The sequence below is a fragment of the Dendropsophus ebraccatus genome, chromosome 2, assembly GCF_027789765.1.
Source record: "Dendropsophus ebraccatus isolate aDenEbr1 chromosome 2, aDenEbr1.pat, whole genome shotgun sequence".
Lineage (NCBI taxonomy): Eukaryota > Metazoa > Chordata > Amphibia > Anura > Hylidae > Dendropsophus > Dendropsophus ebraccatus.
In genome coordinates, this window is record NC_091455.1 from 86,874,588 (window position 1) to 86,984,373 (window position 109,786).

Sequence of the window (109,786 nt, forward strand, 5' to 3'; positions counted from 1 at the left end):
AATACTCCAAGTAATAATGCTTCATTACAGTGCCATGGAGATTCAAACACTTTTCCCGCTCCCGGCATGATATTGATACATCATGCCAAGCGGGGAAACCCTCCACTAAAGGGCTTCCCCATCAGTGCCGTCTATGTTTCACAGAACATGGGAATAAGCCCTAACTACTGTATATGTCCCATTTCAAAAGGCAACACTGACACATATTGGTCATTCAATTGAACTGCATCTGAACATTCTTTTAACAAACTGAAATAGTCCTCCTTCTCTAAATAAGGTCTTACTTTACAAGATAGCACAACAATTATCATCAACCTAATCAGTAATTGACTTTATACTGTACCTGTGTTTGTTGCAGATTGAGAATAATGTGTACTTTCTAGGGTTGCATTGAACACTGACAGCCTTCACTGACAACTTTGCAAAAAACGGATTGCAAAACCGGATTGCAAAAACGCAGTGTGAACCTAGCCTTACCTGTCATTTATAACCAGCTTCTGTAATTTTACATGTAAGGCACTACATTGTGATACTCCTCTATATAAACATGCGACATTTGTATATGTATGTTTAAAATGTTTAATTGTTTAAAAATTTCAATAAAAAAACTATTGAAACTAAAAATTATATTTTGACCTAAATGTAAGGTTAGTTACCACTAATTAGTGATGTGAATTATTTTTCCAATTATAATGGCAAGACTGGCAGGTAGGCAGGTAGACTGAAGGTACTTATTGGTGGACTAGAATTACAGGCCTACAGGCATTACAAGCCTAAATAAAGATTCTGGGAACCTGAGGAACATATTCATGCCCCTGTTCTCCTCAAGATGTTTCTGTTCATCTCAAGTCCAAAAAAAGAAGACATGGAGGAAGAACTGTAATGCCACCAGGTGGCACCCAGTGGCATTCCAATGCTCACTGCCATTGGTGCCCTCTGTGTTCCACTTCTACTTGCAACTGCCACCGTCCCCTCCTTCATTGCTTTCCATGCTCATCCCATCCTGATTCAGTCCTCTGGTGTCTGCTTCCTTCTTTCAGCCACAATTGCACTAGCTCTGTCCAATAGCTGTCCATTTGCTGTGGATTGAACCACTTAAAGGGAACCAATCAGCAAGGTTGTGCTGACATGGTTCCCTGCAGCGCAGCAGTAGCTTTACAAACTGGAAAAAGAAGTTTTATTATGCTGTGAGGCAGGGAGAGGGGTGGCAACTAGTTATCTGGGCAGGGAGCCGCCCGTGACTAGTCACTAACGGGTCTCTCTGTCTGTCAATCATACCTGAACACTGATAGGCAGAGAGGTGCATGCCTTTTAGTAAAGCCGGCTCTGCGCAGCAAATCTACAGCATTGTCACTCCTCCGCACATCAGGCCTCTCTTGTTACTGTCTCTCATTGCCTCACTTGTCCAACTTGCCGTCTCATCCCTGGTACTGTGCTGACGCTCTCGCTAATGACCTGGCTTGCTGACTACGTTTACTCAGCTTGTCCTCCGGGGATTCACAGCGACTCTATTTGGTCCTTGGGAACCAGCTGCTTACACCAGGACCATGCTTGTGGAGAGACCTGGTGTCCTCTAGCCACAGAAGTCCAGCTTTTGCATCCTGGAGTGGGATAACGGTGAAGGGCTAGAGGGCACTTGGAATCCACTCCCAGGTGTGGCCTAAAGTGAAACCAGTTGAGCAGCAGAGTGGGTTCTGATTTACAGAAAGAAAAAGGACCCCCTGATTTCAATGTGGTCATCCACACATCTGTTTTGTAAACAAATCTGTTTTGGCCACCGACCTGTTCTGCAAAAAAGTAGGACCTGCGCTTATACGGATCATTTTCAGAGAACGGAGGCTCTGATAAAAGTTAATGGGTCCATTTTAATCAGACAACATATGGATGCACCATCTGCGTGCCATTGTTTCTTTTTTTTACTGAAAGGGCAACTATAATGTTTAGCGGGCAGCAGGATACGCTCTCAAAAAACCTGCCACTGCGCTCCAGCTGTACTCCCTATGCAGGCACCTTCACATATGGATTCCTTCCAGCCGCACAGGGAAAACACTGAGAAACTGCTCAACCAGGAGGTTTAGTTTTTAGATTAAGTGGTTTCAGAACTGGGCAAATTGGTAAGCAAAGCTATACGATTTTGCAGTATGTTTTTTTTTTACCACTTTCAGTGATTTTCAGTAATCTTTAATACTTTTTCCTTCTGTCATGTCCCATTAATAAAGCGTAACTATAATTTTAGTAGCCAAAAAATGAAATTTCTCAAATAAAAAGCCCACGTGTTACCCTTTAAAAAGAGCTTGTAAAAGATAGCTTGTACGCTCGCTTAGATATCCCCAGTTGTTTGGCTCAGAGGAATAAATTAATTTTTATTCTGGCTGAGAGAAAGTGGGCGTGGCCTATCCCTCATCTCCCTGGCTGGGTCCCTCCATTCACTGACCAGCACTTTAGCAGATGTATCACACACAGTGGCATCAGATAGAGCCCAAGCATACAGTATCACAATGTAAGATTAGATACAGAGCTCCAGCAGATGGTATCACACACAGTGGGATTAGATACAGTCATCTGCTCTCATAACACTGTAGCATAATGTCAGCCATGGAGGTGGGGGCACCTGCTACAGACATCTGATCTTAACGATCTTAAACGACCGCTAAGGCAAACGACCCGAAATCGTTCGCCCAAGTACACGAAACGATGATAGTTATTATGATTGCTCTTGCGGTCGTTTAGTCGTCGCTATTGCGTACGTTTCAACTGTGAATTCTTATTCCACCGAACGATGTGCGAACGATGAAACGATAAAAATATGTCTGGATCCTATTAAACGATCAACGATTTCTCGTTGGTCGTTTAATCGTTGCCTGCTATTACACGAAATGATTATTGTTCAAATTCGAACGATTTAACGATTTTTCGAACGATAATCGTTCCGTGTAATACCACCCTGACCTAAGGGTCCTATTCCACGGGCCGAGGAGGGCCCAATCAACGATGTAAACGAGCAGCGATCTGCTAGATCGCCGCTCGTTTACTGGGTCTATTCCACGGCCCGATGATCGTTGAGCGAGGGCTGCAAGGACATCGTTACTGATGTCCTTGCAGCCCTTGCAGCATCATACATTACCTGCAGGGCTTCTTCTCCGCGCTGTCTTCATCCCCGGGTCCCAAGCGCTCTATCTTCCGAATGGCCGGTCAGCTGACAGGCCACACTCAGCCAATCACAGGCCGCGGCGGTCCCAGCCTGTGATTGGCTGAGTGCTCTGTCAGCTGACCGGCCATTCAGAAGATAGAGGGCGTGGGACCCTGGGATGAAGACAGCGCAGAGAAGAAGCTCTGCAGGTAATGTATGATGCTGCGCTTCTGAAATCGTCGGTCGCCCGCCGCGCACCGCTATTCAATCGTAGCGAACGATGATTATAGGTCTGGCCCTAAATGAACGATCAGCCGATGACACGATCATCAGCTGATCGTTCTCTCTATTTCACCGAACGATAATCGGCCGAATCTGGCCAAATGGGGCCGATTCTGCCGATTATCGTTACTGTGGAATAGGGCCCTTACTGTCACAGAAGGGCAGATTGTGTCTGGGTCTGGACCACCTAAGATTGACAGGCCTGATGAGCTGAGGCTTTTTAGAATTGGTGGTAAACATGATTCTGCTATTAAGAGCAGAACCCACAAAGAGAACCTCCCTGAGGATTAAGGAGGTTTTTCTATCCTGGTGTGAAGAATTGGACTTCTCCCATATCACTGTCTATAAAGGCGATCCTTCGATTTCTCCAGGATGGGTTTGAGAATGGGCTGGGTGGAATAGGGCCCTAAGTACGAATCTGCAGGGAGGGGGCGTGTCCAGCAGGAATGCAAAAATAAGTCAGAGCCAGACAGAGCTGTAAGGGCATAATCAGCCTTATGTATTTAAAAAACTGTTCATTTTAGGTTATTAATGTATATTGTAAAAATTGTCATCATGCCCTAAGCTAACTAAAACTGAAAGGTCAAAATATTTTATAGTTACGCTTTAAACAAAACAATGTATGGGCATCTATGGTATGATTTCTTTGCCTATGTGGATGGGTTGTGACCGACATCTGGTGGGAATTTCATATCAATAACACTTTTACAAAGATATTTTTTTTAGAAAATTGGTAACATGTTTAATACTTATGTGACTGGCTGTGTACCTGGTGGTTGTACTAGTGTGGTGGTATATGGGTGCAATAGTGGCATCTACTGTGTTATTCTGGTCTGTTATTTTAGCATTTACCGACTATTGTCTCCATTTGGCCATTGTAATTACTGCAATCCGCTGCTCTCCATCACAATATGGGTGGGTTCAGACTGAGGAATTCTCGCAGAAAATGTCTGTGGAATTCCGTCAGCTGTCCGCCCGCACATCTGGGCGCCTTTCCGCCGGCCCCATAGACACCATTCTATGGGCCGGCGTATTCCGCTATAGGCTGAAAGAAGTGTCATGTCACTTCTTTTAGCGGATCGCGGAATACGCCGGCCCATAGAATGGTGTTTATGGAGCGGGCGGAAAAGCGCGTGCCCGTGCGGGCGGACAGCTGACGGAATTCCGCGGACATTGTCCACGAGAATTCCGTAGTGTGAACCCGCCCTATGGGTGCATACACACTACGGAATTGCTGCGTATAACCTGCAGCGTATTCCGTTGCTCGTCCCCGCACGCGGCAGCGCGCTTTTCAGCTTGTGCCATAGACACTATTTCCGCGTTCCGTCGAAAGAATTGAAGATCTACACTGACAGCTGTGGTGGGGATGCAGTGGGTCAGAAATGTGCACAGTTATATATGGGAAACTTATAGTGCAGGACTTTGCTAAATATTGTCCTTTCATGTTTCCTTGTTTGTAGATGACTATTGTTTACACGTTAATAAAGTTTAGTGAAGATCTACATTGACGCGCGAGCCCGAGATGTCATGTGAAAAGACGTCACCAGCTGTTCTACGCTGAACACAGGGCTCTCCAGTGCGGGCGCTACCATTTCTAAAGGGGTGTCACGATGGCGACTAAAGCTATAGACTATCTTATTCAGATGCCGATTTGTGCAATATGAAACTAGACATTTAGTTGTGTATTAAATCCGTTAAGGAGAATATACTCGGATGGCTAAAGTTACATGGTAATGAAATGCGTCCACTAGCTATACTATTGTACCCCTGCGGCACAATGGTATGATCCGGAGGATCCCTGGCGGGAGCAGGCAGGAGGTGACGCAGCGGCGGCCATCTTCTCCTTCTTTGCGTTGAGCTGGGTGTTTGTGTGCAGCTCCCGGGCTGTGAGGACGCTGCTCCCGCTCTTCTGGCCGCCTGTTTGCGCTACCTCTTCATTCGTGAACGTAAACCGAGACGGGTCGGGGTTCCGCGAGCTCTTGTAGTTCTCCTATTGAGGCGATAGAAGACTGCTTGGTATCGCGGCCTCCTCCTCCTCCTCCCCCTCCTCTCACAGCGAGACCCCCGGGCCGGAGTATGGGTGGGTCGGGGTGGAGCAGGGTGTACAGCCCGCTGAGCACCGCAGCTCACAAGCAGAGGGGTCCGTTGGGGTCCCTGGTGTTTTCTTGACATGGATTCCCCCGGAGTTGTCACCAGCAGCAGCCTCCCGCAGAAGAGACCGCTGAGCCGGCATCCTGACCCCAGCAGCATTCAGCCTCTAGCAGACATGACAGGTAGCCGGCGTGGCTAGGCCAGCAGACAGCCCTTTGACCCAGCGGTAGCCTCCTCCTCCTGCCCCCCGTGTGACCCCTCCGCCGCACACAGAACTTTTTTCCCCCTTTTTGTTTGAGTTTTCCTGCCGCCCGCGATGGCGTCATGTCTGCCTGCGCTCCGTCCCGCCGAGCCCCGGTGTAGGGAGCTGTGACGCGGCTGCTGACAGGGTCGGCCCCTCTTCCTGCTCGCCCCCTTCCCTCCCCGGGCTCCGGCATCATGCTCTTCCTTCCTATGGGGTGTCGGCTGTACTTCCACATGGGCTTCCTGTGCGCCCTTACGCCCGCTGTTTTGGGGCGACTGAACCTGTGCTGTGAACACCCCACCCCCACCTGTCAGACGGATAAATAAGCCAGCAGCTCGCTGTGTTTGCACGGTAGGGGACCTCTTGAAGTACAGTGACGTCATCTCTTCTCCTATGATGCAGTCTTGGGGCTGGCTGAGCAGTCTTAGTTCTCCTCCTTGTGAGCAGGGAGGCCTGGCTAGCAGGCCTAGGCACCATGGCTTTTGATTTTATGGTATAGGCTGACAGCAGAAGACATCTTTGTTTTTTTTTTCATCCTTGGGCCCTCTAGCGTTTTACCAGTTGCATTATTGGTTTTCTACATGGTATATGATGCCTCTTTTAGTTCCATCCGAGAATTACCTACTTCCTGTCACGGTTGTACAGCCGCTCTGTATCTTGACCCGGGTAGTATGACAGGCCTGTCACGCGTTGCCTAAGTAGGGCTTTAGGTCGCATTGTCGTCATTGGAAGGAGGTAGCATGGCGTGTTTCTGTTGACGTCTTACGTGCACAAAAATAAAATACCCGAAATTAGCGTCAAATTAAGTTTCATAAGCCATCGCATCGGCAGCACTACAAAAATGGGGGACCCCAACTCTCGGAGGAAGCAGGCTCTGAACAGACTGCGCTCTCAGCTAAGGAAGAAGAAAGAGTCTCTAGCTGACCAGTTTGACTTCAAGATGTACATCGCTTTTGTGTTCAAAGATAAGGTAAACTAGCCTGCTGTCCTGCTTCTATACCTCACACTACAGTTATCCACTTCATCTGTTTCTGGGACACAAAGGCTATCAATATCTGACAGAGGATACAACGCCCCAGTGTCCCTGCAGATCAGCTGATATAAGGGGACACTGTGGCCTCTTCCTACCAGACACAGCTCTGTACGCAGCAATACGGCTACAGATGCCACCCAGTATACAGAGCTCTGCCTGGTAGAGAGGCCACAGTGCACACAAGTGCCAGATCCTTCAATCAGCTGGTCACAAGGGTGCAGGGGGTTGGGACACTACTCATCTGTTGTTGATGGCCTATTTTAAAGGAAAGGGAATCAGTCAGTAGGTTTATGCTGCATTAATTAAGGGCAGCATTAACTAGTGACAATTGCTGAACAGATCAATCTATTACATCATTCTGTTAGGCCATTTTCCTGAAATGCAGGAGAATGGGCTTTGTGCTGCCCTTCAGATGCTGATGACAGCTTTCTGCCTATACACAGTCTGAGTGTGCTGGTGCTCATGAACATCCAGGACTTCTGTATCATATGCAGGGATGTGAACAAACTGAACAGCTTTTTTTTTTTTTCCCCTTCCTCCTGACCGATCTGTAGTAGTTCTTGTATTTTCCATGAAATAGCAGCTATAGGAGAAATAGGAATGGCACAACGACCGATGAAAAGGGTTTTGCTCATAACATCCTATAACGGTTTAGAATCTCATTTAAAAGAATTATAACAAATCTCTCTTAAAAAAAAAAAAGTATACATAGATGTGCAGTTTGAATCTAGAGGGGTTTTATCCGATCTGAAAAAAAAGTTGGAATAGGCAGTGTGAAAATACAAGAATGCTTACTTGCTCATTACATTACCAGTGATCCTCAGTGGTCTTTGGCTGCTGTGATGAAATGCCAGTACACCCACACATGACCGCTGCAGCCAGCAGTGCACAGCATGAGATCACCTCCAACAATATACCAGTATAAGTACAATGTGTCAGACTGGAGTCCGTTCTACTCTTGGATGGCTTCCTGGTATGCATGTATGTGTCACCACTTTTTTCCGCCTGTGGATGTAAACAGTAATATTTCCATTTTGTCACAGCAGACTTGTAGTGAAAATGGAGATGAACTGAAACACAATGGAGGGAACTTTATGAGGCCCTATACCATCATTGTGCTATACATTTATGCCATTTTACAAAAATTACACACGTACAATGACGAATGTCATGGGAAGAGAGTGAATATGGCCTTTGTGCTGATATATTGGTCATATAACAGCCTAGAAGATTGCAGGGCACCAAGCTGTTCTGCTGACAACTCACTGGACAACGTTTATGCAGATGCACGTACTATATGCACGCTCGCCTTTCTGTGGTGATGGGTTGAGTATGCACTAAGAAGCAGGGTTTTTTTTTTTTTATTTTACTCTACAGTACAGTTTAGCTATTAGCAACACGTTTCCTATCCCCTGCTGCAATTTCCTTTGCTGTGTGCCTGGATTTACATCTGATGCTAAATATCTTGCTCCCCTATAGAAAAAGAAGTCTGCTCTCTTTGAAGTGGCTGATGTTATACCTGTTATGACGAACAATTATGAAGAAAATATTCTGAAGGGTGTGCGGGATTCCAGCTATTCCTTGGAGAGTTCCCTTGAGCTTCTGCAAAAGGATATAGTACAGCTTCATGCACCTCGCTACCAGTCAATGCGCAGGGTAAAGCAGATTCTTTTACACTTATTTATTGGATTCACCTTCTAAATATTGCCAGTATGTAACTAGATCATATGTAAAAAGAAAATAATTGGCCACCTAAAAAATAAGCAACTTGATGGATCGCCTATCTGGACCTCAGCAAAGCCTTTGTTATGGCCCCCCATAGAGCTGATGGAAATGAGTAAAAATTAGACTTATTACCTAGATAGTTTAGTGATTGTAAAGCGTAACTATAAAATATTTTGACCTTTCAGCTTTAGTTAGCTTAGGTCATAAGACTATTTGCAATATACATTAATAACCTAAAATGAACAGTTTTTTAAATACATAAAGCCAAAAGTCCCCTCTGAGCTCTTTGCTTCTGACTTATTTCTGCATTCCTGCTGGACACGCCCCCTCCCTGGAGATCTGTACCTAGAGTACATACTCTGACAGGAGGATCAGATAACAGCCCTGACACAGAGAAACAACCCCCCCCCCCCTCCTAGCAGCACGTTCTCCCCCCTTTCACAGAGGTCACTAAGCAGAGCTGAGGGTGTTGTGTGAGGAGCAGCGCAGGGGAAGAGATGGATGAAGGCACAAGTGTATCCAGTGCCACCATGACTCCAATGTACTGCATGAGGGAGAGTGGGTGAGTCACTGAGGGGAGGACTACAAATCTCAGCATAACACAGCTGTAGTCCTTCCATAGTACATATAACATTCACTATCAGGTGTCTGCAGCAGGTGCCCCCACCTCCATGGCTGACATTATCCTACAGTGTTATGAGAGCAGATGACTGTATCTAATCCCACTGTGTGTGATACCATCTGCTAGGGCTGTTTCTAATTTTACATTGTGATACTGTATGCTGGGGCTGTATCTAATCCCACTGTGTGATACCATCTGCTAGGGCTCTGTTTCTAATCTTACATTGTGATACTGTATGCTGGGGCTCTGTATCTGATGCCACTGTGTGTGATACATCTGCTAAGGTGCTGCTCAGTGAATGGAGGGATGCAGCCAGGGAGATGAGGGAGGAGACCACGCCCACTTTCATGCAGCCAGAAGAAAAATTCATTTATTCCTCTGAGCCAAACAACTGGGGATATCTCAGCGAGCTTACAAGCTATCAACACAGTTTAGGGCTTTTTATTTGAGAAATTTCATTTTTTGGCTCCTGAAATTATAGTTACGCTTTAAACTATGATGAAGTCAATAGCCAGCATGAACGATATTTGTGCTTCCTGACTGATGAGCTTTCTGAAGGCTCTGCAAATGAGCTCTTACCTGTGGTGATAGGCTGTATAAGAGCACCCAAGCACCACAGAACATGGTGACGTTCAGGAGGGAAGTGGTTTTAATAAGCAACTGAACAATAAAGGAGGCAATCAAAGATTGGGGGGAAAGACCAGGAGCAACATGAAATGTACTACTAAGTAGTAGATGCTTGGACCACATGTCCAGCAGATGCAATTGTTAAATCCACAGTAACTTAATACAAAGGGGTTATCTAGGATTATAAAAATGGCAGCTTTATTTCACAATCTGCACCACTCTTGCCTTCAGTTTGGGTGTGGTTTGTTTTTCTCATCCTGGATAACCCATTTAAACATGACTGGTATAAACTTATTTTTTGTATTTTAAATTGGCTATTAGGAAAAAATACTGGTCCATGTAGTCTGCCCTTGACAGTCTTATGTTTATGTAAGCATAAAGTAACACTTCTGATATGTGCATTTTATAGGATGTCATTGGGTGTACTCAAGAGATGGACTTTATTCTTTGGCCTCGGAATGATATAGAGAAGATTGTTTGTCTTCTTTTCTCACGATGGAAGGGATCAGAGGAGCCCTACAGGCCTGTTTTGGCAAGTATATTTTACTGTATTGGTTACTGTATTGGTTATGTGGCAGCTTTGTTGTAGCTAATAAGATGTAATAGAGCTCTGACTACTTTAAAGAGACCCAATCACCTAAAATTAACTGTCCCTATAATAAAAGTTTCTCTCTCCCTAAGTCTATTCCTGAAGATACAGACTGCATTTACAGTCTGTATCTTATACTGTACCCAATCCTGTATAGTAGTAAAAGTATTGCTGGGCGCCGCCATCTTGATGACGTCACTTGCGTTCCAGCGGTGCGTTCCAGCAGTGGAACGCAACTGACGTCATGAAGATGGCGGTGCCCGGGAATACTGCACCGCTATACAGGATTAGGTAAAGTATAAGATACAGACTGCAAAGGCAGTCTGTATCTCCATAAGGTCTACTTATAAAGATACAGACTGCCTGTGCAGTCTGTATCTTATACTTTACCTAATCCTATGTAGCAGTGTAGTGAGCCGGGCGCCATCTTGATGACTGGAACGCACCGCTGTAACGCAAATGACGTAATCAAGATGGCGCCCGGCATTACTGCACCGCTACAAAGGAGTAGGTAAAGTATAAGATACAGACTGCAAAGGCAGTCTGTATCTTTATAAGTAGACCTTATGGAGATACAGACTGCCTTTGCAGTCTGTATCTTATACTTTACCTACTCCTATGTAGCGGTGCAGTAATGCCGGGCGCCATCTTGATGACGTCATTTGCGTTCCAGCGGTGCGTTCCAGTCATCAAGATGGCGCCCGGCTTACTACACTGCTACATAGGATTAGGTAAAGTATAAGATACAGACTGCAAATGCAGTCTGTATCTTCATGAGAAAACTAATAGGTTTAATTAGGACAGATATACACAGCGATCTCGCGCTGTATAGCGCGAGATCGCTGTGTATTTACAGAGCGGCGGGCAAAGGCTCATGGGAGCTCTTCCTGCCGCTCTGCATGCCGGGAGCTTCCTGTCACGCGCCGGCTCTTTTGAAAAGAGCCGGCGCGTGACAGTGAAGAGAGACGTGAATAAATTAAAAACGCGGACAGAAAATTCCTTAATTCTATTTACAAATATTAATAAAAAAAGTAATTTAAATAGAATTAAGGAATAAAAAAAAAAAAAAATCTTCCGTGATTGGTTCTCTTTAAGCTATGTAACTATAGAATAGGAGATGGACGTTTTGGTTTATTGCTTGCATTGGCCTGGCTGATGAAGAACCCAACCAGCCTTCCTTCCCCCCCAGTATGGTTTGCCATCCTATGGCAGCCATAGTTCTATTTGGGAACATTTTAACTTCTGTTTCTTTAGACCATTGATACCCATTTTTACATTTTAATATATTCTTTTACGTTTTATTCTAGGCCAAGTTTGAATTTCATCATGGTGATTATGAAAAACATCTTCTGCATGTACTTAGCCGGAATGACAAGACTGGAATTGTTCTTAACAATCCTAACCAGTCAGTGTTCCTCTTTATAGATAGACAGCACTTGCAGGTTAGTACCTCTTCAGCTTTACGTAGCATGTCTGCCCCCTTTTTACGCCATTTAGTTTTGTAATGAGAGAAATTGATTTAGCATTTATACAAAACACTCCCTATCTAGGTGTTCTGCTATGCAATAAAAGTACAAAACACTTTGGGACATACTTTAGGATTGACAGTATTAAATGGTTTAAACTAATCAAACAGCCTGAGACAGTAAAATATGGCACCTTCTAAGGTTAGACTTGCTATAAGTTGCTTTGTTACACAAGAAATGTGCACATTTTGCCTCGAAGTCACACCCCGTTTTTATGGTCACTTTTTCTATCGGGCCACACCCCATCTTGGCAATCATCGGAGCGCAGCTTTAAAGGGGTTATCCAGCGAAAACCTGTTATCTTTCAAATCAACTGGTGTCAGAAAGCTATATAGATTTGTAATTTATTTCTATTTAAAAAATCTCATGTCCTCCCATACTTATCAGCTGCTGTATGTCCTGCAGGAAATGTTTTCTTTTCAGTCTGACACAGTGCTGTCTGCTGACATCTCTGGCTGAGACCGGAACTGTACAGAGCAGGAGAGGTTTTCTATGGGGATTCATAGAAAACAGACAGACTTCCTGTCTCGGCCAGAGATGTCAGCAGAGAACACTGTCAGACTTAAAATAAAACAGTTTCCTGCATGACATATAGTAGCTGATAAGTATGGGAAAACTTGATATTTTTTAATAGAAGTAAATTACAAATCCATATAACTTTCTGATATCGGTTGATTTGAAAGAAAAAGATTTTTGCAAGACAACCCCTTTAATTTAACGCAAAGCTTTTCTTGTAGACAATTTTGAGAAATGTGATGCAAGCCATATGTTTGTGTAGTTGCAATAGAAACTCTGCTTTTACACTTTAGAATATACGTATTTAAAATGTAAAACTTAAGACACAAGCAGTGCAGGAATCCAAATAAGCTAATTTAGGCCACATTTGTACAAAGTGAGTCTGTGGATGTGTTAACATGTAGCACCAAGGAAGACCAACAGCATCCAATATAGTGGAATATGCTAATCTTCTTGATAAAGACCCACCGGTGGAAACACCACTTTTTTGTACTTGGATATGTAATAAAGTTTGAAGAGATTCCACTACATTGGATGCTGTTGGACTTCCATGTTGCTGTAAGTTGAACCAAAGCCTTTGAGATTGGTGTCCCAGTGTGCATTCATCCATTCTCAGCTTGTATCTGCCTAAAGATGAGCTTGTGCCAAGAGTCAAGAGAATCATTTGCCATACATTCCACACACCAGCTTAAGACCTGTCAGAAAGTTCTCTAAAGGGCATTTTACAAACAAGTCCTCATGGTACTGTAATTAATATAAGATGGTGTTGACTTAGTTTTACTAGATTTTCTTCATTTTCTTTCTCAAGTTATGTGTATTTTTCCTCTATAGACTCCTAAAAGCAAAGCCACAATCCTCAAGTTATGCAGCATCTGCCTCTACCTACCACAGGAACAGCTCACCCATTGGGCGGTTGGCACCATTGAGGATCACCTTCGCCCATACATGCCCGAGTAAGGTTGTGACCAGTCAAACTGGGAAGATCAGTTAATCACAACAATTTTATTTTTCTTATCCAATTTCAAGAAGAATATGGACTCATGCTCAGAACACTTGTACGTTGTGAACCTTCATGCTGGATATTTTTGTATTTTCTTTCATCATTTTGTACCTGGACTTTTTTTTTTTTCTTTTTTTCCCCCTTTGAATTTTTTTTTTCTTTTGTTTTGCATGGACCTTGTGAAAGATGATGTTCTGGAACATCTATGCTTTAGCCTTGTAAAATGTGAAATGATGGGACTTTGGCACACTGAATCAAATGTATCAGAAAGCACAAGGTATTATTTGTTTTGGTGGTCTTCCCATTTGCACTGGTCATATCCCCTAACAAAGTTTAAAAAGTTGTAAGGGTGAATTGTAAAAGTAACAGGTATAAAAGCTTCATTGCTTTACCAAACTATGAAAGCACTATCTGAATCACTTCAGTGAAGCAAGGATTTGCAGTAGTACATGAAGGCTGGCTTTGGACAGATTTATTAAAAGAAATCCTGTTTATTCAGCATTTGCTTTCATACCTTAGTTCTTATTGCAGGGATGAGACAAAGTGTACAGGCACTTAAAATTTTTGATCTCTTCACCCAGTTGCTGCATACAATCTGCATTTCCCCACTGTGGGTGCAATGACATTAATATAGCCTGGAAGTCTGCAGTGGCTATATTAAGTTAAGTCAAGTACTTGAGCACTGTGGAAAACATGTTCTGATGGAGGAAATGAGACATAAACCTGCTGGTGTTTGTGCAGTTATTACTTTTCTAGAATAAAGTAATATGTCTATAATAGTAAACCCATGGTGGGTTCTGGAAATTAAGTTATAAAGCAGTTGCAAACTGTAATTGAAAGTTGAGTACTGAGTTGGACAAGGATATTTTTATTTTGTGCAATGAAAATAAGGTTGACTACTGTATTGTATTGAAAGAAAGCTTTGCTCAAAGGGTTTCAGTACCTTTTTGATGAAACTTGTATAGGCCTGCTCCCGTTGGCTAATACTAGTGCTTACCTGGTTTAAATTTGTATCTAGCTTTTGTTTGAAATTGGATTACATTGAAAAATTTAAAATAAACAGGCTTAAATCTCAGTGTCCATGTTGTCTTTCTGCAATGTAGGACAAGACTGCGTTTTCACTGTCCAGCCTTTTATGGGGATTTGGTAAGGATTTCTCTACTACTGGGAAGGAATTTAAAGGAGTTTTCTGATTTTAATATTTTTATTACAAGTATGAAATTGTTGTGGTTCTGACTTTGGGGGGCCTCCTCTCCCCCCCCCCCCCCCCCCCCGATCTCTAGAGCAGTCCCCCACTGCTTTGTTTTTAATGGAGCTGCAGGTGGACGTGTGACTCAATGCTACATTCATTCTCTATTGAGCCGCCAGAGAGCACAGCCCCCTGCTCTCTCCTGCAGCTCCTTAGAGAATGATTGGAGCAGCGAGTCATGTTCCGACCTGCATCTCCATTTGAAACAAATCTGTTGAGGTGCTGCTTTAGAGATCCCCCCCCTCATGTGATCTCATACTTGTCCCCATGATGTTTATAGGAGACAAGTAATAAATTGGAAAATCCCTTTAAAGGTTTGTGTAAAAGCAGGAATTGCACAACTCCACATTACATCTACTTCTATAAACCACTCCTAATGACTTTAAGGTAGCAAACCTAAGGCAGGTTCTCAAATTGCAGATTTACAGAAATGAAGTTTCACATTGAGAGTGCATTTTCTTTTTCAGAATACACCTTAGCTTTGGCAGTAAAGCACTGATTCTATAATCAGGAAGACTGATAGAATAATTTGTTGCCAAGACCACCTCAACCAAATGGTTTGCTGTCTCCCTAGTGCCAGGGTTCGGCATGTGGTGGAAAGGGCGAATAAATTACTTGGGGGGGGGGGGGCTGGGGATGAGGAGGGAGGACAATGTGGTATGTAATGTAGTGGCAGATAGGTTAGAGAGGGGACAGAACATTGAGGAGGGAGGAGAAGGGTCCTGTGGGGGGAGGATAAGAGCAGTGGATAGGGAGATCCATATGTTGCGGATGAACAGTGAGGATGATTGTAGCCACAGCACAGTAATAAATCCCATTTCTTATAATGAAGCGGGTAAACACGATGGTAATATAAAGTGTATGGTTACTAATGGCAGAAGTCTAGCCAGCAAGATGGGGGAGCTAGAGGCCTTGGTTCTGGAGGAGTCCATTGATGTGGTTGGTGTGACTGAGACATGGCTGGACTCCTCACATGACTGGGCTGTCAATATTCAGGGATGATCAAAAGGGACCGGGTGGGCAGAAGGGGAGGAGGAGTATGTCAGAAGTGATATTAAAGTGAGTGTAAAAGATGTAATAGTGGGCGATGACTGTGATGATGTGGAAGCATTATGGGTAGAACTACAGAAGGAGGTAAAGAGTGAAAAAATTATTCTTGGTGTAATCTATAGACCCCCCAACATTACTGAGGAGGTAGATGGCCAGTTGAATAGACAAATAGAGCGGGCTGCCCGGGAGGGGATGGTAGTGGTAATGGGGGACCTCAACTACCCAGATATAGATTGGAGTCACGGTTCAGCTAAAACCACAAAGGGGAGGGAATTTCTTAACCTCCTGCAGGATAATTTTCTGGGCCAGTTTGTGGAGGAGCCAACTAGAAGTGATGCCTTGTTGGATCTGGTTATTTCTAACAACGCTGAGCTGGTTGGGGATGTCACTGTCCATGAACACCTGGGTAATAGTGACCACAATATAGTGACTTTTAGCTTAAAGTGTACAAAAAAAACATGTTGGGAGGGCAAAAACTATTAATTTTAAAAGGGCCAATTTTCCTGGGTTAAGGGCTGAACTTCAGGGCATAGACTGGGAGCGGCTGCTGTCACATACTGATACAGCTAATAAATGGGAAATCTTCAAATCCACATTAAATAACTGTACTGCCAAATATATTCCTATGGGTAACAAATATAAACTGTTAAAATCAAATCCCACATGGCTTACAACCGAGGTTAGAAGGGCTTTAAATGAGAAAAAAGGGGCATTCAAAAAATACAAATCAGAGGGGTCAGCTGTAGCATTTAAACATTACAAAGAAGTCAACCAAATCTGTAAAAATGTAATAAAAGCAGCAAAAATTCACAATGAAAGACAGGTAGCTATAGATAGCAAAAGAAACCCCAAAAATTCTTCAAATATATTAATGCATAAAAACCAAGGTCAGAGCATGTAGGACCCCTAAATAATGGCGACGGGGAATTAATAACTGGGGATCAGGAGAAAGCTGAGTTACTTAATGGGTTCTTCAGCTCTGTATATACAAAAGAAGGGGATGGAGCTGTTGTGGATGGGGCCAGTGCTGCTAACACATGTAATGTACTGAACTGGTTTACTATAGATATGGTCCAAGATAAATTAAACAAACTCTATGTAACCAAAGCTCCAGTGCCTGATGGATTGCACCCCTGAGTTCTTAGGGAACTCAGTTCTGTAATTTCTCTACCCTTGTATGAAATATTTCGTGATTCTTTGCTTACTGGTATTGTGCCAAGGGACTGGCGTAAGGCAAATGTAGTGCCGATCTTCAAAAAGGGCTCTCAAGCTTACAGGTCTATAGTTACCTGGGGAAGTTCAACGTCCATTGTGGAAAAACTATTTGAGGGGCTTATAAGGGACTACATCCAGGAATATGTAGTGGCTAATAGTATTATAAGTGATAACCAGCATGGTTTTACTAAGGACAGAAGCTGTCAAACCAACCTAATATGTTTCTATGAAGAGGTAAGTAGAAGCCTGGATGGCGGCGCGGCTGTGGATATTATGTACCTCGATTTTGCAAAAGCGTTTGACACCGTTCCTCATGGACGTCTGATGGGTAAGTTAAAGTCTATCGGTTTGGAAAATTTAATGTGTAACTGGATTGAAAACTGGCTTAATAATCGTACCCAGAGAGTGGTGGTCAATGAATCCTACTCAGAATGGTCCCCGGTAATAAGTGGTGTACCCCAAGGGTCAGTACTGGGCCCTCTTCTGTTTAACTTGTTTATTAATGATATTGAGAATGGAATTAACAGCAATGTTTCTATCTTTGCAGATGACACCAAGCTTTGTAGTACAGTACAGTCTATGGAAGATGTGCAGATGTTACAGGATGACTTAGACACACTGAGTGTTTGGGCGTCCACTTGGCAAATGAGGTTCAATGTGGATAAATGTAAAGTTATGCACCTGGGTACTAATAACCCACATGCATCATATGTCCTGGGGGGAGTTACTCTGGGAGAGTCACTGATGGAGAAGGATCTGGGTATACTTGTAGATAATAGACTACAGAACAGCACACAATGTCAGTCAGCTGCTTCTAAGGCCAGCAGGATATTGTCATGCATTAAAACAGGCATGGACTCTCGGGACAGGGATATAATATTACCGCTTTATAAAGCTTTGGTGCGGCCTCATCTGGAGTATGCTGTCCAGTTTTGGAACCCGATTCATAAAAAGGATGGAGAGGGTACAAAGATGGCCAAATAAACTAATAAGGGGAATGGAGCATCTTAGTTATGAGGAGAGATTAAAAGAATTACATTTGTTTAGTCTGGAGAAGAGACGTTTAAGGGGAGATATGATTAATTTATTTAAATATATAAATGGCCCCTACAAGAGATATGGGGAAAAGATGTTCCAGGTAAAACCCCCTCAAAGGACAAGAGGGCACTGCCTCCGCCTGGAGAAAAAAGGTTCAATCTCCGGAGGCGACAAGTCTTCTTTACCATGAGAACTGTGAATCTGTGGAACAGTCTAGCACAGGATCTGGTCACAGAAAAAACAGTAGAGGGCTTCAAAACCGGCCTAGACAAGTTCTTAGACCAAAATAATATAAATGCATATGTATAGAACCTATCACCCCTCCCCCTTCCCTGTATCCATCCCCTCCTTGGTTGAACTTGATAGACATGTGTCTTTTTTCAACTATGTAACTTTGTCACTGAAGAAAGAAGTTGACAAAATGTTTCTGCTTTGTATATAAGCATTCCATGCCAATGGGAGATATTGATATGTGCAATTAATATTTAGGATGTGGACCCAGATGCTTTCATGATCATTATTTAGGTAATACATTGTTATAATTATGAAGTTAATTATAACATAAGAGGTAATATCTGGTCTTCTGCCATGTTTGTATTAGTAAACAGTTAAAATAGTGATGGCACATCTTAAAACTCTGCACTGTGCTGTTCCTACTCCTGGAAACGCTTTCATTTACATCTGGTGGTTGCCAGTCACATTAATTCCCCAGCCCTATTGTGGGCCTATCTCGGTGTCGGGAGCGGCTCCAGGAGCGGGATTTCATGAATGGGGTAAGTATAAGGGTCTCTAGTGGGGGGGTCGGCCGGGCTCTGCCCCGGCACAGGGGCTGACAGGTTCCATTTAAAGTGTGCTTGTTATAGATGAGTGAATTTACGGTAATAACAAAGCAGTGCTCCTCCAGGGTTGCTGGGAAAAGCTGGATCCAGTCCTGAGAAACTGGGAGAAGTTTCCCAGGACTGGATCCAGCTTTTCCAGGAGGAACTGCACAGAGAGGCAGTGAGTTAAAAGGCAGCTGGCTGATAAGCAGATTGCAGAGATAACAAAGTGCTTCTTTACTGTAAATTTGCTCATCTTTAGTGCTGGTGATGACATCTAGGTCTGAGCATGTACTGTAATTTTGCAGGACTTAAAGGGATGGCTGTCTGAAATGTAAAGTCCTGTAAACTTTGAGTACTGTGGTCCCTAAACTTACAGTGCTACAGTCAGGATCTGCGGCACATGTAAATAACTAGACGTTTGACCAATAAAAGTAGCCATCTTACTAGTAAAACATCAGTATTACTGAGGTGCATGCACTGGTTGGCTGTCATACATATTAACAGCCTGAATATGAATCTGTTTGACCACTTTCCACTGATAAAGCTATTGAGCCCTGCTAAATTATTGTTTGTTTTCTGTACTACTGAGTCACATTAAATCAATGTATACGCCCTGAATGGAGTCACTAGAAAATGGCTTGAGCTGCTGAAATAAAAATATCTCAAAGGAAAAAAAAAAAAAAAAAGCATGTGCACAGATCAAATCAATTTTTCTTTATTCTGGAAGCATAAATATGAAAGGTACCATATGTGTCCTTCGCCTAATAGCATCTGACAGATTCACTTCAAAGGCAATGCTAATAAATACTAACTATGAGTAGGTAAACATCTGAGGTACTGGGAATGTGATGGATGGATGGTGTCCCATTCGATCTCCTAACACCATCAAGCAATCTCCAAGCATCCTTCTGTGCTCTCTCTTTGTCCAAGATATTTCCTGTACATTCTCCTCTTCACCAACCATATTGCCTATTGCCACTACTATACTGTTGTATGGTTAACTTCTTCTTTTGTAGACTGTAAGCTCCCATGGGCAGGGTACCCTTTCCCAATGTACCAGTCTGTCATTAAAGGAGAAGTCTGGCCTGTTTTTTTTTTTTTTTCTTTTTTCCTCTAAATGGCAACGGCATGGGAAAAAATAACAAAAGGATACTAACTTACCTCTGCCTGTGCCTCTTCTGCGCCAGATTCCAGCACCGTGACCCTAAATCTCCTGCGCTGCCGACGTCACGACCTGGCTGATGGACTAACTGCTCAGCCAGCCAGAGACCTGGGCGGTTCAGCCAGTCTATCAGCAGGATGGGCATTATCCACTGAGTGGTGACATCATTACAACTCTGGAAAACGCCTTCTGGCAGTGGTCCTGGAGCTGTTCTCACGCTAGATCCCAGGCACAGGGAGAGGTAAGTAAAGACTGGTTGTTATGTTTGCCCCGACCCCTGTTGGCTGTTGGATTTCAGCCAGGGCTGGACTTCTCTTTTATTCTTCTATTTGCCTTTTTTTCTCATTTTCTTTATTTTAACCTCTTCATTAGAGGTGAGTGAATTTACAGTACTAACAAAGCAGGTCGCTTTGTTAGCTCAGCAGTCGGCTGCCTTTTAACTCAGTCCTGCTCTGGTCGTGGTATTGGGAAAAGCTGGATCCTGGGAGATGTTGCCCAGGACTGGATCCAACTTTTCCAGGCACCCGGGGAAGGAGCAGCACAAATCAGGATTGAGTTAAAAGGCAGCAGGCTATTAGGCAGACTGCTGAGCTAACTAAGCGATTCAATTCAATTCACTCATCACTACTCTTTATTATATCTACACAACCCTAGGACTAATACCTCCTTGAAATTAATAGAAATCATTTAGTATTTAGACATTTAACTTTTTTTTTTTTTTAAACTAAGTAATGCTCAAAACTAGCACCTCTCAAAGTGGGAGGCATGCAGGGTCCCTCCCTGCCTGTGCCCAACACCAGCACACAGCAGCAACTAAAGCAGTATCCCTGGATATTGAGCAGATGAGTGAGGGCCGCCTTCTTTTTATTTTCTGCTGTCGTATACAGTGGTACCTCGGTTTTCGAACATAATTGGTTCTGGAAGGCTGTTCCAAAACCGAGCAGTTCGAGAACTGAGCTGTAAGTTCCCATAGGGAACAATGTAAATGTGATTAATTGGTTTTTACACTCCGTGGGTCAGGTACAGAGCACCTGGCCCACAGAGTGCAAAAACACTCCACATCCCCTGCAACAGTGAGAGGCAGGAGCGGACCGCTATTTAAACTTGCCGCAGTGCTCCTGCTCCAATCAGCTGCGGGGGACACCCTGTAAAGAAGTGGGGAATCCCATCATTATGATGGGATTCCCCACTTCTTTACAGGGTGTCCCCGGCAGCTGAGAGGAGCAGGAGCACGGCAGCAAGTTTAAATAGCCGCCCGCTCCTGCCTCTCACTGCGGGGACAGGCTGTAAAGAAGCCGGCTCCCAGCGCTGTCCTCCTGGCTCTTCCCACCAGCCCCCGCCGGCCCGGAGCGCTTCCGATAAACTTACCCAGCCTGTACACCTCTATAGCCTGCGGCGCGCCCGTGCTGTTGCGCCTGCAGCCCCGCTCACCAGCTTCTTGCTCCCGCTGCTCCCCGCCGCCTCTGCAGACTCTCTTACCCTGCAGTTGGGAGAGACAGGAGGACAGCGCTGGGAGCCGGCTTCTTTACAGCCTGTCCCCGCAGTGAGAGGCAGGAGTGGGCGGCTATTTAAACTTGCCGCCGTGCTCCTGCTCCTCTCAGCTGCCGGGGACACCCTGTAAAGAAGTGGAGAATCCCATCATAATGATGGGATTCCGCACTTGTTTACAGGGTGTCCCCCGCAGCTGATTGGAGCAGGAGCACGGCGGCAAGTTTAAATAGCCGCCCACTCCTGCCTCTCACTGTTCCTCTAACTGTCAGCTGAACATCAGTTCAGCTGACAGTTATCCCCCTGGTTTTGTTTGGATACCGAACAAAACTTCAGGGGGAAATTTAGTTTGAAAACCGAATTGTTCGGGAGGTGTTCGGGAAGCGAGGTTTTACTGTATAATGATTGTGGGGTTCCTACAAACAGGAGGTTAAAGGGGTTATCCAGCGCTACAAAAACATGGCCACTTTCCCCCTACTGTTGTCTCTAGATTGGGTGGGGTTTTGAAACTCAGTTCCATTAAAGTAAATTGGAGCTTAATTGCAAACTGCACCTGAACTGGAGACAACAGTAGGGGGAAAAGTGGCCATGTTTTTGTAGCGCTGGAAAACCCCTTTAACCCCTTAAGGTCAAAGCCTATTTTCGTTTTTTGCGCTTTTGCTTATTCCATTTTAAGTTTAAAAGTCCATAGCGCTTGCATTTTTTCACCTAGAGACGTATATGAGCGCTTATTTTTTGCGAAACCAATTGTACTTTGCAATGACAGGCATTATTTTTCCATAACATATGCTGCGAAACCGGAAAAAAATCATTTGCGCTGTCAAATTGAAAAAAAAATGAATTTGTTTTGATTTCGGGGAGTTTTGCATTTACGCCGTCCGTCCTATGGTAAAACTGACTTGTTATGCATGTTCCTCAAGTCGTTACGATTACTATGATATATAACATGTATAACTTATATTGTATCTGATGGCCTGTAAAAAATTCAAACCATTGTTAACAAATATACGTTCCTTAAAATCGCTCCATTCCCAGGCTTATAGCGCTTTTATCCTTTGGTCTATGGGGCTGTGTGAGGTGTCAGTTTTTGCGCCATGACATGTTCTTTCTATCGGTACCTTGATTGCGCATATACGACTTTTTCATCGTTTTTTATTACATTTTTTCTGGATTTGATGCGACCAAAAATGCGCAATTTTGCACTTTGGAATTTTTTTGCGCTGACGCCGTTTACCGTACGAGATCAGGAATGTGATTAATTAATAGTTCGGGCGATTACGCGCGCAGCGATACTAAATATGTTTATTTATTTATTAATTTATATTTATAAAATGGGAAAAGGGGGGTGATTTGGACTTTTATTAGGGGAGGGGATTTTTTATTAATAAAAACACTTTTTTATTTTTTTTTTTACTGTAACTAGAAGTTTCCCTGGGGGGCTTGTATATACACAGCACTGATCTCTCATAGAGATCAATGCTGTGTATATACACAGCAAAGATCGATTAGATCGGTCATAGATTACTATGGCCTGCTGCAGGCCATAGCAATCTATTGCCGAGTCGGGATCAGCGTCATTCCGACGCTGAGGCCCGGCACGGGCAGAAGAACGGATCTCCCCCCCGCGATCGCATCGCGGGGGGAGATCCGTCCCACTAGACACCAGGGATGTGTTTACCTAAGCCTCTAAGTGCAGCTGTCAGGTTTGACAGCTGCACTTAGAGGCTTAATTAGCCGGCGCGGCAACGGGACCCGCGTCGGCTAATAGAGGCACTGCCCGGCTGCACGTGTCAGCCGGGATCAGCGCCGTTCAGAGCGGGGTCCCGGTGGGACCCCGCTCTGAACACCCCGAGCGGCACCATGACGTATCAGATACGTCATGGGTCGCTAAGGGGTTAAAGTGGTTATCCAGTGCTACACAAACATATCCACTTTCTTCCAGAGACAACACCACTCTTGTCTCCAGTTTGGGTGGGGTTTTGTAACTCATATCCACTGAAGTGAATGGAGCTTAAAGAGATTTCTGTCAGGTCCCTACCAGGTGGAGCTGCAGACAGGTGTGGCACTTCAGCTTCTGAGGAAGAATGCAGTTTTATTACTTTGCAAATATCCATCAGCAAAGACAAAGCATCACTTGCTTTATCTCCCTTTCACCTATCTGCCTGGGTCTGGAGCTCTGTACCTGGTACGGAGCTGACGGATTCACTTTAATTGCAAACCACACTGTGACTAGAATTGTGAAGTAGTATGTGTATGTTTGTGAGGCCCCAGCATCAACATGGATCACCTGGTGAGGCCCAAGAACAAGAAGTACGAGGGGCGTGGTCTGATCATGGAGCTGCAAGGACACGTGTGTCAGGAGCTCCGCTTACAGCACAGCCTTTTATCAATTCTCCTGCTCACCTGCCTTCCCCCGGTAATGCATGGACGCAGGAGGAGGACCGCCAACAAGTCCCAGCAGAAGCCGGCCCGTTCAGTGTCCCTCCGACTGGGTTTGGATCGGTTCTGACGCTCCCCGAGCCCCGCTGCTGCAACATCCAAGTTGGCGCCCACGAAACAACAGGCAGAGGTGACGGAGCTGCTTCAGCTGCAAGACCAACAGGTGGATGCCACAGCGGGGAGCTCCGCTTACCCTCTCACTGCCGGGCGTGATGACTGGGACCGGCTCCCCTCCGCACAAGGTACCCCTTTGCCCCAGCGCTCCCCACCACAAGCCTCACAACAGGCAGCGCCATTTTCCCTCCGCTCTTCCCTGCCAGCCTCACAACAGGCGGCGCCATCCTCCCTCCATAATGAGCTGCAGCTCCTGAGGGAGCTCATCCAGGCCCTCCCTACCAAGCAAGACCTTAGCACTGTAGTGCAAAGAATAGAGCAAGCCCAGCAGAAGGCCATAGCTGCTGTGAGGGAAGATGTTAACCATTTGTCACATTGAGTGGATGAATCTGAAAATGTGGCCTCAGCCCTAGACTCCAGGATTACTGCCTTAGAGAGGGAAGCAGAGCGTTCCCGCCACCACATGCAGAATCTTGCGCTGCAGTTAGATGATCAGGAAAATCGTGGTTGATGCAATAATGTTCGCATCAAAGGCCTTCCCAAACATCCCCAACGCGGATAACCTACTTCCTAGAATCACAAATCTCTTTGATATGCTTACTGGCAGACCACCGGATGCCACATTTGTGGTGGACAGAGTACACAGAGTATCCAGGGCATTTTCTACTGACCAGGCCTCTCCTCGTGATGTACTTTGCCACTTACATTACTTTACTGAAAAAGAATCCATTCTTTGTGCAGTGAGAGATTATGGTCAGATAGACTATGAAGGTGTTGTGCTCCAAATCTATCCGGATATTTCCTCTCGCATGCTGTACATAAGGCGCCTGTTGCAACCTCTCCTTTCTAAATTGCGTGAACTGGGACTCTCGTATAGATGGGGCCACCCGTTTCATGTAGTGATTCGTAAGGTTTCTTTGTTAGATACCACTGACTTCCTGACCCATCTCAAAGAGGCTAGTCCCGTGCCCCCTGATAGCATCCTTGTGACCCTTGACGTTTGTAGCCTGTACACGTGCATCCCACATAATGATGGCATCAATGCAACCAGAATACTCCTCGACAATGACCACACACTGACACAGTCCCAAAAAAGACTTTTGCCTTGAACTCCTCCAGATCATTCTGACTAGGAACTTCTTCCTGTTTGGCGACCAGTACTATATACAGACGGCTGGCACCGCGATGGGCTCTAACGTAGCACCTCCATATGCTAACGCATTTATGGCCAATTTTGAGAACACGGTTATCTACACACATCACCTGACACACCACATCAAACTCTGGAAAAGATTCATTGACGATGTCTTCTGTATCTGGACAGGCACCGTGGACACATTACTAGAATTCTTTAATGACATCAACATCCACACACCAGGACTGAATTTTACAAGGATGACGCAAGGATGACGCTGGTAGACTCACCACAGACCTCTATGTGAAACCCACTGATAGGAATAGCCTCCTGCACTTTTCTAGCTGCCACCCACGATCAGTCAAGAATTCTCTACCCAAATCCCAGTATTGTAGGGTTAACCGCATTGTCACTGACACCACTACAAGACAGACACGACTGGACGAGATGTCCAGTAAATTTACCAACAGAGGCTATCCACCTCACACGACCGACCACACTAGGATCGATTTCACTAACAGACGGATTAGATCAGAGACCAAACGAATAGCGTTCGTCAATACCTACCACCCTTTCTCACCTCTCATCCAACAAGACATCAGACGACATTGGAATATTTTGACCCAAGCGTACCCCGAGATTACTGAATTTCAGAACCCACCACTCATGTGTCACAAAAGACCACCTAACCTTTGTGACCGCCTAGTACGGGCTGACATAGGACCCACCAATAGAGTGAATAAACAGACCTTCCTAGCAACACAAAAAAGAGGCACATTCCCCTGTCTCCATTGTCACCAGTGCTCAAATATCACCAAGGGTCCCTATGCCACTCATCCCCACACAGGCAAGAAATTCAAAATAAACGGCTTCCATACATGCAATAGTAGCTACGTGGTCTATCTCATCAAGTGCCCCTGCGGCTTAGGTTATGTTGGGGAAACCACCCAGCATATCAGAGACCGCATTTCCCAACACAAATCAACCATTAGATGTTCTCGCACCCTGCTACCTATACCAGCCCACTTCACCTCAGCCAAACACAATATCTCCCAACTGCGCTACCAGGTTTTAGAACAGATCCCCTCGGCACGCCGAGGTGGCAACCGGATCCAGAGACTGAAGGAACGTGAGGCCTACTGGATCCACACCTTGGGAACACTGGAACCCAATGGACTTAACAGAGAGTACGAACTGATGTATAATTAATCTGCAGAAGGTCAATCCTCTGATCTCCGCCTACACTTTGGAGACTTCGATCCTACTGTATATACATTATTTCATAATTATATGATTTATGCTTTATCTAGAATGTGTTACCCTGGTTAGTAACACATCCCTGCGTTTCAACATGATCTAATATCTTTATACCTCCTCACAGGTCTGACCCATGCACGCGCCCCCGCAACTGACAGGTAGTATGGACAGTGCATAGCCTGACAGCTCCTTTTTGTTATCCTTCTCCCTCTTTTACTTTCGTATATTTCCAAACCCCTCGTCTCCTCTGGTTTCCTCTCCCCCTTCTTACTGACACTATCCTCCTCTTTCTCTACACAGACTACCCATCATCCCACACACATTTGCATGGACATCTCCATCCACCACGCTTCATCCCGCCCTCATCCTCCACACTTAGCTACTATCCCACTCCTCGAGACGCCACTGGACCCCCTTTGTAGCTCACTTCCCCGCCCCTACCATACACATCCCTATTATATTACCGATTCTAGTGCCCCACTCTATTCTAATCCGTCCCGGCCAGCATCATCGTATCCCTCCTCCTATTCCGCCCCATCCCGCCCTCCATACTCACATCACGGAGCGCCATCCAATCACGCTCCTCTTCTGCCCTACGTCACGTAGTTCCGCCCCTGACCCATCGCGCATGCGCCCCGCATATATATAGCGGTCCGGCGCATCAGCGCCTACGTCATCATCCCGCGACTCAGCCTCGCAGAACCGCCATCACCGCACCGGACTACCGCCTGGGTAACTACCTCTCTTCGCCCATCCTCCCCTGTAACATTGGTCACTATTGCTCACCTCCTTCTCCCCCTCACAGTCTTGCCATCCGGCGCCTTATCCCTCACATTGAGAGTGTGGAAACCTACAGCTCACCCGGATACGCTCCTCCAGGGTAAATATTTACCCCAACTCTACCCATCTACCTTTTTTCCCCCTTCCCCCCCCCCTTTTTTCCCCCCTCATTAATGATCATACCTCTTCTCCCTTAGGCTAGGTTCACACTGCGTTTTCAGCATCCGTTTAACGCATCAGTTTTTTTTGCAAAAAACGCATGAAAAACGGATTGCAAAAAACGGATTCATTTGTGTGCATCCGTTTTTACATTGACTTCCATTATAAAAAAAAACGGATCCGTTTTTTTTGACGGACCAAAACGGACAAAAAAACGTTGCTGACCCTATTTTTCTGGACGTTAAAAAAAAACGGATCCGTTAAATGGATGCTGAAAACGCAGTGTGAACCTAGCCTTAGCAGGCGCTGCCTTGCCAGCACATCTCCAACTTCAGTTCTTGTTGACATCCACTTTACAGGTACTCCCTCTACTTCTTCTTCCTTACATTCCTCTCATCTCTCCCCCCCTGGACTGTAGTACCTTGACCCTGCACTGTCCTACTCCGTACTAATACTACTATGTAAGAATATGTCTGGACATGTACATATTACTAATCTGTGCATATGTTTTCTCTATAGCCATGGATTTCACCACTGCTCTCTCCACTCATCCCCAAGCATAGAATCACCATTGAGTCCATCTGTTGTATTTATGTCTTTCATACCCTGTTTATAGATCAAGATATACCTCCCACCTCATTTGCTATGTACCCACGGGGTTCTTCTCCCATATCCCTTGTACTATGTATACTGTTATTATGAATTGTGTATCATATCTACCTTATTCTAGCACCATAACATAATGTTTATCTCTGTATTTCATGTTCATAGACTCCTTGAGAAAGGTGCCTTCACCGAAACGTCGGGATATGTCTGTGTTTACTATTGTTACGCAATAAATGATGCACAAAAGCACTTGCAATTGATTACTCGAGACTACCTTGTCCTTAATTTCACATTATGGAATCGGTGGATTACTATCTATACTAGATTTATTCTTTTCCACCTGTATACATTACTGAGTGATACTCCTTCCTCTTACAATTGCGTAAGGTTTCTGCTACGTTTCAGCTCCGTCACCCTGACGAGGCGGAGGCTTTTTCACTTTCTGAATATTCCTGCATTCCCTCTGCCTAATTGGTTGCTACTGGGGAGACAAGATACACAGGCAACGTGTCACAGAGGCGCCGTGCTAGAGCAGAGCGTTCCAAAAGTCTGGATGGGATGTCGCAACGTGTGGCTGATGATGATCTTTCACTAGCCATTCCAGATGAGGCCTGATTATGGTTCCCTGTTGGGTGAACTGGCTTGCTGACTCTCATTAGACTGTTGTGGCTCTATTGGGGGGGGGTTGGTCGCTCTGGTTCCCTATTTGGCCACTAACTGTATTTTTCTGAGTCTCAAGACTTTGGCATTCTGTATATGAGTATATGTGCTTTAGCAGCGGTGTGCACTTGACTCCTTATTTTCTATTGGGGGTGGGATATGGAAAGTGATAAGGTTGTACCCCATGTTCTTTGTGATTTGCTATGTGTTCTTTTAAAATGTGAGGTACCCTGTCTCTCTTCAACTCTTTTCATTCTCCTCTTCGTTTGTAAACCCCTAACCCCCGCTCCTTTCCACTATCTAACGCTCCATACCCCCCCCCCCCCCCCCTCGGGCTCCCGTCTACTATCTAAGTGCCTATTTCTTACTTTCTACTATGCCATAACTTCATAGATGGTCATTGCATGTTCATGTTATCTCCTCCGGGTTCTAAAACATTGTTATTTTACTGATGATCCAATGTTATTTATGCAGGTTTCTGATGCTGTTTCTTTTATAGGCTGTGCTGTAGTGGGCTCCCTCCCTATGATTGCCTACTACCTCTCATCCTTTCTGTGGGACTGCTGACCCACCTGCACATAGTGCTCCTTTCCTTGTATCTTTTCTTGTCTTATTTTCCTTGTTGTGGTATCTTTGTATTGTACTGCTTTCCTATTTCTTCTTCTTCATACATCCTTTCTGATCTTTTCACCTTTCTCTTTCGAATAGATGGCTTCCACATATCTACCATAGTCTGTCTTCAGATCCGAAGGCCAGGGGAGTGAGTATACTCATTTCCCGTTCTCTTCCATGGGAATTTCTCGACAGTCACAGTGATGGAGAAGACCGGTTGCTAATGGTTAAGGGCAAGATATCCTCAGTAACCTACACTTTAGCTTCCCTGTACCTACCTAACTCTGACCAGGACAAATCACTAAACCGCTTCCTTAAACAGTTGGAGGAGTTTGCGGATTTGATTTTAGACGGTGACTTCAATGTTGCCCTTGACCCTAGAGGGGATACGTTTAGAGGGGTGTCTCACCTCCCAGCCTTGACATTGCACACAGAGAACACGGCCGGTGCTCAGATAGCCGCCGGCCGTGTTCTCTGCACTATACTCTATGTTAAGCTGCGCTATTGCACATCTTAACATAAAGTATCGATACCAGGAAATCCTGGTACCGAATCGTTTTTTTTGCCCCGAATATCGATATTAGTATCGATATTTCGGTGCATCATGCATCACTAGTTTAGATTACTTTTTTCTCAAACATAGAGATCTCCACTATGCCCGAATAGACTGCATCTCCTTCTCTGATCACGATCACCTTATCACTTATCAACCCCTTCCCCACTCAGTTTCAATGGAAGCTAAACGCCTCTCTGGTAAAAGATGTGGCGGTGCAGACTGACCTGAAAACTACTCTTATGGAATATTTTGCGACTAATGCCACTCCCGACATGCTCCCTAGTGTAGTATGGGAAGCCCATAAATGTGTGGCGAGGGGGTGTCCTGATTAAATAGGGCAGCAAATTTAAGGCGGAAAGGGCTGCTAATAGTCTACGTCTACTTGACCAAGTCCGTGTACTGTAACGCTCACAAAAAACTAACCCCACCGAGGACGTTAGGGTTACTCTCCTTCAGACGTGGGACCTTCTAAAAAAGGAATTACAAAATAAAGCTAAGGCGTCCTTGGCTAAATGCAGACGCCATTATTATGAGCACAGTAACAAGACTGGGAAGTCCCTAGCAAGGACTCTTAGGGCCCAACGATTACAATCTTATGTCCCTAACATTACCGCTGCTGACCACTCATGTGTACACACGCTGGAGGGTATTGCTGAAGTGCTCAAAGATTTCTGTGCTGATTTGTATTCCTCCGATAAACATAACCTGGCTACCTTGGATTCCTCTTTCAGGGATAAGATCAAGGACTATATTACTCATTCGGGCATGCGCACATTGTCACAGGATGATATTGACACGTAAGGGTCCATTTACACAGAAAGATTATCTGGCAGATTATCTGCCAAAGATTTGAAGCCAAATCCAGGAATGGATTTGAAAAGAGGATAAATCTCAGGCTTTCCTTTATGACCTGATCTCTGCTTATAGTCTGTTCCTGGCTTTGGATCTTTTGCAGATAATCTTAGAGGCCCCAATCTCGGATACAGAACTGGATAGGGCTATAAAATCTACTCAAGCTGGTAAAGCCCCGGGCCCTGACGGGTTTGGCTTGATTTATTACAAGCTCTTTCAGGGCATTCTTTCCCCACATTTCTTGAAGGCATTTAATTGCTTAGTTGAGGGGACATTCCTGCCTTGCAAAGTTACCAGAGTGCACATCACTGTCATTCCTAAGCCAGGTAAGGACCGTTCTCTTTGTGCTAACTGCAGACCCATCTCACTTCTTTAACGTGGATCTGAAGTCATTGTCGAAGACAACCTCTCGTTTTCCCCAGTTACATTCTAGTGTCATTCACCTGGATCAGGCGGGCTTCATGCCAGATCGTGAGGCCCGAGATAACACGGTGAAGGTGGTTAACTTGGTCCACAACGCGATGTTGCAAAAACTCCTGATGATGCTGCTTTCCACCGATGCGGAGAAAGCTTTCGACCGAGTTAACTTGTCCTTCATGGAGGAAACTCTCAGATTCCTAGGTCTGGGCCCTCACTTGCTTCGGTGGATCCTCCCTTATACGTTTCTCTGTCGGCCTGCGTTCGGGTGAATGGCATTCTCTCCTTTTCCCTATTTGTAATGGAATGCGGCAGGGCCGCCCCGTCACCTCACATTTTTATACTGACTGGTGCGAGGAAATCGGGATGTGGGGGGGCTGCAGAAGGCCAAGTCTCATTATAAAATAGCGGCTTATGCCGATGATCTATTGTTCTTCATCACCTCCCCGCAGGTTTCTCTTCCCAATTTAATGAAAGAATTCGAGGAATATGCCAGACTGTACAATTTCAAAATTAATTTTACAAAATCGGAAGCCCTGAACATTTCCCTTCCAAATTTGGCAGTGGCAGGTCTACAATCTGCTTTTAGTTTTAAATGGGCCTCTGGATCCCTTATATATTTGGGCATTCACCTGACTCTAAACTCTATCAATGTAATTTTGTCCCACTATTGCCCACTATTCAGGCGGATTGTGCACGCTGGACGAAGGGCCTGTTTACTTGGTTCGGTAGGTGTGCAATATACAAGATAAATGTCCTTCCAAGGATACTTTATTATTTCCAATGCCCCATTTGCCTACCTGCAGCCTTCCTTCAATCACTGATTTCCTTTCAGACTAAGTTTGTTTTGGGTGACAAGCCTGCCAAAGTTCGTAGGGAACTCCTATACCGACCGAAGGAGAAACTGAGGTATACAAATATCTTTTTCGTTTGTCACCAACCTAGATATGTACCGTCTCCTCTGAATGAGTACATCCCTTTATCTGTTAATTTCTTGCCTTATTGGATCAGCACTTTCCGCACTCACCGATAGCACGTCTCTCTCTCGTCTTTTTGTTTTGTTTTTCTTGTCCTGGCTCTTCCCTCTGTTACTCTTTCTACTCTCTTTCCTTCTACCATTTATAGGTGTTCCTAACGCCCTATTCACTTATAAAGAATGGGTTGGATTTGGCTGGGGAAGCCGTCTCACCCCACCTGCTACAGTTGTTAATTTCCGAATTGTCCTTTTCGCATGTTATGTACAATCATTTCTTATATGTTTGGAAGTATGGTTACTTGGTGTATACATGTATGCTGGTGTGGAGCTGTGTCTTGCCAGCTGTATTTGGCTCATATAAAACACAGAATTAAAAAAAAAAAAAAAAAAGCCTCGCTCTACACCACCTAAGTGGCAATTGTGAAAAAACTGAGATTTAATAACTGTAGCAAAGCTTTTGACTTCCAACATATGCCATATTCTGCTAGGAATTATTTTTTTTTTGTACAAACCTTTTACACAAAGTCACTTCACTATTTTTTATTTATTGAAACTAAAATGATGCAGAGAAAAGTTTGAGACAAACCCTGCGTAACTTTTTTTTTTTAAATAAGTCCTTCTACAAAGCCTAGGTCTAACTTCCAAGATGTTTTGTGTGCCTTCCTTGTGCTATTAGTTTTCCATTCTCTTTATTAACCAGATCTACAGTTGCAAATGCAAGCGTTCTTCCTTGCTTCAAAACTTGCGCAGTAATGAGAATCGAGTCTCCAATTTTGGCAGCATTCATATACCTTTAAGAAAGCAACAAAAATTTTAGGTTTTTTTTATTTAAAAAAAAAAACAAAAAAAACAAAAAAAACACAACACAAAGGGGTATTCCCCCCAAAATTATTTTTGCATTAATACGTTGCCCACCCGTAGCTTTTAATCTTTCCAATATACAGTTATTATGGATTCTGCACAGTTTTGCTGTTATCCAGCTGCATTCACCCCCATGGATTGCATAGAATCATCAGACCTCAGTCCACACCGACACACTCCCTGCTCCTGGCTCCCACCCTCCGTGTCGGCATCACGTGTCCTCAGTCACTTTACTGTGCTGGGACTGAGAACACTGATAGGGTGGCTGCTGTGACAGAGGGAGACAGTGATCAGCGCAGCTGTGACTGCATCCCTCTCTAACAGCAGCCACCCGCTCACCCCCAGCCCAGAGCTCACCCCCTGTGTGCAGAGCCTCCCCCACCGTCCAGCACTCACCCGCAGCACACAGCCCCCCGCCCCACAACCAACCGCCCCCCCAATCACCCGTGGTATCCCTCACTCACCCGCGGCCCCCCCCCGGGGCAAACTCCACCCCCCACGATCGCCCACGGCAAGCTCCCCCCCGCGATAGCCCGCACCAAGCTCCGCCCCCCACGATTGTCCACGGCTCTGCTACGCCGTACGTCCCCCAACTCTGCTCTGCTACGCCGTCCGTCCCCCAACTCAGCTCTGCTACGCCGTCCCCCCCCAACTCAGCTCTGCTACGCCGTCCCCCCCAACTCAGCTCTGCTACGCCGTCCCCCCCAACTCAGCTCTGCTACGCCGTCCCCCCCAACTCAGCTCTGCTACGCCGTCCCCCCCAACTCAGCTCTGCTACGCTGTCCCCCCCCAACTCAGCTTTGTACACCAACACCGCCATCACAGCTCTGCTACACCGTCATCTCCTTCATAGTCTCAGCTCTGCTACTTCACCATCATCAGGCATAAGCATTGCATGATGGGAAATGTAGTTTCCTATCTTGGATATAGATTGGCTTTTAAAAAAAACTTGTAACTAAGGAACGGCAGCAGCTAGAAAGATGGGAGACGGCTCAAAATACTCAGGGGGACTTGGTGAGTAAGGCCAGCTAGGTTTAGGAGCATTTCATTTTTTAGCTCTTGGGGGGAGTACCCCTTTAAGAGTACCAGTCAGCACAGCAAAGTTGCCTATTAATCCCGAAGTTTGCGTATGCTTTGTTATAGACTACACGTGATGGAAGTGTGCACAGCCCCCTTTGATCATAATGGCGGTTGCGCACAAACAATCACGCATGGTTAGTAATTAAAGGACAAGTGCCATGAAAAACTTTTTCCCAGTAATTGAAGCACATTACAAAGTTATATAACTCTGTAATATGCTTCAATTACCTATCTGCCTCCCTTCCCTGTCTTTTCCCCCCTCCACCAGGAAGTGTCCTAACTCACACAGACCTGATTACTGTTGTCACTGTCACCAAGCTCTTCTCTCAGCTCCTTCTCCTGTTACACTAGCCTCCCCCCTCCCCTGCCTTGTCAGGTGACAGGCTTGCTCAGCTCCCATTGGCTGAACAACTGCAAGCCATCACTTGTCACATCTCACTTGCTTATCTTCCCTCCGACTGACTCCGGCACATAGGCAGCTCCCCCCTCCCCTCATACCCTCTCTCCTGCTGCCTGTGGACTCAGTGAAGGAGTCATGTCACTAGAGAAGATAAGCTGAGGAAGCAGAGTCACCTGACAAGGAGGGGGAGGCTGGTGTAACAGGACCTAGAGCAGCCCTCCTGCTGATGACTCATCCTCACAAGAAGGAGCTGCCTGGTGACAGTGACGACAGTAATCAGGTCTGTGTGAGTTTAGTGCACTTCCTGGTGAAGGGGGGGAAAAGACAGGGAAGGGAGGCAGATAGGTGATTGAAGCACATTACAGAGTTATAACTTTGCAATGTGCTTCAATTACTGGGAAAAGGTTTTTCATGGCACTTGTCCTTTAAGAATACCTGAACTTCAGGATGCAACTGTGCTGGCAGATACTCTTTACTTACATGTCTGACCAAGACAGGAACACTCCAGAGTAGGAGAGGCTTTCTATGGCAATCCCCAGAGAAAACCTCTCCTGCTCTGGACAGTTGCTGTCTTGGCCAGAGATGTCAGCAGAAAGCACTGTGTCAGAATGAAAATAAAACACCATTTCCTGCAGGACATCCAGTAGCTTATAAGTACTGGAAGACTTAAGATTTTTTTTTAATAAAAGTAAATTACAAACCTATATAACCTTCTGACACCAGTTGATTTGAAAGAAAAAGATTTTCGCCGGATAACCCCCTTTAAATAAAACAACTTAATCTTCCCTGAGACTTCTCCTTACAAGTCTATTTGCATCCCATAATTTTGGTTCTCCATTAAAAAGAAAAAAAAAAAAAGCGTTAAGTGTTTCTTATTTTTAAATCAAATCCTTTTTATTGAAAAAGTTTTTTCCAAACAAATTATCTGTTTTGTTTCATTTTTAAATGCAAAATTGACCCATGTGGACCTGACCTGGAGGGGGACCTCTAGAGTCTTCAAAAAATTAAAGGAATATTTGTCATTTCAGTTAGCGTTTCAGGAAAAGCTGACACATACACGAGGTCATCACTATTTCTATCCTATAATGGCTCCCAAACACTGCACACAGAAGAGAATCCTTCTCTTCAGAGTCTCTAAACACACCTTAAGCAGCGGCATAGAGGACATTATAGAGCAGTAGTCACTTGAGCCCTGGGTGAGTTCTATTACTTACATTAAGCACCAGTGTAGTTTCTTTGCAGTCTTCTCTGTACCTTTACTGACTAAAAAGTAAATTTTTCATACAAGATGGTGTTTTGTTTTCATAGATACCCCCCCAAGTGATACACCATTATTACAAAAGTGGCAGTGGGCCTCTCTACTGGTTTATGCTTATTGGCATGCTCCCTTTGTTTAACCCTTTTGTATCCCATGATGTACCTCATACCAAAGCCAACGAAAATTGGCTTTGTCCTTAAGGGGTTAATATAACTAGCCCTTGAGTATGTAATATATATATTAAAAAAAATGAAAGTCTGTCTGTCCCGTATAGACTTCCAAACGCCTGAACCGTTTGACCCCAAATTTGGCCCACAGATACATTGGGTGCCTGGGCAGGTTAGAGCGAAGGTCCCGTCCTTGCCAGATGTACAGGAGGGGAGGGGGAAGAGCGCCACAGTGATTAATGGGAAAATCTCCACACTGCACACACAGGTGATATAATTAGTGCTGCAGCTCTCCAGCAGAAACGGCAGTTGAAAGCCTTAGCAACCAATAGGATTACTACTTCCATTTTCACAGGGAGCTGTGGTTGCTAGGGCCAGCTGCCTCACAACAGATCCACAGAAGTAACTGGTAGACCTCCTACTCCAACTATACAGTACAGATATACATCTCAACATTTTGAACAGCCAAAGAGGGACAGTTGTGGTTCATGCTAGGAAAAATTTGCAGGCATTTCTTTTTAATTTAAGGATGCATTACACACCGTGCAGATCCTGTATGTGTGACTGCATCCTTGGGTCGCATTCACACATCAGTAACACTGTCTGTAATTGGGGACCCAAAACTGCGGACAGGATTACAAATGTGTTTCAGTTACTGTCGGCATTTGCAGGGACCCACTGTCATAGGTGACACAGATGCACAATGGCTTCATTATTTTGTTGCTGCATCGATCATGTCCCCAAATGGATCAGAAACCCCTACAGATGTGTGTATGGGGCCATAGAACTCAATGAGTCTGCATGTGTGACAGGGGCCATAATGTCACATGATTCATGTGAATATAACAATTTTTAGGATCCAGCTTGCACCACATAATAGAATAATATGCAAGTTTGGGTCTATTATACAGTAAGAAACCAGACACTTTCTAGAGCAACATTAAGGGGGGGATTTATGAAAGGATGTAAATATACACCTGGTGTAAACTGCCCACCGCAACCAATCACAGCTCAGCTTTCAGCTCTGGTAGAAAAAAAAAAAGAGGATATGTGATTGGTTGCTGTGGGCAATTTACATCAGGTGTATATTTACACCCTTTCATAAATCTCCCCCTAAAGGTTTATTATTGCAAATCTAATTCCTAGGTCAAAAAGAGGGACATGTAAGGGGCAAAGAGGGAAAGAGGGACACTACAGGTGTACAGCACATTCACCAACTATACACTACAGGTGTACAGCACATTCACCAACTATACACTACAGGTATCCACGACCCCACAACTATACACTACAGGTATCCACGACCCCACAACTATAAACTAGAGATATACAGCACCTTTAGCAACTATATACTAGAGGTATACAGGACCTCCACCAACTATACACTGCAGGTATACAGCTACCCCCAACTATACACTACAGGTATACACTAATTCCACTGATTAATTCAGATGAAAATACCGTTTAGACTACTGCAGTTTCCTGTTAAGCATCATTTGCAATGGCCATAAACAAGGCCCAAGCCTAATCACTGCAGGTGGCGGCATAAATCTAGATTCTGCATGTTTTCCGCATGGACATTTGTACGTCGCTGCTCCAGAGTTGTATCAGGTAAAAATCTTTATGTCTATGAACCTGGCAATAACACTGCCAATGTTGTACATAACCAGGCTATGTATATAACACTGCCAATGGTGTATGTGACCAGGCTCTGTATAACACTGCTAATGTTGTATATAACCAGGCTCAGTATAACATTGCCAATGTTGTATATAACCAGGCTGAATATAACACTGCCAATGTTGTAATAAACCAGGCTCAGTATAACACTGCCAATGTTGTATATAACCAGGCTCTGTATACAGTCTGATCACATGACATCTCAGTTTGGCTATTAGGTATTTAGGATGTTTAAAGTTTTTAGTTTATTTCTAATGTGCATAAGCTACAATTTACATATACAGTGCAGATAAGGGTATATGGATCTCCTGGCGATTTCCCCTATAAAAAAAAAAAAAAAAAAAAAAAAAAAAAAAAATAGATTGGCTCTCTGAGCACTCTTGGAACAAGTCTAACAAACTGACACTTTATACCTGGGCAGTACCGGGTACATTTTCGAAAAAAAAAAAAAAAAAATTTATATTATATATATATATATATATATATATATATATATATATATATATATATATATATATATATATATATATATATATATATATACACACACGCTGTGTGCAAATAATTTGCAGAAATACAGCGCAGAAAGAGTTCCCACAAGTGGTGTATGTAGTACAATCTGGTGAAGTAAATACAGCTTTTATAACCTACAAGATGGATCACAGCAAACAACCATACTTACGTGATATTCATATCCACACTGACTCCTGGAGCACCCCTTTCTGTGTGTACCAAAGCAGCAGTGGAAATCATGTCAACTATGGTAGCTGTGAGACCACCATGCAGCGCGCCTTGCCGATTCGTGTGCTCCTCCCCAACCTTCAGCTCACAAACCACTTTACCAGGACTTGCAGAGACAAGTTGTAGCTGGGAAGATAGAAAAGAAGCACAATCTATTGTATTCACAGATTGGTGCTCTGCAGTATATCACCACATGCTAATCTCCTGTGCAAGTACATTCAGCCGCATGGATGTCAGGTGGATGAGCACAGGACACATGAAGATCAGTGAGCCTGACGCAGAGGATCCGTGCATCTTATGATGAAAAAAGCAACAAGGAACAAATCTTGTCTTTTTAGTACTAAAGCAGTATCTTTATTATATTGGGGAACTACAGTGTTACCTATTCACTAATATACACCTTTCCCATTGGGAGTAGTTACAAATATGTGTAGTGTGCACACAGCCTTATTCACATAGCATCTCCCATCTATTTTCAGGAATTTTTTATTGGAGGATTAAGATTTTCCCCATGTAAATGAGCTATTCCAAAATCACCCAGAGAGTGACATGACAGGGGTCCACAGCAGGCCTGTATTTAGAGTTCATGCTGCCCTAGGCACTTTGCACGCAGAGGCGCCCACCCCGCAGCCCCCCCCCCGCCGCGCCGTTACTGTACATGCATGGTATATACCCTGGCACTTGGGTGCCGCTCTGCTTGATGCCCGCTCTTCTCATCAAACAGACGTGATGGAGGAAGGAAGGAGGTCGGGGACGTCTTAGTTTGGGGACTGGTTCTGTCCAGTGTCGGACTGGGGCACCTGGGGCCACCAATATAGAACCAGTGAGACACGACATGCTGACCCCCTCCTCTCCTGAATTCATCTGTATCTGTGACAAATCTCAGAACACCCTCCATTTATACAGCTCTCAGGGTATGCTGGGAGTTGTAGTCTCTGAGAGGACAACCCTATAATAAATCACTGTGTGCAGAGGCTCCTGGTGGCTGCAATCTGTGGGTGACAACCATCAGCCCTGAAGGTCCAGCAATACATCTGTCCACACTGTACTACAACTCCCAGCATATCCTGAGGGCTGCAGACTGTCAGTACATGCTGGGAGTTGTAGTGCCTACAGCTGTTGTAGTTGGGTCCTAGGTGCATTATACACTGGATGCTTTGTGACATATAAGAATACACAGATCTGTGGGGGCTCAGTGCAGGGAAGTGACCGCAGAACATCACTAATAGGGGATAGAACAAAAACATCTCCCCCTATCCCCTATTAGTGATGTTCTGGGGTCACTTCCCTGCACTGAGCCCCCACAGATCTCTTTATTCTTATATGTCACAAAGCATCCAGTGTATGATGCACCTAGGACCCAAATACAAGAGCTGCAGGCACTACAACTCCCAGCATATCCTGAGGGCTGCAGACTGTTCTGGGAGTTGTAGTGCCTGCAGCTGTTGTAGTTGGGTCCTGGAGGCGTTGTGGGAGATCAGAATACATAGATCTGTGGGGGCTCAGTGCAGGGAAGTGACCCCAGAACATCACTAATAGGGGATAGGGGGAGATGTTTTTGTTCTATCCCCTATTAGTGCTGTTCTGGGGTCACCTCCCTGCACTGAGCCCCACAGATCTATGTATTCTTATACGCCACAAAGAATACAGTGTATGATGCACCTAGGACCCAACTACAACAGCTGTAGGCACTACAACTCCCAGCAAGTACTGACAGTCTGCAGCCCTCAGGATATGCTGGGAGTTGTAGTGCCTGCAGCTGTTGTAGTTGGGTCCTAGTTAAAAAGTTTGCACTAGTGTACTGTAGTGACCCTGGGGCTGTGTCAGTACACTACCGCAAACAATAAACTGACCCTTATAGACCCCAATGGTACACAGGCTCTGCACACTATAGAAGTGATTACAGTGCAGTTACTAATGACTCACAGGTGACGTCTTCTCCGATTGCCGTCGCTAACTTTTTGCTTTCTTCTCCATCTGGCGCAGCCATCATGATGACTTCTCCGACCACAACTCGTCTGCAGGGGCAGCTGGGGGTGACTGGGGAAGGGAGGCAGCTGGGGGTGACTGGGGAAGGGAGGCAGCTGGGGGTGACTGGGGAAGGGAGGCAGCTGGGGGTGACTGGGGAAGGGAGGCAGCTGGGGGTGACTGGGGAAGGGAGGCAGCTGGGGGTGACTGGGGAAGGGAGGCAGCTGGGGGTGACTGGGGAAGGGAGGCAGCTGGGGGTGACTGGGGAAGGGAGGCAGCTGGGGGTGACTGGGGAAGGGAGGCAGCTGGGGGTGACTGGGGAAGGGAGGCAGCTGGGGGTGACTGGGGAAGGGAGGCAGCTGGGGGTGACTGGGGAAGGGAGGCAGCTGGGGGTAACTGGGGAAAGGAGGCAGCTGGGGGTGACAGGGGAAGGGAGGCAGCTGGGGGGGGGACTGGGGAAGGGAGGCAGCTGGGGGTGACTGGGGAAGGGAGGCAGCTGGGGGTGACTGGGGAAGGGAGGCAGCTGGGGGTGACTGGGGAAGGGAGGCAGCTGGGGGTGACTGGGGAAGGAGGCAGCTGGGGGTGACTGGGGAAGGGAGGCAGCTGGGGGTGACTGGGGAAGGGAGGCAGCTGGGGGTGACTGGGGAAGGGAGGCAGCTGGGGGTGACTGGGGAAGGGAGGCAGCTGGGGGTGACTGGGGAAGGGAGGCAGCTGGGGGTGACTGGGGAAGGGAGGCAGCTGGGGGTAACTGGGGAAAGGAGGCAGCTGGGGGTGACAGGGGAAGGGAGGCAGCTGGGGGGGGGACTGAGGAAGGGAGGCAGCTGGGGGTGACTGGGGAAGGGAGGCAGCTGGGGAAGGGAGGCAGCTGGGGGAAAGGGAGAGCAGCTGGGGGAAAGGGAGAGCAGCTGGGGGGCAGGGGACCAGCAGGGAGGGGCAGCTAGGGTGGCAGGGGAGAAGCTGGGGTTCAGGGGGGGCTGGGGCTCAGGGGGAGAGGCTGGGGGTCAGGGGGAGCGGTAGGGGGGCAGGGAAGAAGCTGGGATTCAGGGGGAGAGGCTGGGGGTCAGAGGGAGAAGCTGTGGGTCAGGGGGAGGGGCTGGGAGGCTGGGGAGCAGCTGAGAATGCAGGGGAGAGAGGCTGGGGGCCAGGGGAGAGAGGCTGGGGTCAGGGAAGAGGCTGAGAATGCAGGGGGGAGAGGCTGGGGACCAGGGGAGAGGCTGAGGGTTAGGGGGAGAGTCTGGGGGGGGGGGGCAGCGGAAAGGCTGGGGGGCAGGGGAGAGGCTGGGGGGGGCAGGGGAGAGGCTGGGGGGCAGGGGAGAGGCTGAGGGTTAGGTGGATAGGCTAAGGGGTTAGGTGGAGAGGCTGGGGGGGGGAGGGGAGAGGCTGGGGGGCAGGGGAGAGGCTGAGGGTTAGGGAGAGAGGCTGGGGGGCAGTGGGAGAGGCTGAGGTTTGGGGGGAGAGGCTGATGGTTAGGTGGAGAGGCTGGGGGAGCAGGGGAGAGGCTGGGGGGCAGGGGAGAGGCTGAGGGGCAGGTGAGAGGCTGGGGGGCAGGTGAGAGGCTGAGGGGCAGGTGAGAGGCTGGGGGGCAGGTGAGAGGCTGAGGGGCAGGTGAGAGGCTGAGGGGCAGGTGAGAGGCTGGGGGGCAGGTGAGAGGCTGGGGGGCAGGTGAGAGGCTGAGGGGCAGGTGAGAGGCTGGGGGGGCAGGGGAGAGGCTGAGAATGCAGGGGGGAGAGGTTGGGGACCAGGGGAGAGGCTGAGGGTTAGGGGGAGAGTCTGGGGGGGGGCAGCGGAAAGGCTGGGGGGCAGGGGAGAGGCTGGGGGGGGCAGGGGAGAGGCTGGGGGGCAGGGGAGAGGCTGGGGGGCAGGGGAGAGGCTGAGGGTTAGGTGGATAGGCTAAGGGGTTAGGTGGAGAGGCTGGGGGGGGCAGGGGAGAGGCTGGGGGGCAGGGGAGAGGCTGAGGGTTAGGGAGAGAGGCTGGGGGGCAGTGGGAGAGGCTGAGGTTTGGGGGGAGAGGCTGATGGTTAGGTGGAGAGGCTGGGGGGAGCAGGGGGGCAGGGGAGAGGCTGAGGGGCAGGTGAGAGGCTGGGGGGCAGGTGAGAGGCTGAGGGGCAGGTGAGAGGCTGAGGGGCAGGTGAGAGGCTGAGGGGCAGGTGAGAGGCTGAGGGGCAGGTGAGAGGCTGAGGGGCAGGTGAGAGGCTGGGGGGCAGGTGAGAGGCTGAGAATGCAGGGGGGAGAGGTTGGGGACCAGGGGAGAGGCTGAGGGTTAGGGGGAGAGTCTGGGGGGCAGGGGAGAGTCTGGGGGGCAGGGGAGAGTCTGGGGGGCAGGGGAGAGTCTGGGGGGCAGGGGAGAGTCTGGGGGGCAGGGGAGAGGCTAAGGGGTTAGGTGGAGAGGCTGGGGGGGGGGGCAGGGGAGAGGCTGGGGGGCAGGGGAGAGGCTGAGGGTTAGGGGGAGAGGCTGGGGGGCAGGGGAGAGGCTGAGGGTTAGGGGGAGAGGCTGGGGGGCAGGGGAGAGGCTGAGGGTTAGGGGGAGAGGCTGAGGGTTAGGGGGAGAGGCTGAGGGTTAGGTGGATAGGCTAAGGGGTTAGGTGGAGAGGCTGGGGGGGGCAGGGGAGAGGCTGGGGGGGGCAGGGGAGAGGCTGAGGTTTGGGGGGAGAGGCTGATGGTTAGGTGGAGAGGCTGGGGGAGCAGGGGAGAGGCTGGGGGGCAGGTGAGAGGCTGAGGGGCAGGTGAGAGGCTGGGGGGGCAGGTGAGAGGCTGGGGGGGCAGGTGAGAGGCTGGGGGGGCAGGTGAGAGGCTGAGGGGCAGGTGAGAGGCTGGGGGGGCAGGTGAGAGGCTGAGGGGCAGGTGAGAGGCTGAGGGGCAGGTGAGAGGCTGAGGGGCAGGTGAGAGGCTGAGGGGCAGGTGAGAGGCTGAGGGGCAGGTGAGAGGCTGAGGGGCAGGTGAGAGGCTGAGGGGCAGGTGAGAGGCTGGGGGGGCAGGTGAGAGGCTGGGGGGGCAGGTGAGAGGCTGGGGGGGCAGGTGAGAGGCTGGGGGGGCAGGTGAGAGGCTGGGGGGGCAGGTGAGAGGCTGGGGGGGGCAGGTGAGAGGCTGGGGGGCAGGTGAGAGGCTGGGGGGCAGGTGAGAGGCTGGGGGGGCAGGTGAGAGGCTGAGGGGCAGGTGAGAGGCTGGGGGGCAGGTGAGAGGCTGAGGGGCAGGTGAGAGGCTGGGGGGCAGGTGAGAGGCTGAGGGGCAGGTGAGAGGCTGGGGGGGGAGGTGAGAGGCTGGGGGGCAGGTGAGAGGCTGGGGGGGGCAGGGGGGCAGCTGACGATGCAGGGGGGCCGGGGGGGCGGGCAGACGCTGTGGGGCTGGGGGGAGACGGGGCGGCCGGGAGCAGGCTGGTTCCCTCCCCCCATGCAGCGCCGAGGTCCGGGGTCCAGGGTCCGGGGCAGGTGTTGAGCTTCCGGCACACACAGTCTGACAGAGGCCGGAAGCTCACAGCTGCAGCCCCGCGTTCCTGGATCTTCTCTCCTGCTAGGCGATGACGTCACATCACGTGAGCGCCGCCGAGCAGGAGAGAAGATCCGGGACCGCGGGGCTGCAGCTGTGAGCTTCCGGCCTCTGTCAGACTGTGTGTGCCGGAAGCTCAACACCTGCATCGCACCCCGGACCCCGGACCTCGGCGCTGCATGGGGGGAGGGAACCAGCCTGCCCACCAGCCTGCTCCCGGCCGCTCCATCACACCTCCCCCCCCCCCCCCCCGGCGCGGACTAGGCACCCGTGGGCCGGTGCCTACGGACGTTTTTTTTTTTTTTTTTTTTAAATAATAAAAAAAGTGTTCCCTGCGGGTGCCGCCCCCCCCGGGGCGCCGCCCTAGGCACCGGACCACGGGTGCCTAGTGACAAATACGGCCCTGGTCCACAGCCTGGCTCCCTGCAGCAGCTCCAGACAATGAATGGAAAGGCAGGGGGGATACAGGACTCATTGATCCATTAGGGTCCCCATACTTATACCTGCAGGTGGAGCTGTGACCTGGCACTCCACCCTCTATCCTGCAGACCTGTCACTGCCCGGATACAATAGAAGCATTCAGTACATAGGTGTATTGCCTGTGTCTTGTTATTTTCTGTAAAGATGTTCCTCATGTTCCCCAGCGCTGAGTGTGAACAGTGCTAAGAAGCCAGTACAAGTAGCTGTGCAGCAGAACCCTAATACTAGCGCCAAGGGGGGCAGACCAAGGCGCTCATCCTCTCCAGGCTCATCTCACTGGTTGCTGCGCACACCGCCCCCTGGCGTCCACCCCTGCGGCCCCGGCTCACACACCGTTTACCTTGTTCAGAACGCGGTCAAATCCAGGTCCCTCTCCCACCACTTTGAACATTGTCCGCAGCGTATTTATACACAGCCCGCTCATGACTACACAGCGCACGCGACTACCCGGCCACGGTACTCTATAGGGTGCGGGTCACCTCCAAGTGAAGTTATGTGCTGACAAGCCCCGCCTTCCCCACAGTCCCGGCCCACATACTGAGTGGGAGGGCCGTCACTGAAAGGAGAAAACCGTGTAACCGCCGATACTTTCACTTCCGCTTCGACCCTGAAACGCATCACATGGTTTAAACTTTAAGTACTGATTGGTTGTAAATTAGGTAACACCAGTCTCGCGATAATACTCCTAACCAACGAAAGAAGAGGTTCGTGCCGCAGGCGACAGGGATTGGACGGTCTGTGCGGCGCTAGTAGTAACTCCCAGGTGGGCGGGGCTGGCTGGCTTCGGCGGCTGGAGGATGACATGGAGCTGCCCGGTGGTGCGGGGATCCAGTCCCGGGATGAGGCGCTGATAGCGGAGAGAGAGCGCACATGTGCCGAGTTCTCCAGCATTACCGGCTGTGACGTGGCCGTGGCGCAGTGCTATCTGGCGGAAAATGACTGGGAGCTGGAAGTATGGCTGTGCATTCAGGGATACGTTATCATAGTGCAGATGTAGCAGAGCCGGGCTCCTGTCCTGTCCGTACGATGGATGGCGAATAACCTCTCAGCAGTGGGCCTGCATGGGTGGCCTCTGTATATCATAGACGTGATGGAGAAGTCATACAGAGAGGGTGGCCTCTGTATATCATAGAGGTGATGGAGAAGTCATACAGAGAGGGTGGCCTCTGTATATCATAGACGTGATGGAGAAGTCGTACAGAGAGGGTGGCCTCTGTATCATAGAGGTGATGGAGAAGTCTTACAGAGAGGGTGGCCTCTGTATATCATAGAGGTGATGGAGAAGTCGTACAGAGAGGGTGGCCTCTGTATATCATAGACGTGATGGAGAAGTCTTATAGAGAGGGTGGCCTCTGTATATCATAGAGGTGATGGAGAAGCCTTATAGAGAGGGTTGCCTCTGTATATCATAGAGGTGATGGAGAATTCGTACAGAGAGGGTGGCCTCTGTATATCATAGAGGTGATGGAGAATTCGTACAGAGAGGGTGGCCTCTATATCATAGACGTGATGGAGAAGTCGTACAGAGAGGATGGCCTCTCTATATCATAGACGTGATGGAGAGAAGTCGTACAGAGAGGGTGGCCTCTGTATATCATAGAGGTGATGGAGAAGTCGTACAGAGAGGATGGCCTCTGTATATCATAGACGTGATGGAGAGAAGTCGTACAGAGAGGGTGGCCTCTGTATCATAGAGGTGATGGAGAAGTCTTATAGAGAGGGTGGCCTCTATATCATAGAAGTGCTGGAGAAGTCTTACAGAGAGGGTGGCCTCTATCATAGAGGTGATGGAGAAGTCGTACAGAGAGGATGGCCTCTGTATATCAGAGGTGATGGAGAAGTCTTATAGAGAGGGTGGCCTCTGTATATCATAGAGGTGATGGAGAAGCCTTACAGAGAGGGTGGCCTCTGTATATCATAGAGGTGATGGAGAAGCCTTATAGAGAGGGTGGCCTCTGTATATCATAGAGGTGATGGAGAAGTCGTACAGAGAGGGTGGCCTCTGTATATCATAGAGGGGATGGAGAAGCCTTATAGAGAGGGTGGCCTCTGTATATCATAGAGGTGATGGAGAAGCCTTACAGAGAGGGTGGCCTCTGTATATCATAGAGGTGATGGAGAAGTCTCACAGAGAGGGTGGCCTCTGTATATCATAGAGGTGATGGAGAAGTCTCACAGAGAGGGTGGCCTCTGTATATCATAGAGGTGATGGAGAAGTCGTACAGAGAGGGTGGCCTCTGTATATCATAGAGGGGATGGAGAAGCCTTATAGATAGGGTGGCCTCTGTATATCATAGAGGTGATGGAGAAGTCGTACAGAGAGGGTGGCCTCTGTATATCATAGAGGTGATGGAGAAGTCTTATAGAGAGGGTGGCCTCTATATCATAGAAGTGCTGGAGAAGTCTTACAGAGAGGGTGGCCTCTATCATAGAGGTGATGGAGAAGTCGTACAGAGAGGATGGCCTCTGTATATAATAGAGGTGATGGAGAAGTCTTATAGAGAGGGTGGCCTCTGTATATCATAGAGGTGATGGAGAAGTCGTACAGAGAGGGTGGCCTCTGTATATCATAGAGGTGATGGAGAAGTCTTATAGAGAGGGTGGCCTCTGTATATCATAGAGGTAATGGAGAAGTCTTATAGAGAGGGTGGCCTCTGTATATCATAGAGGTGATGGAGAAGTCTTACAGAGAGGATGGCCTCTGTATATCATAGAGGTGATGGAGAAGTCTTATAGAGAGGGTGGCCTCTATATCATAGAGGTGATGGAGAAGTCTTACAGAGAGGATGGCCTCTGTATATCTAAGAGGTGATGGAGAAGTCTCACAGAGAGGGTGGCCTCTGTATATCATAGAGGTGATGGAGAAGTCTTATAGAGAGGGTGGCCTCTGTATATCATAGAGGTGATGGAGAAGTCATACAGAGAGGTAGGCCGCCCCCTGCCAGGGATAAGGAGTGCAGGGGCCAGGCTGTGTCCATAGGGTCCTGTTGCAGACCAGTGATCCCTGACCCTGCAGCTACTACCACCCCCATCATTCTCTGACAGCCACAGGGAAGCACTGTATATGGAGAGTGGCCTGGTCACTCCTCCATGGTCTCATGCTGCTTTATATAATATAGAATAACTGACCATTGAGTACATGCTACAGATTTTACCTGCAGACTTTTTGCATTAAATCTGCAGCATATTTGTGATCTGTGAACTTACCCTAAAGAAAGTAAAGCTTACCTGTAAGGAGCGGCATTGCTACCAGATACGTTCAATAGGTTGCCGTTTATTGGCGATAAAGCCTCTTTGAAGCAAGTGGGTGGAGCTTAGTGATTTGCTGGAGAACTAGTGTAAACCTATGAAGTCAGTGCTACCTTGCTGCTAGCATAGAATGTGAAGTTTGATGCTTGGGGCATGAGCTGAAGTGCACAGTCTATTGCAGGGGTTATTTAGTGCTACAAAAACATGGCCACTTTCTTTCAGAGACAACACGACTCTGGGTGGCATTTATTAAGTCCGGCGTTTTTTTACGCCGGACTTATAAATGCCCCCGCAGCTCCGGCGCTACGGAGATTTATGTAGAGGCGGACTGTCTCTACATAAATCCCGTGCGCGCTGGTGCGCACCGCCGAAAACCTACGCCAGCTGAGGACTGGAGTAGGTTTTCGGCGTACATTTGGGCGGAACGGATGGTAAATCGCGCGGACTCTGAGTCTGCGCCCTCCGTTCCGCCCACTACACGACCCCCTTTCCGCCCCCCTGGCGTACTCGGCGGAAAGTGCGGATTTGCAAATATTTTATTCGCAAATCGTCCATTTGCGAATAAAAAAATACGCAAATCGGCACTTTCCGCCGAAAATCATCCGTTCGCCGGATGATACATGTGGCCCTCTGTCTCCAGTTCAGGTGCAGTTTGCAATTAAGCTCCATTCACTTCAATGGAATGGAGTTTTAAAACCCCGCCCAAACTGGAGATGAGAGAGGGGCTGTCTCTGAAAGAAAGTGGCCTTGTTTTTGTAGCGCTGGATAATCCCTTTAAGGGGTGGGTGGATCCTAATAATAAAGCAGATGTTCAGAAGCTGGCCCAAAACAAAAATCTTAATACATCCATCCCCTTTGCTTCTGTTCACCCTAAACGAACCAGTAGAATCAGAGGTGTCCAAATCCAACTTCTCTAATGTCTTCTATGATTGGAGGTTTAATGTTGATAGTTGGACTGTCCATGGACGTCGGGTTGTTGGTGGACTTGCTGTTCACATACTCTTCTTGGCATTGTCTTTGGTCTTGTTCAGGCAACCCATTCATACTATAGGAAGTGCTGAGTCAGGAAGATCCCGAGGGAGCAGTATTGCCCGCATGCAATGATTAGGATATGTGCTCACCCCCTCCATGTTTTGGAAGGCTTAGACTAGGTTCACATGTGTTTTTTGCCATACAGTTGCAGTATACGTCAATGTATCCAGTAAAAAAAAAAAGTTCCAAAATGGATGTACTTATTTACCATATGCTTACTTTCTTAGCTGTATCTGTTGCATTCCTGGATGCTATCAGATTCTCTTAATCTGCCATTGGCATTGCCTGTGACACAGCATGCATTCATACTGCTTATATCTTAAAGCGACTCTGTACCCACTTTGATACCCCCCCCCCCCCAACTACTTATACCTTCTTTTAGCTGATGAGAAGTTCTTTTTGCTGGTATGTTTATCCATGCTGGTTTATTCGGGCTGTAGCCATGCCAAAGAGGAGTGCCCTAGGCCAGCGGCGCTTGTGTTGTGTGGTTGTCTGAGAGGCGGCGCAGACCTGCCTACTCCACTGCAGAGGCGTTGGGAGGGGGGGGGTCAGGAGGCGGCGCATGTGCAATGACTGCTAATACTGTGCGGCTGGACAGAGGGCGGTTCGGGAGGCAGGGCGAGACAGACAACCACACGAGCGGCGCTGGCCTAGGGTGCGATCGCTCTAGGCCACGCCTATTTGGCACGGCTATAGCCTGAATAAAGTATGAATTTCCGGCCTCTGAAAACTGACACCAACATGGATAAACATACCAGAAAAAAGAACTTCTCATCAGCTAAAAGAAGGTATAAGTAGTTGGGGGGGGGGGGGGGAAGGTCACAAAGTGGGTACAGAGTCGCTTTAATAAGGGCTGAGGTAGCAGAGTGCTGTTGAACACTTGTATAGTTGTATTATCTATTGCATGCCTCATCCATAAACAGCAACGTTAGAAAAAAAAAAAAAAGTTTAAGTCTTGCATCCACCTTTAGGCTGGGTTCACACTACGTATATTTGAGGCTGTATGTTTGAGGCTGTATAGCAACCAAAACAAGGAGTGGATTGAAAACACAGAAAGGCTATGTTCACATAATGTTGTAATTGAGTGGATGGCTGTCATTTAATGGCAAATATTTGCTGTTATTTTAAAACAACGGCTGTTATATTGAAATAATGGAAGTTATTTACCGTTATATGGCGGCCATCCACTCAATTTCAACATTGTGTGAACAGATCCTTTCTGGGTTTTCAATCCACTCCTGGTTTTGGTTGCTATGAGGACCTGACATGAGGACCAAATACAGCCTGAAATATACATAGTGTGAACCCAGCCTTATAAAGTATACAAAAGTCTGGCCGACCAAAAAAAGGATAATGGTGAATTATAAGAAAAATCTACACACTCAGGACACACTTTTTGCATATCTTGTGAAGGGATACATCACATTGTTTATCTAGATCCTTTTTTCTCTTTCTTTGGTTAATAGTGTGAATGTCCCACATAAAAACAAACAATATGGAACCTAGCCTTACTTCTGAGACATGGATCCACAGGAAGTGAGCAGCAGGGAGGAGAAGGCTTTAGACAACCCCTGTAACAAACTGTATTATGGGTGTCATGAAAAACATGCATGACATCTATTCATTTAGCAGTTTTTGTCCTCACTCAGGGGTGGTTCTTTTTTTTTTTCTCTTCCAGAGGGCGATTAACTCTTTCTTTGAACCAGGAGTGGATAGTCTTCCAAAGGAAGAAACGTCAACTATTTTTACAAATTCACCTAAATCCGAAGCCATGCCTGTGGACGCCTGGTAAGACTAAAGGAGAACACCAGCTGGAGCTGGAACTAAAAATGTCGACACTCCTCGCACCATCTATTGCCTGGAAAGCTACCAGCAGGCATTGAGCTAATGCACCTAACAGTTTTCTATAGATGTCCATTCTAGTTCTTCTTGCCAGACACAGATGGAATGTTTGTTTTGTATTTTGTTTAAAGCAATATTTGGGCATGATGTACTAAGCAAAATTCCGTAGTAAACCAGAATATTATTCTGCATTTACACCCTGTGTTCATTAACTATTGATATTGGTTTGGTTTCTTTTCCAGCATTGACCTGACAGATGACGCTCCAGTTATTATAAAGAAAGCACCTGCAGCTGATAATCCTACACTGAAGCAAGAAGACGAAAGCCACATTACACTCCTTACCTGGAATGTTGATGGAATTGACCAATCCAACCTTCCAGAGAGAGCTCGGGGTGTTTGTTCTTATTTGGCATTGTAAGTCTATTCTGTATGTATAATTTTTGTATGTATTATGGTGTATATTGTTTTGTGGTAGGAAAGAGACTTGTAGACCATTCACACCCCGAATGGTTATCTGATAAAGTGATTGCTATGCCTGATTCAACACTGTGACCCCTTCATTCCTTCCCTGCACATTGACGCTCAGGCTAGGGAACTGCAGCATAACTCCATTCAAGTAAATGGGTTGGATGAAATTGCAGGTGATACATTGTGTAGTTTCTTTGGATCAAAATTTTAGGAAATGGCAAAATAAAACTTAATATTGACCATTACAACACACAATATTTAAATTTTGATTTGGTTCTTCTTCAGCTTGTGCATATAAATGATGCATCAGACATGTGTCTGTAGTGATGGAATGGCAGGCGTGGCATTGCCATTAGATATGTAACAAATCAGTGCCCTGAGTAAGTTGCATGCAAATTAGCAGTTTATTGCAAGAAATAATAAAAGATAAAGTAAAAGTTTGCTGGATAAAAAAACTATAAAAGCACATTTGGGGTACAAACATACACGGCTTATACACTGCGTATTTACTGCTGCAGCAGATTAGATCTAAATAACTGAACACAGTATCAAATCTGCTGCATATCTGCTGTGTGTGTTTGTACCCTTGAACTACATTGCTTGGCTCCAATCCCAGAGGAGCTTTGTGTCTGCAATAGGGCAAATAAGTCCGCAATTATGCAAATAGCTGCACTGTGAAGCTGCACTAGAGTAAAGGCCCTATTACACCAACAGATCTGACGACAGATTATCTGCCAAAGATTTGAAGCCAAACCCAGGAACAGACTATAAACAGAGAACAGGTCATAAAGGAAAGACTGGATTTCTCCTCTTTTCAAATCCACTCCTGGGTTTGGCTTCAAATCTTTGGCAGATAATCTGTCGTCAGATCTGTTGGTGTAATAGGGCCTTAAATGCCTTCTGCTGGGGAAATTTCCAGTCTGTAGGGAATATCTGGTTAGGCTGGATTCACACTGCGTTTTGTACACACAAAAATGTGGTTGACCAAGTTTCTCTCTGTACATATAAAATTATGCATACAGAAACTGTTAGATAAAGGGAAATTAACAGCACAAATAAGCACATCCTAGTGCTGCCAGTTTCCTAACTAACAAGCAGTTTGTATGTACTTTTTATCTTTCTCTTCTGATCTGGCATTTTTGAAATAAATAAATACAATCTTTGAAGTAGTTATCCAGGATTAGAAGAAGCACAGCTGGGTTGTGTGGTATTGCAATTAAGCTTCATTCACTTCAATGAAAGTGGGCTGCAAAACCCCACCCAAACTGAGGACAAGAGTGATGCTACTTTTGCAAGAAAGCCACTATGTTCTTATAAGCTTGGATAAGCCCTTTAAATTCCTGGCAGGTCTGTGACACTGTTTGCATCCACCCCACTCTCAGACCTAGACACATAATGTGGCCCGACCTCTTTCAGTAAAGATTGACAGGCGACTCAGTTAAAGTAATTAATTATAATTTTTAAAAAATGTCACATGAAGGGTACAGAAACAGGGTGGATCTGCAGTGGATTTCTCTTGCGAAATCCACTGCGGATCCCTGGCCTGTAGCTTGTATGGGAAGCCATACTCGCAGCGTGATGGGCATCAGTCTGTGAGTATGTAAGGTGACCGTCCCATTAACCACCCCTCTCCCGCCGGACACAGCATATTCTGTACCTGCTTCGGCTTGCTTCGCGGGTTCCCAGCTAGATGTCCTGCTCAGCCATTCAGGGACGGTTTCCTTAGGGTCCATTTAAAAAGAAAGATTATCTGACAGATTATTTTACAGATTATCTGCCAAAGATTTGAAGCCAAAGCCAGGAATGGATTTGAAAAGAGGAGAAATCTCATGCTTTCCTTTATGACCTGATCTCTGTTTATAATCTGTTTCTGGCTTTGGCTTCGATCTTTGGTAGATAATCTTTCTGTGTAAATGGACCCTAACATACTCGCAGCGGGATGTCCATCCTGCTGTGAGTATGGCTTCCCATACAAACTACAGGCCAGGGATCCGCAGCAGATTCCTAGAATAGGAAGATAAAAGGTACATACCCACCATGGCTGGGGAGTCGGAATCTGAGCTAGTTTCTTCCACCTGAGTCTTTTTCGCCAACTCAGGTGCGGTTTGCAATTAAGTTCCATTCACAAACAGCTGCAAAACCAAACCCAAACTAGAAACAAGAGTCATGTTGTCTCAGGAATCAATGGCCATGTTTTTTGAACGCTAGATAACCCCTTTAAATAGGGAACTGGAAACTGCAAGCAGTTTAATATGCACATCTGTGCTGTCAGTTTCCCTTTAATGGTACTTTTACACGGAGCGATAATTCGCCCGGTCGCACGATTAACGATTTTGAATGAAAAATGTTTTTTTTATAACGATCAGCGTTTAGACGGAACGATACATTGTACGGAAAATTCGTTTTGCGATCGTTTAAGCCTATCTCACACATAGGTTAAATCGCTGAAAGAATGTTTACACGGAACGATCTGCGAATTTTTTGCGAACTATCAACGATGATTTGAAAACACGTTGAAAGATCAAAATGAACGATTTTTTTGCTGGTCGTTTGATCGTTCGCTGCGTTTACACGTACGATTATCGTTCGAATTCGACCCTTATCGTGCAAAAACGAACGATCAATCGTCCCGTGTAAAAGGACCATAAGTTGTGTAAAAAGGAAAAAACTGCCATATTGCAAAAAGTTCATCACTGTATATAAATGACATGTTGTTATCTTTATTCCCTGGCTCAGTACTGGTGCAATGAAAAGTTTAGAGTTTGTTTCACTACTTCTTAAAAAAAAAGTATAATTTTTTTTTAAAAACAAACATGAGACTCTCATTGGAGTGGACTAGGGGGTTGTTTTAAAGTTGACATCTGATGTCTTTAGGTAACCAGCCTACAGGGACACCTACAGACAACTGGTATCTTCAAACATCTCTGGGTGGACTTTTTCAGGGGTTTTAATTTTTTTTTTTTTATGATGTTTCAGGGTAGTTACAATTCACATGTAATGTGATGTTTCACAACTCATTTTGGTATAAATATTACGTACTCATTTATATTTGTTTAACTTTTACTGTGCGTGAAAAAAAAGTCAAGCATGTCCTATGGTGGCAGCTTGGAAAGAGAAGCTACATTCTAGAGCCATGGGCCCAGATTTTCAAGCTTTCGGAGACAAAAATCTGACACACTTTTGTCTCGGATAACAACCAGTCACAGCATATTTTGATAAATGAAAGCTGAGCTGTGATTGGTTGTCACCTGTTAGACCAAAATGTCTCTTTTTTTTTTTTTTTTTTGTCTCGGACAGATTGATAAATCTTAGCCATTTTGTACCAGTACCAGACAGCTCAAGCAGAAAGCTGTTACCTTTTAGGGTTATTCTTTAACTTATATTACAAAATGGTTCTATCATTCATTACATGCAGGTTGTAATGGAAATTAAACTACTACTAGGTGTACACTTTGCCCAAAGCTCTTTGATTTTTCAGTCTGAGCCTGTGTTTTTACATTTCTTAGTATTATTCAAGCTGTGTATTTTTATTCAGATGTTACAAACCACAAGAGATGAAAGACATGGCACTCACCCTTCTAGAAGTCTTCGTAACAATTCTTTATTTCACGTTCCAAAAATACAAAAAAGCAGACAGACAAAAGCGAGAGGATGACAAAGCGTTACAGCCTTTTTGTATTTTTGGAACATGAAATAAAGAATTGCTACTAAGACTTCTAGAAGGGTGAGTGCCATGTCTTTTATCTCTTGTGTATTGTAACATATTGAACTATTTTTCTCTTGCACACATTGAGCACCACCCTAAAGTAATTGCGAAGTTGTTATACCATCTGGTTAAGTGGAAGCCACAGTGCAGCATTGGATATACGGGTAGTGCCGGACTCGGTTGTTTTTGTATTGCTATTGTGCTATTTTTATTCAAATGTTTACCGATTTTTCATGGGAAATGTTACTAATGTTAGCAATGTACTATTGTGGTGTTGGGGGGGTCATGTGGGTATGGGTTCATTGTGATCTAATAGCTTAAAGCGACTCTGTACCCACAATCTGATCTCCCTAACCGTTTGTACCTTCAAATAGCTGCTTTTAATCCAAGATCTGTCCTGGGATCCGTTCGGCAGGTGATGCAGCTATTGTCCTATAAAACAACTTTTAAATTTGCAGCCCTGTATCAAATTGGCTTGGCCTAGAGTGTCTGTGCATTAGGCTTGCACCGCCTCTCCGTCCCTCCTCCCCGCCCTCCTCACCATTAGGAATTCCCCTGGAACATTTTCTCCTATTCCTCACCTGTGTGAACACTGCACATGGACTGGATTGTTAAGGCACCTGTGCAGTGTTCAAACAGGTGAGGAATAGGAAAAATCCTGAACAGGGGCAGTCCTAATGATGAAGAGGGCGGGGAGGAGGGATGGAGGAGTGTTGCAATCCTATTGCACACACACTCTAGGTCACGCCAATTTGACACAGGGCTGCAAGATTAAAAGTTGTTTTTTAGGACAATAACTGCATCACCTGCCGAACGGACCGCTGGACAGATCTTGGATTAAAAGCAGCTATCCGAAGGTACAAGTGGTTTTTGGGGGTCAGATTGTGGGTGCAGAGTCGCTTTAACAGCCAGAGTTGTTGACTGTGGCATCTTAGGGTGCTTTTACACAGAGATTTATCTGACAGATTTTTAAAGCCAAAGCCAGAAACAGACTGTAAACGGAGAACAATTCATAAAGGAAAGACTGAGTTTTCTCCTCTTTACAAATCCATTCCTGGCTTTGACTGTCAGATAATCTGTGTGGGTAAAAGGACCCTTAGTGGTTAAATGGAATCAAATGATCATTGTGGTTTGCCAGATGTTACAGTAGACTCAACATGCATGACTGAGCACCTGCACTAGGCATAACACAGATCATTGTTCCTCTACATTAGCTCAGTTAAAGTGAATAGTTCTTATATGTGCTATTGCAGGTACAGCCCAGATATCATCTTTTTGCAAGAGGTCATTCCCCCATATTATGAATATCTGCAGAAAAGAGCAGTCAGTTACACCATCATTACAGGTATGTTGCTGCTCTAACTGTTCATGCAAAAATCTAAAAACTGCTATATGCTGTGCTTTTAAATGTGTGAAGAAAGCACGTAGGGTTATGCAGCTTATAGAGGTTCATAGACAGTTTAGTCTTTTTGTGACTACTTTCAGTAAGTTTATGTTTCTATGTTCATTTCTGTGGATATGCTGCACCTTCTTGCTGGTTTCTATTATTACATTAAAGGGGTTGTCCAGCGAAAATATGGCAGAGACAGGAACTGTCCAGAGCAGGAAAGCTGCTATGTGGATTTGCTACTACTCTGGAAAGTTCCTGTCTCGGCCAGAGATGTCAGCAGGGACCACTGTGTCCGACTGAAAGTAAAACATTTCCTGCATGAAATACAGCAGCTAATAAGTAGGGGAAGACTTGAGATTTTTTAATAGAAGTAAATTACAAAACTATATAACTTTCTGACACCAGTTGATTTGAAAGAAAAAGATTTTCGCTGGACAACCCCTTTAAGATGGTTATGTGTCAACTGTTCATTGTATACATAAATTACAATTTTCTGTCCATAATGGCTGCTTTGGGTATGATACTTTAAAGGGAACCTGTCAGTAGGTTTGTATTGCCTTAAATGAGGGAAGCATAAAACTAGTGATAGAAATGCTGAACAGATTGTTGTATTACTTTATATCATTTTGTTCAGCCGTTCTCCTAATATGCAGGAGAATAGGATTGTTGTGGCACCCCACCCTCCGGCTGCTGATTGACAGCTGACTGCCTTTACACAGCATGGATAGATAACTTCCAGTAAGCAACTGGTGGGCAGAATTTTCTGCTTCTCATGAATATCCAGGACTACCTATTGTCCATGTTATTCAGGAGGATGTCTCTGAATCACCTGCACAAAACAATGTAAGTAAGACATCATTCTGTTCAGCTTCTCGGTCACTGGCGTATGCTACCCTGAGATAGGACAGCATAAACCTACTGACAGAGTCTCTTTAAGTATTCAGTGATATTATTCTTTAAAGGGGTAGTGCGGCGGTAAACAATTATTCACAGAATAACACACATTACAAAGTTATACAACTTTGTAATGTATGTTATGTCTGTGAATGGATTCGGCCAAAGACGACATCGCTAACTGAAGATCGGAGACGAGTCGGCACGTGACAGGTATGTATAGCGCACCACACTTCCGGGTACACGGGTGGGGGTGGTGGGACACGGGGAAGGGGGCCATTCACAGACATAACATACATTACAAAGTTGTATAACTTTGTAATGTGTGTTATTCTGTGAATAATTGTTTACCGCCGCACTACCCCTTTAATGTTAGTGTTGACTTTGTTGCTGTACATTCCCAGAGAACACCTTCAGAATAAAAATGACTCTTCACCTTTTGTCAACTCTCTAGGGAATGAAGATGGTTATTTTACTGCCATAATGCTGAAAAAATCAAGAGTACAACTCTTGAGTCAAGAAATTGTGTCTTTCCCAAGAACGGAGATGATGAGAAATTTGCTAATAGTAAATGTAAGTGGTTGATAGTGTTGTCTGACTTGTGCTAGGCTTGATTGCTGACAGTTTCTATGAATTGCAATTTGGATGGTGCATGTTTTACTTTTATCATTACATATAGCAGACTGCTCTTAATGATTTGACAGAATGTGGCGGTTCCCTCTGTCTCCCTGTCTGTCTCTCCTGTGCAACAATTACATGATGCCAATGGATTGTCATGCCAGCCAGGGGCCTACTAAGGACTGCCATCATTGTACACTTATTAGTCTCCATATTATGGAGACAGGTATAAGAAATAAATTGCAATAAAAAAGTATTGCAGTGTATTATACCAGCAGTCATATGATGAGTGTTATAAAAAAATACAGAAACAAAAACCAAATTCTTTACTAGGTGGAGGAAAAAGGGCACAACATAATTGGTATTGATTGGATTTTTTTTAACTCTTATAGTGAATGTTGTAAAATAAAATCATCATCAATCTGCATGAAACTGAAACAGTCTGGTTTTGGTCATAGCAACCAGTTTTTTTATTTTGTTTATTTCCAACATTTTAAATAGGTTAATATCTCTGGACAGAATATTTGCCTCATGACTTCCCATCTAGAGAGCACCAAAGAGCACTCAAATGAGCGTTTGAAACAGTTGAACATTGTACTGAAGAAGATCCAGGAAACACCTCCTTCAACCACTGTCATATTTGGAGGGGATACAAACCTGCGGGACAAAGAGGTTCATGTCATTCACTAGTTCATTTCATAGTTTATATGTGTGTGGTTCTTGATTGCTTTTTAGTTGTATTGCTGTATGTTTATAAGTGGTGCCTTGGTTTACGAGCATAATTCGTTCCGGGACCGCGCTTGTAATCCAAATCCACTCTTAAACCAAAGCAAATTTTCTCATAAGAAAACATAGAAATGCAGACAATTGGTTCCACACCCCAAAAATAATGATTTATTCTAAATAACAGGTAAAACAGATAAAACAAACATTCAGAAACAGCAGATATATTGGATATTATATGTTACTGTACAGTAATGGAGAGGATGGGAAACACAAGGGCTGCCAGAGACTGCAGGGAGCATGAAGGAATAAGCAGGACATATGTGGGCACAGTATAGCAGCACTCTCTGTCCAGGGGTTACAGCTATGGGGAGATTACCTCCACAGTTCTGTCCCCTGATGTAAGCCCCAGCCTGTAGTGGATCTGCAATGATTTGGAAGGTGAGGGAGACTTCCTGGGTCAGAGTACAGCGCTGTAGACCCGCTATGCAGACCATGCCCCTCCCCCACTAGTGCTCCCACCCAGTACAGGGAGCTCTTAAACCAAAGCAATGCTCTTAAACAAAGTCACAATGTTGAAAAACTGTGAGCTCTTAAACCAAGTTACTCTTAAACCAAGGTTACACTGTAGTATTGTCCGTTGTAAAAATGCATTACATTACTGTTTTGGTGCCCCCCCCCCCCCCCCCCCCCCCCCCCCCCCCCCCCCCCCCCCCCCCCCCCCCCCCCCCCCCCCCCCTCCGCCAAAAAGTACATCTTCTAAAGCGAAAAATATGGTGTGTGTATATATTTTATTTATTTATTTTCTGTTACAGATTGAGAAAATTGGAGGCTTGCCCAGTAACATTTTGGACATTTGGGAGTTCCTGGGGAAACCTGAACACTGTCGCTATACATGGGACACAAAGATTAATAACAATCTGAAAGCTCCATATACTTGCAGGCTGCGATTTGACCGCTTATTCTTTCGTGCTGCTGTAGATGGGAGCCAAGTTATTCCACAATCTCTAGATTTAATTGGCACTGAAAAGCTTGACTGTGGAAGGTTCCCGAGTGATCACTGGGGCCTTTTTTGTGATTTTGATGTGGTCTTGTAAAATAAGGAGTCATACAGGAGCCAAGATACATTCCTCCAATAATTTTAAATTCATTTAATTGAACTGTTTTCTTTGACAAAGTTTTTGACATTTCCTTCCATTAGCACTGATTTTATATACGCAATTACATTTTCTCTGGTCTGGAAAACTTTGATTATTTATTATTTTCTTAAAGCACCTGTTATTGTCCTTCTGTTTTCATTAAAATATATACATTTATACAATATTTTTTTTTACATTGTACAGGTGCCACTGTATTTACCAAGTATGTCTAGATATCATGTTTCCTGCTTAGCAGTATAGTAAAGGGGGAACACAGTGAAAGGGGTTATCCAGGATTACAAAAAAACCCAGCTACTTTCTTGCAAAAACAGCACCCCCCCTGTCCCGAGGTATTTAATTAGATTGTAGTACATTATATGGAAAGAAAATGGGAGTGTCATTAAAAAGAACAACTTTGTCCAGGTAAAAAAATGCCTTTTACAGGTCCTTCTCAAAAAATTAGCATATAGTGCTAAAGTTCATTATTTTCCATAATGTAATGATAAAAATTAAACTTAAATATAGTTTAGAATCATTGCACACCAACTGAAATATTTCAGGTCTTTTATTGTTTTAATACTGATGATTTTGGCATACAGCTCATGAAAACTCAAAAATCCTATCTCAAAAAATTAGCATATTTCATCCGACCAATAAAAGAAAACTGTTTTTAATAAAAAAAAAAGTCAACCTTCAAATAATTATGTTCAGTTATGCACTGAATACTTGGTCGGGAATCCTTTTGCAGAAATGACTGCTTCAATGCGGCAATGTGGCATGGAGGCAATCAGCCTGTGGCACTGCTCAGGTGTTATGGAGGCCCAGGATGCTTTGATAGCGGCCTTAAGCTCATCCAGAGTGTTGGGTCTTGCGTCTCTCAACTTTCTCTTCACAATATCCCACAGATTCTCTATGGGGTTCAGGTCAGGAGAGTTGGCGGGCCAATTGAGCACACTAACACCATGGTCAGTAAACCTTTACCAGTGGTTTTGGCACTGTGAGCAGGTGCCAGGTCATGCTGAAAAATGAAATCTTCATCTCCATAAAGTTTTTCAGCCGATGAAAGCATGAAGTGCTCCAAAATCTCCTGATAGCTAGCTGCATTGACCCTGCCCTTGATAAAACACAGTGGACCAACACCTGCAGCTGACATGGCACCCCAGACCATCACTGACTGTGGGTACTTGACACTGGACTTCAGGCATTTTGGCATTTCCTTCTCCCCAGTCTTCCTCCAGACTCTGGCACCTTGATTTCCGAATGACATGCAAAATTTGCTTTCATCAGAAAAAAGTACTTGGGACCACTGAGCAACAGTCCAGTGCTGCTTCTCTGTAGCCCAGGTCAAGCGCTTCTGCCGCTGTTTCTGGTTCAAAAGTGGCCACCCTGGTGTTTCCCTATTTATGTTCCAATACTCGCAACCGAGTGGGACTTAAGGGGCTATTTATCAGGGTGGTGTGGTGCTCTCCCTATCATGGAGGCACCCCGTGGCAACAGGCTAGAGATATCTGGCTATCCCGTGTTTTGAGACTCGCAACCAAGGCTCCACGGACTCCTGTTTTGCATATTTAAATTTTTGGGGGCATCAGTGGAGACTCTTGATTGAGTACTTCATTGGAATTTTTTTCACTGTTCTCCTTGAGTCCAGTGATAACTGTGTTTTGTTGGTCAAAAAAGGCTTGACCTGGGGAATGTGGCACCTGTAGCCCATTTCCTGCACACGCCTGTGCACAGTGGCTCTGGATGTTTCTACTCCAGACTCAGTCCACTGCTTCTGCAGGTCCATCAAGGTCTGGAATCGGTCCTTCTCCACAATCTTCCTCAGGGTCCGGTCACCTCTTCTCGTTGTGCAGCGTTTTCTGCCACATTTTTTCCTTCCCACAGACTTCCCATTGAGGTACCTTGATACAGCACTCTGGGAACAGCCTATTTGTTCAAAAATTTCTTTCTGGGTCTTACCCTCTTGCTTGAGTGTGTCAATGATGGCCTTCTGGACAGCAGTCAGGTCGGCAGTCTTACCCATGATGGCTGTTTGGAGTAATGAACCAGGCTGGTATCTTTTAAAAGCCTCAGGTATCTTTTGCAGGTGTTTAGAGTTAATTAGTTGATTCAGATGATTTGGTTAAAGGAAAACTCCGGCGAAAATTTTTTTTGGCTTATTTAACACACATTACAAAGTTATATAACTTTGTAATGTGGTTAAATACCCGGTCTGGCCCCCTTCCCCCACTTTCCGACCCCGACCCCCCACCCCGGAAGTTAAAGAATGTATACATTACCTATTACGGTCGTCACGGTCCTCTTCTCTGGTGTCGGGTGACGTCAGAGCTGGGGGGCGGTCCGGGTCTTCTTCCTCTTCGGCGTCTTCATTGAGAGTGAATGGGAGAGAAAAGGCTGCTGGTGCACATGCGCACCAGCAGCCTTTTCATTGGCTGGAGCGCATCACATGGCTTCCAGCTTGCTCAGCCCTGATTGGCTGAGCTTGCTGGAAGCCATGTGATGCGCTCCAGCCAATGAAAAGGCTGCCGGTGCGCAAGCGCACTGGCAGCCTTTTCTCTCTCATGGACCCGGAAGCAAGAGACATCGCTGGACGACGGACGCAGGTGACGGTGAGGCGGACGGCAGGCGAATGGAGTGGCGATCGTCACCGGAGGGATGGTGAGTATGGTGTCTGTGTGTGTCTGTGTTTTTTTTTGGGGGGGGGGGGGGTCCCGCCGGAGTTGTCCTTTAATAGCTTGTTTAGGGAACCTTTTCATGATATACTTATTTTTTGAGATAGGATTTTTGGGTTTTCATGAGCTGTATGTCAAAATCATCAGGATTAAAACAATAACCCTAACCTGAAATATTTCAGTTGGTGTGCAATGATTCTAAAATATATGAAAGTTTAATTTTTTGCATTACAATATGGAAATTAATGAACTTTAGCACTATATGCTAATTTTTTGAGAAGGACCTGTATACAGCTGTGTCAACAGAAAAATAAAAATAGTATGGATTGCTGCAGCAGGGAGAGGTTAATATAAATAATGGAAACAGATGTGAACTTTTGTTTCCTTTACATGTCTCTATTAACACAGAATGCTGTACATGTACAAAGCAGTATGCAGTGCCTTGTTGCATAGCTCCATACCTGTACGCCATTCTGTGTAATTGACACTGGATGCTGTGCCTGTGTCATCTGCGGTGGGTCCTGGCTGCCTGGAAAACATCGATACAGCCTGAGGCTGGGTTCACACTACGTATATTTCAGTCAGTATTGTGGTCCTCATATTGCAACCAAAACCAGGAGTGGATTGAAAACACAGAAAGGATCTGTTCATACAATGTTAAAATTGAGTGGATGGCTGCCATTTAATGGCAAATATTTGCTGTTATTTTAAAACAACGGCTGTTATATTGAAATAATGGCAGTTATTTACCGTTATATGGCGGCCATCCACTCAATTTCAACATTGTGTGAACAGAGCCTTTCTGTGTTTTTAATCCACTCCTGGTTTTGGTTGCAATATGACCACCACAATACTGACTGAAATATATGTAGTGTGAACCCAGCATAGGCTGCATCCAACCTCACCGGTGAGCAAATTCCGAATGCTCTGGTGAACACGAGCATGCTTTAGTTTTGGTCCTCTTTAGTTGCATAACTTGTAATATATACAGAGGTTTTATAGTCTTATCTGTTCAGTGCCAGTGCATGGATCTACACTGAGTCCGGTGTGAAAACTCGTATGCAGAAAGTAACTGTTGATCCAGCACTTGAGGTAAAATTTCCAAACTTTTGAATATTCATTGACGTGCAACAAAAACACGCATGCAGTGACCCCAGGGTACCAATGGTCATTGCACGTGTCCCATCGTTGGATGTTACTGAATATTCAATGAAAGTTTTGAAATTTTACCCCCAAGTCCTGGATCAACAGTTACAATAACGTGCATTATTCCGTGATTCACACGTTCTGTGAAACACAGAAAATGTGAATGTGGCCTAAGGGATCCAAGAGTTGCCAAAGAACACCAAATCTGGAGATGTGCAATGAGTAGAGGATTTTAGATGATTCTGATAGAACACATTCCAATGATTTTCAAGTCTTCATATATTTATCATGATTGACAGTCTTGCATCCGCTAAGTTCCACAAGTCTGGATATTTACTGTACTTTAAAGATCCATGGGGGGATTGTTGGAGGGGAATCAGACCTCAGATGGAGAGGGATAAGAAGTCTGGCTGCCATCAGCAGTAGGGTAGTTGTTTTTCGCAGAAGTAAAATTGGATATGGAAACCAAGATGAGGTTTAAGGCTATGTGCAAATGCTGTATGAGATCGGCGTTCCGTGACCCGGCCGGAGTGTATACCCTGTGTAGGTTCCGTACCAATCACTGCCATTGCAACAACGCCACAGATCATATTGATATGTTGAATTACCGCTTGCCAGTAGTTTTAAATTAGGTTAAGGTATTGTTCGAGCTGTAAGGCTTTGTGAATTGTTGGGAATCTTGGGCTTAGTTTATCGCAGCTATTTTTTAAGATCATTGCTTTAAGACTAGGTTCTTTACCATATAGAACAGTACTCATAAGGTCTGCTAAGCCATTCACGTGCCCGCATATTCTGCTGATACTGGGAACTTCGAGGTATTTTGAAGCTGGGATGTCTTTTGTGGGTTGCAGGTGTGGGTAGAGTGGGAGGTAGGCAGAGGTAGGTTGGATTCAGAAGTGCTGGGCGGAGACAATTTGTCACGTGTTTTGAAAAACTATGGGTGCGTTTACACAGAAAGATTTATCTGACAGATTTTGGAAGCCAAAGCCAGGAATGGATTTAAAAAGAGGATAGATCCCAGTCTTTCCTATATGACCTGTTCCCTGTTTATAGTCTGCTCCTGGTTTTGGCTTCAAAGATCTGTCAGATAAATCTGTCTGTGTAAACGCACCATATCTCTGCCTTATATCAAGGGTGCCTTGTGGTATTGGCCCAACTGATCCAAAGGGTAGTCCATCCAAAGACAGATTAAATTGTCTTGTCTTATGATTCACTTTTCCAACTGACTACAAAGTTGTTTGCTTTTAAAAAAAAAAAAAAAAAACAAGAGCCATCATATTTTTTACATTTGCCACAACTTCTGTTTTTTGTTTTGTTTTTTTTCCTTTTATTCAAATGGGATATTGCCAAAATTTCATTGCTAGCAGAGTGGGTTCTATAAGAAAGTTACTATATCTTTCCCATTATATTCAGTTTTCATATTTGTTCCATGGCTCAACTTTCCCTCCAAAAATCCCATCCCTACATATCATCTGCTGTTACCACAGGAAATGTCCTTCCATTGGTTGAGCATGTGCAGCTCATCTTCTCATTCTTAGGGCTTCTCTCCTCACTTGCTTTGGACAACTTGTAGTAATTGCTGCTTGGCTGCCCCTTTGAACAATCAAAATAACAGTTGAAAAATAAAAGAATGTACTGCCATACAGGCCAGGTCTCCAAACTTCTGTTGTTTATATCTCTCTTGTTATAAAAGCACAGGAGCTTGGAGATCTGTTTGAGTAAGAGGCTGATCTCTCCTGCTAACACTAGGACAGCAATGTAATAACTGGATGTCTGTGGACCAGAGGATATGCACTGTGCTGGGCAATGCAGTATCTTAATGATCACATGGGAGCATTAGCAAGAGCACCTAGAAGGCTTCACAAGGTTATAGGGAAACAGTCAGCAAAAAAAAAATGCCCCAAACTGCTTAGATGGCTAGACTATACATATTTAAGCTATGCTCACACTAAATAAATGTACAGCCATTGTTGCCATCGGCCGGGATCCCGTACGGGGCCGCAAATAACTGACATGTCAGTTTTCTGCGGCAGCAATTCAGTGAATTGCGGCCGCAGAAAGACCTGTCAGTTCACACAATGAAGCGAGCGGCTCCGGACGCTTGTTTCATTGTGTTATATGACAGTTCTGATGCATTAGAACCTTGCGGCCAAAAGATCATCCGGTGGGTACTGCAGTCCCGGTCGGGATGATCCGTGCAGAGACTGGCCGTTCTGTGACCCGGCCGGGGTCACGGAACGGCCGGTCTCTTACGTTGTGTGAACATACCCTTATATTGTAGTTGTCTGAGGCTGCAATCACCCAATTTTTTATTTTTATTTTTTTTTTAATATTTAACTCTGAAATGTCAAAGATGAGAGGCCAGGGCATTAATGTTTCCTGGCCATGCCTCTATAAGCCTTCAGAGCTTTGATGCCCCAAGACCCCCCCCCCCCCCCTCGCTCTGCCCCAGCCTTCACGTCTGCAACCCGCCATGCACCTACTGCTCCCGCCACTGGGAACACAGCTGCCAGCATGCCAGTCCTCAGGGGACACCTCTCTAAGCTCTAAGCACAGCCTCAAGGCCCAAGCCACCAGCTCCTCCTGAACCCCCCTCACCTCCCCCGCTGTTGGGAACATCACTTCCCGCATGTTGTGACTTGGGACACAACTTTCCAGACCTCAGGACCCCAGCTGCCGCCTGCTACACCTGCACCCGCCAGTCCCTGCTGCCAGGAGCGTTATGGGCATCAACTGACACAAATAGAATGACTGAGGTGTAATATAAATTAGCTCTTCTGGGCTCAAAGTTGCACAATTCATAGTAAAAATGTGGGCCATTTTAAATAGAACAGGACCCTAACTTTGTTTTCTTCTCTCCATATTTGATTCTTCTTCTCCTGACCCTTCAACTTCCATGGTCAATATGCTTCTCTGCCTTTCCAGTCTTCTTTCAAACGCTTTTGTTCATTTCCAAAGCCCTGCTCCTGTTTGTTTTTTTTTGTATGTATGTATTTTTTTTCTGCAAATGATTGTGTTCTCTTTCTGTTTCTTTCTGTTTTCTTATTGCTGTGACTGCAAAATGAACACTCAGCCTCCCCCTTGCTATTTATGCACCCCTTTCTTCTCCATGGGGACATAAGATAAAGTACTGCACAGTGCACCTTAGTGGTGATCCTAGGTACATGACCCATATTGACACATGTAGTGTCACAATTATGTGACCCCCTGTGTATCTCTTTTGATACTAGTTTCTAGCAATTGTCTGACTTTTAGATGGTCACATGACAGCAATATGACCCACACCCCACTAGCACCGCAGTCATGTGACTTACCATGGCAACTGGCCTGTCAGCGTCCATGGCCTTCTTAAGGGCTCGTTCCCACTGAGCAAAAGCAGCTGAATTTCTGCGCTGAATCAGCGCTGAAATTTCGGCCGTTAAAATAGGTGCAGAGCTAATTTCCATTGTGTTGAATGGAAATTCTGCTCTGCAGTTCACACGGTGGAATTTCCGCACTGAACTAATCCGCTTTCCGCCAGAAGAATGAACATGTTCATTCTTCCGCTAGCGGAAGCCTATACAAATCAATGGGGCTCTGATTTTCTGTTTCAGCGCTGAATACGCACGTATTCAGCGCGGAATACAAGCGTAATACAAGCGGAAATTACTCGCTGAATCAGCGTGGAAATGGGGAAAAGGGGGGGGGAGGAGGATTCTAGTATATGTTCTGGTATAGTCTAGTTTACTCACCAAATACTCGCTGAATTTCAGCGCTGAATGCATGCGGATTCCTCGAGTATTCCGCGCTGAATTTGTCAAGAGCTGATTACGAGCTGAACACTTTCCTAGCAGAATACGCAGGGATTCTGCTTACATTCTGCTTATATTCTGCTCGGAATTCAGCGTCAGTTGATTTCAGGCGGAAATATTTCCTTGCGTAATCCGCTCCTTTTGCTCTGTGTGAACGTAGCCTAATACATAATGCCTACAGAGAATGGAGGCGGACAGGCTGTACATGTACACTATCTCTGGCATTTCTTAATACAGTGAAATATAGGAGGAACATAATGATCTGTGAAAATCAAAATGGGTAGTCTAGTTGTCACCTGAAAGCAGAAACTATGTAAAGTGCTGCGGAATCTGTGTGCGCTATACAAATAAAAGCATTATTATTATTCCCTAGCAAGCCCTCCATGGACATTGTTAGCCATAGGATTCCATTGAAGATGGCAGCGTTGTGTACAGAGACATTGGTTTCTGGCATTTTCTGCAATAAAAACATATTTCATATCTAGTCTAGTAACCAGAGAGATGTGGAAGCGACTGTTACAATTGATGGTCATCCCTCCCTCCCTCTTTATTTCTGCTCAGTACAGCCACACTAGCATCACAGCTCTCCTTGTCTCCTCCACAGAGCATTGCCTGTACCAGCCCCACCTCCACCCCCTGCAGCAACTGCTGCTGCTCCATCACCACCACTCCCCTTACCTCCAGCACGGCTGTGGACAAGAGGAAGGAGATAGAGAGGAAGACATCAGACAGCACAAGATATACCGCTGAGCATCTGACAAGCAACAGCCTGAATCCTCACCCAGACATCACTTAGCATCTCATCACCATTGTCAGTGATCCAGGTAAGAAACAAAGGGCCGTGCATCTTGTGCTGCAAATCCCAGTCTGCCTGGCTAGTCATAAACCACTGCCTGCTCTCAGTGTCTTAGCTGAGGGCCAGAAACTGCAAGCTCATGCTGGATGCATTATCAGCTACCACATGGGACCTGTTTTACCTCTGGAAACCATTGGAATACATTGCACCAACAGTGATGCTTATATAATGGTGTATGATTTCAATATCGTCAGCTGTAATGACATTGTACAGCTCCGCCACACTCAGTCAAGTATTCGTTTTAAAGGAGAACACCCTTACGTTTTAAAACAATATGTACCTTACCCGATTTGTACTTATTTAGCTGTATACCTTATAGTATTATACTACACTAAATATATGGCTGCATTTATATATTATTATATTATAAGAATCAAGGGGTCAACAACTAATGTAGCTTTTTGCTATGACATAAAATAAATATAGGACATGCAAAGTTTGTTAAATATGTTATGAAAGAACATCACATGACACTCCAACACTGGGGAATTCACTTCACTTCAAGATTAAGGGGGACATGTATCAGCTGGTGTAGGTTTTCTGCCGTGCGCACAGGATTTATGTAGAGGCAGTACGCCTCTACATAAATGTCCATACCGGCAGAGCTGCGGGGACATTTTTAAGTCCAGCGCATAAAACGTCGGACCTAATAAATGTCCCCCAAAGATTTTAAGGCTGTCTCTTGGCAACTTGGAGCTTCAGCCTTCTCCATAAGTTTTCTATAGGATAAGGTCTGAAGACTGGCTAGGCCACTCCATGACCTTAAAGGGGTATTCCGGGAAAAATTAAATTAGGAGATTGCGGGGGTCCGTCCCCTTAACCCCCCAGCAATCTCCGTATCGGACCCCACCGGCTCTGTTATGAGTAGATCCCCAGGTCGGCATCTGATCCGCGGCTCTATTCATTCCTATGGAGTGACAGAAAGAGCTGAGTACACCGGAAGAGCGTTGTGCTCGGTTCTTTCCGTTGCTCCATAGGAATGAATAGAGCCGCATGCCGACCCGAGGCTCTATTCATAACAGAGCTGGCTGGGTCCCATATGGAGATCACCGGAGGGTACAAGGGTCAGATCCCCTGTGACCTCCTAGTTAATTTTTTCCGGAATACCCCTTTAGGGTGCGTTCACACCTACAGGATCTGCAGCAGATTTGATGCTGTGTTCAGTTATTTAAATGAAATCTGCTGCAGAAAATCAGCTGCAGATCCTGTAGGTGTGAACGCACCATTAATGTGTTTCTTTTTGAGCCACTCCTTTGTTGCTTTGGCTGTATGTTTTGGGCCATTGTCGTGCCACAATCCATTTTTAATATCCTGGCGGAGGGAAGGAGATTTCGCAGTACATGACTCCACCAATTGTCTCATTGTTGCAGTGAAGTAGTCATGTGCCCTTAGAAGAGAAACACTCCCAAAATATAATGTTTCCACCTCCATGCTTAACAGTGGGGATGGTGTTCTTTGGGTCATAGGCAACATTTCTTTTCCTCCAAACATGGAGAGTTAAATTAATGCCAAAGAACTCTATTTTTGTCTCATCTGACCACAGACTTTCACTCTCAGAAACCTCACTGACAAGCTTCAGATGGGCCTGCACTTGTATCTTCTTGAGCAGTGGGACTTTGCAGGCACTGCAGGATCTAAATCCATTACAGCGTAATGTGTTACCAATGGTTTTCTTGGTGACAGTGGTCCCAGCTGCCTTGCGATCATTAACAACTTCCCCCCATGTAATTTTAGGCTTATCTCTCACATTCCTTGTGATCCAGGATACCCCACAAGTTGAGATTTTGCATGGAGCCCCGATGTCGATTGACAGTCATTTTGTATTTCTTCCATTTTCTTACTAGTACGCCAACAGTAGTCTCCTTCTCACCCAGCATCTTACTTATGGTTTTGTAGCCCATTACAGCCTTGTGCATGTCTATGATCTTGCCCCTGACATCCTTAGAAAACTCTTTTGTCTTGCCTATAATGTAGAGGTTAGAGTCTGTAATGCAAGTAACAGCTGGTTAGGAGTGTCTAACTGGTCTGTAAGAGCCAGAACTCTTAAAGGAATTATCCAGCGAAACCCCACTGTTCGAGACAGGAACTGTCCAGAGCAGAAGAGGTTTTTTATGGGGATTTGCTGCTGCTCTGGACAGTTCCTGTCTCAGCCAGAGAAGTCAGCAGAGAGCACTATGTCAAACTGAAAAGAAAACAACATTTCCTGTAGGACATACAGCAGTTGATAAGTATGGGAAGACTTGAGTTTTTAAATAGAAGTAAATTACAAATATATATATAACTTTCTGACACCCGTTGATTTGAAAGAAAAAGATTTTCGCTGGATAACCCCTTTAAAGGAGAAGTCCGGCTAAAATTAATTTTTGATATGTTGTTACTTATGAAAAGTTATACAAATTTCTAATGTACATTAATTATGGGAAATGCACATATACTGCTATTTCCCTTAATTTAGTAGATCAGGAAGTGTTAGAAATATCTCTGAAGAAGTGACGTCACGACCCAGGGTGTAATTCCTATGGAGTGTCCAGCAGGGGGCGCTCTCTATATAGAAGTCTATGGGACTTTATTGTTTCTATGGGTTTCTATGTAATGTAATGTAATGTAATGTAGTGTACAGTGCTTTATTGAATGAATACATCTATGGAATACTTTGGGGAGCAAGTGTCCCTGCTCCCCAAAGTATTGCATAAATGTATTCATTCAATACATTCAATACACAGTAAGCCCGCCGATCCGCCGCATTTCCGCCGAATTTCCGCCGCATTCCCGCCGATCCGCCACACGCTGATCCGCCGCATTCCCGCCGATCCGGACCATATACATTGAACTACAGCTCCTATCATCTGCTTATAGTATGAACAGGTGATGGGAGCTGTAGTTGGGTAAGGGATATCACATGCCGCCGGGCGCAGGGGGGAGCCGCTCAGTACACAGCAGCTCTCCCCCCTCCTCCTCCTCCTTCCGTGATAACTTCCGCCTATACCAATGCTGACTCCCTGCCTGGCCGCCGCTCTCCGCTCACATATACCGGCTCCCGGCATCAGCGCGGACACCAGGATGCATCGGGAGCCGGTATGTATGGGGGGGAGAGCGGAGAGCGGCGGCCAGGCAGGGACTCAGCATTGGTATAGGCGGAAGTTATCACGGAAGGAGGAGGAGGAGGGGGGAGCGCTCCTGTGTACTGAGCGGCTCCCCCCTGCGCCCGGCGGCATGTCATATCCATTACCCAGCTACAGCTCCCACACCTGTTCATACTATAAGCAGATGATGGGAGCTGTAGTTCAATGTATATGGTCCGGATCGGCGGGAATGCGGCGGATCAGCGTGTGGCGGATCGGCGGGAATGCGGCGGAAATGCGGCGGATCGGCGGGCTTACTGTGTATTGAATGTATTGAATGAATACATTTATGCAATACTTTGGGGAGCAGGGACACTTGCTCCCCAAAGTATTCCATAGATGTATTCATTCAATAAAGCACTGTACACTACATTACATTACATTACATAGAAACCCATAGAAACAATAAAGTCCCATAGACTTCTATATAGAGAGGGCCCCCTGCTGGACACTCCATAGGAATTACACCCTGGGTCGTGACGTCACTTCTTCAGAGATATTTCTAACACTTCCTGATCTACTAAATTAAGGGAAATAGCTCTATATGTGCATTTCCCATAATTAATGTACATTAGAAATTTGTATAACTTTTCATAAGTAACAACATATCAAAAATTAATTTTGGCCGGACTTCTCCTTTAATGCTTGGTAGGGGATAAAATACTTATTTTTCTTTGCAAAATAAATTCATATAATTGATACAATATGATTTTCTGGATTTTATTTTTTAACATTCTATTTCTCACTGTTAAAGTGTCACTGTCGTATTTTTTTTATTTTTTTGCAGAAATCAATAGTCCAGGCGATTTTAAGAAACTTTATAATTGGGTTTATTAGCCAATTATATGCCATTATATGCATTTAAAAAGCCTTTTCCCAGGTCCCACCTTCCTTCTCTTTTCCATCCACTGCAAAAAAATTTGGAAATTGTGACTTGTTGCATTAGACATACCCAGTCTGTTCTAGAGAGAGGGGAGGGGGGAGGAGGAAGGAGGGAGTTAGCCCACAGTAGAAAGCAGATAACAGAGGATTACAGGCACGGAGCTGGGTGACCGCTGTTCTCAGAGCTCAGAGAGGTCAGTGGTGACTGTCAGAGGAGATAAAGGGTGAGGTATTTGTAGATTAACTCTTTGTTGTCCTGTTTTGGTCTTTTATTTAGCTCTCTCCATAGGAGAACAATGAAGACAGGGGGGAGAGCTTCAAACTGCTTTTTCATGATAAAAATGCATTTTTCGGCTAATAAACCTAATTACAAAGTTTCTTAAAATCACCTGGACTATTTCTGCAAAAAATTTTTCATGACAGTGACAGTTAACCTACCCATATAACTATAGACTACTGATGTCTTTGTCAATGGGCAAACATACAAAAAAGCAAGGGATCAAATAATTATTTCACTGTATGGTCTTACAGCAATAATATGTTTTTGCCAAGCAATCCTCTTCCTTAGATCAATAAAGACAATTGTCACACAATGCTTAATGCAGCGGTATAAGCTAACTATTAAGAAGAAACAATATCCATAATAACAAGTCTATGCTTTCTTCAGTGAAGTTTAAACCATTTTTTAGAGAAAGATGGATAATAACTGGCAAGGTACCCATTGAAGTCCCCATAGGGATTATTATTATTATCGCAGCTTTATCATAGTCCTGGTGGATGACAGTACATAAGATGTAATGGATAGTCATACAGGTTGGTACATGCCCCCTCCCCCACTCAAAAAAAACTGGATCATTTTTTTGCATCATTATACTGTACCTTTTTTGGACACTTGCTAGACAAAGGATGGACAGTTTTTTTAGTCTAAAACCATTAAAAAACTGGAATTTCCTGAGAACCACCACCAGGGCAAATGATTTGACGTCCATCCTCAATCTGTACACAACATGTATATCAAGGTTTGAACACAGATTGTAATATATTATTGTACCACAGGACACATGATTAATATGTTCTAATAGGTTAGTAGTAACCCATCCCCAAAAAATAGACCATAGTATAAAGTGATCAGCACCAAAGTTATGTCCAAAGTACAGTTGTCTCCTGCTGGAGCACTAAGGTCATGTTCTGTCAGAGAACAAACTTTTGGCTTATTACATTAATATTATTAATATAAAGTAAATTTGTAATAAAAATTTTTTTCCTTTGTGCTCTGATTTTTGAGTCAGCAACTGGTTTTGCAGTTTCTCCTCCAGTCAGAAGTACATATACTAATAATCCATACATACTGGACTAGATTACACTTTTGGAATATACAATTAATGCATTTTGCTTTTTTTTTTTACCAGGTGTTAAAGCAGAATATGAATAATACACAGAAAAAGGCGTTCACTGACAGCACACAATAATGGCACCTAGCATCATAACCCTGTGTATATACACTCTCTTTATCTGGCTGTGCACAATTGCTGGTAAGGCTTGTTTATCATATTGAAGTCTGATTTATGTTAGAATGGTTACGTTTCCTCTCATGTATGGCATTCTGTTAAGATTATTATGTGCAGGTTATTTAGCAACCCTCTTTACATTAACACTAAAAAGGTCAGGTGGTCAGTTATACCAAAATACATGTAGTGCTTCTTGTGCACAGACCTGGATTTAGATCAGGGGCGTTGCTAGGGTCCTAAAACATCCGGGGCCCGGGCCCTCTGAGTTTCTCTCCCCCATTTCTCTCCCCTGTTCCTCTCCCCCATGCTTTTCTCCCCTCTTTCTCTCCCCCATGCTTTTCTCCCCTGTTCCTCTCCTCCATGCTTTTCTCCCCTCTTTCTCTCCCCCATGCTTTTCTCCCCTCTTTCTCTCCCCCATGCTTTTCTCCCCTGTTCCTCTCCTCCATGCTTTTCTCCCCTGTTTCTCTCCCACATGCTTTCTCCCCTCTTTCTCTCCCCCATGCTTTTCTCCCCTCTTTCTCTCCCCCATGCTTTTCTCCCCTCTTTCTCTCCCCCATGCTTTTCTCCCCTCTTTCTCTCCCCCATGCTTTTCTCCCCTGTTTCTCTCCCCCATGCTTTTCTCCCCTCTTTCTCTCCCCCATGCTTTTCTCCCCTGTTTCTCTCCCCCATGCTTTTCTCCCCTCTTTCTCTCCCCCATGCTTTTCTCCCCTCTTTCTCTCCCCCATGCTTTTCTCCCCTGTTTCTCTCCCCCATGCTTTTCTCCCCTGTTTCTCTCCCACATGCTTTCTCCCCTCTTTCTCTCCCCCATGCTTTTCTCCCCTGTTTCTCTCCCCCATGCTTTTCTCCCCTGTTTCTCTCCCACATGCTTTCTCCCCTCTTTCTCTCCCCCATGCTTTTCTCCCCTGTTTCTCTCCCCCATGCTTTTCTCCCCTGTTTCTCTTCCCCATGCTTTCTCCCCTCTTTCTCTCCCCCATGCTTTCTCCCCTGTTTCTCTCCCCCATGCTTTCTCCCCTCTTTCTCTCCCCCATGCTTTTCTCCCCTGTTTCTCTTCCCCATGCTTTCTCCCCTCTTTCTCTCCCCCATGCTTTCTCCCCTGTTTCTCTCCCCCATGCTTTCTCCCCTCTTTCTCTCCCCCATGCTTTTCTCCCCTGTTTCTCTCCCCATGCTTTCTCCCCTGTTTCTCTCCCACATGCTTTTCTCCCGTTTCTCTCCCCCATTTTTCTCTCCCCCATGCTTTCTCCCCTGTTTCTCTCCCACATGCTTTTCTCCCGTTTCTCTCCCCTGTTTCTCTCCCCCATGCTTTTCTCCCCTGTTTCTCTCCCACATGCTTTCTCCCCTGTTTCTCTCCCACATGCTTTCTCCCCTGTTTCTCTCCCCATTCTTTCTCTCCTGTTTCTCTCCCCCATGCTTTTCTCCCCTCTTTCTCTCCCCCATGCTTTTCTCCCCTCTTTCTCTCCCCCATGCTTTTCTCCCGTTTCTCTCCCCCATGCTTTTCTCCCGTTTCTTTCCCCCATGCTTTTCTCCCGTTTCTCTCCCCCCTTGCTTCTTTCCCCCTGTGCTTCTCGCCCGTTTCTCTCCCCCCGTGCCTGCTCACCTCCTTCTAGATCGCGGCTGCTGCTGTCCGCCTCACCTACCGTAGCGGCCGGAGGTGCTCCTACAACTCAATCGGAGCGGGAGCGTGGGGCCGCTGCGGCGGGCCGTGGCGCACGCGTTAATTGGATGCGTGCACCACGGCCCACCGTAGCGGCCCCACACTCCCGGTTTCCACTGATTGGATGGAGGAGCGTGTCCGGGCGCTGCGGGCGGCCAGCAGGTAAGGAGGACAGCAGCAGCTGCAATCTGCGAGCCAGATGCGGCCATCAAAAGAGCCGCATCTGGCTCGCAAGAGCGGGGCAGAAGAGATCCGGGGCAGCAGGCATTTTATTCGGGGCATGAGCCCCGAATAAAACAGCCTAGCGACGCCACTGATTTAGATGCTTACAGACATGTCTTGAAAACACAGGGTTTTATTTATATGACATTGTACATTTTTATTTGTATGCCATTGTTCTCAATCATTACATATCTGAGGAAGCATATCTTCATACGTACTCATTGAGAACTATAATTGGGTAATAGGCATGAATTGAATTATAAATATTTTCACTATGGAAATGTTGCTCTCTAAATCAATGAAAAAGATTTCAATTGTTTGTCTACTTAAAGGAGTAGTCTAGAAACATTTTATTTTATTTATCTTAAGGATGTAATTAAATAGAAAAAAAAACTACACTTGGGTGGCTGCAGGGGGCAGCAAGAGGGCAAGTATAGAGTTTTTTCTATTTAACTGCACCCTGAGCACTGTTAATTAGAGGGGTACTCCAGAGGAAAAATTACATTTAAATCAACTGGTTTCAGAAAGTTACACAGATTTGTAAATTACTTCTATTTAAAAAATCTCAAGTCTTCCAGTATGTATCAGCTTCTGTATGTCTTGCAGGAAGAGGTAAATTCATTGGGAATTTGCCACTGCTTTGGGCAGTTTCTGAACAGACAGAGGTGGGAGACTGTGTCAGACTGGAAAGAATAGACTACTTTATGCAGGGCATACAGCAGCTGATAAATGTTGAAGGGATTAAAGGGGTAGTGTGGCGCTCAGCAATTATTCACAGAATAACACACATTACAAAGTTATACAACTTTGTAATGTATGTTATGTCTGTGAATCGCCCCCCCCCCCTCTCGTGTCCCCCCACCCCCGCACGTGTACCCGGAAGTGTGGTGCGCTATACATTACCTGATCCGTGTCGATCGACCCTGTCCGTCATCTTCTTCAAAGACAACATCTCTGGGAGGCCGGCCAACCCGCTCCTGCCGGCCCCCCTCTGCCGCATCATAACTGTGCTCAGCCACGATTGGCTGAGCACACTTATGCTCAGCCAATCGCGGCTGAGCAGCTGATGACGCTGCAGAGGGGGGCCAGCATGCGGGACGGCTGCAGCGAGTCGGCCGGCCTCCCGAAGATTGCATCGACAGAAGACTGGGGTCGACACGCATCAGGTATGTATATCGCACCACACTTCCGGGTACACGTGCGGGGGTGGGGGGACACGGGAAGGGGGCGATTCACAGACATAACATACATTACAAAGTTGTATAACTTTGTAATGTGTGTTATTCTGTGAATAATTGCTGAGCGCCGCACTACCCCTTTAATGCTTTTTAAATAGAAGTATTTTACAAATCTGAAACCAGTTGATTTAAAAACAATTTGTTTTCTCTGGAGTAGTTCCCTTTGAGCAGTTTTTTTTTTTTTTTGTTGATTTGTTTCAATGCAAAATTAAACTACTTTCTAAATCATCTTCATTAGACATTTCCTACCATTTAGCTGCTAATTAGAGAAAGATAAGATAAATCTGTCATACAGACATTCTTTTTACTTAAGCCCCTATTACACGGGCCATGGAAAGGAGCAAATGAGCTTGTTCCCTGCTCGCCGCCGGCGCTATTACACGCGTCGGCAGCGAGCGGCTAAGTTCAGGGGGAGGCTGCCCGGGTAATCGATAGATCGTCTGGGCAGCCCATAGAAGATAGCAGTGGTCTGCTGCCACCGTTCCTATTACACAGAGCCGCGGCAGCAGATAGTTGCTATCATAGTCCTTTGTCTTTCAACATGTTGAAAGACAATGACAGACAACAAACAGCCGACATGTTCATGTTGGCTGATCGTTGTCTTCTATTACACAAGACGATAATCATTTTGTGTAATAGGGCCTTTAGTATTAGCGATTACAGCAGTGGGGGAGGTAACAGACCAGCTCGGATAGTAAACGGGGTGGGGGGAGGAATAGTGGGGATGGAGAAACCTTGGAGGACACTGGCTGGAGAGAAAGAGGAGAGCACATAAAAGGCAAACTGCAGAGAAGAATCATATAGGCATAGAAGTAACTAGACCTCATGCAGCACAATGTAGAGACCATACATGCCACATTTTTTTTAAGGACCTATGGGGAAAATATGTGTGTGTGTGTGGGGGGGGGGGTTTAGGGGGGGGGGGGGTTGCACTATGATACATACAAACATAGCCTTCACCTTAGCCCTTAAATTATAATAAAAAGTTAGTTCAATAGTACAATATGATTTTTTAATAATAAAGAAACATATATATGTATATGTTAAATTGAATTTGTCACGCCCTGATCACCTAACAAGCTGGCAGCACCAGTGGTATCAAGAGATCTTTACTGCTTGTGTCTGTGATTTTCTTTTCATAAAACATCACCTTTATTTTGGACATGAACGTGGGGTTCCTGTATGACCCCTATGCCTCACTGTGCTGTATGTACTGTGTGTTTCTCTGATTATGCAAAGTATCAAATATACAGCACTGTCAGGCATTGCAGTCCTAGGGCCCAGAAAATGATAGGCTCCGCCTCCCTGACACTAGCCTGAATAAAGGAATTTCATGAAAATTAAAACAAAGACATTAAAGGTATTTTATGAATGCTTTTATTGATATCTATCCAGTGGGACCATCAACTATGTAGGTGGTTGGGTGTGACCAATTCACTTGTTGTCATATATGACTTGTCTGAGATATCATATATGTTAATTACCTAATTTTCAGGCCACCTATGTGACCAATGCAGGGAAGGTGCTGTCCTTACTAATGCAGCTATATCACCTAATCTGCAAAAGACACATCTAAAGAGAGTGCCGAACGCTAGAACTATGTCTGACTGCATTATGGCTTGTTGTAACCATTCCGGTTGTGACCTATCCTGGATGTTGAGCCGACAGTGCTATATTGTGAACTGTCAACATAAAGAGAGTTGTGAACCCCAAAAAGTAGACCACATGCAGTCTTATCTAACTTTTGTCCTGAGGCCTTCTCCAAGATTTATTCCATTTGCACTCTACGAAAACATCCCACCCAATGGAGAATATTCGTTGACGGATCAGGGTGACCAGGAGGATGATATGGCCAGTTTTAAAGATCTCTCTTCCCTGATTAAGAAGCCAAGCCTTGAAGAGCTGACCGACTACACAGATGACTACAGTGGCCCCCAGTTAGATTTACTTCCCTTACATGCTAAGGAGGGGGACAAAATAAGACCTGACCTGGACTATCTAGGTTGGATTTTACCTGAACTCAATAAGAACACCACTACCATAGAAATTGGCAGACGTAATGATGATGAGGATGATGTAATAGAGCATCCCAGAAAAGAGCCCTTGACTAAAGGGAATATGAACCATGTATCTGAGACACCATCCGGAGATTCAGTTTCAACTACAACTGAGATGCTTAAGACAAGTCCAGTGGAAACAACAGAGGCTTTTGCAGAAGAGGTATCTATTCTTATTCCTACCATTCTTTTACAGAATAAAAATATTAATAATATTAGTTTTATAAACTGTTTATCTGGATCAGCACTACAGGGTAATAGGCTGAACTGGATGTACATGTTTTTTCTCAGCCTTACAAACCGTGTTACTATCCTGGATAAGAATTATATACTATGCAGAAAATATATAGAGGGTACTGTACTGTGTGAAGCACCTTTTAAAGTGCATAAACGCGATATTAGATTCGTACATAGTTTATAGATTTATACAGATTCTTTAGATAAATCTTCTGTTGTATGTTACTGTGACATTTTTTTTGTATGTTTTTGTATAGGACCGTATTATATGATATATATTTATAACCCATGTATATGTCTACACATTTTTTTACTAAAGTTGTATGTTATCATATATATGCAGCTTCCAAATCTTTTTCCTAATTCTACATCGGAGAAACATTTCTCATCTGATGTTTTTACGAAAAGTGAAAAACTGCCAACTTTTCAGACTACTCTAGAGACTCCGGGGAATGACCTGAATAGCACAGTACCAACCAGTCCCTCTATCACAAATAATGGGGCATACACCTCTACGGCAGACAATCCCGGCAAGTAGACGTTTTTATGTAATGTTATCTCCAAACCAGAGGAACAGATCCAATAAACTATTGTAAAGTGTTAAATATCATGTGACTTTCTTGTTACTTCATCGCTGGAAAAGGTGGTAAAAATCATTGTCAATGTCTTATTCATGTAAACATATCAAGTTTTTAGTATGAACCAACTTCCTTTGCACATAGAGCTCTACAGAGCTTTTCTACCTCAGAATCAGCATCCATTGTCTGACAGAGAAACTTTGGATTAAACTGGAGGCAAAACAAAGTCATAATAAGGCATGTTCATAAGGTCTTATACATGGAAGGATTGTCATACTTAATGTGTGCTGCTTTTCTTACAGCGAGTGAGCTCACAGTGACTACTGCCGGCAACATTGAAGTGACTTTGCCAACTCATGAAGTTCAGCTTAATGTCTTTGTGAGCCCTGAAGCACCAGCAGGTGACTCATGCAATTTATAGCCATACTTAATACAATATGGACAAGTATAACATGAGAACAACCCCTTTATTGTACTCACATCTGCTTTGTGTGGCCTGCCATGCAGGAGAAAGAATGAAAGAAAGTGTACAATACCTACAAGAAACACTGCGGGCCTGCTGTATGATGCTTACCTGCATTAACAGTAGCGGGGTCACTCTTTGCCCCGCATTGCTTCTAGCTGTTCTTTTAGCCTAGGATGTATTTCCTGGCATTCGTGACACTTGCCACCACTGTTCAGGGAACTTCCATTCCCTTCTTTTACCCCCACATGCTGCCCGATCCTCCGCAGCCTCATTCACAAGGTCTTCCTCTTTGTTATAACTTATATCACATAGAGGAGAGATAAAAGACCACTGCTGTTGCAGATTCCTCCCAATAGTGCTCATATATGTCAGCACTCTCACCAGTTAACAAAAGCTGTGCTCATTTGTCTCTCTACTGCTGGGATGTGATTGACAGGATGGAGCACAGATGAGAAAATATCCTGCCCTCACTTCCTATATCGTGTCCTGGCAGAGTAGTTGCCACATACCCTTAGGGCCCTATTCCACCGGACGATTATCGTTCGCATAATCGTTAACGATCTCAAACGACCGCTATTGCGAAAGACCTGAAAACGTTCACTCATTTCCATGGAACGATAATCGTTACTTATGATCTTATTTGCGATCGTTTTTTCTTCGCTATTTCTTCGCTATTGCTTTCGTATCTACTGCGAATGACCGAACAACGTCTTATTCAATGCGAACGATTTGCGAACGAGCAACGATAAAAATAGGTCCAGGTCTTATAAAGCGATCAACGATTTCTCGTTCGGTCGTTAATCGTTAACTGCATTTCAACCAAACGATTATCGTTTAGATTCGAACGATTTAACGATAATCTGAACGATAGTCGTCCGGTGGAATAGGGCCCTTAGTGATGGGTGGTGGACATTGTTGTGACTAGTAGGAAAAGCCCTAATGGCCAGAGCTTTGTCTGTTTCTTTTTTTTTTTTTTTTATACACATATAGTACAAAGATACTAATTCACAAACACTATGCACTAGAGCAGTGTTGCCTGAAATGACAGGACCCATTATTTACTTTATTATATTATCATATGAATAAACATTAACATATTCTATAATACAATGAAACCTTTTTAAGATGACCATCGAAAACTGCGTGGGCTACTAGGGGAATGGTCTTCTCGAAGATCATGGCCAGTAGACATAATATAAGGTATAAGGTCTGAATAAGAGAGCAGTCTCTTCTTCTTTTGGAGAGGTTTCCTGTATATGGAATACTGTAACGGTGTCATTGACCCTCGTATATGTTGATATGAACAACTGCAGAAAATCCTTGAAATGGATTTGACTAGGGTCGGCATGCAGATGTTTGGTAGATATTTATGAATATTGTGATCCTGCTGTATATTTTATAGTGGGAATTGTATGCATGTGGATAGCACGTATGTATTAGATATTTTGGTATGGCATATAAAGAGCTTTTTATTTGACCCTTCTTTGAATGACTAAAGAGTTCACATATTATCATTACAATTACTTACAGATGTGCCTTATAGATATGAATGGAAGCTGATTTTACAACCTAAAGATTTTCAGGGTGAACTGAAAATGTCAAATACAAGGTCACCTACACTGTCAAAGGTAAGTGAGTGTCCGTCCTCCTTTTCTTCATTTTCTACTGAAATAGGGCATCCTACAATTGTGAACGTCAAAAGGAGTCATTCTATGATTTTCATGTTTTTCACTCTAAACATTGAAAGGGGTTTTCCAGCGCTACAAAAACATGCCCACTTTTCCCCCTCTCTTGTTTCCACTTCAGGTGTAGTTTGCAATTAAGCTTCATTTATTTCAATGGAACTGAGTTCCAAACCCCACCCAATCTGGAGACAAGAGAGGGAAAAAAGTAGCCATGTTTTTGTAGCGCTGGATGACCCCCTTTAAGCTTCTTCTTTTTTTTAAGAATTATGTCACTAAAAGGTTTCTAGAAATGGTACTAAATTCAGCAAAGACACATGATTGGACGAATGTTTGAATATAAGTATATGCCAGCGATGAGATGAGAAAAATTAAAGCATTTTACAATGCAAAAATGTGCACCATTTGAGAGGAAAAAATATAAACATTGTTACTCATAGCAATGAATTAGAGCTCAGCTTTCATTTTACCAGAATGAGTTAAAGAGTTCATCCAGAATTATAAAAACCATAGCAGCTTTAGTACAGAAACCGCATCACTCTTGCAATTTGTGTATGGACCTGAGTTGTAATACAATTCACAACCTGTGGACGATGAGGGTGCTGTTTTTAGAAGAAAGTAGCTAGTCCTAAATAGCCCCTTTAAGAAATAAAATCTGATCACTGATTAGTTGCTGTTGGTAATGTGTTATAGGCTTCATATATAGGTCTTAGCTCCTACTAATCAACAATGGGATATTAGTCCCAAGGGAGACCTTCATATGCTTCTGTCTGTTTCAGCTTACAGCAGGCCTGTATTCCCTGACCGTGTCTGTATCAAGAGAAAATGTGGTTGGAGAAGGATTTGTTAACATTACTGTAAAGCAAGGTAAAAATAGCTTTTTTTTATTATTAAAGGAAGTGATACTGCAGCTATATTCCAGTAATGTAATCATCTTTGACACCATGTACAGAGACAAGCCAACATAAAATGTAACGTTTGATTGTTTGTCAGCTGTGTAACAGTGGCGTAGCTACCATAGAGGCAGGGAAGGCGGTTGCTATGGGGCCCGTGGAGGGAGGGGGCCCAGGGAAGATAAGAGCCTCCTGTGTCCTTTTGCTTAACCCCTTATTTACTGCAGTGTGTAAGGAACCCAGTGTTCTCTAACATGCTGCAAAACAAAAAAGGGTTAATACAGAAGACAATTAGCTCTCTGCCTGACTACTCTGATAACCTCTGACCTCTATAACCATAGGATTCTGCCTCTGGCCACAAGAGAATTTTTTTTTTGGCCACATCACCGAATAAATAAATATATATGTGTATGTGTGTGTGTGTGTGTGTGTGTAGGGGAGGGGGGGGGCATACAGTTTTTTGCTATGGGGCCACATGAATCCTAGCTACGCCCCTGCTGTGTAATATTGGCCTTAAAGGGGTACTTTGGCACTTAAAATGTTTGATATTATGCTGCCCTTATATAAAATATAATAAACATCTTATTCCTACCTTTCCATGTCCCCCACTGACTGGAGCCGCTACTAAGGATAGGTTTTTACATTTTTGCTAATGCCTTTATTATCACATCACATTTAGGAGGAGGTTTATTTTTCGCAGTCTTCGAGACTAAGTTTCGAGGCATATGCAAAAAAAAATCATAATTATATGTTGAGTTTATATTTATTGTAGTGCAGAAGGGTCAAAAGATTTTCTGTATGGAATCTACCTTTTATTGAGCCTTAGGTTTGGCAATATGCCATGGGCTGCGCAGCGTATATGTAGTATGCAAAATTAATTTCTGCTTTTTATGTATAGGAATGTATACCAGTCCCCATGCCTCTGTAGGACCATTCCAAGGTCCTGTTGACAGCCGCAGGCTGCCATTTTCTGCTGGAACCTTGGTACTTCGGGTACCCGGCTCTTCCAGCTGCAATGTCACTGCCTGGCTTGGGGACTGCCCGCTCAGCCAGTCAGTGACTGGGGTGGTGTCCCGTCCCATTCACTGATTGTCTGAGTGGGCAGTTGCTCAGCCGGGTACTTGACATTGCAGAAATTGCTTCACGGTACAGCTGGAAGAGCTGCAGGTGGCTGTCAGCTGGAACTGGGGATCGGCGCTACGAGGCACAAGGATAGGTAAGTGAACTTTGTTTATTAAAGGGGTTGGCCACTTTATAGTAAAATAGTTCAGTATACAGTATTAGTAAGTGTGCTCACTGTATATACTGACAGCAGCTCTCTGTGTACCTCATAGAGCTAAAATCAGACTCCCCTCCTACAGGCTGGGCTTCCCTGCCCGGTTTTGTTTCTGTCCATAAAATGGCCGTCATAGAGGAGCATGTGACCTTGCCCCGCCCCCCAGTGTCCACCACTGAGCCTGTATTTGTCTATGGAGGGCGCAGGGCATGGTACACAGGGAGCTGCTGTTAGTATATACAGTGAGTACAGTTAGAAATACTGTACACAGACCTATTTTACTAATAAGTGGCCAACCCCTTTAAATTCCTGCACCCCCCTGCCTTTCTGCTTTTTTTTTTAGGTCATTCAATATTATTTTTTTCTAGAACAAATGATTCCATTTACAGTATCCCATAAAACAACATACAAATTTAATGAAACTGTTTATTTCAATTTCTATAGCTGCCAGAATCAATCTGCCTCCAATTGCGGTTGTATCTCCAAAAACACAGGAAGTATCCCTCCCCACTACATCAGCCTATGTTGATGCCAGTCGTAAGTACAGCGGTTATCCTCGTAAAAACTAAGTGATGGTCTATAAAGCAGTTATTTTTTACTGGGCACCATAATACAAAGTATACATATTTGTCCATATGAGTCATTTTTTTTTATTAAAGGAGAAGTCCTGCGATTGCTAAAATGCTGCAGCGTGTAGGGGGAGGTAAATAAATTACAAGTAGGCACTTACCTCTCCTCATGCCCGCGATAAGTGGTCACGGGACCCCCACGTGCTCCAGGATCTCCAGGGTGTCCACATCACAACCCGGCTGATGGACGCCGCTTCAGTCAGTGATTGGCTGAGTGGCCAGTTCAGCAGCCAGGATGGGCATTTTTGTTGTCACGACACTTAGACTTTTCATTTAATGCCACTAGTGCTTCACAGGGGATTCCAGTGTGTGTATAAACGCTATATAAAGTTTTTTAAGGTAGTAAGTTCTCTTATGATTCCAATACAGAAAGCACAGATGATGATAAAGTAGTAGCATACCACTGGGAACAGATTGAAGGATCATTACAAGAAATGAAGACAGGAGAAGACAATCCAGTTTTGCATCTCTCTAATCTGGTTCCTGGAAACTATACATTTAGGTAAAGCTGTTACTGTTGTAAATCAGCTATGCTTGCTTTATTGTAAAGTATTATATACAGCAGAAAATATAACGGTGAAAAGTGATGCGGTATGCAGTATGTATGTAAATAATATATACATCTTTACAGGATAGCATTATAGGTCCAAAAAAATTATTGTGCTTCTTTTATATAAGTTTCGTTCTAGGGGTATTCACGTTTTTTAGTTTTAGACTAAATTCTTACACTTACAGGTTAACAGTGGATGATTCTGATGGAGCAACAAACTCTACTGAAGCCTATGTTATAGTGAACGATGTTGTGGATAACCCACCCATTGCCATTGCTGGACCCAATCAACTCATAACCCTTCCTCAAAATCACTTCTCTCTGAATGGAAATCTGAGCAGTGATGACCACCAGATCATTGGCTATGAGTGGTCTTTAATTCCCAGTAATACAGGAAAGCTCATAACCATGAAGGTAAATTTGATGAATTTGTGAGGGTTAATTTAACGGGCATCTAGAGACAGTAGTAAATAAGTATACACCTCTATTGTGAAAAAATAATATTGCAACCATTTAGGTTTTTTTTTTAATTAAATATTAATGATAATAAAAAAGCCTAATATTAAATGCACAGGGAAGAAAAGGTATTGGTTTTAGAAGAAATATATATTAACAAATATATAGAAAACGGACACTTTTATCTATTTTGTGAACACATTATGTTTTGATCATCACTTTGCCATATGCTATTCCAGTATGCGTCAAGAAGCCTGTATAGTAAAAACAAAGGTACACTGAACAGCATGCTTTTTTTTTTTTTTTTTTTTTACAATAGAAGTCAATGGCCAACATATGCCATTGAATGCCTATAAAGTGAAATATATTGAAGGCTTCCATTGGAGCTATTTTCCTAATGCATATCTTTGATGTAAGGAAAACATGTAAAAAAAAAAGGTATAACCAGAATGTTAAATGCTATGTACACTTTTACTGCCATTTTTTTTCTACAATCAAAAAGCAAATTTACAAATAGTATTGATTTGAAATATCCTATGAAGATCTATATGCCTCCATTGTACAAACTACCCTGTGAATTGTTTGATCTCAAGTCATGAGTTAGAGAGAACAAGGGGCAGATGGGATAGGGTAACACATTATTTCTAGCATTAAACTATTTAAAGGGGTTGTCCGGCGATAAAAAATTATTCACAGAATAACACACATTACAAAGTTATACAACTTTGTAATGTATGTTATGTCTGTGAATGGCCCCCTTCCCCGTGTCCCACCACCCCCACCCGTGTACCCGGAAGTGTGGTGCGCTATACATTACCTGTCGCGTGCCGACCACGGTCTCCGATCGTCAGCAGTGACGTCTTCTTCGGGAGGCCAGCGGATCTTCCCGAGTGCCGGCCGCCCTCTGCAGCGTCATCCGAAGCTCAGCCGCGATTGGCTGAGCATAACTGTGCTCAGCCAATCGCGGCTGAGCAGCTGATGACGTGGCCGCGTCATCAGCCGCGATTGGCTGAGCACAGTTATGCTCAGCCAATCGCGGCTGAGCTTCGGATGACGCTGCAGAGGATGGCCGGCACTCGGGAAGATCCGCCAAGCTCCCGAAGAAGACGTCACTGCTGACGATCGGAGACCGTGGACGACACGATATGCGGTGAGTATAATGCACCACACTTCCGGGTCTAGCGTGGGTGGGGGGAAACACGGGGAAGGGGGCCATTCACAGACATAACATACATTACAAAGTTGTATAACTTTGTAATGTGTGTTATTCTGTGAATAATTTTTTTTATCGCCGGACAACCCCTTTAAGGCTGCATAGCTCTGCACAGTAGGACTATGTCTCAATTTGCTACGTTTTTGATGCATGGGAGCCAATATAGTTGCAACTGAGTCTGTCAGAAGTTTTTTGCTGCCAGAACCACAGGCAGCATGAAATCTGACAGGCTTCCTTTGAAATGTTCTTATGCACCAATAGATAGAGCTTTTAATCCAGCCTAGCCTGTTTTAGACAGCATACATTTCCTGACACATGCTCTTTAGGCAGGAATAAGATATTTATTGCCCAAAAAGATCAAAAGAAAACTCTTCTAATTGTATATAATGTCAAGTATTAAATTTACAAGTAATTTCTTATATTGTACAATAATATAAAGACATGTATGGAATACCAAGTACTGCAGCTTATCTGAATGTCCCTTGTATTATAAAGGGTGTGCGCTCTCCCTATCTTGAAGCTACCGCTATGCAGGCTGGAGAATATACCTTCCAGTTGACAGTGACTGATTCTTCTAACCAGCAATCCACTGCTCAAGTGACTGTGCTTGTGCAACCCGGTAGGTGAACTCCATGATAAAACCTAAAGGAAATAAATATATCATATACAGACAAAAAAGCAACATAAACACAGAAAATGTCTATGTGACTTCTAACCTTACTTTATAATATATTACATAGCACAAACTAATATTGTATTGTACGACCATAATTGTCACGGCCATATTATTGTCGGACCCTTTATTTGGGTCATTTATGTGCCAAAATAAAACCATATTTTAGCAGAAATTTTGCACTGTAAATGGTACAAAATATGTCCCAACTTCAAATAGCTGTTGGGCTATAGCTTTTAATTTATCTAAAGAAGGACAAAAAATAAAAAGGAGGGGGAAAAATATGTTTGTGAGAATAAAAAATATCCCTCTTTTCTGAGGTTTAGAATGAGCCTAAAACATGGCAAGTAAACATAGTCATATAGTGATAAAGAAGCAGAACGTGATTTGTCTATCTTCTCCCATAGAGAATAACAGACCACCAGTTGCAGAGACTGGTCCGGATAAAGAAATTATTTTCCCAGTGGAAACTACAACATTGGATGGAACTAAGAGTATGGATGATCATGGCATTGTCTTGTATAAATGGGAAGACATCAGGTACCTTAAGATCAATTACTACTACTATCAATTTTTAAATTGAAGGGAAAAGCGTGTTGATTTACCTATAATATTTGCATGAAAAAAGGTTTTTTAAGCCCCTTTAAAAAATGACCAGTAACAGGCAGGGGAAAAAAATATACTCACCCCTTCACTTAGTTGGAGTCTGAAAAGGAAAAGAATTAGAGGATATTGGTGAACAGTAAACTCAACTTTAGTGACCAGTGCCAGCTGCTATAGCTTCTGTCAAGGCGAATAAAATCATGGGATTGCATCTATACAATCAGTAGTCAGACCACATATTAAATATTGTGTATTTTAGGGGTACCTGTATATAAGAAGGCCAGGAGTGGGTGCAGAGGAGTGTAACCATGGTAATTTAGGAAATGGGTGGATTGCAGTACCACATACAGGGATTCTTTACTGTTAGAGCAGTGAGACTTAGGATCTTAGGGCCTTTAGACATTTTGATGGTTATTCATTTAGCAAGTTTAAGAGGGGCTTTGATGCCTACAATTGAATAATATAATAATACAAGTTGTGTGTACTAGATACTAGATGGTTTATTAATCCAGGAACTTATTCTGACTTCCATATTTGTTGTTGGAAAGGAGAGGGTTTTTTTTGCCTTCTTCTGGATCAATTTTGATTATCATGTTTATTATGATAAATCTGCATCTATATGTAATTACAATGGTCTGAAAGATAAGTGTGTTCTTCAACTAAGCCATATGTTTGTGGATGTTTCAGTGGGCCGTCTGCAGTGACCATTAAGGACAGTGATAAACCAGTAGCCGTTGTCACAAACCTTCAGCCTGGTACATACCATTTTCGGTTTACAGTCAAAGACCATCAAGGGTTAGAGGATTCAGCTGTTCTGTCTGTAACAGTTAAAGAAGGTATTTTTATTCTTTTTCCTTATAAGAAATAGAATAACTTGACTAATATCAATTAGGGTGCCTTCACACACACTGGATCCGCAGCGGATTTCACGCTGCAGATTCGCAGCGAAATCTGCTGCGGATCCAGTGTCAGTGCATCCCTATTGACATCCCACTGCGTGTATGTAAGTTAACCCTCCGGCGGCCGGAGCAAACCTCACCTCCTCCCCGCTCCAGCTTGTTTCGGGCATTCTCGGCAGGATGTTCCGCTCAGCCAATCAGTGGTTGCGGCAGGGCAGCGCACTGATTGGCTGAGTGGGACGAGCAGATGCCGGGGAACCCCCAAAGCAAGCCGGAGTAGGGGACATATGGAGGTTAACTTACATACACGCAGCAGGATGTCAATCCCGCTGTGAGTATCAATTCTCATAGGGATGCACTGACACTGGATCCGCAGCGGATTTCACTGTGAATCAGCAGCGTGAAGTCCACTGCAGATCCGGTGTGTGTGAAAGCACCCTTAAAGAGGATATGTGGCCTCTCCTGACCTGCTTATTCTTACTAGTAACGCATGTTTAAAAAGTTAACTAGTTGTTACTAGTTAGGGATGTGTCTGGCGCTGTCAGCTTTGACAGTGTAGGGACATTGCCCCAACTGGTAGTGCCAAGTTGGCTAATTAGTCCTACATTTCTAGTAAGAATAAAAGAGGAACAGCCCAACACAGAGCTATAAGAAAAGGTGCTCTAAAATTGTTGTCTTATGGGGTTTGCAAGGATTTGCTAAAACAGACAGGTCAAGGTAATGTCAAACTATTGAGTGATTCTAAAAAAGTAATAAGTATTAAAGGAGATGTCAAGGGAGCAGAAGACAGCTAAAGCCTTCTGCTCCTTGGTGCTAAAACTTTTTCAGCCCTCCCCCTTTCCGGGACGTGACAGCGTTGGTCTATGTCCTGATCACCACTTGCGGGTGAAACTGCGCAATGATCAGAACTTAGACTTGTCCCACCATGTCTTACCAGGAGGTAAGTCCCAGGGTGCAGAAGGCTTCAGCCACCCTCTGCTCTCAAACAGCCCCTTTAATCCCATATCTGGCTATCTGTGCCCTGTCTTTCATTTCTGGGTCCGATGCTTTTTCAGTTCTATACTAGAAACTAATGTTGGACTATCAGATGTATTGGACTATGGGACCGAGAACTGTCAATGGTTCTCAGTATTACAATGACAGAAAAGTCACAAGCTAACAACTCTTAAACCTATATGTTGGTGTTTTTAGCACACTCAATAGTATACCCATCTGCCAATAGACAGCATATCTTTTATGTCAAATTCAGTTTGTACTTATGAATATAATGAATTATTTAGAGACTGAAGCAGACACAGTGCTTTAAGGTAATTAGCCCAGAAATTATTAATGCTCGTGTATTGGAGAAGTTGCACACTGGAGAATGAGTCATTTAGTGTTGAGGTTCTTTTAAATAATATAGCATGCTGTAGTACACACACATATGATAGAGCTATTGTGAGGTGTAGTTAGGGGAGTCCCTATAAAAAAGTAAATGGATATATTACAGTAAAAAAAATTCAACAACAATATGCACTAGTTCATGCACTGACAGAGATAAGAAAACTTTGCTCTTTGATCTTTGCTAGTGAATATCTTAATACTGTCAGTCCGTATGAATGTAACCTGAAAGTTCTGAATGTAACCTGAAAGTCGTAATGCATGACATGTGTCTGATATATGTATATAATACAATGATGAAATAAAAGTCTCTATATAAAATATATTTTTTCATTTTAGGAAAGAACAACCCTCCTAAAGCTAATGCTGGTGGGACACATGTTCTTGTGCTTCCCAACAATTCCATTTCACTGGATGGATCGAAATCTGCTGATGACCAGGGCATAGTGTCATACAAGTGGACAAGAGATGGCCAGAGCCCAGCAGCTGGGGTACTTACACTTTTATTCTACAGTACAGTTGCAGTTGACCTGCAACTTCTCCCAGTTTCCCAGGACTGGATCCAGCTTTTCCAAACACCCGGAGTGGAGCACCACAGAGTTCAGAAACAGATGGCTGATAAGCCGACTGCCAAGCTAACAAAGCACTTTGCTTTCTTTCTGTAAATTCGCTCATCTCTAATAGTAAGAATAAAAATTAGCAAAACATCACCAAAAATTCTTTAAATATGTTTAACCTAAAAACTTGATTTGAACAATAGGTCACTTTGTGGCAATGTATTCCCTTTAGTGTTCTTTTCCTTAAATATTAAGCATGTACATGCCTTTATTTGCAGGATGTGATGGACTCATCTGAGAAGACCCCAGTTCTACAGCTTACCAATCTGGTAGAGGGAATATATCTCTTTCATTTGAAAGTCACGGATGCCAAAGGAGATTCCGATACTGACACAGCAACAGTGGAAGTGCGTCCTGGTATGAAAGTTAAGAGACAAGTAGATGCCAGATGTAGAATAGAGAATATTGGTCACAGTGTTGGTCACAAACCTTTCCTAAAACGTTAAATTAAAGGAGTTATTCAGCGATAGAAAAACATGGCCACGTTATACCAGAGACAGCACCACTCTTGTCAGTTTGGTTGAGTTTTTGCAGCTTAGTTCCATTTAAGTGAATGGAGCCTAAATGCAAACCACACCTGAACTAGAGACTAGAGTCATGTTGTCTCTGGAAGAAAGTGGCCATGTTTTTTTGCTGCTTGATAACCCCTTTAACTCCAAAGTATGATTCTTGTCACGTTGCTAAAATAATATGAAGGTCAGTTAATATTATAATATCCAAGTGATGGGAGGGAGGACGGGATGCAGCGATGCTGAGCTGAAACATCTTGACATTGCTGTATCTTCCACTGACGTTACGCATGTCTCCAGTAACACTCCAATCCTTGAAGATGTGTGTGACCTCAAAGGAAGACAGTGGAGGGGAGTGAAAATGCATACCGCTCCCTAGGATCTTGGCCACCCAAGTGATGTCACAGCCCAGCCACCACTCTCAGAGCCGAGAGCTTTGGTCGTGAACCTAGGCGAAACAGGCCATACAAAAGAAATCAATTTTGCTAATGCAAAGCTTTTGCAAAATTGTTTTATTTTGCATTTGCTATCACCTAATAAAAGTGATGGGTGATGGGATTACTCCTTTAACCCCTTCCCCCAATATGACGTCCAGGGACGTCATGAAAAGCAGTGGCAGAATGCATCATGACGTCCCTGGACGTCATGCTTTCCCTGCCTCCCCCCTCTGTCCCTGGGTGAGATCGGGCAGCAGGAGGAGGCTGTGTCACACAGCATCCTCCTGCTGCCACTGCCCGGAGGGGAGCCGCGCTCCCCCCCGGGCAGTTAACCCCATAAACGCCGCGGTCAATGCGATCGCAGCGTCTATGGGAAAATTCAGTGTCCCCCGCCGATCGGGCAGCGGGGGGAGGCTGCAGAACGCTGCCTCCCCCCACCGCCACTAACAGTGTGTCCCCCGGCCCCCTCCCCTCGTCCTCCGATACCGGCGGATCGCCGCTACTACCTCTTTAGCGGCGATCCGCCGGTACCGGGCATTACCGGCGCCGCCGATAGTTTTCATCTCCCCCCACCGTGAATCCACGGTGGGGGGGAGATGAAAAATGTCCCCTCAGACCCCAGATCAGCCCCCCGATCACCCTACCCGGGCGGCCATCAGATCCAAGATGGCCGCCCCCATCCCTGCTAACAAACGATGTTTGTTCGCAGGGATGGAAATGAATAAGTGATCAAAGCCCCATGCTCTCCGCCACCGGAGGTAGCGGAGAGCATGGGGCAGTGATCGGGGACCCCCCGTGTGGTCCCGGAGCAGGCGATCGGCGGTATATACTATATACCGCCGATCGCCTGTTCCCAGTGCAGATCAGCACTTTTTATCCCCTGTCACCATAAATCATTGGTGACAGGGGATAAAAAGTGTCACCGTGCCCCCCCCCAAGTCGCCCCCCACCCCCCCAGTCACCCCCGTCCCCCAGTCACCCCCCCTTCCCCACATACGTTACCTGATCCACGGAGCTCCGTCCTCCTCGACGTCCAGGCTGATTCTGAAGTGCGCATGCGCTCCAGAAGCAGTTAGCTCTGAAAATTTAAAGTGACAGAGACCAATTTGGTCTCTGTCACTGAACTATGATTACTGTGATAGAAAATATCACAGTAATCATAGTAATACAGTGATAATTAATGTATAAAGTACAAAAAGTGACAAACATACAAAAAAATAAAACACACACTTTTTATTATAGTAATAATTGCAGTTTACTCCCAGATTACCCCTAGCCCCCCCAAATTACCCGTAACCACCGCAGGTTGCCCATATCCGCCCCAGATTGCCCGTATCCACCCCAGATTGCCCGTAATCACCGCACGTTGCCTATAACCACCGCACGTTGCCCATAACCACCGCACGCTGCCCATAACCACCGCACGTTGCCCATAACCACCGCACGCTGCCCATAACCACCGCACGCTGCCCATAACCACCGCACGTTGCCACTAACCGCCGCACGTTGCCACTAACCGCCGCACGTTGCCACTAACCGCCGCACGTTGCCACTAACCACCGCACGTTGCCTATAACCACCGGACATTGCCTATAACCACCGCATGTTGCCTATAACCACCGCATGTTGCCTATAACCACCGCATGTTGCCCATAACCACCGCACGTTGCCCATAACCACCGCACGTTGCCTGTAACCACCCCAAATTGGCAGTGAGCCCCTCCAGATGGTCCGTAATCAGCCCCGATTGCCCGTAACCCCGCATATTGCACGTAACCACCGCACGTTGCCTCTAACCACTGCACGTTGCCTCTAACTCACACACGTTGCCAGTGACCCCCTCCAGATTGCCGTAACCACCCAAAATTACATGTACCCACCCCTGATTACCTATAAGCACTTCCGTTTATCCGTAACCACCCCAGATTGTCTGTAACCACCCCATGTTGCCCGTAACCACCCCAGATTGTCTGTAACCACCCCATGTTGCCCGTAACCACCGCAGATTGTCTGTAACCCCCCCAGGTTGCCCCTAATCACATGTAATTCCCCCCAGATTGCCTCTGACCACCACACGTTGCCTCTGACCACCACACGTTGCCTCTGACCACCGCACGTTGCCTCTGACCACCGCACGTTGCCTCTGACCACCGCACGTTGCCCCCGACCACCACACGTTGCCCCCGACCACCACACGTTGCCCCCGACCACCACACGTTGCCCCCGACCACCACACGTTGCCCCCGACCACCACACGTTGCCTCTGACCACCACACGTTGCCTCCGACCACCGCACGTTGCCCCAGACCACCGCACGTTGCCCCCGACCACCACACGTTGCCCCCGACCACCACACGTTGCCCCCGACCACCGCACGTTGCCCCCGACCACCGCTCGTTACAGGTTCCCATCCCAGATTACCTGTAAGCACTTCAGTTTATCCGTAACCACCCCACGTTGCCCGTTACCACCCCACGTTGCCTGTTACCACCCCTCGTTGCCCGTAACCACCGCAGGTTGCCCGTAACCACCCCAGATTATCCGTAACCACCCCACATTACCTGTAATCTCATTTTTTTTTTGTATTTTAGTAACTGCGCTATTCTAATAACCATTACTAGCTGCGGTTTTGCTCCAGCAAATTGGCGCTCCCTTCCTTCTGAGCCCTGCTGTGTGCCCATACAGTGGTTTATGCCCACATATGGGGTACCGTTGTACTCAGGAGAACCTGCGTTACAGATTTTGGGGTACATTTTTTCTCCCATTCCTCGTGAAATTGAGAAATTTTAAACTAAACGAACATATATTGGAAAAATTCGAGTTTTTCATTTTTACTGTCTTATTTTGAATACTTTCCTCTAATACCTGTGGGGTCAAACCGCTCACTGCACCCCAAGATGAATTCTTTGAACGGTGTACTTTCCTAAATGGAGTGACTTTTGGGGGGGTTCTCTTCTGCTGACACTACAGGGGCTCTGCAAACGCACCTGGCGCTCAGAAACTTCTTCGGAAAAATCTGCACTGAAAATGCTAATTGGCGCTCCTTCCCTTCTGAGCCCGGCTGGGTGCCCATACAGTGGTTTATGCCCACATATGGGGTACCGTTCTACTCAGGGGAACCTGCGTTACAGATTTGGGCATGCAGCTTCTCTCCTGTTCCTCGTGAAATTGAGAAATTTCAAACTAAACAAACATATTATTGGAAAAATTCAAGTTTTTCAATTTTACTGTCTTATTTTGAATACTTTCCTCTAATACCTGTGGGGTCAAAATGGTCACCACACCCCAAGATGAATTCTTTGAGGGGTGCACTTTCCAAAATGGGGTGACTTATGGGGAGGTTCTCTTCTGCGGACACTACAGGGACACTGCAAACGCACCTGGGGCTCAGAAACTTCTTCAGCAAAATCTGAACTGAAAATGCTAATTGGCGCTCCCTTCCTTCTGAGCCCTCCTGTGTGCCCATACAGTGGTTTATGCCCCCATATGGGGTACCGTTGTACTCAGGAGAACCTGCGTTACAAATTTTGGGGTGCGGATTCTCTCATGTTCCTTGTGAAATTGAGAAATTTTAAACTAAACGAACATATTATTGGAAAAATTCGAGTTTTTCATTTTTACTGTCTAATTTTAAATACTTTCCTCTAATACCTGTGGGGTCAAAATGGTCACCACACCCCAAGATGAATTCTTTGAGGGGTGTACTTTCCAAAATGGGGTGACTTTTGGGGGGGTTCTCTTCTACGGGCACTACAGGGGCGCTGCAAACGCACCTGGCGCTCAGAAACTTCTTCAGCAAAATCTGCACTGAAAATGCTAATTGGCGCTCCTTCCCTTCTGAGCCCCGCTGTGTGCCCATACAGTGGTTTACGCCCACATATGGGGTACCAATGTACTCAAGAGAACCTGTGTTACAAATTGTGGGGTGCAGATTCTCTCATGTTCCTTTTGGAAAGGAGAAACTTTAATCTAAACATATATATTATTGGAAAATTAAAATTTTCGATTTCTTTAAGGCCTAATTTTGAATACTTTCCTCCAGCCCCTGTAGGGTTAAAATGCTCATTATACCCCTAGATTAATTCTTTAAGGTGTCTAGTTTCCAAAATGGGGTCACTTATGGGGTTTTACAGCATACAAGCCTCCTAAATCAACTTAAAAAAAGAACTGGTCCCTAAAAAAAAATCAGTTTTGGAAACTTTCACAAAATGTGATAATTTGCTAATAAATTTCTAAGCCCCATAACAGCCTAAAAAAGTAAAATATGTTTCCCAAATTATGCCAGAATAAAGAGGACATATTGGTAATGTGATTTAGTAACTAATTTATGTGCTATGACTTCCTTTTTTAGAAGCAGAGAATTTCAGAAGTTCATAAAATGCAAAATTTTCAAATTTTTCATGATATTTTGATGTTTTTCACAAAAAACACACAAAGTAGTGACCAAATTTTGCCACTAATATAAAGTGCCATATGTGACAAAAAAACAATCTCAGAATCGCTAGCATACGTTAAAGCATCACTGAGCTATAAGCGCATAAAGTGAGACAGGTCAGATTTTGAAAAATGAGCCTGGTCATTAAGGCCAAAACAGGCTGCGGAGGCAAGGGGTTAAAGAAGCACCTTGGCAGTAACTTGTGGACATATTCAGTGGAGTTTATTGTGTTTCCACAGTGCAGCATTATTTCCATGTTGCAATGCCATTCATGTCCACTTGGCGCCCAAGTGACCTGTCATCCTTCTGTCCCGAATCTATCATAGAGATGCATATAAGACAATGGCATCTGTAGACTTAAGACAGTGAGACGAGAAATCAAGTGGGTGCCAGCAGGACCTGAATGGTTTTGTAACATAGAAATAACAGCACGCTGCGGGAACGCGATCAGTTAAGGATAAGCTTACTGCCAGGGGTGAAATAAAAAATAAAATAAAAAAGGGCTTCTTTAACCAGCACCACAGTAAGCTGGCCATGCAATCCCATTCAAAAATTAGCTAGGAGAGAGTCTCTATATAGTGCAATAGTAAATGTAATAATGCTGTAAAACAAAGCTGAACTTACCAGAAATCCAGGTCCCTAGGTTTCCTACAGGCAGATTTTCTGACTTGTGCTGGTTGTAAAAAACAGACTAAACACAGGAATTACGGCCAGTACAGAGTCACGGCTCAATGTGTCCATCAGTCACATGACTGCCTTCTCTCTGTGCGCTCAGATGACCTGGGATACACAGGACTTCCTTTTTTTGACTGCTTCCTGTTCTTTGAGAAAAAAAAAACTGTCCGAAAACAGGAAGTGCCGTGTTTTCCATGATAACTAAAAATAAATAATGAATGTATATTGCAAACTTGCTTTATATCACATCTACTGTTCAGATTTTAAAAGTTATAATGATAGTGACCCTTTAACATTTACTGGCTTCAGAACTAAAAGCTCTGTTTTTCCACAAAGCCTGTCATGGTGACTTGCAGCCTGTAAAATATAGGATAAACAGTTTTACTAGATTTAAGCAAACTTCACATCCAAAATCTAATTTACCTCACAGCTGTTTCTCCTGAAACCCCTATATACATGTACACTAAGCTCTGCCATACATGTGTTCTGAATGGAGTGTAGTGGAGTAACTGTCAGTCATCCCCCATTCACAAAGATAAGCCTTCTATATATAAAGTATAGGTAAATGTGAGTGGGTATACCCCTAAATGTGTCTAATGTTCTATCGTTTTTCATCTATCGTTATTCATGTCATAAAGTAAATATACAAATATACCCTTCTCTAGGATCCAGCAACTTTGTCTTTAGGATTGTTGGGAGTCTTAGTCCCTGGACCCAGTAACGTATCTACCATAAAGGCAGACCATGCCACTGCTACAAGGCCAGTGTACTAATGTAGACGTTTGTTAAATGCTGAGGCACTCTGACTGACAGAGCAAGAAGCCATTGGCTTCCTGCCCTACCAGTCTCTCTTGTGGCCGGAGGCAGCGTTGCTCCTCTAGCCACAAGAGGACCTCCCCATACATACACATACTCACCTAGCCCAGTGCAGTGCCCCGGCGTTCTGTTGGTCTTTCAGCTCCCAGGTGCACGAGCGACATCACTGTGGGGGCATACAGGATTCATGGTGTCTCTTATAGTTTTTTGCAATAGGGGCATTATGAATCATAGCTACACCCTGCCTGGACCACCACCATTCAAAACTGCTAAAGTGTTACTATGACATCAAAAGTTTGATGAAATGATAGCTTTGCTGTGTAATAATCATCCCCATAGCTGTGAATCTTACCTTTTCTCTATAATGGTTTATCATTTTTATACCTTTTTAAAGATCCAAAGAAAGAAAACTTAGTGGAGCTGATCTTAGAGGTGGCTGTCAGCCAGCTAAGTGAACAGCAGAAAGACACTTTAGTGAGACAGCTGGCTGTCCTGCTCAATGTACTGGATTCTGATGTGAAGGTTCAGAAGATACAAGCACATTCAGATTTAAGGTAATTTTCTGTCTTTAATCCTTATTATGGGTCAATAAAATGTAGAACGGTAAAAGATAGATATAAACATTTTTAAAATGCACCTGTGAAAATATATGTTTATTACAGATTACTTATATAATTCAGGGGGAAAATATTGCCTCAACTTGGTGCAGTGGCAATTGGGACACCTTGGTAACCCCTGCCCACTGCTGAAAGTGCCTACAATGAACATATTATCAGAACTGGACCATGGAGAATTGCATTTTCTTTTTCATGGCCAAGTACACCTGTGTCACTTATCTAGGGAAGAGATGACGCCTGAATGCATTATGCTAAGTCTGAGCTCTGGTCAATGTTCTGCTGTTATACCTAGGGTCCTGACATTGTTGTGGATGTTACTGTGACATGTTGCATCTACAAAAACATTGTTGCGGATCTCTTTACAGCAATCGTATTCTCTAATGGCTATGGCCTCTTTAAGTAGGATAATGTGCCCTGCCTCACTGCAAATTTGTTCAGGAGTGGTATAAAGAACATAGAAAGATTTCAAGGTGTTGACTTGGCTTCCACATTCCCCAAATCTTAACCCAATCTAGCATCTTTTGGATGTGTCGGAAAAAATAGTCTGATCCAGGAGACCCCTTCCCCACTCAAGGTTCCATGCCTTTATGGGTCAAACATTTAAATGGTCACTGTATTTGATGACCCCTTAATTTAATAACGTATGTGATTCCAAACATTTTGTAAATTATTTAATTTACTAAAAAGCTAAAGTCCTGGTCACCAAATGTTTCAATTTCCTGCAATCTGCTGTCCACTGGCTGTTGTTAGGGTAAATTTGTCTCTAGTAACAGCCTGAGCAAGACGGATTTCAGCAAATTCAGGTGCTTTCTAGAGAGGAAGAGCAGGAGAGGAGGAAACCGAAAAAAGCCTGGATTGTGTAACTGCTAGCTGTGAACTTCCAGATGAGCTGCACTGTCTATCTTGCTGCAACCCTTTGCTTGCTTTGGTATTTCGGTTCATTTTAGTTAATAGAGCATATTGCTAACCAGTACATGCCATCTATGAGTATGTTCAGACCGAGGAATCTGCGCAGAGAAGTTCTGGTGGATTCCGTTGCTCGTCCCCATTCGTGGCCGTGTGCATTTCAATTATTTCAGCGGACGGCAGAATCCGCCCGACCACAGAATGGAGACTATGCGACAGGCGGAAATGCTCGCGGCCGTGAGCAGGGACGAGCGATGGAATCCGCCGGAACTTCTCTGCGCGGATTCCTCAGTTTGAATATACTGGTATCTGAAGCAGTAAATCATCCCCCAGTGCAGTGCAGCCTGCTCAGTGCATAGGGCTCAGTGTTTGCTGTGATGCTGTCATTTTTGCTCACATAGCACCTTGCAAACCCTGTTTGTCAGTAACCTTCTTCTTCCTCTACTTGCCATCTATAGTAGTGTATTGTATAAATCACCAACCCAGCATACTCATCAGCACTATGTCATGGCATAGCAGAGAGCAGTATGCAATGTGTTGTGGTGTGACTGGCTAGAAACTCAGGGAAAAGAAAAACCTGCAATACTGGTAAACGCAGTCCTGGTTTCACCCCATGAAATGTAGAGAATGAAGAAATTGTTATGCACCATGGAGGTGACTCTTTGGGGCTTTATAACAGCAGTGAGAGCACTAAAATAAAATCACAAAGTTACCACGTGGGAGGGTTAATCTAATAAAACCATGTAGGTTTTTAATTTTGATAGGTATGCTTCAAAGAAGATCATAGTACATTGTGATGGAGTGTGAGTTATACATGAATGGCATTTTTTTAATCTTTTTATTTTTATCTTTTCCTGTGTCTCAGTGTCTCAGCTTATAAAAGTTGTGATTAGAAGTGGGCTCAATGTCCATTAGGTGCATACGGTTTTTCTTTTACTAGTCAGTTAGCTGGTCAGTTAAATATAGTAAATGATTCATAGTCTTAGTTCAGAAAATTACTGTGTGTATATATGTACAAGAGTTATACTGATGGAAGATGCTAATATTTTCTGAAAGACCTCAATGACATGTCAAAAAATCTTTAATCGTTTCATATCGCTTAGACTTGAAACTGAGCTGGTTCTGGAGCTGAGCCTACTCCATACACAGCGGAGATTATTTCTGCAACAACCACAGCTAATGACCAGCATCAGTGATCCCGCTTAGGGTCCGTTTACACAAAAGGTTATCTGCCAAAGATTTCAACCCAAAGCTAGGAATGGCTTTCCTTAATGACCTGTTCTCTGTTTATAGTCTGTTTTTGGCTTTGCCAGATAATCTGTGAAATAATCTTTCTGTGTAAATTTAACCCATTAAATGGCACAATCAATAGCAATTGCATTTAAAAGGCAAAAGGACAGCTGCAGCAGGTGTTGGGTGAATGATCAACACCCCAGAGTTATTATGGCAGACAGAAGTCTTTGCTAGGCCGCCATGCCTGCCATATAGGCTCTGCTTATTGGGGGAGATGTATAAATGCTGCGCCTTGGCATACTCCAGGGAGAAGGCACAGATTTTTATCCCCTGGTCGCCTGATGGGTAAGCAGGAGTTGGGGGGGGGGGGGGGTCGGGGGGGCGCTGCAAGGGGGGAGGAGGCATGGCCAGTTTTCATAAATGTCCCCCATTGAGTCTGACTACACTAGCAGAGTGTCAATTTAACTGATCAATTGACTGTTAGCAATGTGACCCAGTGACTGTCTATGATAGTCCCCTAAGGGGATTTAAAAAGTGTATGAAAAAAAATGTTTAAATTGTAACTATAATCCTCTGCTGATGGAGTGATACACTGTCAAAATCCTTCCTCTGCATTCCCTGTTCAGGCGTGCCCCAGAGACAGAATTCCTCCAGCGGCACTGTTTTATACAATGCAATCAACAGTGCCGTGCCTGAACAGGGAGTGCAGTGGCAGGATTCTGACAGCGTATCTTGTCGCTAGAGAAAGAAGAAAGTTACACTTAAAATAAAAAAAAAAAGTTAAAAACCCTGAAAAAAATCACACCCCTCTTTTTCCATTATAAAAAAATGTAAATAAGAGTAAACATATTTGGTGTTGTCAAGAGCAAGGGGTATTCTAGTCTGCAAAGTCACAAAGTAACACAAGGTAACCTCTAGGCAACTGAAGGCCTTTCCAACATTGGCTGATGTTAATCACCTAATCACAATTCAGCTTTCCAAGTTTAAGTCCTGACCTTAATGTGAATGTACCATCAGGCCCGGGGTGAAGCACTGGACCTACCCCCAGTGAGAGGAAACCCCTGCCCCTCTATGATGCAGATCTATTGATTCTAATGGAGCTGCATCATAGAGGGGTGGGGTTTTCCTCCCACTGGGGGTGGGTTGGGAATAGGGATGTGGATAGGGAAAAAGTAGATTTTTCCTGGAATACCCCTTTAATCCAATAGATTATTGCTGCATAATGGGGTCATTCCACTCATAGAATATCATTTTTCTTAGTACATAAATGACCCGCTCATTTGTTTGATTTGCTTCTTATCATTTTTTCATGACGTGTGAAAATGTAGTTTTAGGCCAAATTTATGTTAAATTTATATTAAAAATATAGAAAATTCTGAAAGGTCCACAAACTTTTTAAGCACCACTGTACTATACTGTGTTGCTGTGCTGCTTACTAATAAAATATAGTTACAGTATTGTGGTTTCACTGTTCATTGGTTATTTGCACTTGCTTAATTGTGTTTTCTTAAACTTTGCTTTTCTCTCCATGTTTAGCACTGTGATTCTCTTCTATGTCCAAAGTGGTCATCCTGTAAAATTAAGAAAGTCAGTTGATGTTGCCCACACACTACAGAAGCAGCTTCTTAAGGAAAAGGCAGATTTTTTAGTGTACAAAGTTCTCAGAGTGGACACTGCAGGTAAGTTCCCCTGTGTAGACGAGTGATGCACGACCTGTGCTTTTCCAGCTGTTACAAGGATACAATTCCCATCACATCTGAACACCATTTGGAAATTGTAGTATTGTAGGGGCCAGAGGGCCGCTGGTTTCCCACCACTACATTACACTATAATAAGATGACTTTTAGCAACATGTAACATATATACTTTCAAAACATTTGGTTTTCCTGAATGATATCAGACAATATACCCACACAATCCACACAGACCTGCAATTACCTGCATCCACATAAAGCTTGTCATCGACTACTGTTTGTGTTTGCACATAAATTAAACTTGTCATACTCTTTACCGTAGTGTGTCTTCTAAAATGTTCGGGCCATGGACACTGTGACCCAATAACAAAATCCTGTATTTGCTACCCATTTTGGATGGAGAACTGGTTACGACGTTATGTGAGTGATGGAGAGAGTAATTGTGGTAAGTACATCCCTGGCTTATTTTGCTAGTCTGACTGCATTAGCTTTGACATTGTATGGCCTATATAATGTGTAGTTCATTTACAATATGCAAATTGTCTACTCTGTAAAAGAAATGTGTCATCAGAAAACAACCTATTGTTTAAATTTAGTTTCATGTAAAACATTTGGTAAAAATTTTTTGATGATTTTAAAAAATAATAATCCTGATATACAACTAGTATCTGCTATTGCAATAATTCCCCCAGTTGCTAATCATTTTATCACTGGAATGGTTAAAGGAGTATTCCAGCCCTTTACAATTTTGATATGGTGCTGTCCTTATAGAGAACATAAAAAAGAGGCTATTCTTACCTCACTATGCGTCTTCTAGTACTACATTGAATGCTCCTGCTACCACTTCTAAAGCGACCTCGTCTAGGCAGTGACAGCCCGCTCAGCCAGTCACTGGTTGCTTCTGCCATGCTTCAGTCAGTTATTGGCTAAGCGGCCTGTCACTGCCAAGAAGAATCCATTCAGAGGGGGACCCATAGGAGGATACCAGGGGAACATTGTACGGTAACAATAGGCTCTTTATGATCTATGTAAGGGCAGGAACATATTAAACATTTTTAAGAGCCAGAGGACCCCAATAAAGTAAATTTGTCAGCTGCAACTAAGGGTCCAAAGTGTCACCGTTAGATAGCTGTTAGGACAAGGAGTCACACAGTACTTTTCATATATCCGTCTGTGCTTCCAGACGGATATATGTGAGCCATTCCCGAGCTCCTAGTGAAACTGCTTAGGGCTTTAAAGGGGAACTCCAGGTAAAGGTTAATAAAAATGAAACTTGTGCACAAGCATAACGCATTACTTACCTATCTATCCCAGTTTGGAAACTACCAAAAATCCATTTGTTTTGGGGGGTTTTGTTCTGTATTGTGTTTCTGTACTTCCTGGTTGAGCAGTTCCCAGAATGCAGTACTGGTTCCAGAATGCAATGCTTTCCCTCAGCTGTTCATCACAGTCTACAGTCCTCACTGCACCTGCTTCTGGCCGGTCAGAGATGGTGAATCACTTAGGCGATTGGGGGATCCAGCCAAGCCTTCTGTGACATCACACCCTGCCCCCTGTCTGCATCATCAGCCTGATCTCAGGAAACACACAATGAAAGATTTGTCTCCTAAGGGGCGATAGCAGAAGGAGCAGGAGACAATGTGAATTGGCACAGAGGGCATTTTTTTCACTTCCTGGATTTCTATCAGCTACCAGCGTGGCAGAACCGCACAGATATGGTAATACATTATATAGACACATCTATATAACTTTTAATATATATTTTTTTTCCTTATGTGGAGTTCCTCTTTAATATGTCTTCACTCCCTCTCTCGCTGTTTGACTGTTGGTCAGCTGGAGGCTGAGCCCTGAATAACAGGTTCAGGGATGGGAGGAGTTATGAGATGATACAGCTTGCAGCAGATCAGAAGCTTGAGAAAGTCTCTTTGACTTTACATTCTGGAAGATTGATATATGTAAGGTACCGTGTGTCTCCTTGACCTAGCAGCTAAGTGTCAGAACGTGAATTTCAGCTAACAAATTCCCTTTAAATAGCTATGAGACGCATGAGGTGGTCCATGTCTGTACTGAAAACTGCTATGATTTCCAAAAGTTTGTTAATGTCGTGAGGGTTATGCTGGTAAGCAATATGACAGCACAATTATCAGCTGCATGATAGCACGCATGCTGTAGCTCAGCACAGACTCCATCACATGAGCTTGAAAGAAAAATATTGCAAACAGCGATCAGCTAAGAGACAGGTGTCTGCAGCTATGAGCATGATATGGAGCTGACACATGTAACCTGTAAAATCTTTTATTGTGCTTTTGACTTTGAGAGGGAAAATGCAGTCCATTTAATAAAATTTCATTAAACTTCTTACACCATCTTGTTTTCTAGAATGGAGTGTTCTTTACATCATTGTACTAACATTTGCCTTGGTTGCCTTCCTAATGGGGATCACCTGGGTCTGCATGTGTTGCTATAAAAGGTAAACTGTGTGGATTTAAAGCCTTCTTTTTGTATGTTTTTCTTCTGTAAAAAGGAACACAGTATAATTTTATTTGAAGTATTATTGTGTATAATTTGTAACCTATTAGAATAACCATGGGGGGTCCATAAATTCCAAACAGGGTGCAGCATGTCTGAAAGTTAAAATATGTAAATGAGAATTTATTGTTTGCCATCCATTTCCAAGTACTGAACTTGGTGGCCCCACAGAGAATGAATGGAGCAGTGGGCACCACTCATTCTGGGAACAATTTTGTTTCATTCTCAGGATCAACGGGGGTCCGAGTGGTCAGACTCGGGATAGGAATAGCCCTTTAAAGTCATTACAAAAACTCTACACGTGAATGTGGCTTAAATAATTTCATTTTAGTATGGTGCTTTTACATAATTTCTGTTCTCACATTTTAGCCGCAAAAGGACTAAAATACGAAAGAAAACAAAGTATACAATTTTGGATAATTTTGATGAGCAAGAAAGAATGGCATTAAGACCTAAGTATGGTGAGTAGCAAAACAAATATGGAACGGTCATTTATAAAGCTGGAAACACACAGATTTTTTTGGGGAAATCTGGCACTGCAGTTTTTGTGCCAAAACCAGAAGAGGATCCAACAGAATAGAGAAGTACAAGTCCTCCCTTTATATTTTCCATCCCATTTGAATCTACTTCTGGCTTTGGCAGAAAAACTGCAGTGGCAGTTCTCCAAAAAAGACTCCGGTGTGTTTCTAGTTCTAAGTACCACACGGTAAGCTTACAGCATCAACTTATGTGCACTGGAATGTTTCTGTAAGTTACTAGTTCATGCAGCCAGCACTGACCCATTGTCATGTGATATTTATTTAGGTATAAAACACAGAAGCACAGAACATAACTCCAGCCTCATGGTGTCAGAGTCCGAGTTTGATAGCGACCAAGACACAATTTTCAGTCGAGATAAAGTGGACCAGGACAATCCCAAAAATATTTCCAGTGGTTCCCTCAAAAACGGTGCACCTTTTAATTTCAGCTCAAAGTGCAGATAAACTTTGGTCAATTGGAAAATAAATGGATTTTCAGGAAAATATTTGACCGAAACCAAGGATATAAATGTTTACAATTTCATTACTCATTTCAAAAGTTACTATCAACCTTTTAAACACCTTTTACTGCTTACACATACATCTAATCTACAAAAAAAATGAGTATTGCATTACTTATGATGCAGCGTTCCTGAATCCCACCCTGGAGCTGTACGCGTAGTTCGATATGGAGACGGCTTATCTCTTTGAGAATAAAAGGATTGGGCAGTTCCATAATGTTGAATCTTTCCTCCGCTGACATCATTTGCTGCAGGGGAGTCAGGGGGCCCCCATACACTTTAGACAGTTGGCTGGTCCAACAGATTTTTGGTTAAAGTATACGGGGACCTTAAAGGGGTTGTGCCATTAAGTAAACTAAGTCTAAACTGATGCATTATGTAAAATTAAACAATAAAAAATGTACTGTTTGACAGATGTAAATTTACTTATCTCCTATGTGCCTGCATTGTTTTTATAATCAGTTGCCCTTGGTTATGATCCACTAAGGTTGGGCCAGGCATGCTTAGTTCAATTGCAAACTCCAGGAAGTACTGGAAGTTGGTCTCCACTGAGCCTGCAAGTAGGGAGGGTTGTGTGAAAGTGTAAGCTCTGTTGGCAACGGCAATGTCACAGTTCAGAGAGGAAACCAGGAAGTGATTAAACCAGTGCAGTGATGTAAGTTACTAAAAATGGCACATGTGCTCCATTACACATATGTAGTTGTACACTAGAGATGAGCAAACTGGGTTTGGGTTTGAGTCGATCCGAACCCGAATGTTTGACATTTAATTAGCGGGGGCTGCTGAACTTGGATAAAGCTCTAATGTTGTCTGGAAAACATGGATACAGCCAATGACTATATCCATGTTTTCCACATAGCCTTAGGGCTTTATCCAACTTCAGCAGCCACCGCTAATCAAATGCCGAACGATCGGGTTCGGATGGACTCAAGCATGCTCCAGGTTCGCTCATCTCTATTGTACACATCTCATTTCATCAACTTTGCTTCATGCTACAACCTCCTTAAGGCTTTAGGGATGTGTGTGACTGTTAAAGTGACTACCAGCTATCCTATAGAATTGTAAATGCAGCTCTACCTTCTAATACCTACTATAACTCAGTATCTATACAAAGGTAAATAATGGCCCTGATTTACCAAAACACAAAATTTTTTTACCCATTTTTGGTCTAAGTTCTATTTATGAACCAGTAATCGGCAGACAAATATTTTTTAGATGTAACTTTTTTTAATCTGCCGGTTTTGAGTATTCAGCCAAAAATTTGCAGGATGTGCACCCAATTTATCATTTGCGTTTTTTTTTTTTTTTTTTTTTTAAAGTCGCATAAACTGGTGCAGGCCTACGTCTGGTTAGTACCTGGTGAATTTGTTTGCAACTTTTTACTTAGACGCACTTACTATGACAGTGCAGCTTTTCCATAAATCAAACACAATGGGGAGACTTATCAAACTGGTGTAAAGTATAATTGTCTTAGTTGCCCCTAGCAACCAATGAGATTCCAGCTTTCATTTTTCAAAGAGTCTGTGAGGAATGAAAGGTTGAAGCTGATTGGTTGCTATGGGCAACTAAGACAATTCTACTTTACACCAGTTTGAGAAATCTCCCCTAATATATTGGAAGAAAATAAACACCAACCCACATTAGAATAGTCGCACACATTAGCCTCCTTAGTAAATGTCCCCCTAAGTGTTTAGACTGAGACCAATCAGGACATGTGACATATCAAAAGTTTTTTAAATGACAGGTACTCTTTAAAACTGGTGTATCTGAAGACTGGTTAGTAGAGACCAACCATTACTTGGCTTACTTCAAACCAAAATTTGGGCATTTTTTTTTTTACACCTTTAGGCCATACCCCCATTTACCAGTCACCTACCTTTTATCAGACTTAGCAAAAAAGTGACAAACTCATAATAAATGTGGCACATTTGCAATTGTACATCTGAGGCAATGTATGTACAGTGTCTTATGCAAATTATATTAGTTATTTGCTAATTTCACAGATTCTAAAATTATTTTAGTTATGTCAGGGTTACGGGGGGGGGGGGGGGGCAGAATAGTGACCAAAAATGTTCATCTCAGAAGGAGACACTTTCAAATATACTATCCCAGGTTAGTGCTGCACCTATGGCCTATGTAAACGATATAGCTACATATACTGATGTAATGAAAGACGTTGAATGAAAGAAGTTAATCATTGAGGAGAATTTACTATGTTTCATACACTGATTTTGAGTCAGCTCCATTGTTAAATTAACATGCTGCTTTTCTATCCCCCACCCCTGCAGCATATTCATTCTATTAGTATTCTACTTTTTACAGGTGTTTTATTGGAATACAATATTTATGGTCATAATACCACTATGTAAAGGTGTATACTAGCTCTATTTATATAGAAGATCTGAAATGTAGTCACATGGAAATATGTGCTGACATGAATGATGTTTTCGAATAATAATGGAGTAAAAGTTTGTACTGTTAACAATTTTCAGTCTCTGGTGTTGTCTAAATTTGAACATTAGAGAAAGTAATAAAGATTTTTAATAATTGCTGAACTATCTAATTTCTTATTTCTGCATCCATTGTAATAGAACGTTTAGGTCTCTACAAGTCTACAATTGGGTGGCGGTGACAGACATTCAGTTTGGGACATTGTCACAAGTACTCCTTTTCTTAACACTTCCTTTGAGGAAATAACCAATATAGATCATTGATATAAAGTGATAATGCTTTCTTGTGCCATGACTCTTCGATCATTTCACGTGCACACCTGAGGTGCGCTACCTCTCTGCCTATCATAGGCTGAGAGGTAGCGCACCTCAGGTGTGCATGCAAAACTATTGTCACCCGTTGTCACTATTGTCCACATCCCAGTAACAGGATGAAATAAAGTTGTTTCTTATGTACATGAACAGATGGTGAGTGCCATATTCATCTACATTTAAAGTCACCCCCTAGTTGCATTTTGACTGCACTCCACAGGTGTAAAAGGGTAAATGTTACAGCTTTCATTACTTATTTTATATCACACCTCATGGTGCTTGTTCTGGTAAAAAGTTGTTTTTATCACCTTGGATTGGTATATGTGGGCGGGGCCTCACGGCCTATGTGCCCGCCCCACCCGTGACGTCATCACCGCATAGGCCCCGCCCCATCAGCAGCCATTGGTGTGGGGCCTAGAGCTTTAGGCTGGTCCTTCCAATGGCTGCTGAGGGGGCAGGGCCTATGTGGCGATTACATCACGGATGGGACCCTTTACACCTGTGGAGAGCAGTCAAAATGCAAATAGGGGGTAACAGTGTCACTTTAAGCTAATTTATGGATTTTGTCTCTTATGTTGAGCAGCACTGAAAGGTTCAGCAACGTAAGGCCCTCCATAGATTCCATTCCACACTTCTTATCACAATGGATTGGAATCAAGCTAGTAATGTTGAGATTTCTACTAATTTGTATGTAACAGCCACAAATAATGCTGATGATCCTTATTTACAGCTTTAATTGTCATCAGATGGCCCTCATTTTCCCATTGTGGGAACATAGGGGGAGATTTATCAAACTGGTGTAAAGTAGAATTTTCGTAGTTGCCCCTAGCAACCAATCAGATTCCACCTTTCATTTTTCAAAGAATCTGTGAGGAATGAAAAGTGGAATCTGATTGGTTGCTAGGGGCAACTACGACAATTCTACTTTACAACAGTTTGATAAATTTTCCCCCATAGTCTTAATCAGGATTTTTCAGTGATTGCTCTCTGATGGCTATGTGAGCAAGCCTTTAGATATGGCCCACATTTATTAAGCACTTTATGCCAAGTTTTGTCCTACACTGTGTGTTGGGGGTGAATAATGTATTACTTTGTCTTTTTGGGTCTGTTTCTTTATCTGCTGGCTAGCAAAACCTCTTTCTATCCACTTTTGTCTACAGACAGACATGCAGCATTCCCAACCAACACACACATCCACCACAGTACGAACAAAAAAAAAAAAAACAACTTACCAAGAGTAAGGGCCTATTCCCACGCTCCATAAATAATGTGGACTCATACATCCACAGAGCTCTGGCGCAGCGGGGACATTTTTAAGCCCGGCGCAAAAAAACGCTAGACTTAATAAATGTCCCCAATGAGGTTTAATAATTTTATTGGGGAGGCAACACCATAATTATTCACCAGCATATTGATAAGGACGAATACAGCAAAATTGTAGATATTAATAAAAAAAATTTATTATCATGATCATATTGGATGGCATTTACCACAAAGGTCATTTCAAGTCTTAGTCAATAAACCATTAATAACTATGACAACAAATAATTATTATGACAACAAATGTATAGCGCATCCACATTTATACAGAGGAGAATACTCTAATTTTCAGTTAATGCTCAGGGGGTCACAGTATAATACAATGGGCCAGCATCCAGCACCCCTGCCAATGGCATCAGCAACAC

At 44.4% G+C, this 109,786-nt stretch overlaps 5 protein-coding genes across 5 annotated transcripts; 4 read left to right on the top strand and 1 right to left on the bottom strand.

Moving 5' to 3' along the window:
- The first annotated feature begins 5,227 nt into the window (after nt 1-5,227).
- On the top strand, nt 5,228-14,460 carry C2H6orf62 (chromosome 2 C6orf62 homolog). The gene is made up of 5 exons (XM_069957922.1): nt 5,228-6,717; nt 8,260-8,436; nt 10,164-10,286; nt 11,651-11,785; nt 13,217-14,460. Exons 1-5 carry the CDS (start codon nt 6,589-6,591, stop codon nt 13,340-13,342), a joined length of 690 nt encoding a protein of 229 aa, XP_069814023.1. The 5' UTR covers nt 5,228-6,588; the 3' UTR covers nt 13,343-14,460.
- A 17,999-nt stretch (nt 14,461-32,459) lies between these two features.
- ACOT13 (acyl-CoA thioesterase 13) lies at nt 32,460-44,717 on the bottom strand. The gene is made up of 3 exons (XM_069957925.1): nt 44,430-44,717; nt 38,100-38,284; nt 32,460-32,762 (listed from the first exon to the last, which is right to left on the bottom strand). Exons 1-3 carry the CDS (start codon nt 44,511-44,513, stop codon nt 32,606-32,608), a joined length of 426 nt encoding a protein of 141 aa, XP_069814026.1. The 5' UTR covers nt 44,514-44,717; the 3' UTR covers nt 32,460-32,605.
- Nucleotides 44,718-44,859: 142 nt separating this feature from the next.
- On the top strand, nt 44,860-59,336 carry TDP2 (tyrosyl-DNA phosphodiesterase 2). Its single transcript, XM_069957923.1, has 7 exons — nt 44,860-45,041; nt 50,049-50,158; nt 50,455-50,628; nt 55,642-55,733; nt 57,127-57,245; nt 57,792-57,962; nt 58,829-59,336. The coding sequence occupies exons 1-7, from the start codon at nt 44,892-44,894 to the stop codon at nt 59,108-59,110; spliced, it is 1,098 nt and encodes a 365-aa protein (XP_069814024.1). The 5' UTR covers nt 44,860-44,891; the 3' UTR covers nt 59,111-59,336.
- Nucleotides 59,337-67,179: 7,843 nt separating this feature from the next.
- Nucleotides 67,180-79,506, top strand: LOC138784549 (dyslexia-associated protein KIAA0319-like). Its single transcript, XM_069960149.1, has 4 exons — nt 67,180-67,585; nt 73,031-73,153; nt 77,736-78,460; nt 79,415-79,506. Exons 2-4 carry the CDS (start codon nt 73,090-73,092, stop codon nt 79,430-79,432), a joined length of 807 nt encoding a protein of 268 aa, XP_069816250.1. The 5' UTR covers nt 67,180-67,585; nt 73,031-73,089; the 3' UTR covers nt 79,433-79,506.
- Nucleotides 79,441-105,322, top strand: LOC138784548 (dyslexia-associated protein KIAA0319-like). Its single transcript, XM_069960148.1, has 17 exons — nt 79,441-79,513; nt 81,109-81,206; nt 82,040-82,127; nt 83,874-83,966; nt 84,428-84,560; nt 84,794-85,022; nt 86,773-86,896; nt 87,358-87,490; nt 88,241-88,389; nt 90,172-90,323; nt 90,668-90,806; nt 97,716-97,875; nt 101,614-101,756; nt 102,094-102,216; nt 104,151-104,241; nt 104,670-104,761; nt 105,105-105,322. Exons 2-17 carry the CDS (start codon nt 81,174-81,176, stop codon nt 105,281-105,283), a joined length of 2,061 nt encoding a protein of 686 aa, XP_069816249.1. The 5' UTR covers nt 79,441-79,513; nt 81,109-81,173; the 3' UTR covers nt 105,284-105,322.
- The last annotated feature ends 4,464 nt before the right edge of the window (nt 105,323-109,786 follow it).

What these genes read in the sequence shown, in the direction of transcription:
- C2H6orf62 (XM_069957922.1), top strand. Translation starts at nt 6,589, where the DNA reads ATGGGGGACCCCAACTCTCGGAGGAAGCAGGCTCTGAACAGACTGCGC. An exon ending in AGCCCTACAGGCCTGTTTTG is followed by an intron (nt 10,287 to 11,650) that starts GCAAGTATATTT and finishes GTTTTATTCTAG; the next exon opens with GCCAAGTTTGAATTTCATCA. An exon ending in TAGATAGACAGCACTTGCAG is followed by an intron (nt 11,786 to 13,216) that starts GTTAGTACCTCT and finishes TTTCCTCTATAG; the next exon opens with ACTCCTAAAAGCAAAGCCAC.
- ACOT13 (XM_069957925.1), bottom strand. Translation starts at nt 44,513, where the DNA reads ATGAGCGGGCTGTGTATAAATACGCTGCGGACAATGTTCAAAGTGGTG. An exon ending in TTGACCGCGTTCTGAACAAG is followed by an intron (nt 38,285 to 44,429) that starts GTAAACGGTGTG and finishes CTATCTTCCCAG; the next exon opens with CTACAACTTGTCTCTGCAAG. An exon ending in AGTGTGGATATGAATATCAC is followed by an intron (nt 32,763 to 38,099) that starts GTAAGTATGGTT and finishes GCTTTCTTAAAG; the next exon opens with GTATATGAATGCTGCCAAAA.
- TDP2 (XM_069957923.1), top strand. Translation starts at nt 44,892, where the DNA reads ATGGAGCTGCCCGGTGGTGCGGGGATCCAGTCCCGGGATGAGGCGCTG. An exon ending in GCCATGCCTGTGGACGCCTG is followed by an intron (nt 50,159 to 50,454) that starts GTAAGACTAAAG and finishes TTTCTTTTCCAG; the next exon opens with CATTGACCTGACAGATGACG. An exon ending in CAGTTACACCATCATTACAG is followed by an intron (nt 55,734 to 57,126) that starts GTATGTTGCTGC and finishes TCAACTCTCTAG; the next exon opens with GGAATGAAGATGGTTATTTT.
- LOC138784549 (XM_069960149.1), top strand. Translation starts at nt 73,090, where the DNA reads ATGGCACCTAGCATCATAACCCTGTGTATATACACTCTCTTTATCTGG. An exon ending in CTGGCTGTGCACAATTGCTG is followed by an intron (nt 73,154 to 77,735) that starts GTAAGGCTTGTT and finishes CCTAATTTTCAG; the next exon opens with GCCACCTATGTGACCAATGC.
- LOC138784548 (XM_069960148.1), top strand. Translation starts at nt 81,174, where the DNA reads ATGTCAAATACAAGGTCACCTACACTGTCAAAG. An exon ending in TGATGGAGAGAGTAATTGTG is followed by an intron (nt 102,217 to 104,150) that starts GTAAGTACATCC and finishes CTTGTTTTCTAG; the next exon opens with AATGGAGTGTTCTTTACATC. An exon ending in GGCATTAAGACCTAAGTATG is followed by an intron (nt 104,762 to 105,104) that starts GTGAGTAGCAAA and finishes ATATTTATTTAG; the next exon opens with GTATAAAACACAGAAGCACA.